This window comes from Larimichthys crocea, chromosome IV (genome assembly GCF_000972845.2).
Source record: "Larimichthys crocea isolate SSNF chromosome IV, L_crocea_2.0, whole genome shotgun sequence".
Classification (NCBI taxonomy): Eukaryota; Metazoa; Chordata; class Actinopteri; family Sciaenidae; genus Larimichthys; species Larimichthys crocea.
In genome coordinates, this window is record NC_040014.1 from 5,070,541 (window position 1) to 5,199,484 (window position 128,944).

The window sequence follows — 128,944 nt, forward strand, 5'->3', positions numbered from 1 at the left end:
AGATGCTGGTTTGTTCTCTTTGGATAGAGCCAGGTTAGCTGTGTCCAGTCACAGTGCTAAACTAAGCAAACTTCCTGTTTAAAATTCAAGGTCTCTTTCTTGTCACTTCACAGCACTGTAAAATGAAATTACGAGCAAAAACTCACAGATTAAAAACACCACAGAATAAATTCAATAAGAAAATAAATATAAAAGTCTGACAAATCTAATTTGAGAATTAGTGGGATTAGTTTGTTAGTTAGTCCTGGTCTGTAGACTGTGGTACCTCTTGGCAGAGGGGAGAAGGGAGAACAGACTGTGACTGGGGTCTTTGATGATGCCTTTAACTTTAAACATGCATCTTCTGTGGGTCAGCTCCTGAGAGTTGTACCAATAATCCATCCAGCTAACCTCACCACTCTCCACAGCGCCTTTCTCTCTGCAGCACTGCAGTTTTCAAACCAGAGAGAAATGTTCTCTCTATGGTGCCCCTGTAGAAAGTAGTGAGGATGGATAGACTGAAGTGGGCCCTCTTCAACCACCACAGGAAGTGCAGACACTGGTGTGCCTTTTTGCCTCTTGCTGTATAATAAGAGTCATGGTGGTAGCAGTGGTAATTGGTGCTGAGGTGACATTTCACCTTAATCTCCCTCTTCCTCTCTGGTTTACTCTCTGTCTGTGGATTACAATCATCAGAACTCTGTCTGTCTTAAGAGACATCATTTGCAATAAAGGGACATTATGTATAATATCATGGAGATAATCACTGAACATTTTGAATGAATCATATACATTTACCTGTGTTTGAGATTTAATATTGTGCATGCATGGTTATCTGCCACTTCTCATGTGCAACTCACCAACAAGCCACCTTACCACTAACTTTGTTTATATTTTTGTGTGGATTTTATACTCGTGTCTCATTATTTTAAATTTGCACTCTTTCCTCCTTTGTGTTGCAATGCACCAATAAAGTTTTATCAATCATCATCTAACTTTCTGCTAGAAGGAGAGCTTATGTCCAACTATTCCTTTAGATTCAAACAATTCAACATGACTTTGGTAGACTGTTTATGAAAAAGACCAGGTGTGTGGTCAGTTAATGTAATCAGCTGTTGAAAGGGTTCGTGTGAATCACTAATTGAAGGACAGAAGTGTCAATCATCTGCTCTGAGCTTTGAGATGACATCTGTCCCGATGCCATGTTGAGCCAGAGAGAAGGGAAAATTATCAATCGAAGCCACCTGCACTCCAGTTATCATCCAGCCTCATGACTTCTGTGTCTGAGCAGCAGATTTACTAATGGTTGCATATAGCATTTTCTTTGTTAACACACTAAACTTGCATTACAAGTGTTATATTTAAGTGACAGAGACATCACACACTGCACTATTTTCATCTCCTGCCTTCAAATGACAGCATGTGCTGTGCATTTTCTAAACTATCAATAATTTTAATATTTTTATAGATTTTTTAAATATATTAATTATATATATTTTTTGTGCAGGACACTTCGCTGGTTCTGTTGAAGCATCTCACATTTAGAGCAAGAAAATACTTCAGAGTAGTCCAAATAAAAAGCTGCTGCAGAGCTGAATTGAGGTGCATAGTTATAAGGGCGCGACATGTTTAAGTTGTTTGTCAGCTGCACACTGAGCTGGATTTTAAAGTCTCAGCAAACTTTTAAAGAAAACCCCCAAAAAGGACCAACAAAGAAAGTCAAAATGTCAAACCAGACTGCATCAGGTTCGCTCGAAAAAAATTTCAACATAGGACTTCATTTGTGCTTCAACTTTAACCTCAGATAAAAAAGTCAAAGTACAGTCAGAGAAAAATATTGAATTCAGTTATTTTATTTCTATGTTTTCATCTTACAAAAAAATTCAGATATAAGTAAACAAGTTATTTCATTTGACAAAAATAAAAGCTGAAGTGAAACCTTCAGGAAGTACTACGGTTTCAGGTTTTCTTTTTTCTTTTCCATCTTTTTCACATTTCAAGATCAGACTCAAACTCCTGTATTTGTTTCATGTTGACACTTTTTGTATTTTTTCTCTCATTGTTAACCTCTAAAGTGAAACCTTTAGACAATATTTTTTTTCCAATATTTTTTTTAAGAATATTTTTTTGTCATCGTTAAATTTCTAAAGTGAAACCTTTAGAGAATTAAGACAATTCTGGAAAGTGGGAAACATTTTCGCTGACTGCAACTGTTGTCATGTTGCTCAGCAAAGAGGACATCTTTAAAAAGTCTCTTTTTAAGAACGCCTCTTCCTCAGCACCGCTTCTTCTCCTGCTGCGCGTGCTTCAAGATGCGACATTTGCTCTGTGGAACCACAGGACGCAGAACTCGCTTCTCCTTCCTCTCCAAACCTCATCCGCACAAAGAATGAGGGTCGATGTGTCGCTCTTGTGGCATACCTGACCTCATTCACATAAAGAATGAGAGTCATCTTGGCATGGACGGGACAAGAGGCGACGGTGTCACGGGCGGCCCCTCGGGCCGGCGCCGTGCTGCCTGGACGTGAATCCTCCTCAGGAGTATCCAGGGATGAGCAGAAACAGTGTCATCCTGTTCATCAGGATGAGTATTTCCAGATTAAGAAGCTTTACAGCATCTGAGCAAAGAGAGGAGCCGAGTCCCAGATCAACGCCCGGGGAGGCTGATCTCGGGAACCCAGTCGTTCAGACGACGGCTCTCCTCACAGAACAGGTGCAGCTTCTCCAGAGCTGGGTCCTCCCAAGACCCCTCAGCTGGGTTCTGTATAAACAGGGAGAGGAAAGAGGCTTTAGTCACATGGTTCTCTCAGAAAGCATCACATACAAACTTCTCCAATGAATGATTTGATCTCGTTATAGCAGAGCTCTACATACCGTGATCAGGACGCAGTGGGTATCTTCAAGCTGCTCTGCCTTGTCGCCAACAATCTCAGCCAGACGCTGCATGTCGCTCACTCTGACGATGCTGATGTCGTTGTCAAAGCAGAAGGACTGGATGAGGGTGAAGTGGATCTGCAGAGCGATGTCACACTCAAACTCCTCATCCATGGCCAGGACGCAGAAAGACACACTGTCCGGGTCACTGTGGACAAAGAAAAGTCATCTCTTGTTAGCTGCTGCAGTTCAATATTGATCATGTTGGTTTTCCAGAAAATATGCCAAAGTTATCTTTAAGTCATGTTTAGTTTACTTACTCAGTCATGATCTTAGCGCTCTCATAGACTCCAACAGTGAGTCGATCTTCGGTCTGAGCACAGAGCAGAGCTTCTTTCAGAGATTTTCCAGGAGACTGCATGGTGATGCTTTAGCTTACAGTTCAGCTGATGTGGTCAGAAAGTCCAGAGAAGAGTGTTTGTGCTGCCTCCAAGAATCTGCCAGCATTTATACTGCAGAGCCGGCACACGCTCACTCCTTGATTGGCTGTCCAGGCACAATGGCTACAACAGGCCTACAGCCCCAACCCCACCCTCAGGGACGCGTGCCTATAGAAAAGTCTTAGAAAGTCGGGGGCAGCTTTGGTTGAAAGGATCAGATGTAGAAACTCTCTGACCTTTAAATGATTCTTTCAGCTTACAGAAATAATGAAACCACACAGGAAGACCAGACTGCTGTCGTCGAAGTCTTCAAAGTTCTAGAAGAATTAGAAAAGATCAATAACTCCCATTCAAATGAGAACAATGCAAGGTGTTCTCCATGTTCACATCTACAGTACTTTTCATCACAGCTGAACATTTTACAAACCTGGCCAAAGTGTTGAAGATTTTATCATGTCATTTTTTCGACATTTCAGGCATGGTTTCCATTAATTTCCACATGACATGAAAATTAGACTCTTTAAACTTGTTTGAGTTGTTTAATCCATCACTGTGAACAACTGCATTTATTTTTGTCTTATTGTTACAAGATGACCCAGTCTGATTTTCAGACTTTTTCAAATCAAATCAAGTAAACTCTGTTACAATGATAATCTAACTTCAACCTGCAGATTTTATGTTCGCAATGGTAGTCCACCATTGCAAACATAAAAACACCTAAAGCAACTGTCAAGAGTCTACTGTTTGATTTTCATACTGCACTTTACACAAAGTGAATGGAAATCTATGGCTGCCTGCAGTCTGAACAAATTTAAGTATAATCTTCAAGAAGTGCAACATGTTTTTTGTACCTCTTTGTTGTTTCTTTTGTTGTTTTTCCTATCATTCCAATCAGTCATTGGCTTCCATTAATTTCCGTACAACAAGACAATCATATTGATTGGTAGAATCTTGAAACTTGCTTGCACTGTATTACAGTGACCAATGAGGCTGCATTCATTTTTCAACAAAGATACATTGTGACTGCATCCTAATACCACTTAAGTTCAGACTTGAGCTTTTTTATTTGGAAATGTATTCTCCTTACCAATCCAGGCAACCATTGACTTCAGTTCATATCTACACAATGTGAAAATCAGTCAGCAGACTCTTTATGTGATTTACCTGTGTAACAGTGAACATCAAGTTGGCATTAATTCTATTTTGAGGTAATATAGAGCAGACTTTTAAATCAGTCTGTACTAATAAATGACAAAGCTTAAGTTTAAACTTCAGCTGTATTACTATGCAATGTAATAATGTATAAAGATATAATGCAATGGATAAAGTTATGATGTAACACACAATTCAAGAAATCGTTTAAGAGTTTTCTGATTGTTTACAAATCAATGACTGAAACAATGAAAAAGAAAATACAAAACAGAAGATGTAACACTTTGTGACTACTTCAAATTTATGAAGGTTTCACATTTCAAAAGAAAAACAACTTTGTTTGTTTCTGTAAAACCACCAAAATAAAAGTCTCAGTGTTGTTCTGTGACTAGTCTTAAAGTCCAATCTGAGGTTAAAGTTGGTTTATATTAAGTCTTATATATCATACTATCATCTCTTCTTTTACATGTTAATGTACTCTAATGAAAGGATTTAAAGACAGCACAATATGCTTTTAAAAAGGGGAGCAAATATGTAAAGTACAGTGTCTAATGATACAGTATATATACTGTACATATACTGAGAGGTTTGGAGTAGTACTTTTCTATTGTAGTATTATTGTAGTCATAACACAAAGATGTCACCATTTTAATTTCCTTTGATGTCAGACAGACTTTTAATGACTCGTGACCAATTTCACCGCATGAACTTTTTTTGTAGATTAGGCAGTGGCACGCGCCGCTGCTTTGCAGGCGTTAAGCCGGGCCTCACTTGAGGCGCGTGGCATCTGGAGATGCCTGCATGCTTTATCTCTCTCTGTCTGCATCACTCTCCATAGCAACCGAGAGATACCATCTGTCTCCGGGGGGAAGGTGAAGGCAAGAGTGGACAAAGGAAGTCAGGCAGCACCTGCTGGGCGTGAGGGCAGTTTGTCAAATATGATTTTAAAGTCTTCAGTGTAAACAACGAGTTTAACTAAATGACACAAGTTTGTCCAGTTTTGCTTGTTTTAAAGATGAAAAACATTCACGATCAATGAAAATGAATCAATATTGTACCTTATCTGCATCTACTTAAACATTCGCATATTTCCCCGAAGCGCAAGTCACATTTGCACACAGCAGACGCCAAATATTTATCATTAGTACCATCTTATCCTGCACCTTTAGATACTTTATATCCGTACAAAGAGGTTTAGGGCTTTACTAGGTCGCCGCAGGTCTCCAGAAAAGAGCTTTGACCACCAACACCTGTCGCGCGCTGCCGGGGAGGCCTCCGTCTGGCAGATGTGCTTCAGCAACAATAGGTCGGTATCGATTTGCACGCGCCTGCCCTGTGGCCATGCAAGCGGATCCTTCCTAAAATAGCTCAGTGTTTGAGTCTCCGTCAGCTGGATCCAAATCAAACTTTGGCCCAAATGTTAAGCCTCGCGGCCAGCTGATGTGCTGATGAGGTTTTGCAGCCGTCCAAATAAACAAATGCATTGTGTTGCTGCAGTGATGTACAGATAAGTTTTGTTGTTTAACAAAACACACTTTCTGCTTTCTTGCACGTGTTAACAGCTCAAACTGAAAGTGATTTTATCTGCCTTTATGTGTCTGGCATCGTTTGGTGATAACACTTTTCACTGTGAAAGTTTGGACCATAAGCTTGTCTCTTTTGGCATTCAAATTTAATCAAAACTCAGACAACAGCCTGGCGAATGTGGAGACTTATGGACAAAAGAACGGCGCGCCCTGGGGTCGGGGTTGACCTGTGTTTAGGAGAGAGGAGTGGGGAGAGGGAGGGGGGTCCCTCATAGCGACAGTTCTCCATCTGCCGCTCTGCCTTCCGCAGAACAATAGCGCTGAATCAATCACCGCCAACCTGTGTCTCCTGCACAGCCTCTCCACTCCAGCCCCCTCTTCTATTTACGCAGTAGTGGCAGCAGGCCTGACCTGCTGCAAGATGTGTTTTGAATAATTGTGCATAAAATAAAACCAAAATAAGCACGAGCTGTTGGGTAGAACCTGATATATTAGTGGAGAAGATGAAATAGAGCCGTGCGCAAAATTTCTTCGTGCGTAAAAGTGTTTAGAAATTAATGAAAGGCTGTCAGAAACAAGTTTATTTGAAATCACAAACGAAAACATTGAGCAGATCTACATAACAGATACATATAACCAAATATGCACGAGTTGCATGGAAGAAATAGATTAAATAGAGCTCTGCGTAAAAGTTTTGTTGTGCGTAAAAGTGATCAAAAATGAACAGAAGGTTGTTAGAAATAAGGCGTAATGAAATCGCAGATATGTGGTGCATCTACGCACCAAATACCAAACAAAAAAGTGCAATAAACTTCACAGGTTTTCCTATAGAATTCGGGTCGTGTGCCCCCCTGAACTCCCCAGAGTAAATAAATAAAAACCGAGCAAGGATTTTCTGGACAGCTGATGGCCACGTGGTTCGCATGGGCCAGCAGTGCAGATTGCGCAGCACGCACAGCACAGCGTTCTGGCACGCGCTGGTCATTTGCATTTGTATGCGGGTCCGTGATAATAGAGGGCTTCTGCGAGCACAATGAGAGCGTTTTATGGTCAGCCTCTAGTCCACAGATGGCATCATCCACCTGCCCTTTCTCTCTGCTATTTGGGGAGAGCACGAGAGGGGGGAGGGTCGACTCACACTTTCTCCATGTTTGCTGCTGAAATAATCACATAAAATCTCAAATGCAAGAACAGTTTTGAGGGTTTGATGAGTTTTCTTTCAGTGGAGTTTATATTTAATGGTTTTAAAGTATAAAATGTGACATATGGAGCCAAACGTTGCCTGAAAATATTTGTTGTGTTTCCAAAAAGGACGATATGAAGCTTCTGTGCATGTTTAAGCGTTCTTATGAATGCATGGATGTACAATCGATGTCCAGCGTGCATCTCTGCAGTTCCAATCACATGCTGTGTTTTCTTTAATTTGCACAAAAGTGCTGCAGAGTTATCAAACTTCTTTTTTTAATGAAGCTATTTTTAGTTTCAGGCCAGGCTGCTGCGCGCAGAAGGGGGAGGTGGTGCATGGCTCGATGACCCCCATCAATCTGCCACGAGCCGGAGTGTGACAATAGCATTATCATACCAATACACCATTCAGCTTCAGCCAATCAGGGCGCAGCCTTTTCACTGCTCCGCACGAGCTGCAGAGTATAAAAAGGGGAGGCTGCAGATTTGAAAGCACTCTGCTCCCTTTCGGATTTACTCTCCCGACTCGACTTAAACTCTCGAAAGCTCTCCCTTTGCGGAATATCTTCATCTTCATCATGACTCTTGAGGAAGTTCTGATCCAGAAACCCACCGAGCGTGCTCAGTGCACCGGCCAAGCCCTGGAGGAGGTCCTGGTGTCGGCTAAAGAAAACGACTCCCTCACCGTGGGTGTCTACGAGTGCGCAAAAGTTATGAACCTGTAAGTATGAGACTCTCTGCTGAACATTTACAGCTGCCTACATTTTCATCAATCACATCGATACTTTTTGGATGGAATCTTATGGTTTCTTTATTTTGTCTCCACAGTGACCCGGACAGTGTGTCTTTCTGCGTCCTGGCTATGGATGAGGAGTTTGAGTGTGACATCGCTCTGCAGATCCACTTCACCCTCATCCAGTCCTTCTGCTTTGACAACGACATCAGCATCGTCAGAGTGAGCGACATGCAGCGTCTGGCTGAGATTGTTGGCGACAAGGCAGAGCAGCTTGAAGATACCCACTGCGTCCTGATCACGGTATGTAGAGCTCTGCTATAACGAGATCAAATCATTCATTGGAGAAGTTTGTATGTGATGCTTTCTGAGAGAACCATGTGACTAAAGCCTCTTTCCTCTCCCTGTTTATACAGAACCCAGCTGAGGGGTCTTGGGAGGACCCAGCTCTGGAGAAGCTGCACCTGTTCTGTGAGGAGAGCCGTCGTCTGAACGACTGGGTTCCCGAGATCAGCCTCCCCGGGCGTTGATCTGGGACTCGGCTCCTCTCTTTGCTCAGATGCTGTAAAGCTTCTTAATCTGGAAATACTCATCCTGATGAACAGGATGACACTGTTTCTGCTCATCCCTGGATACTCCTGAGGAGGATTCACGTCCAGGCAGCACGGCGCCGGCCCGAGGGGCCGCCCGTGACACCGTCGCCTCTTGTCCCGTCCATGCCAAGATGACTCTCATTCTTTATGTGAATGAGGTCAGGTATGCCACAAGAGCGACACATCGACCCTCATTCTTTGTGCGGATGAGGTTTGGAGAGGAAGGAGAAGCGAGTTCTGCGTCCTGTGGTTCCACAGAGCAAATGTCGCATCTTGAAGCACGCGCAGCAGGAGAAGAAGCGGTGCTGAGGAAGAGGCGTTCTTAAAAAGAGACTTTTTAAAGATGTCCTCTTTGCTGAGCAACATGACAACAGTTGCAGTCAGCGAAAATGTTTCCCACTTTCCAGAATTGTCTTAATTCTCTAAAGGTTTCACTTTAGAAATTTAACGATGACAAAAAAATATTCTTAAAAAAAAATATTGGAAAAAAAATATTGTCTAAAGGTTTCACTTTAGATGTTTAACAATGAGAGAGAAAAAAATATCCTTAAACAGAAAAAAAAATTGATAAAATGTCTTTTCTCTAAAGGTTTCACTTTAGAAAATGACTAAATTAATTTAATGTTAAAAACTATGAGAATTTGTAAGAATATCTTATAAACATTTCATTATATACTGAAGACAAATGTTACAAAGCTGAAAATATTTGACTTGATGTTGTGATAATGTTGCAACAGTGTTGGAAACTAAATAATTTATATGATCCTCACAGTTTCATATGAGAAATTGTAAGTGGAAAATTTTAATAAAACTCAAAAAAGAAAAATACATTTCTGACCTTGGTGTGTTTTCACTTTCTCTTACTAAGCTGCTTTTATGGTTGTGTGTGTGTGTGTGTGTATTGTGTGTGTTTGGGTGGAGGAGGAGGGGTCAGAGAGGAGGGAGGGGAAGGGGGGTGGTCTTGAAACCCAACAAAAGTTTAAAACTCAGCAGATTTGCATGGAAGGCGCTAAGGCCTGTCATCTGCTCTCTGCGGTCCCTCCTCCAGCAGGACTCATCTGCATGTGTATGGCGCAGCGCACAATAGCGGAGCTCCGGGCCTGTCAGCTCCAGCGGTCCGCACAGAGCGTCTATTGTCTGGCCTGCAGATGTCTCCACAGCCACGCCGCGCCATCTGCCGCTTCCTGCAGGTGGGGGTCGGGCAGGGGCAGGGCTTGGGAGGAGCTAAGGGGTTAGTGAGTTTTCCAGTGCCAGAGGGGGGCAGCCGGGTTTGGTCTGGCCGGTTTGGGCCGGTTGTGGAGACGGAGAAAGGAGTCCTGAGTATCATCTGGTGTCCTGCCAGCTGCTGCTGGCGAGACTATTGTTTACTCGCACGCCCTTAGTGAAACTTTGGTAAACAGGTCACAAAGACACGAGATCAGCTCTGTTTGGGTGCAGCAGCAGCCACCTGCTCTACCTCCACAATGACATCTGCGTGACGCACAGGGCTTTCTTTAAAGAGACAGACGTGTTTCAGTGTTGATATTAAACCTCCTCTGAACACTCTGAGCAATCCAAGAACCAAATCAGCTGCATAAATAAACTTTGCATCAAAGTTTTATTTGGTCAGTTTATGGACATGAAGATGTCTGGTTTCATTGTAAACTAGGTATTTTAAAACTTTGAAACAGCATGTTTAACTATTTTATAAATTCAAGATTACACTCTAAAAACACCACAGAATAAATTTAATATAAAGATAAATAAATAAATACGTCTGATAAGTCTGATTTGAGAATTAGTGGGATTAGTTTGATTTTAGTAGTCGGCAGTGGGGTACAAGCTGTTTTCAAATGTCACAGTCTTGGTCCTCAGACTGCGATATCTAATCTGATAATCACAGGAGGAGCAAGAAGTTACACAACATGCTCCTGTTCTGTTGTACAGCAGGGACTTGGCGTACTTCAAGTCCAGGACCAAAGTATGAAGTGTGGACTAGTAGCTGGAGAGCTGCCAGTTCACCTCCTGGGTACTGCCAAGGTGCCTCTGAGCAAGGTACAGAGCCCCTAACTGTTCCCTACATGTTTGGCCATCACTCCACATCAGAATCAGTGTTTCTGATTCGCTGTGGCGACCCCTGAAGGGAAAAGCCGAAAGGAGAAGAAGATATATATAATATATACAATTTATATATATATAACCTCCACACCTCCAGACTTCTAGAAATCCATCCATTGTCTGTAACAGCTTATCCTAATCAGGGTCACGGTGGGGCTGGAGCCTATCCCAGCTGAATTTGGGCGAGATGTGGGGTACCGCCTGGGGTCAGTCACCAGCTTATCACAGGGCTCATAGAGACAAACAACCATTCACACTCACATTCACATCTAGGGGCAGTTTAGAGTCACCAATTAACCTGTTAAGTGCATGTCTTTGGACTGTGGGAGGAAACGGAGTACCTGGAGAGAACCCACACAGACACGGGGAGAATGTGCAAACCCCTCACAGAAAGGCCCCAGCTGAGGTTCAAACCAGGAACCTTCTTGCGATAGTGCTAAGCACTGCAGCACCCCTGCTTTAGATAGCTTTCAAATGAAATCATCTGAGAAGGAAATGACTCTTTAATTGATGCAGACACTTTCACCACCTTTATTTTTGTTTCATGTCTTCAGGCACTTTTACATTCACCTCAGGCTATCCCGAAACAAAATAAAACAAATGTATCAAAATCTACAAACTGTGGAAAATGACTTTCCAATAAAGAATGTAAAACATAAATAAATAAAAAAACACTACCACTACTATGTTTGTGTTTGTATAAAAGAAGTCTGTAGAATAACTCTCTACCAGTCTGTTATGAAACCACACACAATTTGGAGGAGTGTCTGAGGCCCCTGTAGGCCCGGAGCCCTTCCCTCTTGGGGTCCCTGACCATACCTCGGACCACAGGGAGGCTGTCACAGCCCCTCCTCTTCCGGGCTCGGTGCAGCAGGATTCGATGAACACCGGTGATGGGGCTGCGGCTATCTTTGAGCTGATTGTTCCGTAGGTGCTCCGTGGTGAAGCCTAGCTCCTCCAGTGAGCTCCTGACCTCCTCCTCTTCCTCCTCATCCAGGCCCTCCGAGTCCAGCAGGCTCCCCACAGGACTCTCTGGTTCAGAAGGTAACATCAACCAGGGAAATTCTACGGGTAAGAGCCAATCACAGCCCAGCATCTGGTCAAGGGCGTAACGCTCAGTGGGAACCGGCTTCAAGATGCCCTTGATGAGTCTCTGGCAGGGGCCAGGTACCCACGGAGGGACAGTGAAGGCGCCCTCGATGATGCTGCGCCGCAGCTTCCCCATGGTGTCAGCGCGGAATGGCATAGTGCCGGTCACCATGAAGAAAAGCAGGACCCCCATGGCCCACACGTCCACTGGGGGACCAAGGTAGGACTCGTCTTTGAAGAGCTCTGGGGCGGCGTAGGGCGGCGAGCCACAGAAGGTGTCGAGAGCGTCACTGCGGTTTGAAACCTGCGTGCTGAATCCAAAGTCTGCCACCTTTAGGCAGCCGCTGCAGGTGAACAGAACGTTCTCCGCCTTCAGGTCCCGGTGGATGACGTTCATGTTGTGCTGCGCACCAAAACATAAGTGCTTAATTAATCAAACTAAACTGAGATAACAGATTTTTTGTGCTAGACTTGACTGGATGATGGCAAAAACAATGTTTCTATGTCACTCACCATATATTTGATGGCAGAAAGGACCTGAGCGAAGGTGATCTTGCTGGCGCTGTCAGATAGTTTTCCTTCGCTGCAGATGCGGTTGTGGAGATCTCCTCCTCCTGCATACTCCAACACCAGGTAGAGGCGACTCGGCGTCTCCACCACTTCGTACAGTTGGACCACATTGGGGTGCTGGAGGAGCTCCATGCTGTGGATCTCCTTGGAGAGCAGACGCTGGGCCTGAGAGTCCAACCTGGTCTTATCCAGGATCTTCAGAGCCACTTTGTCTATGAGGAGATGAAAAGATGAATGGGGTCAGGTCTGGGCACAAGAACACAGGCACAGACTGACAGTAGGGGGTGCTCTGCTAACTTTCCTTCCACAGTCAGACAGCATGTCGACCTACCTTTAGTCAGAGCATGGAAAGCCAGTTTGACCCTGGAGAAGGTCCCGCAGCCAATCTCCCCGCGGACCTTGTAGAAGCCCACCCTGCGGCCTATGATCAGCTCCTTGATGGTAGTTTCGTCCTTGCACATGTCGGTGGTGAGCTTCTCCAGGGGGGTGAGGCGGGGCATGACGTCGTCGACCTCCTCTTCCTCTGGGCCAACATCAGAGCTGTCTGTCAGGCTGTAGATACTGTGACGGGGCTTGGGGCTCCGCACCTGGCAGTGGCCTCCGGGCATTTCTGCAGCAGACTGAAGATAAGATCGTCTTCAAATGCATGAAAATGACATTAAGTCTCTGCCAGCTTGTGGTTTGGACAGATTAACTGTGAATACTCAGGTAAGAATGATTTTAAAAGTACGCAAAAAGGCTTAACACATGCGATCAGATGCATTAGGCACTGTCTGAAGCAGCTGCAGAATGAGCCCAAGTCTTAATGAGGAAGGAATCACGTTTCCACATTACCCACAACACCTAAACTTCCACGATATTGCCTTAAATATTCCCTACACGTAAAATCTCTACACTTATCTTCACTCTAACCATCATATTGTACACGTATTCCTGTAACTTTAGACTAGAAACAAACTTGTATGCTTTAAATAGATGCAGTGAGAGAGATCTAGATTATAGAGAGAACATAGAAAATAAGATGTCTTACCAAGATTTCAAAATGCTGCTCAGCATCAACAAAAAGCTGTAGAATCCATTTCAAGCAGCGATACAAAACATGTTGTTCTTTTGGCCCAGTATGAACCAGAAAATGAATTTTCTTCACTTACACGCCGAGGTCTGACACAGCTTGTGCCAAAATCAGTGCGGAACGTCCTGGAGAGCAGAACAGTGCCGTCATAGCCTCCTTCTCTGCCCTCTCTAACAGAATACTGTACACTGATGACCAAGAACACACGACAGGAAGGAGGGGGGGCATGTGTCTGAGACATCAGTCAGGTGTACAAACCGTGCTCACCTATCCCTACCTTCACCCTCTCTCCTCTTCACTGAGGATTAAGGTGGTGTCATGACCTCTAATCCTGTTTTAATTTAGGTCTGTCCCAATCCCTTCAAATGACAAATATCAGTCCAGGGAAGCAGAAATAAGGTCAGAAGGCTGCAACGGACGACGTGTGTGCACATGTGTTTCAACCTGCAGCACATGAGCAGGATGCTTTGGTGTGCAGGTTGAGTGGAGTGGAGAACTCCGTGGCTGTGTGACCAAACTAAGGTTGATCTCCTGGCTTTTGTGAAGATGAATGGTTATGCAACGCTTTTACTCAATGTTCCCATAGAGATTAGCTCTCTGTCACATTTAGACGCTAGCTGAGCAGCACAGATAAAGAGATTAGAAGGCATGAGGTCAACACTTGAGCGGGCAGAGTGTCTTCATTCAGGTGTGTTGTCCCTGTGAGGAGCAGTGGAGGGACACAGGGAGACCCTATCTCTATAAATCTACTGTTTTATGTCATGCAAGTGTAGTTCAGGTATTATAACCTGATCAATACAACAACTTTTAGTTGATCACAGATATTAGCAGACCTCCCAACATAAAAATCAAGTCAAACATATCGCAAATGGTGCATAATCAATCACGGATTTCAGTGTGGAACTGCTCATTACCATGAATATTCTCACTTTCCTGGTAAAACTTGATCAATATAAGAAACTTGATTCTTCATGAATTATTCACGCAGACATAAATGTTTTAGGGTGCTGAGAAAAGCTGATCTTTGTAGAGTTTTGCTTTCCTAAACATGAATGATGCAAAATTACAGCAACCTCTCCAAAATGTTAAGATAGTAGGACACTTTGAAGTCAAACAAAAAAGGTGTAATTACTTCAGTTATTTATTTTTTCTTTGAATGAAAGGATATATGGTCGTCCAGCTTTTTGATTCACTCCAAAGTACACCCACACTTCCCTACCTCACTCCCATGCAGGCGTCTGATTGGATTAAAGCCTTAGACAGGAATATGTTTACATGTGCTCTCTGCACACTGGTCACCTGAAAGCAACGTGGTGAAACTGCAAATCTAGTCATGACAGTGCACAAGATGTTTAAATGGCCTAATATAATCTGTAACTCAACAGCTCTAACAAATCGGGTTTTGTTTGAAGTGAAACTGAACTATAAATCTGGAACTTTCTAAACATTTTAGTCACTTCTGCCTCCCGGGCAGTCGGACTTTGTGCCCCTGCAGAGCTGACGGGTCAACAGCTTGTTGGCCTCTAAATAAACTAGAATTTTCTCCTCTTCAGACGGCTGTCGTTGTCGCTGCAGGTGTGCTGCTTCTCTTCCAGATCTTTGATTCTCTGACGCAGAGATGAAATCTCCTTGTTCTTCTCCTCCTGGAGGAACTGGAGCTTCTGAGGAGGCATGACGTACAAGAATTAATGAGTTAATACGCACGCGAACAAGAGACATGCAACACAGAACAGCACAGCTGAATCTTGTGAATGGCTGCAGCAGGTAAATTATAGTCTATTCAGTGATCACTCATTAAATTCCAACTATGGCTGGAACGTTTATGGTTTGTACAATGATCATCATGAATCATTTAGTGTCTGAAATGTCATGAAATGATGAAAAATGCACCCAGATCCCAAGGTCTTCAAATTTCTATTCAATTCACATGATATAAAAGAGAGAAGCGACTTGTCACATTTCAGAATGTTCAACATTTTGTGTGATAAATAAACCAATAATCAACCAAACACACACATCTGTGTTCAGACGGAGTGCAAAGGGAAATGTAGAGGCAGTGTCACCGTATATATTGGGAATAATGCAGATGCAAAGAAGTGAGTGTATGCATAAAATCTTTGCTCTGTCCTTTAGTTTCATGAGAAGAGACAGGAAGTAACTGACTGAATAAACTGGAGTTCTGTGTGCTGCTAGCTCAATCTCATGTCTGTATAGTCAGAAAACACTGCAGTGGTCAAATTCTTAAAAGTAATGTAAAGTTAACATTAAGCCCATTGAGGTCACTTCCTTTTCCTGCATGCTGGGAAGTAATGTGGTCTTACTTAGAAAGAGAGGACTAACAGGATGAGACACTGGGTCAGATCTGGGTTTTCTCTGCTCTCAGCTGACGTTTGCAAGTCAAAGACACAGAGTGACTGATGTGAATGGACCGTGTGGGCTGCTCACCCTCTTGAAGACACTCTGTGGAAGAAGGTTGGAGCTGTGCTGTTGTTGCTGCTGCTGTTGGCTCCACTGAGCTGTACTCTGAACTCTGGCTAACTTCGCACCAAACTGCCAAAACATACAGAGCAAAACACAGACAGGCTAAAAGAGAAGCACTGTCTGACTGGAATTCTTCACTAGTCGAACCCTGCAGACTGTCTACACTCCAGAAACACTGTTGGAGGTGACGTGTAGCTTTGGATTCACCTCCATCTGTAACTTGAGGATCTCACTCTGCCTCTCTCTCTCCTGGCCCCTCAGTCTCTTCTTCATCTCCTCCAGTTCTAGATTCTTTTCCTCCAGCAGCTTCTTTACTTCCGCATCTTTAGCTCCCACTGTTAGGAAATAAAACCAACAGCCAAATACAGATTCATCTTTGACATGTCTGTTTTCCTCTGATACAAAGTCTGTCACTTTGATGATGTTTCACACTTTTGTCCATGTTGCAAACACAAGTGCATACATCTCATGACATACTGTATCTACTGTCTTTTTGTTCTTTAGGGCAATAAGGATGTTATTTGTATACATGCATAATGTTTTTTCTATCTTATAACATCAAGTCACTATTTAAGAGTAGGGACTGATTTTCGAGGTCTTACACTGTGTGAAACTCTGCCTGTGAGCGTCCTCCACCTCTCTCCTGCACTGCTGCCTCACAGTCTCTAGCTCCCTCTTGTGTCTCTCTGCTTCACTTCTCATTTCACTGACCAGCTGGTGAACCTCAGCTTTGCCGTCCTGATCACAACACACACACAGACACACACACACACAAACAAGCACACACACACACACACACCACATCAGTGACGCTACAGTGGAAATTACAAACATTTGTAATTGCTACTTAGCTTTTAGGTTTTGAAAGGCAGGAACAAGCGTAACGGTTTCCTCCAATGGCCCCAATTATTGGTAAGAATGGAGAGAATCATTACGAGGTCAAAATGAAGTGTAACTCAGTAGCTGCTGGAGTTACAGGCCTTCAAACAGACAGAACAAAGCACACATTTATAGTAGTCTTATATTACGATGCCATCTGTCCTCAGAATTGGAGACATACACGACTTCTGTACAGCACTACCCTTTAAAATTATGACCTGAGTCTAAGATGACCCTCTATATACAATTCACAAAAATAAATAATTCAATGACAAAGAAGACGAAGGCTTTCAGATGGAAGAATTATTATCACAAAAAATGATTTTCCTGTCTGAGGAGCACTGTCCTTGGCTGCTTCAGCTCTATTGTTGATCACTTGAACAGTATGAAAATAATTTGATTTCCTCCTTGGCCAATGATTGCTACTGCAAACATGAAGGTATTAAAAATATTTCACGTTGTGAATCCACGTTTGTTGTTCTCGTCCTGTCCACAAAGGTTGCGTGCATAACTGAAGGCACCCCAACTGAACTCATCAACATTTTGATAGTCTTAAAGCCTCTCTCGTCTGGAATGCATCAGAACAGTAGTAGGATGTTTGCAGAGATAATGATGAGCAAACTAAACTGAAACTGGAACTGGAACCTCGTGTGCAGCCTACAGTAGATAAATAAATGTCTCTGTATATCAGTAATGTTCATATCACGACACACAGAGAACATTAGCTTGTGTACACAGCAGTTTTTGAATCAAACCTCTTGATTCACAGACGTATTCAATTCTAAATTCTGCCTTACTTCTTACCTCTGCTATTGTCTCATTCTGTTGTTTGAGGTCAGCCATGTTGTTCTTCAGTCTCTCATTCTCCACTACAACATGAACATCATGTCAGACATGAAAATCCTTACAAAGAACTTCATTGTTTATTTTACTATATGTAAATTTCTATGACATCTGTGCTATTTATAAGTATATTAAGTATAATTCTAGATGGTATCAGACAGAAAAAACAACAATGCTATTAAATCTACAGCTGTGAAACTGTTTGTTCTTCACCCTACATTCTTGAGTATTTTAAATAAACTATGCACAAAAAGTCAGGACATTTCTGTTTGGTACATTATTTCTTTGCTGTAACAATGCTTCTTAAATAAATCTTATACCAATGGAAAGCAGCCAGCCGTCAGCCATATCATCCTGCAGATTTGTAGAACACTGCCTAAGTGCTGACAGGATGAGGAAACAGTCTCCTTGGGGTGCCGTCTTTCTGGGACACCCACTGTCTCTCACATCCCTGTTATATGGCCTTCAGTTTGCAGATGGTACTAGGGCTCACTCCAAGCAATGCTGCAACTTGGGTTTTGCAGAACACCAGCTTGAAGTCGGGCCCTATCCAGATCTGTCAAACGTGGCGATTCTTGGAGCTGACCAGTGTAGCAGTCAATAGCAACAGTAAAAAAAAACAAAAAAACAGCTGTTTGGCATTGGCAAACTCAGCTCTGCTGCTAACTCCACAAATGCATGTTCCTCACAAATGTGGCACCACTTAAAGGGAAATAAACAGACTTTCAGATTTATTGCCAAGAAGCGTTGTTACAACAAAGAAATCATTTACCAAACACAAATTTGCATAGATCATATTTAGATTGTGTTATATCATTTAAAAACAAGTGTCCAGTGGATTATTAGAGTTACCTCTGAGGTTGAACTGCTCCTGCAGAGTCTGCTGTAGTTTGTTCACGGTGACAAAAAGGCAGTCTCTCTCTGCAACATGACGATCAACAGAACGAACACGTTGTTTTATTGGTTTTCAGAACAATCTACACAAACAGTTTTCAGCATAAAACTATTCAACAAAGGACTTTATTTTTATACAACCACTGAAATAATAAATTAGAAATTAGATTACATTCTTAATATATCTAAGATTTCATTTTCTGAATTGAAAACTGGAGACAGCTGATCAGGACGGCTGTCATTCGGCCAAATCACCAGCAGGGGGAGACAAACAACAAATCAAAGCGCCACAAGGACGTTTGAAATCACTGCAGTCAAATGAAAGCTCCAGTTTTCAAATGAGAGAGAAACTCACCTTCAGTCAGACTTTCCTCTTTGCTCTGATGAAACTTAACGAGTCTGTCAGCATCCTCCAGCTTCATCTCCAACATGCTGTTTTTACCATTAACCTCTGACACTGTCTGTTTGATCATAGCAAAGACACGTGGATGTATTCAGACCACTTTGAATGTACAGGACATTATCAAACAAATGCAAGTGACGCATTAACTAATTTATTAAAAATGGTCAGATTATGACTAGCTAGCTACCGCCCCCAACCATCCCTGTCTTTATCCGTGTGATGAGCTGTGTTACTCTAACTCATCATACATTTCACTCCTTCGTCTAACTTCAGTAAACACTGAAGAACAAATCAAATTTAGATTAAATAATTAGCCACGGCTAATGTTAGCTTACCTGTTCTAGTTGGGTAAACCTCTCCATAAACGTGTCGAGGTTAACACAGTTTAACTTTATCATTTTAATCGTCTGAGGAAGAGCAAAGCACCGTGAAAAAATGATTTAAAAAAAGATAATATTGTATTAATGAAGCTACATCTTTAGCTGCTAGCTGCGATGTTATGCTAACGCTAGCTACGTCACACCTGCACGAGCTGGTAAACGCCTGCGCTCGTGCCGTACAGTGTCTCGTGCACAGAGGTTGCAAATATTTAATTACATTTACTACAATAAATAATAATAATGAATAAGTCTATCATGTTTATTATTTTTTATTATTACTTTATATGCTTTTAACACAGTTACTCAACACTGTATACACTTAACGTCAATAAATTTGCATCTTGTGAGGAGCTGTTTCACTGAATTCATTTTAATAATACATATTTACTTTTAACAAAATTTTTAACTTTTTACCTAACTTAGTATTTTTCACAATACTGCTACTTTTACTGTGAAAAAATGCTACTATCCACCACTGAATAAGAATATTCCTCTTGGTTTGCGATGTTGTGGAGACCCAAAATTAACCGAGAAGACAGACAAAGGCCAAAGTATGAAAGTTTTTATTTTTATTTGTAACACTTTTGAACAGTTAAAATGCAATAACTGTACAAATTCAACACTGATGGCCATGTACCCCCAAATTTCAGTTTCAATTCAATGCACATTTAACCAGACACCGAAAAAAACAAAAAACTTTATAGTCCATTAGCTAAAAAACATATATTACTGAGCATGATCATAACAAACTGAATTATTTTGTGTCAGCTCAGAAAACATTTCACAGCTTCAAACATGAATTAAGAAAGTGAGACAAGCATCTAATATTTTATGCGCCAGTTGATCCTTTTACATACAACATATGCTTTATTTGATTTTTTGAATTTAACATGATATATACTGTAAACTCCAATAAGCCTGAGTATTAAAAAAAAAAAGAAAAGAAAAAGCAATTGGTTATTTATGGTTATGGTTATCATTTTCATTGTGGAAATATTGATCTTAAAGCCTGAAAAGGAATGCAAACATAATGGAAGGCATTAAAAATGTTGGATTCATAAAGAGAGGGCGAGTATGTTTAACATATATTTTTGAAACAGCATATTAATTATACATATGACCTGAATTTATCAAAAGGTTTTTGATATGTACAAAATGTTAGCAATAAAGTATATGTAGAAGTACAATTGAATGTATCATTGGTAACACCTGTGTTTACTCGACAATTTCATGTTCACATGGCTGAAACAAACATGTTGGACGGAACATAACTCCAAACAAATGATGGTTTGATATGCAAAAAGCAACTGTTTCTGAAAGCATATGCCAAAACAGTTTCATATTTAATGTGCTAGGGTTCTGTGTCTTCGAGTGTCCAAAAAATGACCAATGCAGCTTTAGCAAAGATAGTTTGAGTTCTGTTTTGGAGTTTGAGGCAACTTCCCTTCCCAGCTTGTGTTATTTCCCTTTGAACGGTTCCTTTTCCACAACTGCAGTAAAACACATTCTTGTGTGTTCTTCTTCCCTCATGACAAACTTCCGACCATATCGACTGTACAGTCCTGTCAGAGGAAGCAGCGGGAGGCAAAGAGGAGTTAGAGGTGGTAGGCAGGACAGGCGCAGATGTCCCCCCCAACTATTTTAGGAGAGCTGACATTCAACACTAAACCTTGGTACCCTCAATAGTCAATATCCAAGACTGTTCCCAACCTTATCTCTGCCTTTGATTTAATAGTCTTAACTTTGCGCAGTTCATTGCTGATCTATGGTGTGATGCTTCCCAAAAGGTTAGGCGTCAAGTAGCCGTCTGGTGTTGGCATAGTCTTTGGAATTATCAGCTGGGGGGCAGGTGTCGAGTTCGGTGTCAATAAGAGGCTGTTCTGCCTGTCAACACTCTCTACCACGGTGTAGACAGGAGCCGGGGGAAGAGAGGACACAGGGATGGCATCTGATTCATGGTAAGGTGACGAAGGTAGTGAAGAACTCAAGTCTCTTACTGTCTGGCAGGGTTCATTCATTTCTCTTGGGCTCATTTTTCCTGCATTGAGCTCTGAGGTGTAACCCCCATGATCTGGATTCACCACCAGGAGTTGGAACTCTTTCCTTTCTTTCTCCTTCTCTGCCATGACGTCTTTCTCTGTGTCTTTGCTCGTGGTTTTCTCCACCTCAGTCTGTTCTTCAGGTGAGAGCAGCACCTTGCCAGAAGACCTCACCTCACTCACCTGGGTGTACAACGCCTCTCTGCCCAGTGCTACAAAAGGAGGCTCCTCATTGGTGGGGCTCTGGCCTGGGAGGCTTGACTCACAGGCTGTTGGGCATGATGCTTCCTCACTGAAGGTTTGAGTTGGGGTGAGAGGATGGAAAGGTGATGCTTCTGGGTCGCCGGGGAGATCTGGGTCGCAGCAGCTGGCCCGTCCCGAGTCGTTGTCTCTGAAGCCGATGGAGAGGGGAGTGCAGTTGGAGGAGAGGGAGCGATGCATGAGACAGTCCGTGTCCAGGTCTATTGTTTTGCTTTGCTCCTCAATGTCCAGATCAATGAATTCCACCCAGGGGTCATTGTTGTACAGCTCTGGCCTCAGATCACGTGGCCCACCCAGGATAGATGTCAGCTCCCTCAGCTTTCCTGTCTGTGAGGCAGAGTTGATCCGTCAAGCACAAGGCTAAGACTAGGCTCAAATATTTAGATTATCAAGATTCTGTTACTGCATTTTCTATTTCTTGCCTCAAATGTTTTCAGAAACATAGTTTAGTCTACTGTAATATGAGGACATTTTTGTCTAGGCAAACGCAGTCCAACAGAACATCTCCCATCCAGGGCCATGGTCTCAAACCAAGGTAACAACAGCCATAATGCCAAACTCAACGCTTCAGAATGAATGGGTTAGGCCACATTCAGCTGATGAGTCAGCTCGGCTGCTTCAAGGATAATTATTACGAGTTTATTTCTCTAGCTTTGTCCATAAATTCTATCATTTATTGTTCTCATCATGTCACCGAGAACTGGGAAAGCAGTGACATTGCTACTGCGCTAACCGTAGTTGTGAGTACATCATTTTCACTGTGCAGTTGTTTAATGAGTATGCTTCTTTTTCTCCAAATAAAGTGGAATACCTTGAGCAGTTCAGGATCAATTCCTCTTATTTTAGGTCCAGGAACAGGAGGCAAAAGAATAACCATCAACCTTAGAGAGAAAAAAAGGAAAAATGTTATATGTAAAATAAATTGACTTTAGCCCTTAGTATAAACATTGAGCAAATACACAGGGAACACAGAGAGACTGAGGGACTCCAAGGTTAGCCCGCACAGTGTGCTGATCACTGAGCTGCATACTGCACTTTCTCATTTCTCTAAGCTTTTCTCAGTCCTACACAAAGTCCAGATGGATGTAAAATACTTACTTTTCCTGCTGTGATATGATGACTAACATCAGGATGGCCACTAAACACAAGGCGCCAAAGATGAGCCAGGCCACGATAGGGAACCTAGACACTGGAAGGGGGAATGCACACAAAGATACAGGAACTTAATATATCACATTAAAAAAAATCAATGGTAGTTTAGCAAGCAATCATGCATGCTAACATGCTAAACTGATATGAACATGCTAAAACTTTTGAGACAAGTCTGTTAATGCAGTGAGTGGGTTTCATGGCTGCCATCTGTGTTTGGGTGAAGAAATGGAGGTGCGCCCTGTAAAATGCATCAACTATTTTACTGTTTCCTGGAGGGAACCTTTCTTTCTTTGCAGTAGGAAGACAGAGGAGTCTTTAAGCATTATGGACAAGTCTTCAAAAAAAGTATGAAGATATTGAAATATTAGTGTTTACCTTTGGATGGGATGTGGATGAACACAGAGTCGCCAAACTCTCCAAACTCTTTCCCACCAAACATTTTGCACCGGACCCGAACCTCATGGTTGGTGTTAGTTTGAAGGCCATAAATGGAGCGATGGGTGCTTTGCACAAGGTCGACCTGTGGTGAAGAAAATAATGTTCAACCACCAAAAGCAGTGCTACAACATCACAATCTTCTCCTGTAAGAAACACTGATGTTTCCTTTGACAATAATAAAAAGTTGGACTGGACTGATGCACATAAAAGTTTTTGCATGATACTATAATTCAATTTAACGGGTGTTGTAATTTTGCAGATTAAACTATAACTTAGTAGACACCCACCACTTCCCACAGGTCAGAGCTGATGTCACGGTACTGGACCTCATACTGCAGCTTCATCCACCCTGATTCCACATCTGCGGACTGAGGCGGCTTCCAGCTCAGCATGATGTCATAGTAAGTGCCCGTCAAACTCACGTTCAGCAGCGTCCAGTTTAGGCTGTAAGGAGGATCTGGTTGCACTGCACACAGAACAGAAAGGAACTTATAGATATTTTATTATCAGCAGCTGGACAATCATTTCAGTGTTTAAAGGAAGTGTCTTATCACAGTTTACTCGAATAGATTCATGGATTCATTCTGTGATATATGGATGGTGCAGACATGTTCATTCATGTATTTCTTAAGGAAAAACAGGTCCACACTAATCCTTGTTTCAACATCACTACATGCACAAAAGTAAGTGCACATCCAAACATTACATCCATTATGTAATTTCTGAACATGTCATCTTAAAACAAACCAGCCACTGCTTTGGGAAAGTTTTTACTGAACCTGGCTGCAGATTTTGATCCCACTCGGTCTGGTTCACAGTCAGCACTCTAGTTCATTCATTGTCATGAAAGAGGAAATCATCTTTCTCAAACTGCTGCCAAAAACTTGGAAACACACTATTGTCTAAAATATCATTCCCCTAACTTAAACAAAGGGGCCCTGACCATAAAAATCAGCCCCAGACCAAAAGGACAGTATACAGTATATGGGCAGGGTGGCAAATGATGTGTATTTATATTTTCTATTTTATTTTGATTTGGGTTTTTGCTCTACAAGAGTAACTTTATTTTGGTTGCTTTTTGTCACAGATAGGGCAAAATACTGGCATATAGGCTGTCTTATTACAGAAACAAAACTATGCGTGATAAAACTAGTATTACTAGAGAAAGTCATTATGTATGACTGGGAAAGTATTAGACAAAAACAAACTTTAAACCTGATTACCAAAGTCAGTAGGATTTATCCTCTATGAACCTTGAATGTCTGTCACAAATTTCATAGCAATCCCTCCAATAGTATTTTTAACATAAAACAACTAGAGCTACCGTGAGATTTTGATAAGACTCATGGGACATGTTGTAGATGTCCATTTATCTTGGATATGGACAACACATTTTTGTTTAGGCTTTTCAGAGAGACTGATGATAGTGGAACCATAGCTAACCTTGAAATTGGGAAAGAACATTGCTACTTCCTTTTCCCAGCAAAGAACGCAGGATTTGTTTGCAACCTGATAGGTGCAGTTCAGACTAAATATCCCCCAAATTGCATAGTGATGGTCATTAACCCTTATAGTGCAAAGTAACATGTGGGAAAACCTCACATGACTGCACATCTTTTTTTTCTGCTTTCTCTAATCTGGATCATGACAGACACTAAACTCACCAATGTCTTGAACGTTGAAGAGCTTCTCATCATAGAGGACTGCTTGATCCCTTGAGCGGAGCTGGACACTGTAAAATGTCCAGATGAATGTGTGATTCTCATTGAAGAAGCACTCATTTTGCCTGTCCGTGCTGTACTGAGGACACTCAGTCCAATCTTTAGGCGGGGCATGAGGGTGTCTGCAAGGGGGAAGAAGACAACATGTGGTCTAAAAAAACTGTATGAACGGGACAGGGGAGATGACAGAAACATCTCTTTATTAGGTCAAGGAATCTTCTCAACCCTGCCAATTTTCCTGGGAGGCTCCCATTTCCTATTGCTCTCTCCCAGTTTCCTCCCAGGGTCACAATTCTCCCATAATTCTCTTAATATATGACAACATTTTATACCTCTTTTTCCTTTTTATTATTGCAAGCTGTGTCTGGCACTGTACAGCGTGAATAACTGCCAAAGTATATGTGACACACCATGTAGACAGCGTGGAGTGGCTCTTTTACCAGCTAAAAAGTTGATTATGATTGGCATGCTCTGCTGCAGGCATGGCAGGTCTGTGGCATGCACAGTAAAAAAAATATAAAAAATGAATGAAAATAGATGAATATTAGTTAATGCCAGAGGGGCCAATTAATTAGTTGTTGTTGTTTTTTCTTGTACTCACTGTAATTCAAGTCTTTTTTGGGGAGAGGAACTCAGGGTTCTTTGATTTTGAAATCCTCAGTATTTTTTGAGGTGTCACAATTTGCATACTTATACATACATGTAACATCTTCTAATAACATGCATCAGGACATTGTTTTTTAGTCTCAGTCTAGATTATCTCTGGAACTTGATATTCTGTCACTGGCAACCATGTGAACACAATGAAAGTAATACATGCTGCTGTTGCTCCATAGTGAAGAAGAAAAAAAGAGAAAGGAAGTATTTTGAGATCAATTCTTCCTTTTTCTGAGCAAGAACAGAACAGCATTCATGTGTTGACAACTTTTAGACCATGAACACACAAAGGAACAAATGGGCAGGTGCACTCATTGTTTTAAATTAGTTCCTTAGTTCGGACAAAGAAAATGAAGGACAGAAAATTCTGTATTGTGTATCTCTATAGTTGTAGATCTTAACAGGATATACAGTATAATGTTTAAGGTATTCATCCTCTGGGAAACATGAATATGATCAGTAAGATTATGAGATATGTTTTGAACAAAGCTGAAACTCTGGCCTGAGGGCTGTGAAGAGCAAAGTCTATGGACTAAAGCTGCATCCCTGATTGAATTAAACAGTGATTTGGGAAGTCTTGTTTTGAGTCAATGAAATCCAGTTTGATTCTTGAAGATTTAACAGTTCTATCAGATGAATCCCAAAATTGCACAAATGTAAAAATAATTCTCAAAAAGTCATGAAGCCTTCTATTCCAAATGATTTGTCTGAAATTCAAACTGAACTTGATAGCTAATACTCATTAAAGCAACAAAAAGCCTGAATTGGACTTTTACCTTGTCAACATGGAGTGAGCAGGTGCACCACAAGTCAGATAAGGTTCAGACACAACAGTGCACACATTGGAGTACTAAAAGCATTGATGCTGCTTGGCCTTGATAAGAACAGCAGTTGAGTGAGAACGTTTAAAAAATGTGGCTGGAGAGGTGTTTTCAAAGGTCTTTCGAAGTTTGGAAGAACAATTCTATGCTACATTTATCTGACACTCGACCTTCCTTTAACATACGTACAAACTAAGGCAGCTAGATGTGAAATGTGAAACTGTACTGCACTGTATAAGAACAACAAAAATATATAGGTAGGCTTTAAAGGAAATCAAAACTAAAGGCTCCTGTGTAATACAACCTTAGGTCCAAAGTTCTCATTATTAAGGTTTTTTCTTTTTTTGTGCATTTGGAAAATATACTTATACATGAATCTTTACATAGGTTTCTTCAAGTCTAAATGATGTTATATTATAGTCAACCCTGTAATCTATCTGTACTCTGCTAAACAAACTATAGGCTCCTTCTCTTGCCATGATTTCCTTGAAAGCACAAAAAGATGTTAATAATGAGAAAGTTTTTCATTTTACTTTTTGTTAATGTAAAATAAGCGGAGATCTCCTGGCTTGGAGAGGTTCTGGAAAGTGCCGACATTCCATCTGCAGTGGAAAGTCTCCATGTTGGCAGAGGCACAGCTGGTGAAGTGTGGGTGTCTCTGTCGGTGGACTGCATGGAAACACAGAGAGAAAGACAGAGGAAGATAATTACATATCTAATTATATTTGATACTGTAAAGTCTGTTTTGCTTCTTTTTTTTCGGTGGCTGCACTGTAATTCAGAGACAGGATAATAAGGAGTTAGTGAGCAGTGAGCAGCTCAGCCACATGGCGAATATCTGCTTTTTCCTAGAAGTCATTTTGCTTTTCAAGCAAAAGCTGCAGCTGGGAAGTTCACCGCCACAGCTGTTGAGTGATAATCTGTTTGCATTCTCTGTACTCTAAAACACACATGCACATGACTTGGCCCCTGTTTGACTTGCTGCATAAACTCAAACCATGTGTGTACAGAGCAGTCAGTATGCATATTAAAAATGACTTGATTTGTAATTGTGCTGTAGATTGATACTATTGTTCCAAGTCTTTGAGAAAACCATTGTTTTTATTTATTGAAGGGCAACTCAAAAGTTGCAGAAATGCTTTTGTGAAATCTGACAGATCTCTGTAGCCCGATCTCTAACCGACAAGTTGTATTGTAGCTAATACAGGTAAGGAAATAACGTGGAATAAAAATGACAATATCTCAGGTTTTTCAGTACTCTTTGAAGTTTAATTCACATTGGCATTAAAAAGGTGCAGTTTGCAGAGCAGGACGTCTACCGATCAGAACATCTGCGGTTCGATCCCCTCCAGTCTGCATGGGCAAGACTGTCCTTGGGCAAGATACTGAACTCGAAGGCTGTGCCATTGGTGTGTGAATGCGTATGAATGGTTAGCTCTTCAAACTGATGAGCACAGCACACATTTACCATAGAGGGAAGAATAGGTTGAGGGGGTGGCTGGGATCATGTGCTATGCTTTCCCTTTTTAATGGCTTTATTGTTGAGGCTTTGAGAGCTGAGGGGTTAGTAGACCAATCATTTTAGAGGCATTGTGTGTGATGCATATGAGTTTCTTCCTATTGAAGGCAGGCACAAACAGGGGGCATTAGGGGAGAATGTGTTGAGTTATACTTTTGTAGAGCAGAACAGAAGGTGAAGGGCAACAGAAAGTGCTCTGAGTTTGTTACGCCCACTACGGCCACTGCCAACTGGGGACGTAACAGAGTTTTTGTGGATGGTGGAGAGTCTTTGTTGGCAGCGTTTGTGGATTTCCGTGAAGGGTTTGTCAAAGCATAAATTATTGTCCAGGGTGAGTTCAAGATATTTCAAGCACTGCACCGTGGATGTTCTCCAGAGGGTGGGCGGTGAAGAAGTCCTGTACGATTCCTAGAAGAAGGCATGAAGAATAGGAAAGAGCTCTGTGCAAAAACAGCATACGAACTAACAAACAAAGTTTTAATCTAACATTTTTACCTATTTCATTAGCTCTTGAAAAGAGTTCAAAGCATACTGTCATTAACGTCCTTAATTTCAGTATCTCCTCAGTGCAACATATTGCATCCTTAAAGGCCATTTGTCCAGGTTTTCATCTCTCCTTCTGACACAATGTGGAATTCATTTTGTGGTGTTCCCACTGACCAAAATAACTTGCATAATCAACAGAACAATCTATTTTAAAATTTCTTAGGGTAGAAAGTGATTCCAATAAAAACAGCAAACTGTGAGGTCTGTGGATTATCCAAGATATTTTACCACACGGCCGACCCATAGATTGACATTATTGGAAGTTGTTGCCTAGTATTGATTGCATTATATAGTTTGTCCACCAGAGCACTATTTTATTTACCTGAAATCTCCCTCTCAGTACATAATTAATTAATTTTGGTCACAATTCTTTAAATGTGTTATGTGGTTAATGAAAACTTAATAATAGTCAATATTTGATAAGATAAGATCCAGTTTGTCAGATTTAGAGGGATCTATTTACAGAACACACAGAAAAACATAATGATCTGTGTGAGGGGATATGAAGCAGTCCTCATACGTGGATGTTTTTTTTCTCAGAATACTGTCTTTGTTTGCTTAATCTTGGTGAACCGACCCTTTAAACAAAGCTCTATCCGTTAAGCAAACACTGCTGATTGTATTACCAGGAGGCTTCATGATCAATGATTCTAGGGACAGCAGCAGTGGTCAGCTGACCACGTCAACATTTCAGAGAGGAGCGACACACAAGCCACGGCTGGCTGAGTACTGAGAAGCGTGAGGACAAGATGGCTCCCTCTGAGCAGCACTCGGAGCAGATGATGAATACCTCTGGCCCGCTTAGGGTGCTTCGGAGAAGGGGAGTTGCAGGTTAAAAATAACCTGTTTACCAGATCCTCAACACTCCCCAGAACTGTGCTTAGCTCAGGATTAAGAGAAAAATCTATTTGACACTCAGCTATGCAGATCATTTTTATGGCTCACATCCTCATGATTTATGGGGACGTGTGGATGGTTTGTAAGATGTGTGTGTGTGTGTGACAGCCAACATGTGTGCCTTGTTGATTTATTACATTTTTGGGAGTGACGACTGCCTGAATTATCTGACATTTTTCCCAACTGAGAGAAGCAATACGTTTATTTACTGCACAGCACAGGGGGTCGGGTGGATGGTGGGCATACAAAGTGCAGGGGGTCAGGTTTAAGCTACATAGTTCGATTAATTGAGGGCAATATTGAGTAAGGCCACGTAAAAAAAAACAAAAAAAACCCATGTCATGTCTTCTGGCTTAAGTCTGACATTTTCTGCATTAAACGTAGAGCACAACATTTATCTAACCTTAACCAAGTGTTGTGAGGTTCCAAACATAGCCATGGTATCGTTTATGTATCATGTTTTAGCTGATACAAGCAAATATTGTACTGCAAGGGCAGATATTGTAGGAAAACAAATGTGTTATATCAACATGTAAGATATGTTAACTGTCAGCGTTTCCTCATGATGTTGATTAAAAATGAATCCAGTTGACATGATTTTAGGTAGACATGGTCGTTTGATGACTGGCTACTATTACAGATTTTACACGCCATACAAGAGTATGTGTTTAACTTTTAAATATGCATGTTATGGATCAGAATGCCAAGCACTATACAGCATGAAGAAGTCAGAATTAGCTCCACCACCTCCATCAACTACAACATTCAAATGCTATTTACATATTAACAAATTCATAACAATGATATGCAGTTAAAATGTCATATGCAAAACTTCTGATAATTGATATGTAACTATTGGATCTGGATAATTCTTCCACCGCTGAAGGCACCTTTACATTCACCTAGTGTGCATGTTAGCGCTTGCTTGCAGAATAACCGGATCAGCTTGCACACTGATAGTGGGCTTCATTTTGTACTTGTGCGCTTGAGTACGTGCTGCTGTGTTTGCTCAACAGCTGCCATGCAGAGTTCACTCCTGGTGTAAGTAAACATGTGAGCAGTGGAGAGCAGAGTGCTGTCTGAACAACAGAGCTGCAAATTACAGACAATTTCTAAGACGGTAATATCAGTTTACAACATATTACTCATTAGGGCGCTCCTCTCTCTGCAGCACACTGCCACAACACGACGACGTAAACATGTTTACAGCACTATTTTTCTCTAAGTGCTGGGTGACATGAAACATCCTCGAACAATATGTTTTGATAAGTGCAGATACGTTTCCGTTCAGATGTGGATTTTAAAGAGAGCAGGAAATAGCAGCTAGGCCTAATTTCCTTTAAAGGACTCACTCACAACTCGTAGCAGATGACATAAATTGTCGGGTAGAACGCTGCTTACTGTTGTTTTTTGTTTATACAACCTCTCGATGATAATTAGGGTGTGTTTTTCCTATCATAGCGTCTATTAACATCTGCACAGTGTGTTGGTGGGAAGCCTTCATTAATGTCTTTCCTGTGAGCACACCAGGCCAAATGGTTATTTAGAGAGTCACATGTTTAAACATCAATCAGTGAACTCTCAGGGGGAAATACCTCATCCTCTGCATTTAGAGAAGCCATTTCCCTCCATGGCTAAGAGCCACAATTCTCTCATCAGTGATTTCTGAACCTTTTACTAACCTAACAAGCCTTATGAGCACAACAAGGACAGATAAAAAGCTTGAGTACACCCGAAAGTGAGGACTGACAGTGTACTGACCTCTCCATTCACAAAATGTAATTACATTAGGAACCAATGTCCTGATCCCTGAATGATATAAACAGTGTTGTTCAGGTGGTGAGAAGGAAAAAACACTTGTTCACCCCTACAGGGACTATTCAATTCCTAGAAATAGTACCTCCGGTGGCTGGTGCTCCAATACAGTTGGGAAGTGAGAGGAGTTATTTTGGGAGAGCAGTGTTTGTGAAAGGAAAAGTCCCAGCCCATTTTCTTATAGACAATGTCAGCTGACTGCGTATGTGCACAAGGTTTCACATGGAGCTCTCCTAGTTAAATGATACATAGAAAAAACGTCTGTATTTATCATATACATGCACCACTCAGTTCATCCTCTCCTCCCACACATGATTAGCGGTAAAACCGTTCTGTACTGGCTGTGCCCTTGTTTTCTCATAGGGACAGCAATGACGCCCAACAAGGCAAATCACTTCTTTGTGATGTGCACAATTTGAAATTATATATAGAGTGAACTCAGTGTCATAACATAACTTTAAAAACATACCATAATCTCACCAGGAAAAGAAATATAGGGCCAAAGTCAGCAGTCGGATGGTGCAACCGCCTTCTTTGTGAATGGGCATTTGGTTTATGAACTTAGCTCACTAAATCCAATGCTCAAGTTAAGTAAACACTGCTGATTGTATTACCAGCACCTGCTGCTTGTTGAGAAGAGTAAGAACCATACATGCTTTCCAAGCGGCAACCTCCGGTGATGGGAAATTAAGTCAATGGGGAAGTGCTAAAAAGTGTAATTTCTCAAGCGTCCACTTGAGAAAGTGTGTCTCTCCATAAGCACCCATATTAAAATGTCTAACTTCACAGCAGAGTTAAACATGTTTACAGTCTGGTTCAGGCAACGTTTTGGACTCTATAGCTAATTTCGCCTCCCTGACAACTGTGAGGGGGGAGAATTTTTTTTAAAGGCTTGAAGTTGGGCATAATTAACAGTGTGACCACTTCATTGACAGGTGCGTGCCATTACAGATGGCTTATTAGAGCACCCAGGCGTCATTCGACCTGCCTCAGGTCCGCCGATGATCCACGTCTTTGCCGATATTTAGATTAGATGGGAGGCAGAAGAAGCAGTACATTTAACATGGCGGTGGCCAGCAGCAATATTTTTAGCCTCAAACAGCACTTTGGAAACTTATGGGTGACGTCACTCAGGCTCTGTCCATTTTTTATACTGTCATTGGTGCTTTCATGTCAGAGTCTCCAGTAACACCAGAAAAAGTTGCTAGTCACTTTTTTTCTTTCTTTTTTTTAAGCCAGTAGAGGGGTCTGAATACTCGCTAAATATAGCGACAAAGTCGCTAAGTTGGCAGCACTAGGCCTACACTAAGCAGTCCCAGCAGGATTTCACAATTTTTTTTTGTGATTTTTGCAATCAAAATTACTTGAATGATTTTGCAACAGCATTTTCTAATTTTTTGCGAAGAATTTTACGCCCCTTTTTTGTTGTTTTCTTTACTTTTAAACCACAGCAAAAAGTCTAAACAGGCTTAATAAGACAAATACAAGGCAGACAGAAACACTGTTTCCTTTTTATTTTCTGTAAGAATCTTAATATTAGTACTGAAGTGTAAAAATAGTTTCCTCTGCTTGCATGTAAAATTGCCGGATATTGTTTTGCTCGGTCATTTGCTGATATATATGACAGCAGGTGGGACTTGTTAGTAGTCGCCATCACTAACGTGCCCGCGAAAAACTGGAGGGACTGACTAAGAGCATATCTCTTATCATCTGAAGGCAGCTTTAGCAGTTCGCTCATATAGCTGTAGCTGCTGTTAGCTAGTTAGCTGTGCAACATTAGCTGTCAGTAGTGTCTCTGTTAGCAGTTAACATTCAGCAACTATATTTCTATCACTAAAACTACATACACAGACACTGTGTGCAGCTTGCTGTCTGAAAGGGTGAAACAATTATTTTGTTATCAGGCATTTCCTGATGGTCTTTTGTGCTTTCTGACAATAAATGGGATTTAATTCAACTCAAGAGTCAAGCCCATGATAATATCAAAAGTTCGTCATCCAGCATAATTAGGTTGTTTTTTATAATCTCTGTCTGCTGATAGCTGTTAGCCAGTGACTGCATGAGAAAGTATTTCTCTTTAGATTTGGTCTTTGGTGTGTTTCTCCCACAGAGCAAACACACATTTACCACAGTCAGACCGATTAGAATCATAGAACAAGATTTGAGATAAAAGCAACAATTCATAAATCTACAAGCTCATAAAAGTTGTCAAACAGGTGACCGGTTTCCAGAAAAAGAAACCTAAACTCGGCCGAGGCATCATGGATTTCATTTCGGCAGCAAAATGGGATATTATGCTACATGACGGAAACATGCCTGTCAGAACACAGCAGCAGCCTTGTTTAATCCCACATAAAGACGTGAAACAAAAACAGAATAAAAATAAGTAGCAGGAGAACAGGAGTAGAGGGGAACACGTTCTCTGGCTCGCAGTTGTGCCAAGTTACTGACAGCGTTATGTAACAAGACAAAGCACAGGATGTCCCTGCATGACTTTAATGGTCAGTGGGGACCTAGTTTATATCTGTGGATAAAACACGACCTATGTATGCAAATACGCAGCCTTTCAACTGCCAATGACAGGCTGTTTGGTAGAAAAGGGGCCTCTACACACTCTCTAAACAGTTTCCTATTGTTCAGCAGTGGAGTACTCTCTGCTCTCCAGAATTCCTGGGAAGCCACTTCACTAGACATCTGCTGGCTGTTCCATGTGGCTCTCTGTGGAGGGCTCTGCTGTTGTGCAACACATTTTCATATTCAACTGAATGCCAAAGCAGCACAGTAACTATGCAGCGTTGGTCCATTAAAAACAGATTTGTCTCAAAAATGACTTCCATCTGGTGTTGGGCAATTTTGATTCCAAACCAAGTGGATCAACAGGAATTAAAAGTCTGGGTATCATAATATACCAGATGTCAAAGGCAGCATCATCAATCTCAAGAATAAATGTCTCAAATAACAACAAAATATGTTAATATAGTTATAGTGTTTTTTTTTCATAAACATTATTTCAAACTTGTGTCAAGTCTTTAAATCCCCACACGTTTTAAAAGTCTAACCTACTTGTGCTATGGAAGTCAACTTGCCAAAAAAAACAACATTTATTACAAAATATATATCTATATGCATTTACATACCTTGGTCGGAGGGTGATTCCAGCGCTGAAGCACTGAAGATATAAAGGAAGAAGAAGAGCACGCTGAGAGTGGCAGCCATGGTGTTGAGCTGTGGTGGGAACATGTGGAGAATGTTAGCTTCTCAGTGCAGTCCACCCAACTGAGCCACAACACATGAAGGCCCAGCCCACCACCACCATTAAACAAGGACAGCACTCACAAAACAGGAGAGGTTAGTGCACCCGTGATTAAAAAAATGTGGAGTCACAGTATTGCAATGTGTATGAGATAAAATGATTAATCAAATGACTTAATGTTTCTGCAAACACATAGCTCCTTATCAACATTCAGCTTATGATCCCACTTTGCAAATACTTTGCTGAATACTTGAGATTTGAACAGGGACAGGAACCTGAAGAGGCTGCCTTATTTCTTATTTTATTTTAATTACATCCAACTCATTTGAATTGATATCACCTTTAAAACCTTTATAAGTTCTCAGTTTTTACATGTACACACCCAGAACAGAGACTAACTCCTTTAATGGACTTTACACTGACACTTCTTTTATCACTCATCGTTTGTGTCCATATTAAACACCATCATCGTTTTTTCATGTACGAGACGGCCCAGACAAAAACGGCTGCACTCAGTGACACTTGAACTTTTCTTCATTGTGGCATTTTTGGCACCCTGCCAGCACTTTTCCGCCAGAAAAAAAACTCAAACTCTACATGCTCTTTTAGCCGCTTCAGCTGTACTGTACTTCACTCAGCCCTTGAAAACATTTCAGCATAATTTGGTACTTAAACTTTAAAGTGAGACTTCATCTCTTTGACGCCCCTTGAGTTTTAACTGCCACTTCAACTACTTTCACATTTACACTTGAACTAACACTAATCAAAAACAGGATTCCTGACATTTTAACTAGGGCTAGCACGATATCAGTATTATATTTGCAATATACAGATATAGTGGCCAAAAGAATTCACGATAACAATAGTACCACGACATCTGTAGAATATTTAAGAAAAATTAAATTATGTTCAGTCAAATTCATGTTTAACTTTTATTGTGTGTTAATCAGTGTTAAGGTGCATTACCACCATCCATTATGTTGGAGTGTGAACGACAAAGTGAGAATGGACAGAAACAGAATTCATTTGAGAGGCGCTGGAATATTTACATATTATCACATGTGCATTATTATCACATTATCATGGTTCCTTTTTTAAATATCACAATTATCATCAGTATTGTTATAAAGCAGCACCTCCTTTAGACAAGTACACTTTATGTTTGTGCTTCAGTTACCACTTTCAACTCTTTTCAGCACCTTCACTTTAACTGCCCCTTCAGTCTTCCTTCTGTTCTTGCACTTGAACTGACACAGATTCCTTTTAGGACTTCACGTGAAATTTTCCATCTCCAATTTCAACTCCTTCCATCGCTTACCTCTTATGCTTACTCTTCTTCTAACATTTCAACTCCTTTCAACACCTCAACTGATACTGAGCCTTAAGTCTGTATTACCCTTCAACTTCATTTAGCACCAACTGAAACTTCAACAACTTGCATATTTACTGCTACTATCTAGCCTACTACTTTAATTATTTCAGTAATTCTGTTCAAACTGTCACTTCAACATAGTTGAGTATTTTAGCTGAGGAAACAACTTCTTTTTATTATCTTTTATGTTAATGTCATTACAAAATCTCAAAAGCCTCAACATGTCACAATGACTTTAATAATTAAACTAATTAAACTTTTGTCTTGTAGACTTCTGCGTGTTTCATATTATCTTCCATGTCATGTGAAATAACATGAAAAATTAAATAATGAAAAGTGATGAATCATAGTACACCACATTTATTGGACAGCGGGGAGGACCAGCAGGTCGAAATCAGAACCTGAGCATGTTTCATTCATTATACACTTTGTGGTATTCACAAATGTTAATCCTTCCTGGAGGGGCGTATTTCAAAACAGTGTTTTGTCATACACATGACATCTATCTCCAGTCAACAGTGCTAGGTTATTGACAGCCCTCATAAAATCCATATTCCATTCTCTATGTTTCCTTGCAATGCGGTTTTCAACACAGAAATTGAGGCCCTTTGTGAGTTTGTGATTAGGATTACCAAGACATCTTTATAGCCTACATAAATATGTCTCCTTACTCAGATAAAAATAGCAATATCATATTCAGATCTCAAGCAGCTTAACACCTGTCTAATTGCTGGCCTACAAATGTGCGTCAACAGCCAGAAACGTAAGAATGCTAAAGGAATTTTTGTGAAGAGACAGCATACAGGAGAGTAGATCAGGTGACCATGAGTTATCAAATGTCCTTGACCTGAATGTAAACAATTGAACTTTGGGGCCAGATACAATTTAAAGATAATTATCACGTGTGACTGAAATATTTGAGCCGCAATCGGAAAGTGCTAATTTTTGCCTAGTAGCGGTATTGCCTTTTGAAGTCACGCTGAGTCAATGCCTTTTGAATTTAATGAAGTTTCTATTTTTGGAGCCGTGACTGTTGTCAGGCACACATGTTGTTTTTATGCGAGACAAACCTGAAGTCTACTTAACTTTTTCTGCATCAGTGTTGTAGTACTGTAAGACTGAAGACACTTTTTGAAAGTCTCGTCCATTTTCATGGACCTTTTTTTTGGACAGTGTTCTGTTTCAACGCTGGTCCAGATCAAGACCAGAGATATCACTACATTTCCTGTGCATGGTCAGTTAATTTTATCATCCTGCTCTCGTCCACTAAAATGATATCCGGTTTGCTGTCTACCATCTGCCTGAATCTATGTGAATGCAGCATTACTGAAACTGCTGGCAAGTGTGAGCGATGCAACTTATAATTCAGTAATTTTGTTATCGTAAAAAATGGACAGGGGTGGACTCATATTCAAGATCATAACATTAGGGTTGGGTTGTTTATGTATTAAACTGAATCATGTTGTGCAATACTGCCTCACATTATGCTATCACGTGAACCAATCATAGCTAGCATGAATCTAACTTAACTGGCTAACATATGGGCAGCATGCTAAGTGCATACCAGTAAGTGCAAACCAGATGGGATGACATGTCACTGCTTGTCTCAATGCTATGGTAGCCATGCTGGTTAAGTGTGCCTTGAATTTTGAAAACAGTATCACTAGGAAAGCACCCACACACTATCACACCTCCTCCTCCATGTTTCAGGGTGGGAACCACACATGCAGATACCATTCTGTCACCTTCTCTGTGTCTCACAGAGACACAGGGGTTGAAAAAAACCCCCGGAAATTTGGATTTATCAATTTAAAGTAGCCTACAGATCCCTCAGTCATGGTTTCTTTGATTCACGCAGTCACCTCCAAACAGTTGTGAGATAATGAGATGTGTCTGTGACCTGAACTCTGTGAAGCATTTATGTATCCATACAGCAGACAGAAAGCAACATTAATGGTTTGGTCTCTATCATCTCCAGGGAAAATATCTGCCTCACAAACTGTTTTATGTTCCACTTTTACCACCAGGTAGTCTCTACTTTAATGCACCATAATTTATAAGTCTAAGTCATAAGTCAGATTTACAGCCATCAAATGTGTGATGAGGACCTATGATTATGCTCATTATTGATTAATCTATGAGCTAATTACTTGATTAATCAATTAATTAATCACTTCAGAGTCAAAAACAGTGAAAAATGCCCAATAAAATGTTCAAAACTTCCATTTATGTCCTTTAAAACTGCTAAATTTGTCTAAGTAACAATCCAAAACCAAAAATACAAAGTTTATTATCACATAACAGAGAAAAAGAGCAAAAGATGAAATTTGGAAGGTTTGACTTTTTTAACAAAAAATAAATAAATAGTAGCCAATTCACGTTAGGTCGATCAGCCAATTGATTAGCAAATAACTGTTTCAGTTGTAAATATTAAGAATCAATTCTAAATATTAATATTAACATCAACAAATCAACAATAAAGTGTTTCCCATGAAATTTGCGCCATTCAAGTAACAGATCCCTAGAGTACCCAGAGACAACATTTTAGATGTTTTTCACATTTAAACCTCGACGAGCAGCTTTTCTAGTAGACAGCCTGAACTTTCCCTTGACAGTCCTGTCGGTTCAGTGACATCTCCACTTTGTTTTTCCACCGCTGCACGGTTTTTGGGCTCAGACTTGTTTTCCCACAGCGTGCTCTGAGATTGTGCAAACTTCATGGAGAACACGTAAACAAAAAACGCTCTGACACGGTAACACAGAACAAGATGTGTAAAGAGCCTCTGCTGCATTGGAGACATTTCGCTCCAACACTTCACTATCACATGTACGGTTTATATACAGCTGCACAACATAAACATGAGAAAAAAAGAGATGAGAAGCAGCTCACCGCTCCGTCCTAACAGGTCTGCAACAACACAAACTCTCACAGTCACAGTCACGCTGAGGTCCGGACTCACTCCAAGCGGATCCTCTGAAACGAAACGGGAACGTGTTTCACCAAGATCCTTGCAGGCTGGGAACACTGTCGAAGAAGCAACCCCGGCAGACTGGCTGTAGGTCTGCGTGTGTGTGTGTGTGTGTGTGTGTGTGTGTGTGTGTGTGTATGTGGAGCAGCTGTACGGTCAGAGGAGAGGAGGGCGCTATCTGTCGGTGGAGTCTGGGTACAACAGGAAAAGGCTGGACTGAAACATAAAGTAAGTAGAAGCTTGATATCCTTGTGCTTTTGATTCTACTCAATACATTTCACAAGGGTTGAACTACTAAACAGCAGTGCATATAAAGTGTGGTACATTTTACGGCCCCAGTCCACTTTATATGGACAGTTGTACATGTGTATTTGTTATGATTTCATTACGAAAGATCAGAAATTTGTGAAGCTCCCGCCAATGACTAAAAGCCAGTCCCAGATTTACCTGTTTTCTTAGCTTCTCCCCTCAGTGTCCACTTCTATCTCTTCGCCCTCTGCCATCATGTCCATAGAGGCTGCTGAGCCTTGTTACATCACCCAGTTGCCCAGTCCTGGTTCTGGCCACACAACGGCTGAGCTCCATGAGCATTTCCTCTTCCCACTGGTCCAAAACCCCTATGCTATGAAAACTAACACTCTCCTGGTGCTCCAAGCTCACAGACTGAACTAACATTAGCTAACAGCAGTTATAGTTCGCAGCAGTTTACTTTACTGTCCATCAGGAAACTCTGAAATATTTGATGGTGTGTGACTTAGTGCCGTGAAGTGTTAGGTACAGCTGAAACATCATTCATTCATTATTTTTGTTGCTGATACTTTCACCGTTTTCTTACTTTTTCTTTACTTTACTTTATGTTACTTTTGACAGTGAAACTTGGTTGAAACAGTGTTTCTACAGTGTGATATTCCTACCTTTGCTTTCTTGCTTACAGTAGTAAAGATCTAAAGGCCTCCTCTAACACGGCTGAAGCATGAGCTGGCTGCAGTCACCAGGGCCGACATAAAAGTGTAACAGCTCACTGAGAGGTTTTTACACACTGCCACAATTCTAAAGCTGAATCCATTTCAAACCTAAAAATAGACTCATTTAAACATACTGAGCATAGCAATACCAGAATAGGCATACGACCGACGACATATTGTAGAATTTAAACTTTCAGCAAGACCTGTCCTCAGTGGTAGCACAGACAGCAATAGTGAAAACACACATTAAGGTAACCCTTTAAAGGCCTCCACCAGACATGTTTAAAATCAGAATGTGCAAATATTATCCATCTCCAATGTTACCCACTTACACATTACCCCTGTGTGACATACATACTGAACAATGATTAACTATTGTATCTTGATCATGTATCTCTGAGATGGCTGTTCATAAGGTCAGAAAAAAAGCTTTGTGATGATGCATTTTGCAGCTAATCCAAAAGGTTTTGTAAAGAGTTGAGGAGGAATAGAAATAGAAGGATTTTTTTAAATCACATTCTTCAGTTTATCACAAAACATTCAACATCAATAAATCTGAATATACATGGCTTCCAATGGCGAGGAGGGGAATTAAAAAATATAATCTTTCTACTTAAATTTCTACTTAAGTACCTTACTTGAGTAAATGTACATAGTTTCATTTCTTCACTACTGTTTGTTGAGTATAAAAAACTCTGGTAGTTAAATTCATCAACCATCACTGTTAGAAAACACACACATCACAAGGTTAAAGTAACTACATTAGTCATTTATTACTCTGATGACTTCCATATCCTTCCAATCATACAGTACAACATCTTACAGTATAAAGAAGGGTCAGATACAGTCCTCACAGAAGTAAACACAACATCCACAAACAGGAATATAGTTTTAGGACAGTTAAAAACTCTTGTTCAAGTACAGCTACTTAATTCTTTAAAAAAATATTATTTTTAATTAGGCTATACTGATTGCATCAGGTTGTTGATTTACAGAAACCAAGAAATGAAAGATTTGTTCACGTGTACATCACATAATGTTGCATTTTTATTGCAAAGGAGCTCTTAACAGAAAATTTGACCACAAGATGAAAAGAACAGGGCAAAGAATGTGAAGCAAGATGGGAAAACACAAGCTATAGTCTTTCTTTTTCACCTTCATGTACTGCAATTGAAACCACTGGGAAGAATCCAGTAACAAGGGAGGACTGAACATGGACGCGGTGCACTGGCTGTGGCACGTAACTCATATCAACTCCTCTAAGAACTGAACTGTAATGACAAGCAGAGTTATCAGAAAAAGGCAGAGCTGACGCCAAAATAACAGACTGGGAGCACGCCGTATCTCTCAAAGCCTGTATGGGGTGTTTATCAGTGGACTCACCAGTCAGTGACACAAAGGCATCAAACACAAACGGCTTAAAACAGTCATTAATTTCCTGATCAGATGAGTCAGTGTTCACACCACGATCTGCTTTAATCACTCCTACCCCTTTTGCTTGAGCAGAGCGTGAGGACTGCTCTCTGCGTTTGATGGTCACGCAATTTGCAATGACATGGCCAACCTGGTGACAGTAATAACATTCCCTTTCCTCTTTCAGCCCATGTGGATTAGGGGATCTGTGAGGAGAGGAGGGACATGAGACAGCAGAGACTGGAGAAAAAGCAGATTCATGGGTTAACACATACTCATCAGCCAGCACAGCAGCAGCAGACAGTGTACCCACTTTCTGTTCATTCAGATACACAACAATACGCTCAGACAAACACTTCTTGAAGTCCTCTAACAGGATCAGCTCTCTCAACGTATTGAAATCATTAACTTTACACGTGGCACACCATTTATCAAACAGAGTTCCCTTCTCACGGCGAACTCAACATATGTCTGAGCAGGAGTTTTCTTGTGACCTTGAAACTTCTGTCGGTATGCTTCAGGCACAAGTTCATATGCTCGTAAGATAGCCGTATTGACAGTTTCATAATCTAAGCTATCTTTGACAGGGAGTGCGCCCATAGCATCCTGAGCTTTACCATGCATTTTACACTGAAGCAGAAGCGTCCATATTTCAGGTGGCCATTGTAAAGTGGCCGCTATCCTCTCGAACGAGTCTCACTGCCCTCTCAGTCTCAGCCTGAAGTTCAGTTTTCCTTATTTCCAACTGGGTACAGGTTTGTGTATTAATGCCATTATATAGAGACAGGTGGCTGAACTAATTGAGGCAACTTCTTTTCCACCCCACAGAAAACAGCTCGAGACGTTTGGTTTCATTAGTCTTTTGCATCCCTTGACTGTACTCAAATACTCAAACTGGAATCACTAGCCCATAGACAATGCAGACGTTCTTCTGAAAATGAAAGTCATTTCTTCTCTAAGTTGTGCTTCAGACCAGTCAGATGTAAAGGAGATCTTCCCAATAAGTCCATCTTGTGCCAAATTTGCTCTTGAGTCTCACCTGGGAATGCGGAATGTTGATGCTGAAGAAAAAGGCAAGCACACAACATCTCTTGTATAGTGTTTGCAGGCTTTGTTTTTTCTCACAAAATGTGAGTGTGTCGCAGGCCTTTGAGGAACTGATGGAAGGGGAACCTGAAACCAATGAAAACACACAGACACCTGTGCATTACAAGAGAGCAATATGTTTTTAGTTCATAGTGAATGCAAACTGTAGATGCAAACCAACTAACTGACAGCATCATCAATCCATCATGGGGTCTCTATACAATTGATCGATTACCAGCTGGTTCATCAACATTTTTTGTCAATAAGCCAGCCAGCTAGGTTACATGAAAGTAAATATGAAAGTATAGCGAGCGGTATGACGTCCCAGTGGAGGTGGTGGCTGGCCCATATGTGTTTTGTAGCTGGTGGGAGCCTGAAGAGACATTAGCAAAATATTAGCAACATTATCTTTCATGTGTTTTTAATGTTTATACGCCCAGCAGACAGAAAACCATGAATGTGATTGGCAAAGGACAAAAAAAGCAGGAAAATGTAGAAACAAAGATTGGCAAAGGACAAAAAAAGCAGGAAAATGTAGAAACAAAGAGATACATTTTATGCTGGTACGTTATTCACATTAAATTAAATATCTTTATCATTATGACTGCTTGTTCTCCATCAGCACAACTCTCTCCAATGCAATCCAATGCTACGTGATTTGGAAAACATACTTACCGAGGTGGCCATGTGGCGTTGCTGTCGCTGTGGAAAGATTTTGTATTTGCTCTGCCGATATTCTCGCCGATTCATTCATGGACATGTTTGCAGAGCGACCATCGCCGACAGTAGAGTGTACCGGCTGTAGAAGATCCTACACCCGCGAACATGACAGATTAGTCAAAGTGAGCCCCCTTGTGGCTGGCTATAGTGCCTACAGGTCATTAGTCCCGCACTCTTCATAAAAGTGACACTAAAAACTCAAAGTACACTTCAAATAAAGTTTCTCCAAACGTGTTTGTTATTTTAGGCAGTTATTATCACGATAATCCATGTCCAAGAGTCAATTTCCCCGGATAAGATGGGCTTCATTCGTTATTTTCCACTATAAACACGCTCTGACCTCCTCGAGCTTTTGAATTTTGGTACTTCCGGTTACCGGCATTTGAATTTGAATATTAGTTAAATATTTAGTGTCACCCGAAACATGTAGATTTAACATTTAAATTTAGATTTAACATTTAGATGTAACATTTAGATTTAGATATAAATTTAACATTCAGATTTAGATTTAACATTTAGATTTAGATTTAACATTATAACATGGGTCGGGGTTACAACAATATTGTTGTAAATGTGCAAAAAAGTGACTCTCAAAAATTCACACCAGTTTGTTAAACATTGTTTTAAGCTAAATGAGACAAAATGTTGCTGTTATTTTTAATGTGAGCCGCTTTACAAACGGCACCCCATAGTGGACAGCCTCTTCCACCTAACTCCATTTTTTTTCCTGATAAGTTCATCTATTTGAATTTCCATTGTGTTGTTATAAACTACGGAAGCCCTGAAAGGCCATACATACATACATTTTATTCCACCCGTTTTCCCGTGATAACGAGGTAATTTCCTCCGTTTTCCTGTGATAACGAGATAATTTCCTTTGTTTTCTCGTGATAACGAGATAATTTCCTCCATTTTCTCGTGATAACGAGATAATTTCCTCCATTTTCTCATGATAACGAGATAATTTTCCTCCGTTTTCTCGTGATAAAGAGATAATTAATTTGCGATCTCGAGAAAACAAAACGATAGTCTAGTGTATTAAATCAAGTGTGCCCGTATTACAGAATGTATGGCAAATGCATGTAGTCCATGATACGGAGCGAGCAAACCTATTATCTCAGGACCATCCTGACTGTTCACTCACTCAGTATAAAGCATATTTACTGTATCATTTTGGAGCAATTCATCCTCAAAATTCATTATTTTGAATTGAAAAAGGGCATTATGTACAATATTTACTCTACTGTAAAATCTCTTAATCCATCATTTCTGACAAAGGTTGATACACTTTGGCTAATCCTCACTCCAGTCCTGAGATCAAGTGTACAAACCTTTGTCAGAAATTATGGATCAAAGGGATTTTACAGTGGCGTAATAGGTTTGCTCGCTCCGTATCATGGACTACATGCATTTGCCATACATTCTGTAATACGGGCACACTTGATTTAATACACTAAACTATCGTTTTGTTTTCTCGAGATCTCAAATTAATTATCTCGTTATCACGGTAAAACGGGTGGAATAAAATATATGTATGTATGGCCTTTTAGGGCTTCGGGTGGAATAAAATATATGTATGTATGGCCTTTTAGGGCTTCCGTAATAAACTTCACACCTGCTATAGATCAGTGTTTTTATAAGTGAATTCGTACTTTTTAATTTTGTCATTACTTTTTTGTATGTATTCATATAAATGTATGATTCAACAAAGGACATCATTACTTAAAATAATAAAGTAACACTTCAGTCAGCTGATTCTCCTGAACCAAACCATTTAATAAAATGTGGTTTCAAAAGTCTGTTGCAGTGCAATTTACTATTGTCTTGCTGATGGTAATGCTAATTGATGGAACAAAACAGCATTGGTTGTCTGAGAGTGGTGTGTTGTCATCAATACCAGTAATACATACATTCTCACTCTCACATACATACATTCTCACTCTCACATACTGTACATACATTCTCGACAGACATAAATATATGTATGTAAGAGTGAGAATATATGTAGTTTAGTTTAGTTTAGATAGTATATTTCGAACATGTGCGGGTAACACAACAAAGTGAACTGAAAAACAAACAACATGTCCGAAAAGAAGTAGGATGAAGCATATGCTTAGTTAAACCTACCCCTTCTCCACTATTCAATAAATAATCTTACTCCCCAAACATACATTTCTAAGTAATACATTAATAAGTTATAAAATATATGTATGTAAGAGTAAGAATATATGTATGTGAGATGAGAATATATGTGTGTGAGAGGGCCAGAATGAATTATGTCTCGAACAGCCCCTCATACATTTCAGGTCACGTTCACTCTGTGGTACATAAGCACCACCCACTCACATGTCATGTCATGTCTACAACAACTTGTTTTTGACAATATGTCATCTGACTGTGGGGACCTGACATCCACTCTCCACATATCTTGCATAGCACACATACACACAGAAAGAGACACACTGCACACACATAGTCTTAAGAGGCCAGTTAATATGGGTAAACAGTAGTCGGTGAGGGATCCTGCAATAAGAGGTGTTTTTCTTGAGGGCAGTGGATCAAATACTTGAACACTGGTGAATGTGTTACAATGTGTACGAGCATATATACAGCAGCACAAAGAATATATAGCAGACACTGACACAACATAAGTTAATCAAGTGCAATAATAAATAATAGTAGTGTGTGTGAGGAGGTGTGTGTCATGTGGGGTTGGCATGAGTTAGCATGTATGTATGTGTGTAGAAAATGTATGTGTGAGTGGGAAGGAAAAAGGAAAAAAGCAAGAACAATAACAGCAATCAGAGAAAAATAGGAGGTGGAGGCAAGTCGGGTCTTGTTGGATTTCAATATGCCTCTGGCTGATTCTGTACTACAACTGGGACAAGAATACTGACGCAGGAGGGGGAGTTATTTACGAATTTGAAATGAAAGAAGAAGACTCCATACACTGTCTGCTTCATGTGTAATTAGATATACAGAATGCAGGGGGCTGTGAAAAAACATGTAGGTTAAGTGAAATAAAAATAAAAAATAGACTTCAGAACAAACGAAATCTGACAGAAACTTTATTGTGTATTAACTAAAATAAAATAAAGCATTGACTATATGTCTTTATGTGTCTTATATGTCTATATGTTTTAGCATTTGTCAATTTGGTTTAATTTGTCAACACAAACAGCATGTGGAGGCATTGGTGCATTAATGAGACTAGGATATCTACATGACATACATTTGTATTGTTATACATATTCCTAACATCATGACCCTCACAAATAACTCCAAAAAACACTAAAAGCTAAAAGCAAACCGACTCTGAAAACCAACTGAAACTGAACTGAACTGGAAACAGAAATTTAATTGAAAAAGATTATAAATATTATTTTTTTTTAAAAGACAAATTAAAACTAATGACAAATATAATCACTCTGCCATGGAGATATACGTAGTATGACATCTGTGTCTTGGAGCCCTAAAGAAGAAAACGTATGTATATTTTTCATGTATTAGTTTACGGGCAGATCTGCCACATCCAATATGGCGGCGACGTCGAAGTACGATTCAGCGCTTAATGCGGCGTCTATGTGTTTATGTCTATATGTCACTGCCTACAATCCAGTGAGACCTCCCTGTTCATCAGATGGTGATTTCTAATTGGATAAGTTCTAGGATGCTTTTTGTTATGTTGCCCACCCGTAACAAACTGCATACTGACCTGAGATCTATCTGACTGTGTCCCTTATGTTAAGCAAACTGAAAACTTGGACTAGATGTGGAGTTTATCACTGTCTTCTGGTATTTATTTCTTTTGTTGTTATTCCATTTTCTTGTGTAACCTCTGGATACATTTTGAGATATTTTTGCAGTGAGGTGGATGAGACATTATATCAACAGAGTTTGTTGACAGTGTGAGTAAGGGAACATTGTTTTATAGAACTGTGTTTATATATAACCATTGAGGAGCTGTTTTATTAATTTTATGTTTGGCTTTTAATGTACAATGTGGGTTCAATTTAAACTTAAAATTAAAACTGGCATAAATAGAAAATTGCTATTACAAAAGATGTTATTTCCACATGCATTTTGTGTTTACATAGAAATAGTCAGTACATTAGATATCCACAGTGGGGATTTTTGTGACCTTTGTCCAAGGCACATTGGACTATCAATTGTGATGCAACTGCTCCTGTCGCAATCCAATCAAGCTGTTCTGACAAAGAAGCACATTTCAACATCCCTTCATGTACCGTCCAGCACTCAAAACAAACAAACAGGATTATAAGCATTTCATTACTGGAAAAATGCTCACAGTGTTGTTGGACACATCTGAGCACAGTTAAAAGAGCAAAACAAATTCCAACTGACTTTGGACTGAAGCCATGGAAAAGAACACTGGGTCTCTGTTCATGGCTCGCTGTGTCAGCAGTGACAGTAAAAATATGACTGATCGGATCTGATGGATGATTCATTGTGGGAATTCCTGATTTTTGGGGATCTGTTGAGTAATGCCAACCCCACCCACCCTGCAGATTATATGAACCCGAGTGTTACAGTGAGACCAGACGAGAGGGCAGAACTCTGAAACACATCATGAAGGTACTGTAAACAACTTACCATTCAGACTTAGTGTTGCTATTATGTCCAAATTAAACAGTTTTGTGTTTTAGTTCTGTAAGAAAATGCTGAAATTTCAGGGCGAGTCAGGTGTTTTAACATTTATTTCATTTTTAAACTGTAGTCTGTTAATGATCAAACTCAACTATTCCAGGTGAATACTGTCAAATCTGAGAGTTAAAAAGTAATTTCCTTCATGTCCTGACAATAATAGCTATAGATAAGGTTGTCAAGAATAAAGATGACTGAGTTAACACTTTTTCTGCTTTTTGTGTACAGTTGGACTTGTCGGCACGTCTGGCTTCTTTGCCATTGTTGCTCATCTTTCTATCTCCAGTTTGGTAGGTACACACATGTATCACACAAGCAGTCCATAAACTATTGATAGTGTGAACACTTTCTCCACATTATCCACACTTTTGTTGTCAAAGCACTGTGGGTTTTCTGTGTAAATCTAATCCTTAACATATAATATATGCTATAATATAACATAAGTGTTGTTGTTGGGTTTTTTTTAATAATCTCAATGTCGTTTCCTCTTAGGTGTCAGCAGCCTGTAAACTGTAGATGGGGGCCTTATGGAGATTGGTCTGAGTGTGACGGCTGCACCAGGACAAAGGTACTTCAGAGCACACAAATATTTGTACTGTACTGTGTGTATTTATTGTCTGGTGGTGCGTTCAAAAGGTAAAATTAAGTCTTAAAATTCTGTAAATGGCTAGGACCAAACGTATGTCCCCAGTTGGTAGGCAAGTCCTCATAATATTTTGTTATAAGGTTTTCTCATCACAGTGTGGAGCACAAACAAAATAATTAAACATTGGTGAAATTCCCAATGGTGACTAATGCTCACAATATTGAGCCTCTTACATAAATCCATTAAGCAGATTGTGAGTCATACTGTGTGTAATCTGAAGGCCTGGTCCCACCAGGAAGTGGCACAGAGAAATTTAAATAGGTTTCCTCAAATGTCAGCACTATTAGCCAGGTTGCTCTTGGTCAGTGGCACTAATTTGTGTCTCAAAGTATACCAAACTTGGTGTGAAATATTTTCACAGATTTATAACCTGCCTGTGCAACTATATTCTCTGACTGTGGTGGTGAAGTGTTTTTTGCTGCTAAACTTCAAAGTTTTAAGTGCTGATGTGATTGAGCCTGCAGAGTTTCTCAATCTGGGGTCCAAGATGTTGTGTCAGGTCGCATGACATGCACATAGAGCCACTAAGAATTTCTCTCTATATATCAGATGTTTATAAACCAACAGAAGCTGCCTCTGTGTTGAAAACAAAATATGAAAAAGTGAACAAATCCTGACATGACATCCTGTATAAATGAATTCAGAAATAATCATTCATCTGTTCACTTCTTCAATTCATTTCATGTTTATGATTGCAGGTACGGACTCGCCACATTGAGGTGTATGCCCAGTTTGGAGGTTCTCCATGTTCAGGAGAAGCCAAGCAAACACAACCATGTGTCCCACAGAAGTCATGTCCCCTGAACACAGGCTGTGGAGACAGGTTTCGCTGCACCTCTGGTATGTTGTGACAGTATTTTGTGTTTGATAAAATGTGCCTGAGATGTTTTATCATAAAATAGATGCTAGGCTATATATTTACTTGTTTATTTAGTTTGACTTTAACTTAACTTTAATCTCAGATGTCACTATTACTCAATATTTTATTACACAATTAAAAAATTAAAAAAGGAACTTACTTACTATTCCCCTAAATTATGTCTCTTGATTTTTGCAGGTCAGTGTATCAGCCGGTCTCTAGTGTGTAATGGAGACCAGGACTGTGAGGACGGTCTGGATGAGAGAAACTGTCAGCAAGACAGCAGCCACTACTCATGTGACACTGAAAAAACTCCTCCAAACTCTGACTTTACAGGCAGAGGGTGAGTAGCTACAACTCCAGCACTAGTAAAATGGATATTTATTGTAACCAGTGAGTTTAACAACAGATAGACATCTGCTTGTAAATCAGTATGTCATGTTTGGGATGGAAAATGTGTCACGATTAGATTAAAGTGAGGAATGTGGATTTGCTGTGTCATGTTTTACAGATACGACGTTCTAACAGGCAAACTGAGAGCAGGCGTGATCAACACTCTAAGCTTTGGAGGCCAGTGCAGGAAGGTGTTCAGTGGTGACCATAAAATGTATTATAGACTGCCACAGAACGTCCTCAGGTACAACTTTGAGGTAAGACGAACAACAAACTATACTATTGGACAGCCAAAAATTTTATATACTTTATATATATATATATATATATATATATACTGAAGTAAACAATCTTTCATGACTGTATATTGTATATATTAACAATTTTATAACAGTTTGCATACTATCTATTTGTCAACCAGCCAAATTAATTTTATAGTACCATCACAGAACCTACCACATGACAGACAGACAGCATGGCTAAAAATAAAGACAAAAACAGATTGATGAGTAATTCTCACAGCACCTGCTGCTCTAATGAAAGCAAATGTTGTCATCGTTTGTGTTGCAGGTGACAGTTAACAATGAGGAGAGTGATGAATCCTACGACGACTCCTGGTCCTACGTGCAGCACATCCAGTCCAACGCCTTGGTGGGACACGATCGTCGCACTTTCCACAAAGATTTCACTGAGAATAAGGTGATATGATATAACCTGATCTGCTTCATGAATCACTTATTTTAGACTTTTAACTGTAAGTGCTGGACAAACTGATACAGTTACAGTTGTTGCTCTGTCACTAGTTGGGTTAAAGCTTACATGGGATGACATCTTACTCTTTTCATATCTACCATCCAGGCACACAGACTTATAATCCTGAAGAATAAAGTGGAGCTGGCCCAGTTCCAAAATTCTGCCCCTCAGTATCTGACTCTGTCCCAAGGATTCTGGAAGGCCTTGACCTCGCTGCCGTTCACGTACGACTACTCTGCCTACCGTCAGCTGTTTCAGACGTACGGCACACACTACCTCTCCGAGGGCTCACTTGGAGGCGAATACCAAGCCTTGTTGGAGTTAGACCGTGACTCGCTCTCGTCGACCAGTAAGAACTTTTCATTTTGTTACATTTACATACAGCGAAATATTGATTCAGCACATAAAAACTAAAGCAGAGTGAATGTGATGTGATATATATTCTCAGGGAATATTGTGAATTTGTTTCTTGCATTGGATATACTGGTAAAACATATGACCCTTTCATTTTTAGAACAGTTTACAATTAGATGTTTGCTTCCACTGCCCCAAGCTGAAAAGTAAACCACCAGATGCACTTGTTCAAGACAGTTTTTAGCAAATGAAGATTGGCTAATTGGCTACACAAATGTACCATATGCTCTTATTCAGTATGTATCAAAATGTCATGTTTGTCGCCTTGTCTGTGTAAAGGTACAACAGACAGAGAGTACCAGAGGTGTTGGAGGAAGGTGAAACGCCGTCTCTTCAGGAAGAAAGTCAAGGTCACCTGTGAAAAACTGACACAATCTCTGTCATCCAAACAGGGTGAGTGAAATCTATCTTATTGAAACACAGTGTGCTCTGTCGGGTCAAAGAAATCAGTTATACTCTGAGTAGCCTGAGCTCTATTGTCACTGGTCCACAGGACACAACAGAATGAAGATGCCCATTAAGGTCAACATCTTTGGAGGAGATACAGCCTTCATAAGTGCTCTGAGTGTTCTGGACCTGGAAAACCCAGAAGCTAACGGACAAATCTACGACAACTGGGCGTCGTCTGTCAAAGACTTCCCTGACATCGTAAACCAAAAGGTATGATGGTCAGCACAGCTGGATTTATATTATTGATTGATTACTTATCAATGCTTATTTTCTTTTTTTTATCCCGCCCCCCCATTTTCTGTTTCTGATTACCTCCACCATCCAGTTCATCTGATACTAAAATTTATAAGTCCCTTATTTCAGAATAAAGTTGATCAAACAGCTTGTCACCTAGTGATTATCAAGCTAAATCTGAATTTGGCAGATTTTGCTAAGTCTAGCTCACTAACTAACTAAGTCCGAAGTAGCAAAACAGAGTCTAAACGCTGATACAGTTACATTATAGACGGGCTTCCTCAAATTGGATGTCTGAGTCCTGAGAAGGGCTTTTTCACCAGAAACCTACAAAATAACTAAAACAAACTACTGTAGGTAGTTAGCTGGTTAGACACGTATACTATGCATTTATTATGAGGGCTTGAATGTGTTGTTTTTTTTTCTGTACATTATCAGATATTACAGTAACGATGCTGATCCATTAATAAATATGTATTTATTTAGATTATTAACCCTGAATGATCATTTAGTTTGTCATGTTTAGTATTCTGTGTATTTCTTTCTTTTCTATGTATCCACATTAATGAACTGTCAACCTGTTTTCCAGCTGCGTCCTCTGTATGAGCTGGTGAAGGAAGTGGAGTGTGCCGGTTTGAAGAAGCACCACCTGAAAAGAGCCACAGAGGAGTACCTGGCGGAGGAGCATCCCTGTCACTGCCGACCCTGCCAGAACAACGGGCAGCCGCTGCTGACGGGCTCTGTGTGTCGCTGTGTCTGCCGGCCGGGAACATCAGGACGAGCCTGCGAGACGGGAACCATGATTGGAGAACAGCCAGGTAAACAAAGAAAAGACTCTGAGGGGTGACTACAGGGGCTGTGAGTTTAATTGTCTCAAGGGTAGTAACATAAAAAATCATAATGACTAAAAATGAAATATAAATTATACACACAAAAGTATACACACATCCAGACAGTAAAAACTAATGAAAAGAAAAAATGAAATGGTGGCAGAATGTATTGTGGTGTCCAAAGACAGAACAAAGAGAATCTCTCTTTCTCTCTCAGGAGTGATCCATGGCAGCTGGAGCTGCTGGTCCTCCTGGGGATCCTGCTCTGGAGGTCAAAGGTCAAGGACCCGAAGCTGCAACAACCCTGCCCCCAGCAGAGGCGGCCGCTACTGCACTGGGCTGCAGGTGGAACACAAGCCTTGTGAGGACGCAGACATCCAGTACTTAAAGTAAGGACACATGTGCACAAAAACATGTTTGTCACTCAGAGATACCCTACATACCTTAAAATCAGTACACATGCTCACGTCTTTAGTATTTGTTTGAATCAGAGAAGATAAAAGTGACTGATTATTGATCATTGACTCATCGATACAGTACTATCTAATCTCATCCAAACACGTTGCAGAAACACAGACATGGATAATGAGCAGCAGGAGTCTTTAAGAATCCTCACTGTCAGATGTGTGCTTGCAGGGTGATGGAGCCTCAGTGCTTCAGCCTCTCTACGACTCCACCAAAGACATGCGGACCACCTCCGAACCTCAGGAATGGATTTATTCAGGTGAGTTTGCTGAGGTGGCATTGTATTTCCCTTTATGTAAACTTTGTAAAGTTTCTGTATTGACTGAGTGCATGTTTTTGAGTGTAGTTATTGTTGTAATACCCTTTCAGAATCCCAAAGATTTTTACCTGGTTGGGAACACGGTGGAGTACTCCTGCATATGGGGGCACTACCTCAATGGAGACGCTATGGCTGAATGCACTGGAAACGGGACATGGAGGACAGGAGCGAGGGTTTGTAAAAGTACGTCTTCACTTCATTAACTCTGCCAGAGAATAACTATTCTTTATTTATTAGCAGGATATCACAAGAGCAACTTATTGTAACGGATTTCACATTCAATATTTGAATGCATATCGATCAGGATGCATATTAAACGTTTCTAAAGATTTTGCACTATTTACTTTCAGGTATGCTGAAGCGTTCTAAGTATCACAGTGTTATGTTTTCCTCACTTTGTCTAACTAAAAAATCCCTCTCTTCTTGTCTCAGGTTCCACATGTTGGTTTCCTCTTCTCAACACTGAAATTATAGCCACACCCATCAAAACAGCCTATCAGATCGGAGAGAAAATGTTCCTGTCCTGTCCCGCGGGGTCAGTGTTGGAGGGTGAAGTGTCAGAGACCATGTGCAATCCCAGTCTGCAGTGGTCTCCTTCTCCAGCCGGCGTTTATTGTGATGCTGGTAAAGTTTCATTTATTCTCAGTATCAAATGCCATTATTGTAAAGCTTTATGCCTTCAACAGAAACATAGTTACAGAGTGGAATATTTCAAATATACTCAGAAAAGGATGCAAAAGACATCCCAACCAACTCTTCTTTGACAAAGCCACAATACTCATCAACTCTGCAGCTCTGCTGAGTGTTTTTAGTTTATTGTTTTGTTGTTTCAGTCTCCAGCAGCAACAAAAAGTTGTTTACGGCAACCCAGCTCTGATAAGAGATAACAGCAGACAGACAAAGTTAGTGATTAGCTGGTAAAGAAAGTGAAACATGTAGTTACTAAAGAGCCAGGACTTCCTTATGGCCTTTATGGGAGAGTGAATGATGCACTAATTATACACACACACTAATCCTGCTTTCTATATTTTTTTCTCAGCACCCACAACTCGCCCTGCTCCATCTGGTTTGAAGTGTAAGCTATGGGAGAGTGTAGGAGAAACGCAGTGTGTGTGTAAGATGCCACATCAGTGCTTGTGAGTATCATTTTTTAACATCATTTCTGTATAACACAAAATTCCCGATCCCGTTAAAAAACTGTATCCTTGCATGTATTGTCTCTGTTTAGGACTTCTCTGCAGTTGTGTGCCAGGCTCGGCTCAAGCCGAACCCGTTTACTTGGAGTGTGTCAGCTCGGAGCTCTGCAGTGTATTGGGCGGAGCTTCACACTGGCCAATGACAATGACTGCGGCTGGCCAGACAAGGCGTCCATATCCTGCGATGACTGCACACCAGGGACAATCTGTCAGGGTGAGTCTGCTGGAAGTCTGCTTTAAAGGACGATTCTTATATAATTGATTTATTTGTTTATCTTTTGGTCGAGCATTTTAATTAGTTAGATTGCATTTTCCTACATCCAAGTCCAAAGAGACGAGAAACATGGGCAATCAGCTGATTAAGCAGGTTGTGAACAAAGTAACAGTTTAGCCATACTATCCATTACAAACAGAAATTGAGTGCAGTTAGTGGGCCTGTAAACTGTGATGGATGTTTACAACAGTTAATCTGGTGCAATCAGGTTCTTCATCAGGTTTTAGTTGTTTTCCCTGATCTCAGAAAGCATTGCCTTAAGAATAATTTAATTCCTTAATATAAACATGTTTATGTGCATCAGTTTAATAGAATCTTTTTTTTTTAATTTATTTCTAGATTCAACAAGAAAATGCATATGTCAGAACGTGTCAGAATGCCCTAAAGACTCCGCCCCCCTGTGTGTCACCTCTGGCGTTGGCGGCGTTGCCAGGACGATGACCGAATGCGAGGTTGGGGCCAGAAGGTGTGCTGGGGAGCAAATAAACGTGAACAGTATTGAGGCTTGTCCAGAATGAAGATGGCTGTTGTTATTTTAGTGAACAGTCCCATAATGTATATAAAGAAGGAACTGAATTGTAAATATAAATTTTCTAGCCCTTGAATGATGTAAATATTTCCTCTGCCATGTAAACTATATGAAATGCTTTGACATCTTTAAAAATTCTGTGTATGCCATTAACTGTCACTAAATGTCACACTAGAGCACCAGCGTCAGAGCACAGCAAATGGGTACTCCTTTCTACCAGACTCCATTGACAAAAACAGTGATCTTAATTCACAGGTTATCATTCATACTGCACCATCTTCATTAGTCTTTACACTATACCAACAATCACCAACTTACCTTTTATTGTCCGAGTTAGATGTGAAAATATTTTGGTTCTATGCCTCAGCTAGCAGCACGAAAATGTAAAGAATGTAAAACAGCTTGTTGTTGCCACTGACAGGCTCAGATTGTTATTGTATTTCCAGAATGAGAAATAAAAGAATAAAACATGTTATGATGTTATGTTTTTTATTATTACATGTGAAGCACATTAAGCGTAAGTGTAAATATTCCACTGTGCCTGTAATTGGACTCAACTGACTAAGTGAAAAAAACACGACTTACTGTTTTTTCTCTTTCTTTAACAGTCTATCTACAAAACTTTATAGTACAGTCATTGCGCTTTCATGATCTTGATGTCTACATTTTTGACACCTTTTCCTCTTATCTCTGGGTCGTTTTAGGACAGGTAGTTCAAATGTCACCAGATTTGGTATATTCAGTTTGTCTTCCAGAAGTTTGGTGTAGTTTTACAAACTTTGGTGGAAATCCCACAATTGGTGGCATCACAGATTTGTCCATATTTTAGCTCCACGTCACAAATACATTCTCCAAATCACACATATTTGATATGAACATTCCATTTTTGGATATCAAATTTCCAGATTTGGTGCAAGTGGTGGCAGTTTGACACATTCAAATATCAAATCCTGCTGTATTGTCAAACCAACTTTGGTGAAAATCAGATCATACACTAGAAAAGGTGTGATACAAGATTACTTTGTTGTCCACAGTCACCATCTTATACCTTTTCAGGAAACAGGTTCTGAAAGTGCACTAGATGTTCTGCAGCCCACCCAAGTTTGGAAGTGCATCCTAAACCACCTGCTTAAGGCTGATTTAGTGATACTCTTGGCCTTATGGTTGTCTGGTTGGATGTGCTTTTAGTTCTGAGAACCCCACCTGCTTGCCAGTCTAGTTTTATTATATAAATGCAATGTCAGTTAAAAAAAAAAAAACATGGTGTAAGATAGGCTAATATCTATACTGTCTCTAAATGACTGGTTCTAGAGCAGAATGCAGTTCAAAAAGATTTTTAAAAGTTTATATAGTTGATTGTGAGTACAAACCATATGTATTTGAAACTGTATAGCTATCAGCAGTTTTTCCAGCAGTGGTGGAACATTACTTTAAACATGCTACTGTAAGATGAATTTGGAGTTTAACAACACATAAAAAGCTTTAGAAGGATCATGTGGACAGACAGGCGCCTTCATTGACAATCTCAAACTGATAGCTGGCACATTTGAGGGCGCCCACAGAACAAAGGTCCATGCTTCGAGTCCTCTGGCTCTTGGTCAGCTTCACACAGAACATGTTGTTTTCATTCCTTTGGCAGTTCCGAGCAACTTTGCACTCACACTTCTTAGATACTGAGGACAGACATAAATTAACATTAAGAAAATACTTTGATATACATAACATGTGAAGTCTTCAGATATCAACACCTCGTTTATGTTCATTAAGGTCTAAAATCAAGAAAACTCTGATAAAAGTATGTTTCAAGGAGAGATCTACAGATTAGACAATTGGAAGATTGATACCACTGACATCCATCCATCCATCCATCCAGTATCTGTAACTGCTTATCCTCATCAGGGTCACAGTGGGAGTGGAGCCCATCCAGGCTGACTTTGGGTGAGAGATACCACCCACACAGCTGTCCATAAAATAGCAAGCTCTAACCAGGAGATGGTTATATTATATAACTATGGCCTGTCCATTCATGTATTATCAGAACTAAATAACGGACTCCAAGATAACAGTCATCAACTTTGCAAAGTGAGTCACATGAGTGCATCAGCCAAAAGATTATTCTAGCTTCCAGGCTCGCTATGATGTTGTGCAGCCCACTGCACATGCACATTAGTGCACATTGCTTTCATAGGCTCTGGGAATGTTTAATAGATATAAACCTCCATGGTTTCAAGTTTATTAACTTTGTTTGTAGTTAGGATATCTTGTCAATAGTTTTACAGGCATCTCTTTTGTAATTTTTTATATATAATTTAAATTAATTGTGCTCGAAAGGGAAATGAGTGCAGGGGATTTTTTGTTGCAGTACTGTGGGTGGCCACTGGGACAAACTGGTCTGTTTTAAGCAATTCAACTCTTGAACTCTGTTTCACTCCACTCATCTGTCTTTCTTTACAAACAAGTAGCAGATATCCAAAAGTTCCAGAAAACGAGGATGTCACTGAACTTTGGAGAGATGTTTATAGAATTATTCCTTCATTTAATGAGTTAAAAAGTGAACGTTTTTTCTTTAGATGTCAAATCTAACACAACAAATGAATTTAAAAATGGCTGAATATCAGACAAACTCACCAGAGCAGGTCTCCCATTCGTAACAGGTATCAAGATCGCATGGCTCCTGAACAGCGCTCTTAGACGCCATTTTGGCTCTGAACTTGGCCCACTCTAATTTGGCCAAATCGGGAGCCGGGTCACAGACACCATTGCTGATAAAGAAGTACGGATCATTGTGGCAACGCCCGGCATGGAAGGAGCACAGGGACATCGACACGGCAACACCAACTTCTGTGTTCAGGATACAGAGACTCTCCGGTTCTGAACTGCACAGAAACACACACAGGTCAGTCATCTCATATTAAATTCTGCATATATTCAAGAACATCATGATATACGCTTGTTAAAGTTCTGAACAAATAATTTTTATACATACCATAATATATATACAATTTATATATACCATAATTTACCCAAACTGAAACTCAGATTGCTTCATATAAAAATACCTAAAAGAATACCTAATCATGACATTAAAAATGTCAGGACAATAAAAATATTTCAGAAATACTTACAGACAGCTCTCCCGTTGAATACAGACACATTGAGAGCCCTGGAGTTTCTGTCCTGGACCACACTGACCGTCAGGAACAAATGGCTCCTCTACATACAAGAGACACCTGTTCATTTACATGGGATTCATTCATGGGGTGGGTGACATGCATTTCCAATGACTGGAGCTCAACATTAGTAATCTGCTACCATCAGTGCAGCGTAGGTCAGCAGGTAACGGAGGCTCCCAGGTTAAACTGTTGCCGCATGTGTAGAGACCTCGCGGCAGCGGCATCAGGCCCGGTTCAATACAGTTCAAACCCAGTGATTCCCCCACTCTGTACTCATCTTTAACAGGGGAAAGCGTCATGCCATCAGGGATTTCAGGAGGAAGGCATATTTTCCCTAAAGGTACAGGAGGACAGCTGTTAAGCTAACATAGTATCAGGCGCAGAAATATTGAAGTTAATCTGAAACAAATAATATAAATAAATAAATAAACAAATATTAAATAGAGCTCTTAAATCACTGTTCACTTGTTTGGTGAGAGAACTGACTTACTGATGCAGCTTCCACTCGGTTGACTCCATGTCCCATCAGGAAGACAGTTGATGTACTGAAAACCCTCCAGGTCAAATCCAGTGTAGCACTGGAACTCCTCGTCCTCACCAAAGCTATAATACTGCTTCGATTTCTGTAAGAGGAGGAAGTTAATAAATACAAGACAAGTTAGCGAGGATACTAACCCTCCTGGGCATCTTTCTTTCTTTCTTAGTAATTTATGCCATTTGTTCCTTTGTCCTGGATTTCTCTCTTTTTTTCTCATTGCAAAGTTTTTCTTGCTTTTCTATAACACAACATCAGTCCTGATCATGTCATATGATAAAAGAATTGTCAGATAAAATATAACATCCAGGCATATAATAGACAAATTATTACAGAGCCTTGATCCACTACACTGTTAACCTTTAACTGTATTGCATTTATATTTTGCTATGATCTGTGTATTTTTAGGAATGTGACTACAGTTTGTAACTTTTCTGTCCTGTAGCTGTGACTTGTTACAAGTGTCTGCTGAGAGCTGAGTAGCAAATTATGTACGAGGAGTTTGGGGTGTTGTTTAGCTCAGTTGGTAGAGCAGCCGCCCCATGTACAAAGGCTCAGTCCTTGCTGTAGCAGCCCAGGGTTTGAATCCAACCTGTGGCTCTTTCCCGCATGTCATTCCCCATCTCTCTCTCCCCACATTCCTGTCACTCTTCAGCTGTCTCTGTCAAATAAAGCTCAAAAAGGCCAAACAAACAAAACAAAACTATGTACAAGGCGTTCTTGTAAAAAATCTTTAAGGCTAAAGATAAAGGTCAGATTCCCATTACAGGAAGATTCACTTGTCAGGGTGAGAAGCAACTGAACTTTAGTTACTTGTAATCAAGATAAGGTTTCCAATGATGTCAGATGCAGAGCAGGATCTGTATAAATGTAACTTTTACTTACTCTCTGTCAGACTCTGAACAACTTTGTGTGTGAGGACCACTGACCTTTCCACTGAAATAACTGTAACGTGCTAATGGTGGTGTTTCATTTTAATGACGTTCTTACATGTTATTATTTTAACCTCTTTTTATTCTTACTGTGTTTAATCAATCAAAGAGGGTCATTTTGTTTATTTGTTCATCTCTCACTGGGATTTCCACCACAGAAGAACAACAGTGGACACAATAAATATTGATTTCTCTCGTAAGGTGTGATCAGGTATTCAAGTTCTGCATCACCTAATTTGTCATTACGATTGCCAGAATAAGGAAAATGAATTATTTGTCTATTTAGTGTTTATAAAGTATAAAAGAGTATAGAAACATTTATCAGATGGTTTATTACACACTATCATGTAGTTAAGAGCAGATTAGTCTTTTTAACTTCTCAAACCATAAAGATAGAAAGAGATTTTACCTATTATTCTTACATTTTCATCTATGCCAGGAATGATTTTCCATATAAAATAAGTAAAATGAGAGATGTAAGTTTTCTCAAAATTTGGGCTATTTTGGTTAAATTAAACTTTTATCAGAGCAACAAGCAGTTAACTACAGCCTCTGACTCTCTGTTTCACTCATACATTTCAATCAGTAGCAATGAGGTTTACCCTGAGGAAGCTGTTGGCGGGTTTCTGCGGCCTCAGACAGCCCTGCACACCAGGAGGCAGCTCGTCTATCCAGCCCACAGTAAAGTCATCATCATTGTCACAGGTCTCCTGTCTGGACACAAAAATATGCACCAGAACATATAGTATATAGTAAATCCAAAGCTATGCACATACTGTATGAAGTCAAAACACAGCCTAGACTTTTTGTAGATTTGAGTTTAAATGTCGCATGTGGTAATATCATCTGTGGTTACAAATATAAGCATGAAAAAGTAATGTTAAAATATTTACACATTTCACAGAACAAAAACACTGTTGAAATATTTTTTTTTATAGTTCATCTTACTTTGCAAAAATGGAGATGTGACACGGCTCCTCATGTTTGGCAGGACCATTACAGGGTTGGCCTCCTCTCTGGGGGGCAGGATTATTACACCGCCTTGTTCGATGTCTCTTCATTGTGGCTCCACAGCTACTCCACGGGCCCCAACAGCTCCAGTAACCATCCACTGCCTCTGTGTATATTAAAGATCAAACCACATTTCATAACTACACCTGGTTAGAATCAGTATGTATATAGTATGGAATAATGTGTGTTAGACAGAGCCAAGATCAAGTTTTAGAACCAGTAGCAGAACTTAAAAATTAGAATTTCATCATTAGGAAGACACTGAAAGGTCATGAGGACATTAAAGAGAAATGATTCATCCTCTGGGGAGCATGAAAGTGAATACTGAATTTTTGAAAATTGACAGGAAATTAGATATCTAGATATCTTGCTCTGGATTAAAGTATTGGACAACACACAACATCAAATACAACTCCAAAGGTAAAATTCAAGAAGAAAGATCCATCACAAAGCTTTGGGTTGCATGCAGTGCCATCAAGAGGCAGAAGCTAAATCGTGCATCTAAAAATGTGTTGGCAACTATCGGATGGGTTGTTATGGAATATTTGTGGTCCCCAGAGGATGAATCCTATGACTTTGGTGACCCTGTAACATTTCCTAGGATGGCTGTAGACTCTCTTTCTTGTTATTCTTTCACCATATGAAAGTGATGGTATGGTCTCAGAAACATCCTCATTCATTTTCCAGCAACTGTGTTCTTAAACACTAAGCTTATTGTTCAGTTGTTCTTATTGCAACAGTCCTGCTGTACCTGAAGTGTAGTCAGGAGCTCGTTTCTCACAGTTATTGCCAAATGTGCCACTTTGGCAAACACAGTTGCACTCTGTGCCAGAGAGAACTGGCCTGGCGTTGTTGGGACAGGGATCACACTTGCAAGTATCAAACTCATCCAAGTATTGCAGCAGGGCCTTCCTCATGTGTCTCCTCTTTGTGGCAGCACATGGGATCCCCCGGACTAGATCTATGATGGAAAGCACCTGGACAAAAACACACACACTTGAATATGACATCAGCTTTTTATAGGCTAGCGACTTAGATTTTTTTATAGTTTTTTCTGCAAGATTGGCATCATTTCAATTGTGCTTGATTTAACCTTGCTCTCAACCACAGCAGGGTTGTCAAGAACAGACTTTGCCCAGTTCTTGTAGGATGCTTTGTTCGGAGCTGGCCTTTCCCTCTCCCAGGCCAAAGCTGCAGCCTCTCTGGCTCGACCTCCTTTCACCATTGAGAAAGACTTCATTGCTGACTGGATGAACGAGCCTGGACCAAAGAAATGTTTAATGAATGAATGAAGGAAAGAATGTGGCTATACTAAGATCAGTGTTCTTCAGTCAATAAGCCAAACAGTAAAGTGGGAATAAACAAGCTGTGCTTCTTGGCACATTTTGGAAGACACCTTGATATTTCTGAGTCATCCGGTTGTCATTGCATCGGGTCACACTACTGTGTTGGCTGTAGAGGATGATGGTCCAGGTTGTTTCTCTGGACAGACAGTCTGAAAAGTGCTCTTCTGTTGAACCTGTTGGAGATGCAGAGTTTAGAGCAACATGATGAAACATGATGCAAGACAATGAAAGAAAGGACATGTCAGGAATAATCCACCCTGCATTAAATTACCACAAGAGGCCGTTGGCATGGGTGCATTCCTACAGGTGAGTCCTGTCCTGACTAATAGATCCAGGAGGTAATTCAAATTCAATTTCAAAATGTAATAAATATAACATTTGGGTTATGAAACCATGAGTATAAAGGCTAATCAGAGGTAAAAACACTGCACAGTGGTTTGAAGGTCCAGTGTGTAGGATTTAGTGACATCTAGCAGTGACATTATAGATTGCAACCAACTAGGAACGTGCATTCGCAACCTAAACTTAAGCGATGTTCAAGTTTTTAAATGCAGTAGTCTTGACTGAGGAGGTGGGCACGCAAAAGTGAATTCCACCACCATTCACCACATCAAGACTACAAACATGCAAATGACACAGAAGTCAGTGTAACCAAAAAGTCTGGACACATTTGAACCTGAATATTTGATTTCCTCTCGGCTGTATTGGTACAACAGGTCATAGTGGCCTCCCAGTTTTCCTGAGCTGTAGTAGTGTGTCCCAAAACGCTGGAAGATGTCTCTGTAGAGGGCATAGTTGTACTCGAGAGGAAGAGCATGAAGAAACTGCAGGAAAGGCTGTGACAGGACGAGATCCCCCGCGTCCTTCACCTTAAATGTGGAGACTGGCAGAACCTTGTGCACCCGGAAAAACTTGGAGTCCTGTGAAACGAAAGATACGACATGACTAGGAACAGGAAAAAGATTAACTGCAACCAGCAATGTGTGTGCATTTGAACAGATACATGTTTTTGTACATATAGCTTTATAGCTCTCAGAATTTGAGAGGACAATTTCGTAAAGTGGGGACATTTTGTCCGGTCGTCAGTTCTTTATGGTAAGACTATGGCTAGGAGATTAGGGAACGCATTTTGTTAATAAAGGTCCTCATAAGAATATCACTACAAATGTGCGTGTGTGCTGTTATTAAGTTACTCACCGTTTTCTTTGAAGAATCAAAAGCCTCCTTGTTAGAGCTGAGTTCTGTATAAGACCTTGAAGTGTAGAAAAACATGGGAAGGAAAATAAGAGGGATAAAAAGACCGCTTTTATCATTTTGGTTGTTTTGATTGGATGAAGGTTTCTTCACATCGATGGGCTCGGTGCGCACGTTTTCGTCCGCAGTGCTGAATTCCTCCACCTCTCCAACCTTTAAAACCACAATCACACATGTTAATCCAGATTTATATTAAAACGAACAGTAACAAGAACAAAATTGCACTATTTATCTGTGATGGTGAGGCCAAAGCTACCATGGGTGCTGCTAGTGGTAGTTCAGTAAGATACTACAGTAGAAAGTAATGCTGATGCAGAATTTGTCACACCAGTTTTCCCTGGGATTGTCAATTTTTTCTCCAAACAAAAATGGAAACTCATTTTATTTAACCCAGAATTGTGTTCCTGTGAGATGATTTCTGTTTGGGATGATTGAAATGCTTTCATGATGGTATACTGTACGCCAATTTATGCCAGTTAGTTGCAATAAGAACGCTGTTAGTCCCTTTCCACATTATCAAAGTAGCTTACTACATTTAGAATTTCTACAGTAAAACAAAGGGACGAGGAGATTTTGCTGGTGTTCGCAACATAAATTCATTTAAACGAAAATAATACATTTCAGTGGGTCTTAATATAACAATAATAATATTAGCGTTATTCCAGCCTTTTTTGGCACTATTACTCTGGTCTAAGATCTGGGTGGTGAATCAAAGGTCTTGAACCAGGCTAGCTTTACAAAGGTGCTGTACAATTAGATATTGCCAATAATAATACTACCTTAATGTGAAAGCTCTCAAAGTTGTGAGGGACTCTGTGGTAGAGCAGAGTGTTTGGAGGTCTCTTGAGGTTGCAATATTCTCCCATGAACATGTTGTCCAGTACTGCTCCCCTCGGTTCCTCTGCCAGAGCATCGAACCTTCACACACAAATCAGTGAAAAGTCAAATCTCATGAACTTTCATTTACAGTAAGTCTAATTATACATTAGCAGACCAATAATACATCATCATACATCAGTGGTCTATATCATATTATTTCTCATAAGGGAAATTGAAGATACATTTGATATCATTTGTCTTTTTCATTTTTTTCATAATTATCTTAAAGAATTTAAATGGAGCAACATTTACCATAATATAACTCATCTCTAATAATATAATTATGATAGTATTATATGTTTTGTCTTTGCAGCAGTGGTACAACAACACCTCTAAAACAATATCACATTTAATGATAATAATAGAAATGTAAGAGTGCGTGGCAGAAAGGAATGTGATTAAGAGCACAGCAGGGAGGAATGTGGGCTGGTTCACGTTTAATCTGATGTTGTAAGGTCAGCAGCTGACCTTCTGACCTTTAACTTACCCATTTCCCACCAGGTCAGCCCCGGGGGCCACTCTCTTCTCCGCTGGACACACAATTTTGAACTCAACGCAGTCTTTTTCATCTGAGTTATCTTCACAGTCATTCTGTCTGTTGCATGTTAGCGTCGAGTTGATGCAGCGCCCTGCAGCAGAAAGGATGTTTTGTAGATAAGAAAATGTTGGTGTGACTGATCAGATGCTGATTTGGTTCTCTCAATCAAATGGAAAAATCAGGAATGTTTTGAAATAAAAATGACACCAGGATTGCACATTAATTCTGTAACACTTACACTACATACCATTATCACACTTAAAGTCGTCTTTGCAGTCGATGGGTGGTAACTTGCACTCTGTGGAGGGGTAACAGGGTCTCTCCTCTGTCAGCTCCACACTGCAAGCTGATCCACCAAACTGAGACGGTTTCTGGACAGACCGCGTCCGAAACTATGGTAACATCATGTGAGAGAATGATTTAGGTTTTGATTCAATTCATTTAAAACTTTCACACTTCAACCAGTAATGTCTTGTGTTCAAGTAATATCTAAAATATGTAAGAAAATCTGCCTATATTCTCCCCAAAAAATTGCAGTCTTAAAGAAAAGCTTGTTGAACCACTTCTTGGTGAATTTAGTCGAAGTACTGTGTTCATTCCTGTAATTCATAGTTGTTTTTGGCAGCAGGGCCGTATACATAAGACATCTCCTTAGGATTGTTTCTTGGAATGTTCAACAATTTCAGACAAATTTACTTTTTTAAGGCTGATGCTCATATTAGAGTCAACGGGCCTAATGCAAGAGCCAGGTTTTACATTTTGATGACAAACACAGCACTGCCTGAGCCTTTTTCTGTGAAGTGAAAATACGTTCATACGTAATCCAGGTGGCTTTACACTTCTGCCAAGATATGTTTGCTTAGCAAATAAGTTGTATATATAAAGTTTCCAGGAGATAGGTTTGGCTTTGGGGTGTGTCTTATTAGCAGCAAATACTTTGTCATTCCCTTTGCTGTATATAATTAAATCTAAAATCTAATCAACTAATCATTGTATGTACTATTAATTTACTTATTTTTTATGTATATTCTCATATAAATAAAGTTTTATTGAAATGAGTGTGTGTAACAACTTTAACAACAAATAAAAGTAATTTATTTATCCCAGACTTTACATTTTGTCATAACTTTTGTACTGTTTTGCAATAAATATTCAATACAGTCATGTATTCTGACATAACAGGAAATTATGCAATACATATATATCAACTAAACCTGTTGAGAATTAGTCTAATTAAGACTAGATAAAGACAGCACTATGAGAGGGAACATGTGAGATTTATGTTTCTTGCCTGTTTCTTGGCGCAGGGTGAGCAGTCGGACCATGCCCCGAACTCTGTGAGCTGGCAGTTAATTGGACAGCTGTGCTCATTACAAGCTCTGCTGTCGGATCTCTGACACAGCCTGTCGCAGCTATGCTGCCAGTAAAAACCATCACCAGTCTGAAAGATCCTGTCAAAAAAGTATGAAGTCACATTAATATACAGCAGCTGTTGGCATCTTCTGCATTAGTTATTTGTATGTGAGTAAATGAAAATAATAATTCTTTATATCAGTATTTTACACACTTTTGCTCTATTTTAACAGCAGTTTCACTTCAGATTCTGGACTCAAAAGCTTACCTGTGTCATGTATATCTCTGCAGTCTTTGTCTGTACTGTGTCTCACCTTTTTCTGTGCTGTGTCCCATGGTTGCAGGTCCTGGAGCAGGCAGACCAAGGTCCCCAGTGGTACCGCTCACAGAAACAGGCCAGGCCGGCTGATATCATGCTGAAGAGCTGCAGCAGCAAGATCAACCAGGTGGAAGGAGCCATCACGGATGTTCAAACTGGTTTCACCTCCTTTGAAATGAATTTGATGACAGGATCAGCCACTGTCTAAAGATGGTTATTTGTTTCATTTTAAATTTGCATTTGTGATTTGTTTTAAATTTTAATATACATATAATTTACTGTACTTAGAATAAAGTTTCTTGGAAAATAAGACAATATTTTTTCACTACTGAATAATTTAACATCAATCATCACTAAAAATCAAAGGAGGACTTGATGCTCCCACATAGTATTCACAGAAGAACATCCTAACAAACCTTTCTCAACATGTGAACATGAGGACTTTGAAGACTCTAACCCTGAACTTAAATCTGCTCTGCTGTACTGTGAACAGGTCACTGCAATGCAGCCTCCAGAAACTACTTAACCTTTACTTTACTACTCTGTTCTCCAAGTTTTCCATGCAATATTACCTGTTTTATATTTGGACTAAATGTATTTTTGATGCACAAAATATGACTTTTAACCAAGCAACCTAAGTTTTGGCACATTTCATAGAGTGTATTCATTTAATAATAACAATGACAATAATAATAAAACAAATAATAATAATAATAATAATAATAAAAACACGACAAATGATACAAAGTAGTAAAGGGTTAAAGTTGATGTATTTTTTTATTTCTATTATATTTAATTTTCAGCCAACATGCATCTGACTCACCACATACACTGACGTCCTCTGCAGCAGATATTAAGGCATATACTTCAGCAGCTCCTGTGTTTGACTGTATACATGGGCAGTTAAGTCGAATCTGCGCTGCAGGCAGAGCTGAATCTGACTTGAGGTCTGTCAGCGGCAATATAAAACCTCCCCCTGTGATTTCTCATGGGAGCCCAATTGTTTTCTGGCTCGTGTCCGATCTGTGTTCAAAAACATCTCAAACTGAAAATATCTGTTAATCAGAAAACATAGAAAAGTTCTTACATAACGCTCTCTGTTACGGGAAGTGAAGAGCTCTGGAGTTTCCCAGCTGTAGACATAAACCAGATGTTTTGTGTTTGAGACTTGACAGTTAGAGATACTGAGGGGGAGGAAACTTATTCTCCTTAGTTATCCAAGTATTCGTACACTCTGGCACTGACACCAGAGTAATTGATCCACCTGAGAATTCAGCCCATTATGTAAAACTGCAACAATTTAACTGAAAGTAAAACTGTGGTTTGTTGGAACTTTACGTTTATTTCAAATATATATATTTTTGGTAAGTTTTCAAAACTTGCAAAAGTTGTGTTACAAAATATGAAACAGAAACATGAAACCATTCACTTTGCACACTGTTGTTTTTGCTCCTATTTTTCATAGGTTAAGGTCAAAGATCTGTCACTTCTCTGCACACAAAAGCTTTATTCCTCTCAAATGTTCACAGATCTGTTAGAATCCATGTTAGCGAGTACTTCATCTTTGACATTTTGACATGTGTGACTGATCAAGATGCTGATTAACATACCACTCTAAAATGTGAATTTTCAAATCATTTATTAGACAATGAACTATTGCTCTTTCCCAGCAGGGCAAAGTCATGACCCGCTTCTGCCTCTAATCAGCTAACCCTGATATTCCAATGAAGGAGTACTAGCCAATCAGAGGCAGAGTAGAGAGAGAGAGAGAGAGAGAGAGCAATAAACCTTTTGTGTACATATAATTCATCTCTGGGGCAGCCTTCTCATCACTACAGGACATTTACACCACCAGGGTCATCAGAAGGGCCTCCAACATCAAAAAGGACAATACACACCCACACACAACACTTTCAGTTCACACTTCTGCCGTCAGGGAAGCTCTACAGGAGTCTGAAATCTAGGACAAAAAGACTTTAAAACACCTTTTACCAACAAGCCATCAGGCTTTTGAACAGAACAACTTCCCCCACACTCATTTAATCACACTGTAATGCAAATGTCACTTTAACTGGCACTCAAAGCGCTTTTACACTACATATCATTCACCCATTCACACACATTCATACACTATTGGCATTAGCTGCCATGCAAGGTTCCAACTGCTCATCAGTTTTTAGGAGCTAACCATTCATATGCATTTATACACTGATTGCAAAGTCTTTAAGAGCAATTTGGGGTTCAGTATCTTTCCCAAGAACACTTCGACATGCCAGTATGATTAGTGGACCTGCCTGCTGTACCTCCCCAGCCACAAGCGCCCCTGAAATCACATAAGTCATCATTCCTATCATGTTATTCCCCCTAATACCATGAATTATCAAGCGTTCATTTCTGTTTAGATACAAATGAAACAATGACATACGTATTAAAGTGAGCTTTAAAGGTTTCGGTTGGCACATTTCGGACAGAGCTAGGCTTGTGGTTCCCCCTGCTTCCACTCTGTGCTAAACTAGAAATAAAGAAAAGAAATATCTTATTTGTATATAAAACTTTATTCACATTATAAAATGTCCTAAGCTGTACATAGGTTGAGCTGTGGATTCTCTACATTGCAGGACACACTTACTACACATGGCCTACTCTTAGTCATATACATGCCAAAACAAAGAATTTAGTGATTTAGACATCACCACTTGAGATAACATTAAACAAAGAAAAAAACCTTCACAAACACGAATTTACAAATTACATTGCACTGACATTCAATGGGGGAAATGGCTTCAGTAGAATGCTTCAGATTTTTATGAGTGTTTTTATGAGTTTAATTTGTTTTGTGTGTTTGGCTTTTTTAAATTCTGCTGTTTCTGTGGAGCGTCTGCAAAGCCCTTGTGATGGAAAACTGAAGCTGAAAGTTAAATAAAACAATTATTTTTCAGGGAAGACTGCTAATGACATGCTGGACGCCCTGCTGGTTTCTCCTACAGGCTGCGATCATCATTACACTCCTAAATATTAAAGAGTTGGACAGAATGAACAACATATTGACAGTTTAGCTATTCTAGTATCAGAGCAAGCATGAAATCGTGAGTTGCAATTTTACAAGAAAAAGTCTCAATATTAGGAAATACGTCATAGATGAAAACTTCAAGAACAAAATGCGCAATGTTTATTTGGTAAGTTAGATTACATTCCCTCATTTCACTGACAGAGCATCTAAAACGCATCTCATAATCTACAACTTCAAAATGTTGTGACTTTTTCTTGCAAAATATGACTTTCTTTTTTTCAACACTATGCTCAAAATCTGTCCTGAGGGTGGTGCTGGAGGAAAGGTCATGAGGTCACTAAAGTCAAAGTGGTATATCCTCTGAGGAGTAAGATTTGTAAATTGCATGTTCAGTCTGCCATTTTCTAGATATTTATGTGATCTTTTAAATTTTCCTGGTTACACATGGAAGTGTTATGGCTGTTGAAGATGCTAATGCCATCCTCTGGGGACCATGAAAATCCACAGCAAATTTGATGAAAACACCATATAGTATATAGCCAGTAGTTTTCAAGGTTCCCTGCTATGTCAGTGTTGCTCAACAGACAATTGTGAGCTTTAATTGTCGCTAGAGAAACGTTCATCATAACAGTGTAGATGAATTGCTTTGTCTACGAGGTGTCACACCACACAGCTATGTTAGAGACTCACCTGGCAAGAGCCTCTATGGAACAATGACGGAATACATTGGGAGGTTGTGAGGACTAAAACTTCTCACACCGTGAGACACATTCAAACATGGAGGCGTGACACTAGCACAGTGAGACAGCTGAAAAACGAAAAATGCCAGTGCATAGCCTGAATATTTACATTTTTAGACTTTCTCATTATATAAAATGGCACAAACCAGATAGATAAGGAGGCAGATGAATACTTAAGAGCAGAAAACAAAGTGTTCTGCAAAAGATTAAAACTGAAACATGAACTCAGCTCATTCCTGTCTTTAAACAGAAGACGAAGGGTACTGACAAATTTTAAAGATTATTTTTTTGGCCTTTTTCAAGCTTTATTTTGATAGAGACAGCTGAAGAGTGACAGGAATGTAGGGAGAGAGAAATGGGGAACGACATGCGGGAAAGAGCCACAGGTCGGACTCAAACCCTGGGCTTCCGCAGCAAGGACTGAGCCTTTGCACATAGGGCAGCTGCTCTCTCTCTTTATTTTGTTTTATTTTAATATTTCATCACTATTCCCTCTTTCCACTGAGTAATATGTGTGTGTTATACTTGTCTTCATAAAATAAATTTAAAAAATAACCAAAGCCAGAAAGTTTACGCAACAAAGCGGATCAAACTGGTGTTTGCGAGTGGTAGAACCAGCCAAAAAAGTAAACATTAAGGTGAAAAAGACAAATGTCAATCAGATAACAGATACTATGAGATTACAATTTCAGATAATATGAAAACAAATTGAATTTAAATAAAATAAAATAAAAACGTGTAAGAGGATTTGTGAATCTCTTCTTTAATATACATCACAAGGTATGATAAAATAAACGTCCTTTCCTGTGTGTCAACTGTGCTGGGTTCAGACTCTCAGCCGGACACCATGCAGCAGAGTCCAGGGAAGCGTCTCTTCCTCTGTCTGACCAGTGGGTGTGGAGTCAAATTCAACAAGCTGCTGTCATCTGCAACAAACAGACACTCTGTGATCAGGCCTCATCTTGACATCCTGCCACGTCTCCATCACAAAGAGACAAAGTCTGGTGTCACTTCCCAGGCCTCTTACTCGTGAACCCTCAGTATAAAGCAGGTTGTACCCATGAGCCCTTGTCACAGGTTGTACATGTCATTAACAACCTTTTTTTATATATATATATCTGAAAAAGAAACCGCTGAAACCAATAAAAAACATTGTCGAGGCAAGCAAACTGTGTTTTGGTTTTGTTATTATTTTTGCCTTGACATTGTATTTTCTGTCTCAAGAGTTTTTCTGGGGTATGTGTACCTCTCTCCAAAATTGTGAGCACCTTCTCAGACACTTTGATTTTAAAAGAATAATTTGACATTGTATAAAATACACTGTTTGCTTGCACACAACTGCCAGCAGCAGATTAGCATAGCTTAGCACAAAGACTGGAAACAGGGGGAAACAGCTAGCCTGGGTCTATCCAAATGTTATCAACCTGCCTACCAGCACCTCTTATGCTAATTAACACATTGTATTTTTTTTATTCAATCTGTATAAAACCTGTGATGTAAAGACTGTGATTAAAAATATAAAAAGCTGTGGTTTTGCCATCACTGCACCTGGACTAAATCAAGTCCAAATGAAGATTTATTCACCAGTGTGTTTTCTTACATTTTCTTCAATAAACTGTTTCCAGTCTTGTTAAGCTAACCAGCAGTTGGGTGTATTTTAACAATCGTCTCATCTAACTTTGGTCAATAAAAGGAATAAACCTATTTTACACAAACCCTCTTTAATAAATGATGAGGTACTACTACCCAATTACATTACAAACTACGCAACTACACAATGTGGTCACAATACAAATATAAGCCAAAATTTACACCTGAAAAATAAACAGAAATTTCAGTTTTTGGCCCCTTTGATTCATCACATGGCTGCTTGGGAGGGTCCAGAACCCCAGGTTGGGAACCAAAGCATTAGCTTTCAGTTCTCAGTTCTCATTTAGTTTCTTTCATCAGTCTTCCTGACAGCAGATGCTGTTGAATTACATAATATCAGACATTTTGTGTGATAAATGATTTTACACCTCTCTTTCGCGTCTCTTCTTAGTCACTCTGTGTGTTGAACTAAAACACTTCAGAGTGGATCTGAAGGTTCAACTTCTATCACAAACACTGCATACCTTGGTTTCTCAGAGGCAATGGCATCGTGTCCCTGAGTTTGCTGAGCAGGTTTCTCATCTCACGCATATCTCTATCAAAACAAAGGGATCACTGACTCAGCACACAGTTGTTTGAATGAATTCCAGGATGAATTTGCAGCAGCAGAAAATACAGTTTACAGTGTAAGAATGAACTTTAAGAAGCAGGTGCAGCCGGCGTACCTCTCTATATTTTCGATATCGGTTCCCACCATCCACTGCTCCTGTAGAAAGTCGATGGGGGAGGAGGATCGGTCTTCCAGGATGGGAACGTCGGAGCTTTCATCCATCCTGAAGTCCACCTTTGGCTCAGAGTCTGTTCCTTTGGTTAGAACAGAGATGGCGGCTGTGAGGCACAAGTCAAACACATACCAAGTTAAGAAGCCATTAAATCAATGGCTTCTTAACATAATATGGGAAATTATGCTGCTGAATATCAAAATATTATATTATAGCATCATACTGTGATCATTTGTTTACATGTTGAGGTCTTCTGTGAACTTAGTAGTGCCAAATATTTAGTGCTCCTGTTGGGAGTATATTTTTACTGAAAAGTCACAATCATTGTGTTTCTATGAGAGAAAAGGTCTCTTCTCTAATCTAATGAAGTTTAGTTTGGATTTCATTCTCATGTACTTTATTTGAAAATACAGTGAGAATGAATCCACACAGCTCTCTACTGCCCTCTGCTGTGTCAACAGTGTATTAGCTGAAGTCAAATCAAAGATTTCTGGAGCGTTTCAGTAAAGCATGGGATCTGAAATGAGGTGAAATAAATATGAAAAGCATTTTCAATTAAAATGTTTTATAGATTTACATGTATGGATTGTATTTATTACTCATAACTGCATGCATTACTGCATAATCAGACTTCCAGAAACTCTTTCATGAGCGATGCTTAGAGACTACACTATGGAAAACAGGAGGGTCAAAAAGATGGATTTAAAACCAGGCTGAGAACACCACAAGTCACAGCAGGAAGTCTCCACTGTTCCCATCAGTGTTGCCCACAGTGGCAGTGTGACCTGTGATGATCAGCTGTTGATGACTCTTTTTCTTATTTATTTATTTTACTCAAGACTACCTGATTATTATTATTTATGAGTTTCTCTATGAGCTCCTACACAGACACAGTACCATAACCTGAAAATGTACGTTTTTTAGATGCAGCCCACATTATGCTCATTTTATGTTTTTTAATTTACAATATGTTTTTCAATTTGGCTTTTTGTGTGATTTTCCTGTTCTGGAGAAATAACAGGCTGGGAAACTGCCTGGAAAATACTGAGATGGAGCCTTGAATCCCAGCACCACAGTTTAAATACATCACAGGTGGTTTTGCAACGACCTGCAGACTTTCAGACTGTCTCTTTTGTTAAATACATTTTTTACAATCAGATACACTTTTCTCTCAGCAGACATTCTGACTCGTCAGTAGGAACAGCAGGTGTTTATCACTTTAAAATGTTGAGTCCCACAGTGACTGTGATTTTTCTTTTCTTTTTTTAACTGGCTCATGGATTTTCATTACTCTGTTATTTTATTTCTTTGGTATGTTTTTTTATTTTGTGTTTTTTTTGTGACGGTACTTTTTCTGTGCAGCTGCAGCACCCCCAGCAGGCACATGGATTTGAGCATCTCGGTTATGAACATCTCCAGGCAGCACTGCAGCTGGATGAAGAGCCGACAGATCTCAGGGTGGATCTCTCCGTCCTCTGGACTGCAGCGCGGAGAGGAAGAGGAAAACAGAGAGAGATACAATCAGACAAACACAGATGTCCACTTTACAATCAAGTCGACCGTGTTCCAAAACATGCAGACTGAACATTTTGAACACGTTTTTCCACCATTTCTCATTTATTTAATGACAAATGAACAGAATTAACTTGCAGATAATTGAAACTTCACAAACTCTTCACTGTTACACCTGTACTGCAGCACCAACATTCACTTTAACATTTCAAAATGATTTTTGATTTTCATGAAAGTATAACTTATTTAGTTGTTTTCATTTTTTTAAACTTGTTTTGATACTTCCATACTTTATCTTCTTATCCCATTATAACTTATATATTCTGTTGTTTTGCTGAAAATCGCTTAATAAGATGTATTATTTTATCAAGTTTCAGTAATGATATTCCATCAAATGAACGGCTGGAACAAGCAGTTATTTCTGCAAGTGTGAAATAATCATTTTGCTCATGTACATAAGGATGAAATCAGTGATGAAGAGAGTCACAAGTGCTTAGAAATAAACACAGACGGAGCGCTGAAATGTCCCATAAAGAGTGAAATCTGTTCCTCTAAAACAGCCTGTCCCTGTTTCCCTCCTTACCCTGACACAGAGATGACGGCGAGGTTCTGGTGTGCAGCCCGGGCCATGGAGCATCCTTTGGACCGTGTGTGGTGCATCTGAGCCCGCAGAGACGGACAGTCGGCGGAGATCTCCCCGACCGATATGACCTGCTCCCGGTACAGCGCTACGAGGGTGTTGAATTCCTGGACAGTCTGGAGAAGAAAAACAAGCAGGGACTGTTTGTTAACAATCATTTTATATTAAGGCCAAGGCACGATAAAAAAAATCATTTAAAGAGTGCCAGCACTTGTTTTTGTCCCTTTGCGCCACCGCTGCGCCTGCACGATAAAATCGCGTCTTTGTGGTAAACAGAAGAAGCTGTGCTTTGGTGCAGAGCGACGATAAACACGGACACCCTCACCAATCATTAACAGGGGTTTTTTTTCTCGGTACTCACCATCCTGCTGCCGTCCACGGCCCCCTCCGTGCTCTCCCGGCGCTCCGGCTCCGTCTGCGCCACTTTACTGATGGGAAAAATGATCCCTGCGGATCTTGGGCGCTTTTTCCGCCCGTACGGTGCAGAACACATGCATGCACACCCACCACCGGAGCCCACCAGCCAGACGCAGACACACAGATGGAGATAGATGGAGGAGATACCCGCTCTCTCCTGATGGCTGGTGTCCTCTATAAAGAAGAAAACGACCCGTTCAGACGCAACACGGTCGCAGGATTTTGGTGAACGCTTTTACACTTCCCACCCTCCAGCAGGTGTGTGCCGTTATTCCCGGAGCAGGACCGTGTAGCGGGCCGGACGGACCCCCAGCAGTTCCCTCTGCATCCCAGCCCGAGAGGAGAGTCACCTTCAGCCCCTCCTGAAGGCCGAGAGGGAGGCTCCTCCGTCTTCCGCCGCGCACTCACGTGTGAGGAGGATTCAGAGAGGGAGCCAACAGCAAAACAAGTCGTCACCCACCGACTGACAATTAACTATTCAGCAGCATCAGTGGTCCAGAAAAACATCTGTGTGACATTATGATGATGTGAAGTGAATGATGAGAGGAGATTTCATGCATCAGAGTGCTGCTTTTACAGCCTCACAGATATTTGATTCAGATATATGATTAGACAGTTTGGGCTGATTTTTTAAAATCTGCTCTTCTTTTTAAATTAAAGATGCATTAATTTTTTTGACCACTATGGCACAGACACCACAACAACAAACCAACAGAGACCATTTAGCTGTCTAAAATTTAAAGTGTCTTAATTAAAGTGCATTTTCCCTAATAGCCAGCAGGGGGATGTGTCATTGGTTGCAACCAATGACAGTATAAGAAAAGACAGAGCCTGAGTGACGTCACCCATAAGTTTCTGAAGCTGCTATGAAGCCGAAAATATGCACAGCTGGCCGCCGCCATGTTGGATGTGCTGCTTCTTCTGCCTCCAATCTAATCTAAATATCGGTAAAGGCGTACATAATCGGTGGACCGGTCAAATGATGCCTGGATGCACTAATAAGCCATCTGTAACTTAGTAGAGTCCGAAATTGTTGCCTGAACCAGTAAACATGTTTAATTCTGCTGTGAAGTTGGACATTTTAATATGGGGACTTATGGACGTTGACTCACTTCTGTCTCAAGTGGACGCTTGAGGAATCACAGCTTTTAGCACTTTCCCATTGGCTTCATGGTTGCAACAACAACAAAAAAGTCAGATTGTATGTGTAAATTACGGAAGCCCTAAAAGGCCATACATACATACATTTTATTCCACCCGTTTTCCCATGATAAGGAGATAATTTTCCTCCATTTACCCGTGATAACGAGATAATTAATTCGAGATCTCGAGAAAACAAAACGATAGTCTAGTGTATTAAATCGAGTGCACCCATATTACAGAATGTATGGCAAATGCATGTAGTCCATGATACGGAGCGAGCAAACCTATTACTCCACTGTAAAATCCCTTTGATCCATAATTTCTGACAAAGGCTTGTACACTTGATCTCAGGACTGGAGTGAGGATTAGCCAAAGTGTATCAACCTTTGTCAGAAATTATGGATCAAAGAGATTTTACAGTAAATATTGCACATAATGCCCATTTCAATTCAAAATAATGAACTTTGAAGCTGAATTGCTCAAAAATGAGTAAATATGCTTTATACTGAGTGAGTAAACAGTCAGGATGGTGCTGAGATAAAGTGTACAAACCTTTTTAGAAATTATGGATCATCTCAGATTGTATGTAAGCTTATGAGAAAATCACTCAAATTCCCCCATTGATTTATGACCTCAGTCACCAGTTTCCTCATGAGTTCATGGTCGCAATCTCTAGTTTTTGGTATAGACACTATCACATGAATATTCCATCTCCCTGCATATTGTTTTACCAGAGTGAACTGATATAGCTCGATAGCTTTGGCTGATTTTTTGCTTTTTAAAATCTTTTTTTAAAGCTGCATTAGTTCATTTTGCCACTAGAAATTAAAATAGACAATACATGTAAAAAAGGTATACTTTAGGGTGTAGCTACCTTGTGACTGACAGGTCAATCCCAGTGAGTCCATTCAGGGCATGTTTTTTTTAACATCGCAAACAAATGCTGTTTTTTCTACAGTATTTCAAAAACTAATGAACCCTGTTCAAACAGGATCACAGCAGAGATAACCATTTTTTATTTAGATCGCTGCAAAACCTAAAGAGAGCCACTGCGACAAGTTATTTTAGAAATGTGGAGGAGTGAAAGAAAAGGCTCCATCAGTTTGTTAAATTAAGTTTTCTATATTAGTTTTTATTCAAAAACAGTTTCCATTGATTCATAATGCAGCCAAATGAGTCATTATTTGTCATACCGAGCTATTGAACAAACAAAACAAAAAGACACCTTTAAAAAAAATAAAATAATACAATTAAAACAGATCAGAGGATTAACTCTTTACTCAATTTTTCTTTTTCGTCAAGAACGACACACAAGTGCTCACTGAAAGCTTTATATTATTTTATAATAGTCTATCTGGCTTCCTATGAATACAATACAATCTGATAGTTACACTTGATCCTGATTCCAGTTTCATATTATTTGTCATAGACAGAAGGCACAGAATAAGTAAAGGCACCTACCGAAACAGGTATTATCACATACCTCTGCTTTGAAATCAAATAGTATGTAGAAGCAAAACTTTCTCAGAAATGCTTCTCACTTCAAATGATATCTTAAATCTACATAATTTCACTTCATCGATTAACAAAACATAACGACTAAACTTTAAGTTCAGTCTCCTGTAGTCAAAATTATTATTACAATGGGTGGATGCATTTTTTTGTTGTTGCTACATTTAAGAAATACTTCAATATTTTGGGAAATAAAGTTGTGCGTTAAGTACAGAGTTGGAATCGGGATGTCGTTAGCCGAGCTTAGCATGAAGACTGGAAATAGGGTTAGGGTTAGCCTGGTCCATTTTAAAGGACCAAAATTAAAAGGGAACAGATTATGGAAAAAAAAAACAACAACAACCCTGTTTTAAAGGGGAGTTACATTTTGAGACTATTGAGTTGAGTTTTAGAATTGCTGGTAGGCCCATTTTTTAACCTTTAGGCCAAGACAGTTTTTATGCTAAGCTAGGCTAATTACCCCATAGCTCCAGTTGGAAACTTGACACGTGTTTGAGTGGTGTTAATATTGTGTTTTCTGATAAACAATACCATTATTACCAAATTATTCTAACATAAATCAAAGATTTTACTACCACACAGCACAATGCTTTTTTGAAGTCCACAGTAACACTGAGCTTCAGTCAGGGGTACTTTTCTGTATTTAAGCATATCAGGACACCTCACGGTGTGTTAGTGCACTGAAACCAGAATTAAGCCATGAAACCATAGGTATTTTGTTCAAATCATCATTAAATTTAAGCTTATAGTCAGTTAATCAACACTGTAAACTTTTCATCCATTTGTGCAAATTTCCAACCTGCAAATGTTGAGTACCTGCTCCTTGCTTCTATGTACTGTAGGTCATGACCACCTCTTATTTCTGAGGTACTTTACCACTTAAATAAAGGTTTGACTTGTGACTTCATCCAACTGTCGAATCCAGAACAGAGAAACCACCCGCTCTCAGTAAAGAAGAAAAACTGCACTGCCAACTCTTTGTGTTTAAAAGAAGAAGTAGTACATGAGGAAACAGAGGAGCAGCAAAGCCAGGATCCAGTTGACCGAGTGGATGTAGACGATGACCAGGCCGATGTCAAAGAGCCAGCCGCGCATGTCAGTGAGGCCAAAAGCATCCAGTGTAAAACCTCCACGGCCAAAGTGCCAACGTCTCCCTGCCATCGCCGCCTGTCTCTGGTCTCCTGAAGTGAGACAGATAAAGTTACCGTCTGTACTCAGAGTGATTTAACACAATCTATCCTGATGCTCGTTCAAATTTTTGTGTGGTCTTGTTTTTTCAATGAGCAATGTCCACCCATTATATAAATATTTCAGATTTAGCAATGGGTTCACCCCAAAATGTCATTTAACCCATTGCTAAATCTGAAATCTTATATAATAATACTATAATCATTATTTTATTGACAACTACTCTTCCATTTCATTTTATCCCCCGCATCAATGATCTAAAATTATGACAACATTCAATTTAGAGGTTTGCAGTTTAATTTTCCGGTTTAGATCGGACATTATTTGCCAACCTATAAAAGTCAGTTTTCATCACACTATCAATTTTGGCAGCAATTTATTTCCTAATAGGAAACAGACGCACAAATAAAAGATGGAATATCAGTTTCATTCAACCAGTTCATATGCAATAATGTTTATCTCACTGGATGTGTATGACTGCTGTTTCATTGTTTGTAAAGCCGTTTGTAGGAGTGAACTGCCAGGGCTGTAAAGATTAAGTTTATCATTTTCACTAAGATATACGGAGAAAAAAAGCAATAAAACGTCTGCTTCATCAGTGTACAAGGTCAGTTCACAACATGAAGACAGTGTGAAAATGAGGTCAGCCATACAGAGACACATCTTTTCAGAAACAGCATACTGATTACTCAGAACAATCCAGACTTCACGGTTAAACGTTAATACTGAAACTACTCCAAAAAAAAAAAAAAAGCTAAGATAACAAATACAAACATGTTCTCACCCCAGAAAGTGTGGAAGCGTTTGCGACAGCTGGGCAGAGGCCATTTTGCACATGGAGCCCTCTGGAAGTTCTGCTTGCGGGTGTAGTACACTTTGGGGAAGAAGGTCTTGGCCGTTTGGTTGAGCTCTGAAGAGGAATCAAAGTAGTTGTTTAAATTAGTTTTTTGTCTCTTTATTAATCAATTAACACTAGTATCACATAGGCAGCCTGACAGTGTGTTTCCATAGGACGCTCACCATTGTGGAAGTCTGTGTGTGAGATGAGGGTGCGGCAGAGGGGGCAGGGCGCGTTTGTCGGCCGGTTCTTGCCAATTGTGCGCAGACACGGCTCGCAGAAGACGTGGCCGCAGGGCTGACAACTGTACGGGCTGAAGTAGACGTCGAGACACACGGCGCAGGTGAGGCCTTCTCTGTCCTCTTCCTCGCTGTCCAACAGTGACCCGCTCACACTCTCAGCCTGGACACACACGGACACACGGACACACACACGGACACACACACGGACACACACACGGACACACACACACACGGACACACACACGGACACACACACGGACACACACACGCATTAGATAATGGCTCATTTGAATATTTAAAACATACAATTTTAAAACATCTCGAATGCAAAATATAATTTGTATAATGTATTCATCCTGTAGTTCAACTGGGTATGTTTCACAGATATCAATGTCGTATCTCTCCGTTGATAACCTCATGCATACTGATAAACAGCTTCCTCTATGTCTTTCTAGCTTTTCTGTGTAACTCTTACAGAAAATCTATCTATATTATCTTCCCAGGATTTTTTTTTATCTGAGGAGTCTGTAAAAGAGCTGTTGAAATAAACCCTACACACACCCTCAGTGTCTGTGTGTGCTCTCTCACCTGCCCCTTGTCCTGCTGACTGTGCAGCCATCGCTCTCTCCTTCTCTGTTTCCTCCGAAGACCCTTCAGACGGTTCTTCTCTCTTTTGCTTAGTCTGTTTGAGGCCAGGGAGGCTGTGAAGGTTTCAGGCTGAGAGTAAAAAACACACACAAAATGTCAAGAATGCCTCTCCCAATCTATGATTCGACAGCTGACAGACAGAATCCATGAGGAAGATTAATGATTGTTTGTGAAGAGATGATTAGACCACAACTGCTTCATCTTTCTCTGAGGTGTTGTAACTTCCTGGCATGTACCTATATTATATATATAGTGACAGTATGAGCCTAAAAAATGTCCCAAATTCTAGATTTTTCTTGTCATCAACAAAAAAAACACAACTGGAAAACAGAAAATAATATAGAAAATAAAATATAGAATGATATTATAATAAGTGAATTCACAGTAAATACCAGCACTTCCTGGTCCTCGGCCACACTGTCAGAGATGGATCTCCCTCTGAGGAACAGGGCTGAATCAGAAACCTCCTCGTGGACAGCCGTGGTCTCTGGAGAAGACTCCACGTCCTCCACTGTTTGCGGCGGATAGTGACGCAGAGGTGACCGTGTCCTTCCGGAAACAAGTGAATGGCAGGCGAAAGCGTTAACAGAGGTGTCACTGTCAGTGTCAAAGCGCTGTCTCGTGGGATGCGACACAGGCGACCGCATAGACTCGTCTGTCTCCGCCCTCGTGACCTCGATGGCAGGCTTGTTCGTGTGGCCTGCAGGGCAAAAACAAGACGACCTGATGGTGGCGTCATCTTCCAAGCTGCACCGTCTTCTGTGAGAGATGCAGTACAGAGGGCTGAAAGAGAAAGACGGGGTGTTTTCACTGTTAGTTAGTGAACTGGAGGCCTCGGCGTGGCTGCTGTGGGACATGATAGCAGCACAGTTGAGCTGTAAGGTGTCCAGTGCGGTCCGGTTAGATTCAGGCCTCTGCTCTTTGTTCTGAAAGCCATCTGTCAGCAGACCGGCCTGTTCCTTCCTGGGCCTCGTCCTCCTCGGCTGGACGATGAGAACGTAGTGTTTGTGGTCACGATCCACGCGGCTTTTGCTGAGGTGGACGGTTGCGTCCCGGCCACAGGGACACACGCTGCGGTTAATGAAGTTGAAGCCGCCTAAACGAGCGGCGCAGTTCTGGCAGTTTAGTTTCCCAACAGTCCACTGGGCCTGCACGGAAAACACAGAAATATAATCAGCTGTAACTATTGTTTAGTTTTCTCATCAATTTTCTTAAATCTGTTGATTTTTTTCATTTATTGTCTAAAATACTATATACTAAAATGAATTAATCAAATAGCAAAAGTACAGAAATATTTACAGACACATTCTTCCTCTAGTGGCACAAACACAATCATTTCTCAGTACAGACTCACCTGGTGAACTGATGTCAGTATCCACTCTGGCAACGTGTCAACATTCACGTGCCAGATACTGCAAACTGCAGCTGAACTCTCATCTGTGGCCTCGACCTGCTCCAACATAGCAGACACACAATCAACCAGGACAGCTCCCACCAGACCCACTTTTTTTTTATGACTCAAACACACACAACACGAGATGTTATCTTTGAGAGTTCCCGACCCTGATGTGCTCTAACCGAGGGTGGATTAAGGTGGTCCTGATTGGGTCGATGTGCCTCGTATGTACCCGATCAGCTGCTTAAGTTTTTAAATGTTTTCATGTATTTTGTCTTGCATGTGACGGCTACCAAGCCTCTATGAGCGGAAATCCTCAAAAGCCGTAGTACTTTCATGAAATTTCATGAATTTCATGAATTACAGTTGAAAACGTCGAGCTAGGCTATTCAAAGTGACTCAGCAGCTGAGTCATTTTCATAATGTGGTTGCACAAATCATTGCTGATGAGGGTCAAGGTGCTGTAACATAACAACACACACACACACACACACACACACACACACACAGAGGTCATAGACGTAGTAAAGTTCATTTTAGTATCAGGCAAAACTCAAACTACAAAGAATTTTGTTCATTGTAATAAAGCTTTTAAACATCATTTTATGTCACATTTCTAAGCTGACATAACAGATGACTACAACGGATTTTTAGTTTTGATGCCTGGTTGCCTGGCAACAGATTTTAAAGCCAGTGTCAACCCACCGTGGACAAACACGTCGAGTCTATGATGCCTTTCCGACACCTCCTGCAGCGGAGCATGGTTCTCCCTCTCTTCGGGCTCTCTGACATGAAGCTGTCAGCCCAGCTGTGGATGATCATGATGTGAGAGTGAAAACACAGTCAACACAACCAACTAAAAAACAAACAAACATCTGGACTAACATACATACTGGAAAAAACTAAACTTTTCTCCTATAAAAGTTCAGATTTAGTTTGAGTGTAGACAGACGTGTTTATACAAACTCTCAGTGTAAACAGAACCAAGACAAACCAGAGTTATATTAAGACTAGCTGAGCGCAGTGACTTACCGTATTTACACAGGAGGAAACCTGATGCTGCAGCACTATCTTTAGAGCGAGCCTCAGAGAGATCAAACCCTGCTGGGTGAATGAATGAGACACTACATGACAAAAGTATGTGGACACCTGAACACGTGTTTCTGTTACAGCCTCCTCTGGTTTCAGGCTGTCTACCACATGTTGAGTCTGTGACAGGACGTCATGAGACATGAACACTGTTCACTGGAGGCTGAAATCCCGCTGTTTGTACCTGAACTTCAGCCTGTTGATGAGTGAAGTGAGGATACATGAGTGAGGACTGTAAGACTCTGTGTCTGTCTCTCTGTCTGTCTCTGTTTGACCCAAAACATCTGAACTAACTTCCACGCGCTCGTTCTTTCTCGTGTTTTAGCTCGTGCAGCTCAACGGAGGAATAAAAACAAACCAGCTAACTTTAGCTCACAACAACAACAACAACAACAACAACAACAACAACAACAGGCTCTCCCTTCGTCGTTCTCACCACAAATGTGACTTTCACACGGTGACGGCAGTCCTCACGTTGACGTTCCTGTCGTCTAAACTCTCTTACCTGTCGGCCGTGGACACTCTGCGAGCTGTTAGCGACGAAAAGCCGCCTGGAAATCACAAAGTTTAGCAGCCTCTCGCTTTAAGCAAGGCCGTGACGTCACAAGGACCGGGACACTACGGCAAGCCTACTAGACCAAAAACAGCCACACACACACACACACACACACACACACACACACACACTCTCTAAAAGCTTAAAGATACCCAGAAAAATTAGGTAAACAGTAATGTAAAGTTTACATTTCTTGCATAAAATCACAAATTTACTCATTTAAATAATAAAACACATTAATGTAATAAAATTAAGTTACATTTAATTTAAACCTTAAACTATAATTAAACGCCTCATGGTCATAGACAACCAGTGGCCCCAAAACTTGTTTATGTAATTGTGTGTCAATTGTGTGTGTCATTATTTTTGTTTGTTTGCTTGCTTCTTTATTGTTTAGATTAGATTAAATTAGATTATACTTTATTAATCCCACAACGGGGAAATTCACTTGCCACAGCAACAAAAGATCTGTAATACACTTCAGAAAAATCAAATGAGCAAACACAATGAACAGACAGAAATATCCTACGGCCTGTACAATAAACAGATGGACAAATAACAAGCAGGTGCACAGACGAGCAAAAACGAGGCCATAATATAAATAATATTGCACATGGTAAGTAATTAGAATGAAAATATAAATACAGAAAAAAATATATATAAAAGCCATAGCGAGTAGTGGTGGTAACTGAAAAACAGAAACTACAACATGATTGAGGTGGTGCAGGTGTTGTAGAGTCTGACAGCAGCTGGGATGAAAGACCTGCAGAACCTCTCCTTCTTACAGCGTGGGTGTAGCAGTCTGCTGCTGAAGGAGCTGCTCAGAGACCCCACAGTGTCATGTAGGGGGTGATGGATGTTGTCCATGATGGATGTCAGCTTAGCTAACATCCTTCTCTCACCCACTTCTTCTATGGAGTCCAGAGGACAGTCCAGGACAGAGCTCGCTCTCCTAATAAGTCTATTGAGTCTCTTCCTGTCCCTGTCCGTGCTGCCCCCTCTCCAGCAGACCACAGCATAAAAGATAGCTGAGGCCACCACAGAGTCATAAAAAGTGTGATGTTTTGTGATGGAATGTGCATGACTAAAATACAACATTAGCTCTCTTGTTGTTCATGAAGCTGCACTGCAGTTGATGGAAACAACAGGGTAAAATTACATGCAGAGACAGAGACATGTGGATAAAGCGCTTCAAAGTCACAAAGTAAACAAGCTCAGACAATCATGAAGGACTAAACTCATTACAAAATACAGAAGAAAAATTAGGCCAAACCAAAAACTGAAGCCTTGGACCTGAAGGCAAGAATGAGGTGCTTAAATCAGTCTGAAACTTTTCAGTTTGTGAGAGTTTGGTTAAGGATTTTCCTAAATTCATGTCTTGGAAAGGTTTTATGTAGCATACTAAATTTTCGGAACCACAGACCATACATTTACATGGCAACCGATCATTAACAGCACAAAAGTAAAATGTATGCTTTCTTCATGGGTTTTCAAAGAGCCTTTTTTTTTTTTTTAAATCAATCTCAGTCTAAATCAGAGATAAAGTTACACGTAAAATCAGTTTGTATGTAAAATGCTCAATTAGGATTGGAATAAAGAAAAGGGGTGTGGAGTAAGGCACGGTTGTAACTTTAGCCACACACTATTTAACATTGTATGTTCATGAAAATAAAAATAAAAAATAAAAATAAAGTGTCTCCTATGCTGATCTGCTGTCCACCACAAAAGAGAGTTTAAAGTGTTGATTTTTCAGAAAAAGTCCAGACATAGAGAAACACTACCAGCTTCACAGTGAAAAAACAACCTTATGAAACAAATCATTGTACATTTAGGACTGGACAGGGAAATGTTATCTTTACTGCTATATTACAAAAAAGGATTTGGTTTGCCTTCAAGAGACCAATAAATGACCAATGAGGACCTGATGCAAAAAAATAAGTCAATCAGCAAACCCACTGATTTAAGTGGTAACAAGGTGTGTGTGCTGTCAGGAGTTGAACCCACAAACAATTCTCCTCTGCCTACTTGTCCTGAGGCTGAGCTAACCTTCAACTGCTCAGGTTATTACACTACGGCCACCTCAGCGGAGAGAGGTTGTGTTTACACAGTGACGAGGGAACAGTTGAGACAGAGCTGAACTTTTATTATTAAAAACTTAGAGAACAATATTTTACAAACATAATCAAAAATTCCTCTGTCCAGAGACTGGGAGAGACCTCCAGTCCTATTAGGAGAGAGAGGGAGAACTGCTGTAGACTCGTGGAAAGATCCCTGATGGCCCTGACCTTCATGATTAATAAATAATATTTATTCATTAATAATTCATTTGTTGCATTACTCTTTCCAACCATAACTGGTTTGTTCTCCATGCTCTTTAGTTATTGTTTATTTATACTGTTGCCAATTTGCTTTGGCAAAACTGAGCATTCAGCTGATCATTGAAGCAGAAAAGAGAAGCTGACCTTTGACATGTCGCTGCGTACTGCAGATATTTTCAGTTTCAAGTTTCTGTCTTAAGAGCACGAGTTGCACTAACGGCGCGAGACAAAAATAAGCTGAAGAAATAAAAACAATAAAGTAAAAAAAGAAAAGAATAAATGTAAAAGTAAAGTAAAAACTGAGGTGATGAATAAAATATAACAAAGTAAAATAATAGCTGTTACAGAAAATGGATGGATGGATGTGTGCCAGTGTACTATACTCTGTATAAACGTTAAAGGATTGTGAGTAAAAGTGAATATAAGTGTATACAAAGTATACCAGAAGTACTATATAAAAAAATATACTACATTGTTTAAATAGAAGAAAATTGAGGATTGAGAGTCAGAGTAATGTGACATTAAGACAGTAAGTGTGTACATAGTATCAGTGATACTATATGAGTAGTCATGTTTGATAGCAGAATAAAGTGACAGTCTTGTGTCTGTGTTAGTTAGTTTCGTAAGTCTTACTAAAAATTAAAGGACTACGTTACCATTTTATAGGTTGTTATTAAAGTGGACTAACGCCAGGTGGCAGTGTCACACCTGACGGCCTCACAGCGCTGAACGTGGTGCTGAACAGAAGCGAGTACTACTTTCTGGCGTGAAGTAACTTTAATTAACTTCAAACATGAATTAATAACTTATATATTACTAATTTCCCATTCTTCTTCTTCTTCTTCTTCTTCTTCTTCTTCTTATTATTATTATTATTGATATTATTATTATCATAAAAACAAATGAGTACTGTGTGTACTGTGTCAGTACAATGCAGATCAGTTCACTGACATCAATCAAAAGTGTCATTTGACACAACGGAACATTTCCAAATTACAAACTGATGAACTTTTTTTTCTCACCGAAATGTTAAAATCCTTTTTGTTTCAAGAAAAATAAAAAATAAAAACACACAAAAAAAATTGTCTCGCAGCCTGAAGTTAAATATTATACCTAAACATGTAGAATGTTTATTTAACACCCTCCACATACCCTTCTTCACTGCCTCAGAAGCGGACTAAGCAGGTACAAACAGACAGACTCTGTTACATCCTCACAGACAAATGACGCATTTTCCATCACTGGTATAAATACGCAGCATCATTCTCCGTCAGCAGCCGACACTCGCTGTTCAGACTCTCTCTGCTGCACAGCCTAGTCCAGCAGTCCACTATGCGCTCTTCGAGGTGCGGCGGTGTGATGCGCACCGGCCTCTCCACCAAGTAACGGAAGCTCTCCAAACACTTCGAGTTTACCAACAATGGAGGACACAAACAACACGACAGCCTGGTCTCAGTTTGACAACCCTTCCAACAAAACCCTTAAACCTGAAGATGAGGAGGTGAAACTGAGTTATCAGGTGGTCACATCCTTCTTGCTTGGCGCGCTCATTCTGTGCGCAATATTTGGGAATGCGTGCGTCGTCGCGGCCATCGCCTTGGAGCGTTCTCTCCAGAATGTGGCCAACTACCTGATCGGTTCTCTGGCTGTCACCGACCTGATGGTGTCGGTTCTGGTACTGCCCATGGCGGCGCTTTACCAGGTCTTAAACCGGTGGACTCTTGGGCAGGTTCCGTGTGACATCTTCATCTCTTTGGATGTGTTGTGCTGCACGTCGTCCATCCTGCACCTGTGCGCCATCGCTCTGGACAGATACTGGGCAATAACCGAGCCCATAGACTACATGAAGAAGAGAACGCCGAGGAGAGCCGCCGTCCTCATCAGTGTCACCTGGCTCGTCGGTTTCTCCATCTCAGTACCGCCGATGTTAATCATGCGCTCCCAGCCCAGCAGCAAGGCAGAGGACAGGGCAAACCCAAAGCAGTGTAAGATCAGGCAAGATCCCTGGTACACAATATACTCTACATTCGGGGCTTTTTACATCCCGCTGACCCTGATGTTGGTTTTATATGGGCGGATATTCAAAGCGGCCAGGTTTCGGATCAGGAGGACTGTGCGTAAAACGGAGAAAAAGAAAGTGTCTGACTCTTGTTTGGCGTTATCCCCTGCCATGTTCCACAAAAAGACTCCCGGAGACGCGCAGGGCAAGACCTGGAAAAGGAGCGTGGAGCCCCGACCACTGCCGAGCGTCAACGGCGCGGTGAAACACGCTGAGGACGGCGAGTCTCTGGAGATCATCGAAGTTCACAGTAACTCCAAAGGCAACCTGCCGCTGCCAAACACCCCGAGCTCGGTGCCGCTATTCGAGAGCAGGCACGAGAAGGCGACCGAGGCGAAGAGGAAGATCGCGTTGGCACGGGAGCGCAAGACGGTGAAGACTTTGGGCATCATCATGGGCACCTTCATCCTCTGCTGGCTGCCTTTCTTCATTGTCGCCCTGGTCATGCCTTTTTGCCAGGAGTCGTGCTACATGCCCCGCTGGCTAGAGGATGTCATTAACTGGCTGGGTTACTCCAACTCTTTACTGAACCCCATCATTTACGCGTACTTCAACAAAGACTTCCAGAGCGCATTCAAGAAAATCATCAAGTGTCATTTCTGCAGACCGTAAAATAAAGTGACACGCAGAGATTGTTCTGAACACAGAATGAGACTGAAACTGAAAAGAGGGTCGTAATGATTCCTGTCAATCATCACCATTGTTATCAGTATTGAAATATTCCCAGACATGCCTGTAGCCTATGCATAGATAAAGCTGTGATCGTCTGACTGAAGCTCCATGTTCCTCATCCTGTTCTGTAATGTTCAATAAAGAAATACTTTTTTCAGAATTTTGCAGAAGTCATGATTTTAAAGTTGTCCAAAAAAAGTGTTAAACAGGGGGGAAGTGCTGTGTGTGACATCAATACACTGTGTTCTTGTCTGAATGATTGACTGATAAAAATGTTGAGAATTCTCTAAATATTTAATTAATTTCTGAAGCTACAATGTCAAAAAATATCCAGTTCTAGCATCTTAGAAGTGAAAAGTAAATGCTGAAGTGTTATCTGCTTATAAATTGAATATCTTTAGATTTGGAACAGTTGTTCAGGCAACAGGAGACATTTGATTACATCTGGCTAATGGAAATTATGATGAATATTTTTCATTATTTTCTTACATTTTATAGCTGAACGTCCATTAATTAATAAGAGGTTTATAGAAAATAAAAATACCTTTAATTCAGGCCCAACACTAAATGCTATTCGCTCCATGTGTTCAAATTGCTATGGTGGTCCATTTGTGGCAATTATAAAATAAAATATAATAAAAAGAAATGGAGGAGCTTTTACATTGACATCTACAACATTAAGCTAAAGCTCGTATCCAGGTTATGATCCAATATATTCTCATTAAAAGAATGAAATGAGTCGTTCAACAGCTGCGCTGAAAACGCACATGCTGCTGTTTGCACTCAGATCTCCTTTTCTCTCTCTGTGTGTGTATTGATGTTTCCAGAAATGTCTTTTCTTCAGGGTGTTTCTACTTTCCATGCAGATTATTGTAAGTCAGCACCTGCAAACTATTTATGGGGAAACAGTACCCGTGTTTCCAGGTGTGGATGCGGAGCAGAAAATAGACTCTGGCTAAATGAAGTCTTCAACCCCACTGAGCTACTGGTAGGAAGGTCATTACAGTCCCACCATGCAGGTAAGCATTGTTTAAACTCTCGGAATTTTATTAGAAATTCCAGTGGAGATCCCAAAATGTTCAGAAATATCAAATATATCAGGATGATATTTGGGAAAAGGTGTGTAAAACTGCTCAGTATAGGTAGAATATTTCATTTGGATGGAAAAGGTGCATTCATAAAACACATGGTGTCTTTGATTTGAATATTTCTCCCAATGTAAAGAGCATCATGCTTCAATAAAGAGCAAACTGAAACAGATTTTTTATCCTGATCCTGTCAGACAGAGTCAAAAAGAAAATCATTATGTATCACGCGGTGGGACTCTGGCTCTTGTGTTAAATTCACAGAATTTGATTTCTGCAACAGAAAATGTCTCTCCGTCCTCACAGAACCCTGAGCCTCCAAACTGTTTTCCACTGAGCTCCACCTGCACTCTGATCCTCTCATCACATGTGTGTGTGGATCTGCTGTCTCCGGGCTGATTGTAAAACAAAGACGAGCTTTATTACAGTTAAAAAAAATGCATTTCATCATTCCAGGAGGTGACACTGACACGGACAAGCGTCTCGGATGTGGTGGGCGGGCAAACAGACAGATGGATGACACACACACACACACACACTCGTCACCATCCATGAGCGGTCATGAAAAGGTTGCTGTTAAAGTGGTCGGGGTGCTTCATGTAGCGCCTCGCTGCTTTTTTCCTCTATCACTCACAACCTCATAACATATAAGTCCATCTTAAAAAGGCTGTGAAGGGGGCACACAGATGGATGCTAGAGAGGTGGTCGCCATAGCGACATATGGGGGATGCAAACTCCGGGGGCCGAAGGGGCAATTACCTGATCAAAGGCCTGCTGCGACAGAGGTGTGTATGAGGAGCCCACAGCTGGCAGCTTCCTCAGACAATAAGCAGGTGTAGTTTTTATTCTTTTTGGCTCACAGCGTTACACAGCCAGGCTTGTTTCCTGTCTCAACAAAAGTGCCACAAACTTTGTTCTTTTTAAAGTTTGTTTAACCCTTTAATGTCTTTTTATCTCTTCTTTAATGAGTGATGAAAACCAGTCCACACTGTTTTATGGCTGCATCAGTCCATCAAATGGAAACACTCCAGATGACTCGAGCATCAGTTCTAGACAAAAGATTATACTGCAGGGCATGAGTGCTGGCCTGTCAAAAGGCCAGAGGTTAAAGGATAATTCTGCCTGCAGTTTGGTGATATGTTGTGCTCAGAGAGCTCTGAGACACAATCACAGCTGCAGACAATAAGCTCATGTCTTAAAGAATGTACACATTACACATTGTTTAGATAAATGAAAGTGCTTTGCTCATCAGAGTTTGCGTGCATTGTGGGGACTTATGTAGAGTCATAACCTCCGATTGCTAAAAGCCTGGACGTTGACTTCATCGCAAAAAATTAGTCAGACGGGCAAGAAGCATGAACAGCCAGATAACAAAACATAAAATAGAATAACTCTAAAACTCTAATTATCTTTTTTTTTTTTTTTGGTTGGTTGGTTGGTTTTATGTCAAAATATGTTGGAGAGAAGGTGTGATGGAGGGAAAAGAAAACCATTTTTGTGCACAATTTAATGAATAGTAATAAAAAATATTCAAGCAATATTGTCACCACTTAGTGCCTTTTCTGGAACCTCATGTGGGTAAATGTGTCATACCTTCATATTTTGTGTGCCTAAAGTAATCACAGCAGGCATCAAATATAAATTTGCTCTATATTTTTTATCTGCTTCAATATATTGAATATCGTGAGGATTCAGTGGTGACTGAAGGTTACATTACTTGGGTGTCAGCTTAGATTTGAAACATCAAAACCCATTACGTGAAGAAATCTGTACTTATAAACTGCACTGAAAATGTGTGAATAAACTTTCTCAATTTTATATGGCACAAATAGTTCCCCAGAAATTTTAATTCAATCTGGAATTTCACTTTGTACCAAAATAAAAGTTTATTTTAAATTAGATTTTAAATTAAATAAGATTTTATTAATCACCTGACTTCTGAACTGGCCTCCTTTTGAAATATACAGAATAACTTTATAATGGTACTGGATACCCGCCCCGCATGTGTTGTTGTCTTTTTCAGGATAAATCTTCTGCCCCACTCACAGATCCATGTAAAATGTCTTGTAGGTAAAGTGTGTTTTTCCTACCATCATACGAGTGATAAGAGAAAAAGCAGAACTTTGTATCAGAAAGACGCCATGTGCATTTTCTGTTAAATATCATAATGATCAACTAAAATTAGGAAATTTCATGAAACTTGTCCTGAAACCTCCAGAGACTAAAGAAAAACATGTCACAACTCAACAAATCTGTGATAGAAAATAATATTTTTTTATAACTACACACAGAATTAAGTTTACTTTATCCTACACTTCGTCTTAATGAATGTTTATCATGATCACAATGATTATAAAGTTTTTTTTAATAATACATCTATGTGAATGTAAATTCACAAAAATAAAACTTTTATTTCATTTAAATATGAATTGATGTACACAGAGGTCGGACCTGTTACAATTCAAAGGCTAAAGTAAATAAACTGTATATTGGTTTCCTGTACCTGATAAATAAATCTGTGTCTTTACTTGGCAATAAACAGCAAGGACCCTGGAAAAGTGAACACCGGTCCAAATCCATTAACAGAATTGATTGGGAAGTTCACTGACTTCCTCCATCACCAGAGACCATCTTTGAACAGAGACAGGGGTTACCTAAAACACCATATGTCCTTACATACATACATGATAAGGACTAACTCCATGACAGTAAGTCAAACTAGATCTGTTGAGGAAGATGTGTTGAGAAAAAATCAGGTGAAAAGCTCCAGAAAAAGCTGAAGAATTGATCTCGATCATCGATCACTTGGCAGTATGATTGTATGTTTCCTGACAAATGAATGCTGATGATGTCATAGTGATGTCATCAGGGTTATCTTAGCTCAGGTGTCGCACCAATGCGGATGTGGCTGTAGAAACAAACACAAAGGCTCTGACAGCAGCTTGACCCACACCAGGGACAAAAAGTCAGAATACGTCAACCTTTGCTGCATCAATTTGTCTGTTGCGTGTCAGTCACCTTTTGGGAAATAAAATGCTGACTCACACCTTCTAAGTGTCTTCTTCATAAAAAACATTGCAGTGAAATAAACTACCTTCAGTATATCTGCAAATGTTCGTATTTATTATTACTTATTGTCAGTCCAACCAGCACTTTTTCTGGCACCATGTTATTGTGTGCTGTTACAATAGGAACAAAAAAAAAAAGCCAAATTTTTATTGTTGCTTCTCCTCCACAACATTGTTATGCTGTCTCATTGATGTCCAAATCCTCCAAACAAGAGGATTTGTTAGATTTTTCTCATTTCTCAAAACAACAGAAAGACAACAGCTTGAGAAATAACACACCTAGAGCATTAAAGAAACATTGTGTAACGTTTCTATCATAAACAGATTTTAAATCGTTTTGCAACACTGACTTGTACGCCTGTTTCTGCACTATGTAACTCTGCTCTACAGGTCGGCAGAAGTGCTGAACACTTTACAGCATTAAGTCACACGTGTCCAACTATTGGTGAAACTTATGGAGAAAACGTTTTCTGGTTTTCACTCGATCTGTTTCAACTCTCTGTGTTTTACTAAGTTTCCAGATGGACTGTAAAGTAAACTGCTATGAACCGTAGCTGCTGTTAGCTAATGTTAGCTCGGTTTGTTAGCTGGGCTGCCCAGACTGTGAGCCCAGAGAACTGGGTTAGTGTTAGTGTTTGCACCACATGTGTTTTCAACAACTGTGGAGTGGTGGAATGCTGATGGAGTGGAGCCGGTGTCGTGCCAGGAATGGAGCTGGGTCACCCTATGTCGATAGGGGCTCAGCAGACTCTATGGACATAATGACAGGGGTGAAAAGATGAAGAGGGCAGAGATGGACGAGGCTAAGGTAAGAAAATAGAGAGGGACTGACTTTTAGTTACTGGTGAGAGCTTGCTACTTTTGATCAGATGTGTACTGCTTTTCATATTAATGACAGTGGTAAATCAATGAGGCGCTAACTAAAAAATATATTTATTTTTTAATCAATGTTGCTTTCAGAGTCAAATTCAGAAAATTCTGCAAACTGAAAATATGCAGGACGTTACAAAAACCACTAAAGGACTGTGACACTTAAAGTGTCATCACAGATGCTTATGTATTCTCCAGGTTTGTTGTCCTCGGAGACTGCCGCTAAGTGCACTTGGCTGTAAATCAGCCTGCATATTGGAGGAGTTGAAGAGTGTGTATTAAATTTCATCCATACGCTCTTGAAGTGTTCAGTCATGTTTACACTGCAGGAGTGCTCGTGGCGTTCTGCTGTCAGAGGAATTACGTTACAGGCTTTCACAGCCTCACAGGACCCAAAGAGAGAATAAATGGTAAATGGTAAATGGACTGTACTTATATAGCGCCTTTCTAGTCTTCCGACCACTCAAAGCGCTCTACACTACATATCTCATTCACCCCATTCACACACATTCATACACTGATGGCATTGGCTACCATGCAAGGTGCCAACTGCTCATCAGTTTCTGGATCTAACCATTCATACACATTCACACACCGATGGCACAGCCTTCGGGAGCAATTTGTGGTTCAGTGTCTTGCCCAAGGACACTTCGACATGCAGACCGCAGGAGCCGGGGATCGAACCGCCGATCATCTGATTGGTGGACGACCCGCTCTGCCTGTGAGCCACAGCCGCCCCTCCTCGTCTTTTTTGGAACTGTTTTTGTTAACAAGCTCAGAGAGGAAAACAGCAGGACGGAAGATGCAGATCATTTTCTTTAAGAGGGAAACAACCTTTCGTTACAGATATTTTCTGAACATTTTAGGGGCTTTTAACGGTGGTGCAGACCATGTATGTTCTGTTGCAGAGTTATAGTAAAAAAAATGAATGAATGAATGAATACGAATTCATGAATTAATAAAGCTCCTACATGTAAAATTTAAAGTGATTGCAGCATTGTTTAAATGAGTGATGATGAGTTTTTATTTCTAAAAATTGAGACAATCTCCAAAAAAAATTGCTGCAATCCGTTTTTGTGTCCTTGGAAAATTTAAGCCCCACACAAAGATAAAAAATTTTCATTTGTATGCAGCACAGTGAAGTGTTGTCAGATCTTATTAAACAAAAGTAATATTACAGTCCAGATGGAGGAAACATTTTGTGCAAATTCTTTAGCACTGTAATTTGTAATAAAAATCCCATTTTATTAATGTAAAAACAAAATGTGAGTTCATCCAACAAGTCTGTGCAGATAAAATGATCTAATCTAATTATTGATATTCTTACGTCACTTTAAGTATACCATAGGTTTCTTGGATTTACTTAGAAAGTCAGCTGAATGTGCAAAAAATGTTAAAATGATCTAAAGCCAAGCAATTCAGTCAACACTGCAAACTCTAAATTCTGCAGTTTTGAAAGTCTAACTTATGTTGATGCGATCATGTCAAACATGAATTCTTTGTCAGTGTCTCTAATCAAGTTATAAGCGAACTCTGCTGTGAGGTTGTGATGTTCCGCTGGGCTCCTCCAAAAATAATGAAGTCACGTTACATATTTATTAAATTAACTTCATGGACCCGAGGGATGGGCAAAGTTTTGTGGGTTTTCGTCTGGTGCATCTAAACTGAACTGAAAGTGAAGTTAAAGTGGTCATGGTCTGTCTTCACCATTACAATGAATCTCTTTAACTATCTAACAAATATTTAACATGGACCAATCATTTTGTCAGGCACTGAAATGTAATTTAGAACATGTATACAAGTACAACTTCAGATTTTGTAATGACTTTTCAAGTGAAAGAAATAATTCAATATTTGAAAAATATAGCGATATTAAGCTTATAGATTATATAGGTTTTATTCATTCACAAGCTGCTTGCTTTTCTCCTTCTCGTCCTCTCTTAAATCTTAAAGCCTGCTCTGTGTTGTGGTTCTCAAAGCTGACCCTGCTGACCCTGCAGCAGCTGTACTCAGCACTGTCACTCTCTTTGCTTTCACAGTCAGTCATTTTAAGTGGGACATCAAAAAGAGGCTCACTGTTTGTAGTCTCACCTTCTGCAGGTGTTCCTTCTCTTCTCCGGCTGATTTAAGCACCAGAAGATAAAAGTTAACAAACAACTTTGACATTTGGTCTGAATGTGTCAGCTGATTGTGTTTGAACAGGCATAAAAATGCAAAGTTACACAATGTGATCATTTTATCATCGTATATAGGTCTGCTAATTTTAAAAAATACATAAATACAAAAAACTTTCCCTTGATGTCACATTTATAAACATGATATAAAAATGTAATACATTATTTATAACACATATAATGTAGTTATGTTTCTAGCTAATTACATTAAAAGTTTATTTTGTGTTTTGTTTGATGTTTTGATCCATTAGAAGATATATTTGTAGTTTTAAGTACCAAAAAACATCCCAGTCACCTGATTCTGATTGGTAACCAACGTGGCAAAGAGGGGGTGACTGTATGGTTGTGACCTCACAAAGTCCTGACACAGGCACAGTTTGCGGTGGACTTGTTTTTGATACTAGATCTGCTGTATAACAACAATAAGAAGAACTCTGACTGTGTACAGCATTGGATCTGTTTTGACAGAACCAATTTTGCCACACAAATGAAAATTTTATAATATTTGCACCAAACAGCCAACTGTAAAGATGCTAGCTGTACCATAAATACCAGTGCATGCACCTGTAACATCTGCTTTCAGTTCAGTCTGATCATGCTTTAAGAACAGCTAAATCATACAGAACATTATTGAACAAAACACAACCAGTGATTATTCTGCTCAACACCTTTATATTTTGGCTGTAATAACTATTGTCACCTCTAGGGGACTCTATTGGGGCTTCAAAATGTTAGTTTACAAGCCTGAGACATACAGAAGCCCTGAAAGGCAAGTGAAATGTTTTTATTTATTATTTTATTTTTTTTTATTTTATTTGTGAACACAGGTGCATGTTGGCTAACTTGTGAAGGACATTTGACAGTGCATCATTCAAAAACAGAAAGATGGCAGAATATTGGCAGGTCAGTATCCAGATGCTCATTCAGAGGTATTAAGGATGTATCATAAATACGACTGTCTGGACCATGTGAGCTTCAATCTGAAGTTGGAACTACAGTTTTATTGTTTAATGCTCAATCACCCACGATGGAAAAGCAATGGATAAAACTATTGCTCAGAAGATTTTGGCTGAACTTTGAGTCCACCATAACCCAAGATTTGTCTGAGTTGATCAATAAAGTGCTGTATCCGACTGTGTTAACTTCATAACAATATTGACAATATTAAGTATTTACTGTTAATAAATCATATGAAAAGACAAAAAAACATCAATGATGCTAACTGGTCAAGGTCTGATAAGGACTCCATTGCAACACATCAGTGACATTGATAGATAATCAAATGTATCAATTTGTTGCTGAAAAAACACAACAAAAGCCATACTCGAGCATGTTTAAGTAATGATTAATAAATACTGTAGTGCCCAGCTGTTTTATACCCACTTATCTTAGAGGGCCACAGGAGGTTGGAGCCAATGCCACCTGACATTGGGCAAGAACTGGGAAATTATTTTTGCCTTTTTAAAAATGAAACTCTGAATGAAATTCATTTTTTGGGAACCTGTTGAACTTTCTCAAACTTGCCATGAACTCTACAGTATGAGTGCTGCAGTCACCAGTGAATGAGCAGCAGCTGTGGCTCACATTTCTCAGATTGACCTTTGAAAAGGCTGCCAAACTTCAGTAAATTATTTTCTGCATCAGAGTAATGAGTGCACATCTGCTGTTTGTTGGAATATTTTGATGACAGCAACGCTGCTATAGCAGTGCCACAACATCAACAACATCAACACATTTCAGTTCTGTTCAGATCTGTTCATGAACAGTTACACATCTCCCCTCAAATTACATTGGCATTGCTGTCATTGACTCAGGTACAAAAGGATTTGAAACTTTTGCAAAATTTCTTTTCCACCAATATTACAGCTACCACTAAAGTTCTAGCAATTCAAATAAATGATATTCATATAGATAATTATCTCACAACACTTTCCATATAGTTCAAGTCTAGACTGTACTCTATGTATGTAACTATTCACACTCACATTCACACCTACAAACAATTTAGAGTCACCAATTAACCTGCAAACTCATTACAGCCCCAGCCGAGGTTCAAACCAGGAACCTTCTTGCTGTGAGGTGAGTTTTTTGGAATGTAGGGTCAACTGACCTTGTTTACATAGAAGTATACCCTGTTTTTGGGTTAAGAAAAGTGATGTTGGGTGATTTGGAACATACCTCACCAAGGAAGATTACATTTATCTTGCAAAGCATGTCACAAATGGAAAGTCACTATATTCTGTGAGAAAAGGTCAAGGGGACCATCTTTAAAAGAAAATTAAATCCACTTGATTCAATTTGAATGTAGGAAGTATGTTATGGAAAAAACACTTGTGGTTAAATTAAACTGAATTGCTATTGCTGTGATGTAAGTCGGTGTAGATGGTGAAGGGCAGAGAACAGGAAGCTCTAGACGTTTTCACACTGTCATACCATCACAACTAGCTTCCTGGAGAGAAAGTGGTATTCAATTTGGACCAACATTACCAGTGTAGGATTGCTCCCATGAAGGCCTTTGGTGGACCACTAACAGAGAGGAGCACTAATTGACTTATCAGAAATAAGAGCCCCTCAGAGATTTTCCCATGTTAGCTCGTCCACTCCACTTTGGCAAAGTTAAACTGTCAATGAAATAATTTAGTTTTATTTTATGTTTAAATTATATGTACTTCAAACTGTATTTAATTCAATGCATTTTGGTCTTTTATCTACTTTCAACAGAAGCAGCTCTTATTTTTCAGGTTTTGTTACAAATCAAGAGTCAACAGAATTAAATATATAATAAAATAACCAGAGTAAATTGCACACTTGCAAGTAAAGGACTTGTTTTGTTATCATGCAGAGGTTAAGTCACTGGGGGGCAATGATTCCCATGACCATTCCCTCTTACTGTGAGTGCAGAGATTAGAAAATGAAAATACAAATGCAATTACCAAGACTCAAGGACTTCTGGGCCTTTTAAATGGATTGAGGGTCAGATTTTTGATCCAGTAGAGTGTCCACCATCAGTCAAGTCTGTTCCATGTAAAACCATTTAGATTCATTTTAAGCTTGAGGACAATGTGTAATTAATGTGAAGCACTGAAACCAAGCTGAGCTAATAATAATCATTTGAATCTGCAGATTTACACATGGAGCGGCTGAGGTCACCTGTGGGACAGCTGTGGACCAGGAGGTAGAGTGGGTCATCTTCTAAACTCTGGGTTGGTAGCTCGATCCCCGGCTCTACATGTCCTTGGACAAGACAATGAAGGTTGAGTAGAAATATTTCCTACACTTTGTATTCTAGTGCCATGAGTGATACATCTGTAGTAATTTCCTTTTTATTGCTTGTATTCCTGCTAATCACAGCTTGGGGACAATTATCTATTCATAAACTCATATTATTAGGACTCACCTTCTAGGACAAAATATGAGCTCTACAAGGTTAATTGTTTTACTATTAAAAATAAAATATTATAAACAAAGAAACAATGACACAATAAGGAACGGGATGAGTTCCTGACCATGTCTAAGTGGCAGCCCAAGGCCTTTATCAAAACTGTTGAGAAATACAGTTGCTCTCTTCAATAAATTTCTGGTCCAGCAGACATACAACAGAACAAATTGGAAAATTGACATGCAAACTGTCATTCATAACCAAAACTTCTGGCCAAACATTGGTCAGGATAATTGTCTCTGACTTTGAAAAGTCTAATGAGTTACAGTATACAGATTTACCTTATATCTTACACATTATTCGGACTTAGATAAGACTGCAGACGTTCATATGCATCTGTACAAATTAAACTGGTCAAATCCTGTTTTTATATGAGCTGGTTTAAGCACTAGGCCTGCCACACAGGCTGATGATCTCTTTAGAGGTGCTTGCCTTTATGAGCCAATGGTTATGTTGTGAGCAAGAGGTAGGGATTATACCATCCCTGAGTTTCTTATTAATCCACCTATCCATTCTCTTCCACTTTCCAGGGCTGGGTCACTGTGCCAGCAGGCTAAGCAAAGGTGTCCAGACATCTCTCTCTCTCCCACAGGAAGGTTTTCCAGTTACCCCTGGGGGATCCTGAGGTATTCCTAGGCCAGATAAGAAAGATAATCCCTCTGGTGTGTTCCGTGTCTACCCTGGGGTTTCCTGCCAGTTGGATTTGCCTGAAAAAACTTCCAAGGGAAGGCATCCAAGATGCATCCTGATCCAATTTCAGAACCATCTCAACTGAGATCTTCTTAACCGTTGATAATTGTACATATTTAAGAAATCATTTGTCCAGTGGTGTCTGTTGCACAAAACATGCCCACCTGCCAAAAACATGTTGGCACAGAAAGGTAGAATGAGCCCCTTAATACCTTTTTTTTTTTTGGATAATCTTTTTGAATAATGGATAATGATGTAGCAGGAAATGTAATTATATCATTGCCCAAAGCGCCAGGTGGTTTGGTGTGATAGAGGTGCGAGGGAAATATTCTTGTTGAGACAGGATTGCATGTTCAAGCCATAACAAGCAACTGGCCTCGTAGTGATTTACATTTATATGCCCAACAAATTTGGAATTATATGTACTAGATAATGACTATAAATATCAGGGACTACAAAGCCATTATGAGGACTCATCTATCTGGGGACAATAAGCTGTTTGTTATCTTTGCATAAACATTATTCTAACTTCAAGGCCTAGTCATACCAGAAAGTGGCACAGTGAAATACATCTACATATCTTCACAAAAAAATTAAATAAAAGTGGATGAAGCAACACAGCTAATAAGCTTCCTCCATATTAAACATTCCCTTTGCATTTTGCTTGTCAGAATTCACTAAAGTTGAACTCAATGGAAATTTGCTTCACCCCCACGAGCGAATCCAATGATTGCTCAGTGCTGGCGTAACAAATGGTTAGCTACTGGTTCCAACAAGTTCCTCCAAGAGTTTTATGATCTGAGGCCCCTATTGACAGTATGGCACCTATTGTTAGTGGTTTCAAAAGCCATTATAAATATTTTTACCATTTATCTTAGAGCTTAGGATATGTTAGGAAACCATGACTACCACCGTCATGGTTAATATTATATCTTGGTCAAACAACTACCAACCACTGTCCTACCAACTTTGCTGAGGCAACAATGTTTTATGGTTCTCGAACAATGTTTTGCTGAAATGAAATGAGGAGAATATGCATACAGTACTCATCACTACAATATTATGCGTATGCATCTCACAAGGGGACTTCATGAACATATGTTGCATTTAAAAATATAACACCACCCTGTCCCTTATGCTCTATGGAGAATATATGAAATAAAAGTAAAATATTATGTGTTTAGGAACCACAATGACGACAATGTTCTCATGTACTGTATATTTGTGTATGTACATTTTTATGGCTATTCTAAATTATCTATTTGCAATTAATATTAATCATCCAGATGCAGAACACAAACACATTCATATTCATCCTTGCATGACATTCCCTCATTTGATTTAATTGCTGCAGTAGTATATTGTTACAAATGTCCTGCTCAACTTGCAACCAATTAAGAGACAATGCTGCCGTACATGCAAAGATTGAATTAACTGGCTTTTAGTATGGAGACAGTGGCCTCACCAGCAGACTTACAATAAAGACTAAAGGGACATGTCACACAAGGTCTCGGTTTTCACCCCAGCAAGCAGGGTGCAGCAAATAACCATCGATTTAAACAGCTTCCCTCATGAATTTACAAACTATCGTTGAATTATAAATGAGACACATGTTGGGAAAACATGGTTAAATATTGAAAGACAATGAATCTTAACAGCTTGCTAGGGCCAAGGTGGAACACTGAGGTTACCATATCAACAAGAGACAGATGTTAGCCATGCGTGTTGACAGCTACTTCAAAGAATGATCAATCTGTGCCCACCTGAAAATGTCTTATCTACCTGTACGAACTATATCTTTATAAACTGCTGTGACTTTGTATGTGTTAAGACACCAACAATTTGAAATGAATGTCTGAACCTGTGATAGAATATAAAAAAACATTTCAGAGTCATAATTTAACACTGTAAGTTAACAAAATGCAAAGTAAGTTTAATACAGAGAGAGGCAGAGGAAACACAGGGAGGGACCCTGTCAAGGAAAACCAGCTCAGGAAATGCCTCCCTTCTGGAGAAACAATGGGTCCCCGCTACAACAAAAACACTGTAAAAATGAAGACATTAAATATTAGAAATCTAAATTATCCTGATATACAAAAATCAAACCAAATTTGTCTTGTTATCTATATCCACAAATGACTTTCAGTTACATTTTTGAAAGCAGTGCAGCAACAAGCTCCGTTAACTTGTGTTTTTTGTTGCAGATAAACCACACACCATCAGACTTTGCTGGTAATGCCCTGTGAAATCCCATGACCACTTTATTTAATCAGCTCAAATTTATTTTTTAACTCATTGTAATATGAACTTTAATCATTTTATTCTCACATCAAGTTCTATTCATGAGTTCAGTCTTGCAGCTTTTAGCAGTTTGACAGTATAAATATAACACACACACACACACACACACACACACACACACACATATATATAAACACTACAGCCAGCAGATGGTTAGCTTAGCAAAAAAAAAGCAGCAGTCAAGGTAACAAAAGTATTGCTGTGTGAACTTCATATGAGTTTGTCAAAGTTCAGTTAAGTCAACGTAAAATTCAAAGGCGAATTTGAACTTAAACTGTCTACAATCCAAATATTCATCAAAGACTGATGTTTTCCCAACTTTTTCGTATTTACAGTGCATCTGAAAATTTCAATACCAACAGACAAATTCCACTATATATATTCAGATTTATCACAACAAAACTATGAACATGATCCTTTCGAGGCTCTGAATGATGAAAACTTAACAGGTTGTGAGGGACACGACAAACCGAAATGAGTCTTTCTTCAAGTTTCACAAATTTCTTTATGCCCAAAAGAAGCCGTAGAAAGGTTCCTCAGGGAAGAAACACTTCTACTGTCCACCGGTCTGAATTAAGAGACAACCCCACTCTGGATCAAAACATAATCACAGGTCTGGCGCCCAGTCTGGTACATTTTAAAGGATAGCAGATAAATCAATTTGGTGCCTCACATAAGTCTTTGAAGAGCCCTGAAAGTAGGTTATTTGAACTTGTTGATGCCTTGCATGTACACAGTATACATGCAGTATATACCTACTCATCCCCAGACACTTATCAGTCCATCAGAACACGTTATTTAGTAATCACTAGAGTCTTCTCAAACACGGACGTCTCTGCATCAGACATCAGAGAGATGAGTGCTCAAACAGAATGACTTTGGAATGATTGGAGAGGCTGGAGAGCCTGGAGGGCCTGAAAGCTCCGATCCGAGAGTACACATCTGCGTCTGAGCAGGCGCCCCATGACAGGTGAGGGCTGGGCGGGGTGGTGTGGATCACAGGAAGGGGGAGCGGGAAGGCCAGGACGGAAGGTGTTGGAGGGAGAGCAGGTGGAGTGTTAATCGGCGGTGGAGGTAGCACAGGGGGTGGGGGGAGCGGCAGTGGGGGTGGAGAAGTCACCGCTGGCGGTGGAAGTGGGGTGATGACGACGGCGGGTGTCACTGCGGTTACGGTTTGGAGAGGTGGTGTAGCTTCAGGGACCGTCCCATTCTTGGTTGGAAGTTCCTGACACGGTGTAGGGTGTTTGAGTGTGTAGGTGGAGGTGTGGAAGAAGCTATAATACTCCAGAGCGTGCCTCGCCCTAGCCAACTTCAGCCTGCAGGACACAACACAAATTAAGGTATTTTCTTCATTCTGGCTTCAGTTATTTATTCAGTTATTTTTAAAATTAAACAAATAGTTCAACATTTTGGGTACGTTGAACGTCTTTGTATTGAAGGGATTGTTGTGTGTAGAAAAACATGTTTTAGTGACGTAAAAAACCCTTCCCTTGGTGCGACATTGTCACAATCCTTGGATTTGTGCTACACGTGATGCATTACACTGCAGATATGACGGCAAGGTAAAGTGGTGAGAATATGCTCACTATAGTGCAAACTTAAACAATCAAACAAGTCCCAACTAAAGAAAAGTGTGAGCTACAGTGAGCATATTATAGGAAGTCCAAAGGTTGAGACAATGTAGTACCATAGGAAAGAGATGGCAAAGTGTTGAGAATATCCTATACCATACATTTCAATATATATTGATTTCCACTGTCTACTGTAAGAAATACACTGACTATAAGTACCTGATAGCTTAAAGCTTAAAGATCAACTCCTGTCTCATAACTGTGCAATACATTCTTCTTTTGTGAAGCAATTTACTCTGATAGACAATGTTCAATAAAAGTACATAGATGGTGCAACACCTAAGCTACGATAGCATCCTCCATTTTGGACTGGATTTAAAGGTCAGCATTGTCATAGGTCGCATGTCAGTGTTAAATTTGAAGAGGACAGGAAACTTTGTGTGATTTATGTTGCCTGTACTATACTATAGTGTCATGTTTTAGGTGAAAGGTGAAGAAAACAGACAAACAGGAAACAGGGTGTAAAAAGATGGGATCTCATGTGCATGAGGTTGATTTGTGACATCATGCGTTACTCTGTGACACGTACACACCTGTGTCTCAGCTGTAAGAGCCTGTACAGCAGCAGCAGGATTATAGCTCCAGCCAGAGTCATCAGAAGCACAGCCACCCTGAAATCCAAGCTCCAGCATGACTTCCCACCAGGTCCAGGTGAGCTGCAGCTCCTCGGGGGCTGCGGTGTCTGGGGGGATCCCTCCATACCCCGCTTGGGATTGATGATGGCCTGGAACAGGATGGGGTGGACTGAGTCCAGCAGGATTGGGTGTCGGTTTCTGTGTACAGCAGTCTCAGGCTGGGGAGGGATCTGGAGAGAGGTGCTGATGGTCACCTGATGACCAACCTGCATCGCTGCCAGGTTTGATCCCGTGGAGAAGAGTGATCGCTGGATGTAAATTATTTGCCCATGTTGAGTACACTGAGAATTGTGGGCATGTGTCTCCAAAGATTCATTAAATGTCAGATGCTCTGTAATATAAAAAAGTTCTCGATCACTGCATGTTTCAAAATGAACAGGATAAACACTGTAAGAACATATAATCTACTTAAAGAGAAACAGAGCAAATAAACACCAGCTGAAATTCCTGTTTTCGTTGACCTCCAGTGGTTTATTTTCTCACCTTGCTGCAGTGACTTACAAGTTTACTCGAGCATGTGTCAGTACATCACTGTGGTTACAGATGCAACGGCGATAAAAACTAATTTCAAAATTTTTAAAGAAGGCATTGAAATGATGTTTTTCAGGCTGGTGCTCAGTTACTCTTAGAATATTTTTAATCATAGGTGCTGTAAAACTTTGAGGCATCCTGCGGAGGAGAAACAGTGTAGTATTACATGCAAGTCTTTCTCACTAAATATAATGTGTGTATTGTTGAGACCTAAAATATTGTGTTCTGTCTTTTCTAGTGTGAAGGAAAAAAACACAGTGGACACAAGCCAGTGTTTAGCTTGTCTTTTTCTGGGCAACTGTAGAAACAGGACTGCTCAAGAGAGGGCATTTCACATTTTCCATGCTTTGCACAACCACCATAGTTTCTCCTTCACACTTGGAACACGAGGGTGAGTGGAGGCGGTTGCAATCTGCAACGACACAAGAAAATCAATCGTGTATTCGCTCCAAACCATTTGGTACAAGGCGTTCAATGTGATATGTGTCTACTTGATTTCAGTGGGTCTGTGGTAAGCACTGTTAGCCAGGTTAGTCAAGCCTATGTACTATAGTAAACACAAATGAGAGAGCAGAGCTGGAGGATCCTGCCATGAAATTAAGATCAACTGTATAGAAATACTGTTGAAGTGTGTGCCGAAATTGTCCAAATAAAGGAAGGAGTGACTGTGGAAATATTTCACCTCATCACTGGAATGTGTCGATAAGCGAAACAAGACAAAAGCAGAACGGAAGGCGAGCGTGTGTGTATGTGTGTGTGTGTGTTTCTGCCCACAATATTCAGGCAGCCTCTCACTGCGGATTCAGACCAAAGCAGTAACTAATGCCACAGGAGTTTATTACTGCAGAGATGTGACGATACTCGGCCGTGCAACAACAAGGTCAGAGGCCTATAATGGAGAATTACTAACATCCGTTCTATTTATTTATTTATTTATTTATTTTTATGGACCATTTGATCAATGACAAAACAGCATGCATGGTCTGCTTTTTATCTGTTGATGTTGCAGGATGAGGCTTTACTACAAACCCCTCATCTTTAATATATTGACACATATATACTTATTTTTATCCAGAGGTGAAGAAATCATAAAACTCTTTTCAAAGGATGAGTCATGACTTCATGCATGTTCCTTTAACTCACCAATCAAAAGACATGTTCTTATTGTTCCATAATTATTTCATCAGACTATAGAATGAATCAGGTTGTGATGAATCCTGACTCCGTCACTTCATCCTCTGCAGGTATTTTTACAGAAACATAAATTCAGTTATGAACAGAACCAGTGCAAACACACCATCAAGTACTTTCTTACTGATGATATGCCAGTATGTGCGTGCCTTAACTGTTAGTAAGATAAATGAACTGCTGTTAAATCTTTAGAAATTTCAAAATAAATGTCAAAAATGTTATAATCTACATTTCTTTGCTGAGTTTTCTGTGATTTCTAGTGAAAGCGTACTGAACTATGAGACCAAAACTGAGGTAAATACTGAACTGTGAATCTTGTGTACACCCCTGGCATCAAGTATGTTTTTTTAATGAAGAAAACTTGACAAGAAATGTTCAACTTACTTTTTCAAATGTGACAGCTTTGTGGCGGGCACATCTGTTAGAAAAACAAATGCACAAAACAGCAGAGCCGAAAACAGGAGCTCTTGTTAAATGACTGTGTGAATTTCCAGGACCAAATGCTGAATCCTGAGCGCACACCAATGGGAGGAAGCCAGTGAAATCAGCAGGAAACAGTATACTTCCCTTCCAACGCAGAGATGTGATTGGAGAGTACTTCCTATTGCCATGGTTACAGGAAACTGGTCAAGGATGTCTTTTTTTTTCTTAAGGACTGCATTTTGAATTGAGTGTGGGTCTGAACAAAACACACACGTGAGCACACAAATGGGTCTGCTGACGAGAACAGATACTTATATTTCAAGTCTTTCTTATCCCTGTGATAATATTATTGCGCATAAGGATAAAAAAGCTAATTAAGGCTCTTATCACACGTCTCACAAGCTGGAACACGAGGATGAAAGTCAAAAAGAAATCCTGTGTTAGGCATTTACAAAGATTCTTTACTTCGATAAATCAGGGGACAAAACACCAAACAGAGTGGTAGGACCACACGTACACAGTCTGACCTTCATATCAGAGCTTGATCTGTGGGAAAAAATAATAAATCTAACAAAAGCAGTTCCAAAGTGAAAGGGAAACGACTGCTTCAGTGCCACCAAAGCAGCCCACATTATACCCGGCTGTGCCAGTTGGGGTCAACAGATGCAGAGTGATGGTGGCCACCTTGAAAGGCTGCCCGCTATCTGATTGAGCCAGTATTCAGGGGACGAATAAATGACACACCAGCACAGAAAAAGGCCAGGCTCCGACATAAGTCCACCTCATTTATCTGTCTAATAAGTTTTGGATGCCGGGCCAAGCCGAAAAAGGAAGGAACTCTTAGCTCTTACTCAATATCCCTGTCTGGCACTCTCACAGTCCTCTGATATTGAAGAAGAGAGTAATATTAAAAGATCTGTTATCAGAGGTACAATTGTAGTTGAGGGGGGAGGTAATCCACCCAGACAACCTGCTGGAAAAGGATTCAGGAGCTGTACTGGTTCTTAAAACCACAAAGCTGAAAATTAGAACAAGTGCCTTCTTTCTGATAGATTCAGGCTAAATTCAGGTCTTAAGTGGTGGGTGGTTATTGTCATTATCTAGATAAACATGAATCATATCAGCACAAATTATCAGTAATGGAACAAAAATGTCCTTTTTTTCTTCCAGGAGAATGCCATGAAATCGCAGTTGGAGTTTGGGTTTTAGTAAAATGTACTGTGTTTATTTTGTTCCTGCTTTTAATAATAATAATAAGTTTTAATAGGTTTAATTTATAATGCACTTTACATTTGAATCAAATCTCAAAGTGCTACAATACACACGCAAAGTATATGCTTTTTCCTATGCAGCGGGGACTTATCTATGGCAATTTGCATTTTTATGGGTCCAAACACCAGCGATGATGACGACGACTATGATGTAATAGAAATGAAAGTGATGATGAAGATGACAACTATAAGGATGATAATGAAAATAATGACGATAATATGATGAGGACGATGATGTAGGCGATGTTGATGAAAGTGATGATGAAGATGACACACAGGTACAGTGTAACATTTTTTTTAAAGTAAATTACCCTAAATTTTTACAGTAGTTTTTCCATTTTTTAAAATAGTATAAAAAACAGTCAAATCAGAACTACCTTATACAGAGCCCCTAAGGGTTAGGAGAATATTGTGGAAACAATATAATGAGTGAAAAATAAAAGGCAAACACAAGACCACAACCCCCTCAGCTCAACAGCACAATTTGTTCGTACACTACAGTTTGACAACAGTTTTTGCTTTCTCTATCCATTTCAAAGATGAAATCTTGACCTTATTTTGATAGAAAAGCTAACAGAAACATGTTACACACATGGACAAATACCATTTTTAGTTTTTCAGTTCCTCTGTCCTGGGAGGCTCTAAACTGTGAGAAAAAGAGAGAAAAAGTATTAAAATGTAGTAAATCAACTTAGTGAAAATTAAGGTCCTTAAAAATTATTAAAAGGTTGTAAATGTCTGATTGTAAGGGGTATTTATTTATTTATTTTTAATAATAGTACGTGATTTGTTGTCAAAAGTTCACCAGAATTTATTACATAGACTGTGCAGTAGACTTAGGCTATTTTCCATAGCGCACAGCAGTAGACTCGGTAGGACTGAGATGTTTAGTGAACATGTGAGAACTCGTCTGACACACAGAGTCTCTGGTTGTTGCTTCATGTGTGAAAAAACGACTCTACTTGGACTTTATCCAGACATTATTATTTAAAAACAACATTTAGTGTTGCTCCCTCTCCTCCGACAATGTGAGTTACCATGGTTACGGGAACGCCCTGAAACTTTGTAATGATTCTCAAGAAGTTTGTGATTAGTATGATGGTACAACACCACTGAATACTGAAAAGTTATCTACATGGTTGATTGCTGGAGTAAAACTTGAAACAAGCTTTGCACAAAAAAAATTCATAGACTGAAAATGACATTGAAAAGTGTGAATAAAACAGCTGTTGACAAGCATCCTCCTGTAAAACACTGTTGGTCAAGTATACTTGATGTCTTCATTAGAGAACATGGTTATGTGTGGAGTGGTGCTGAACTCTTAGGCACTGTGTAATTTCTTTAGCAAATGTCAAGTAGCGTAACTCAAATTATGTAGTTAGACCTATCTACAGTGTTCAGTTGACTGACAACTTGATGGGAGAGCAGCTATTAATATCAAATTTCTTGTCTAATTTCTTCTTTATTGCTGCTACTATGTCCAGTATACCACTCCAACTGAGTCCTACCACCAGTCAAACCCACTGCAGCCATCACATCTTCTCTGAAAGTCGCTTTTGATAAAAGCATTAGCTAAATGACTAAATGTAAATAACTAAGGGACTGACAGTAACAGTGCGTGTGCCCTCCCCCAATATGACTAGAAGCAAGTTGCGTTAAGGTTTAAAAAAAATATTTAGATGGTATTTAAAAGGTATTAAATGGTATTTAATTTGTCCGTCCGTCTTCTACCGCTTATCTGGATTCGGGTCGCGGGGGCAGCAGCTTCAGCAGGGAAGCCCAGACTTCCCTCTCCCCGGCCACTTCTTCTAGCTCTCCCAGGGGGACCCCAAGGCGTTCCTAGGCCAGCCGAGAGACATAGTCCCTCCAGCGTGTCCTGGGTCTTCCTGGGGGGCCGCCTCCCGGAGGGACGTGCCCGGAACATCTCACCAGGGAGACGTCCAAGAGGCATCCTCACCATAGACATATATACATAGACGCCGCATTGAGTGCTGAATCGTATGTCGACGTCGCCGCCATATTGGAAATGGCAGGTCTGCCCGTAAACTAATACAAGGAAATGGACTGAACTTCATAAAGCGCCTTTCTACAAAGTTCTTTAAGTTAATGTCTCTTATACACCCATTCACACACACACTAATATATCTGGGAAACAAACAGGCACCAAAAACAACGTATGTAACTTTTAAAGTGATGATTATAAATGTTTACTCCTTATGTAAGCACAAACCAACGTATGTATTTTTCTAATGCTGATGTTTTACAGCTACTAATGTGTGTAACACTGTTACTGTGATGATAAATATTGAAATATTTTTATTTAACATTTAATCTGTGTCTATAATAACCAGATCCTGAAATGTAAATGTGACATGAGGGTTTTCTGAATAAAGAGCACTAACGTGTACACACACACACACACACACACACACACACACACAATATATATATATATATATATATATATATATATATATATATTATATATAATATATATATATATATATATATTGGCATGCCATTCAGGAAATGAAACCTTTGAATATATTGAATGAAACTTTGAATATATGGAGTGAAACCTTGAATATATTGAATGAAGTCTGAATATATGGAATGAAACTTTGAATATATGGAGTGAACCTTGAATATATTGAATGAAACTCTGAATATATTGAATGAAGTCTGAATATATGGAATGAAACTCTGAATATATTGAATGAAACTTCACTGACGTCAGACTTCGCGGCAGTGCCTGCAGCCATCTTGTGTAACAGTCTGTAAAAGCGAAAGACAATGAGTCAGACTGCCCGCAATCTAGTTGCAGCGATATTAAGCATTGAGGACATGATAATACACGAATGCGAATGCGTGCCGAAATCCTCCCGAAAAAGCAAAATTTTTAACCATAGCAGGCCTACAACAGGCATAAAGTTTCGCCATAATCTCATTATGCATTTGTCTGTCTGTCCGCCAGTCCGCTGTGTGAGTAACAGCCAAAAGCGACAATGTGGTCGTGAATCATAAAATACGTTCAATACTAAACTAAATATTCACCCTGCATTGGTCTATGAATGTGGGTGATGCTTATTGTATCTAAACAATATATGAAGAGCTTCTCTTTCAGTTCATGAAATCCCTGTAGCCGCAGCACTGTGGGGCACTCCTGTGAGGTTGAAGGCACGCTGAGGTTGGCCTGATAAACAGCTGTCTGGCCTGTTTTATGTCTGCCACGATTAAAAGGGAGCGAACTTTCTTGTCAGGAAAACGGTATTATAGTCAGGGTATCGGCGGGATTTTGGCCCGTACGCGCAGTGTTAATGATGTCCTCATAGTTTAATATTGCTGCAACGAGATTGTGAGCGGACTGACTCGTTGTCACTCACTTTTAGCTATAGCATCCACACGTTACACAAGATGCTGTGAAGTCTGACATCAGTCAAGTTTCATTCAATATATTCAAAGTTTCATTCCATGTATTCAAGGTTTCATTCAATATATTCAAGGTTTCGTTCAATATATTCAGACTTCATTCAATATATTCAACGGTTCGTTCAATAATTCAGACTTCATCAATATATTCAAGTCAAGGTTCATCAATATTCAGACTTCATTCAATATATTCAAAGTTTCATTCCATATATTCAAGGTTTCATCATCATAATCAGACTTCATTCCATATATTCAAGGTTTCATTCATAGATCAGACTTCATTCAATATATTCAAAGTTTCATTCCTATATTCAAGGTTTCATTCAATATATTCAGACTTCATCCATATATTAAAAGTTTCATTCAATATATTCAAGTTCATCCATAATTCAAGGTTCACTCCATAATCAAGGTTTCATTCAATATATTCAAAGGTTAATTTCCTGAACGCATGCCATAATAAAATAATAAAATAATAATAATAATAATAAAATATATATATATATAATATTATATATATATATAAAACATAAAAACACACACACACACACACACACACACCACACAAAACATATATATACATACATACATACATATAGTACACACACACACACATATATTATATAATATGTGTGTGTGTGTGTGGTGTGTGGTGGGTGTGTTTGTGTGGTGTATATGTATGTATATATGTTCACGTGTAATGTACACGTTAGTGCTCTTTATTCAGAAAACCCTCATGTCACATCTACATTTCAGGATCTGGTTATTATAGACACAGATTAAATGTTAAATATAAATATTTCAATATTTATCATCACAGTAACTGTGTTACACACATTAGTAGCTGTAAACACTCAGCATTAGAAAAATACATACGTTGGTTTGGTGCTTACATAAGGAGTAAACATTTATAATCATCACTTTAAAAGTTACATACGTTGTTTTTGGTGCCTATTTGTTTCCCAGATATATTAGTGTGTGTGTGAATGGGTGTATAAGAGACATTAACTTAAAGAACTTTGTAGAAAGGCGCTTTATGAAGTTCAGTCCATTTCCTTGTATTAGTTTACGGGCAGACCTGCCATTTCCAATATGGCGGACCCGTTGACGTATCGCGACCAACGACCAACCCGCTCAATGCGGCGTCTATGTATATATGTCTATGATCCACATGAGATGCCGGAGCCACCTTAACTGGTTCCTCTCAGCATTCCTGCATAAACCCTGAAAAATCTGTAAAATAACGGTATTTACCTGCAGAACTTTTAGGATGGTCCCTTTATTGAAGGTGATTGATCATACTTATTTGGGAAATATCTGAAAAATAATGTTATTATTATTTAAAATTTTTATGAAATTTTCTGTAAATTCAACGTCTTTGCACATTATTTGAATTACGTTTTTTTACTTTAATTTTATGGTGTTTGTTCGGCAGCCGTAGCTGCCAGTCATTTACTGTTTTTTATGGGTTTTTTTCTTACATCAAAGCTTTTCTGCATGTCACCCCCCTGAGAGACCAAACTGACCCACTGGACTTGCCTACCCAGTATGCCTTGTGGGAAGACCCACCCAAACTGTGCCTCTGATTGGCTACACCATTCCAGGCTAGCTAAATTCTAAAGTCAGTCAATCTATAATGAGAGATAGTTTGCTCTGATTCCATCCAGCTCTACAAACCAGACCAGGAGGAGAGTGACTCAGCCACAGCAGCTCACGTTTCTTGTTCCCATAGCACCAAAGGAGCACAGAGAAACTTTAGACTGGTGCAACAGTCAGTAGACCCCTGCAGGAGTTGCTTGCAGGAGCCCGCTCTCTCATGAGGCTGGCCTCATAGACAAGTCTTTTATTTCCCTAATGACATATTATTTGTTGAAAAACATCACAACACATATGTATGAAAATGTTCCCATAGCACCAAAGCAGCAAAGAGAAGCTCCACAAACTGGTGCAACAGACCCCACTGTGAGTCGCGCTCGTCTTTGATCGTCCATCTCTTATCACAGCTAGACTAATGCTAGCATTTAGCTAGTGTTTAGCAGATGCCTGGAAAGATGTAGCCAATCAGAGGCGCCCAACAAGGCAGTTTAGACTCTCTGTGACTCTCTAGATTCTCTCTTTAGTGCCTTTACTGTCCATCTCTACTGTCACGGTCAATAAAGAGAGATGCCCAAAAAATATTAGGAAAAGATGATGATGATGATGAGGCTGCTGAGGAGGATAATGACAATGTGACAAGGACATGGTGATAGTGTGATAATGATGCTGAAGGAAAATGGTGAGGATAATGCAGATTATAACGATGTTAATGATGCTGATGCTGAGAATGAGAATGAGGAGGATGAAGATGATGTGTAATACAGACAGTGTGGGGTGAGAAGCAGTGGAGAGAATCCTCCAGTTAATCATCCCAGAGATGTAAATCTATTCATAAGCTCTTAATGTGAAGAGGTAATGTGGCCGTTGCCATCCAGAGTATGGAGCCGCTCTGACTCGCCGACTGAAGTAGGAGTTCAGTGATTGGACTTTTTTTTCTGTGTGTGTATGACTAAAGACTACCAGGGAGCTGGTAAGTGCTCTTTGACTGGCCATCCACTGTTAACCCACACAAGTATACACAAGTGTGTCCATCAGATTAAGTTCACTGCAGGTCTTTAAGTATGACGCAGTGTGGGGGAAGAAAGGCGGAAAGAGAGAAAAATGTCTGCCGTAAAAACATTTAAAAGAAGTTTGTGCAACCGATTTTATGTTAAAGTTTAGACTATGAACTTGTTTATGTCTGGAAACATATGTCAAGTCTACCATCCTGGTTCATTTTAAACAGGGTCACATCATTTTTACCCACTGGTACTCTTATGACGAGGATCAGAAATTGGCCAGACCAATTCACATGAAGTGCAGTGTTATGTTCTGCTCTGGTCAGTCGCCACTTCCTGCGTGTTTCCCAAATAAATGTATTTGAACGTGAAGGCAGTGGTCGGCCTTTACTGTAAAACGTGAATTGTCACCAAAAAGTTTTTTTTTTTTTTTTTTCAAAAGGCAAGTGCCGATCTGAAGGTTACTCTGAGTCAACGTGTACAAGGTGTGGAAGATGAAAATCCTCTTTGGGCTTGAGACCAAGGACACTGCTAATTCAACAGGGATCACAAGAAGCATCTGCAGGATTTCCTTGAGTGGCTGTAAAAACATTTTGCCTTGAAGGCAAAGCTCCAAAAAAAAAAAAAAAAAAGAGAGAAAAATTGTGAGAATAAAATACCCCCAAATCTTCTTGAGGCATATGAGTTAAACAGCTTAGTTGAGTTGATTTAAAGAGTCTTTATTTTATGAATTTCGTATCAATGAATTTCATTTACTGCAGATTAGCGTTGAAAGTGAAAGAAGTGGCAGCAGCGTTCTGAAGTCTTCGATCATCACAAAATGTTTCAGAAATGTAACTGAACAGTAAACAGATATAAATATGGAATGTGTGTGTTTCATTGTCTAGTCAAGGTTTCTTAATCAGGTCCTGGCTAATCCACTGCTATAAAGATGAACGCCTACTATAATACATTTAATGAACAGAAGAAGGCAAAGTTTTCATTAATACATTTGAAATAAGATACAAAACATAAATGGCACACAAATGTTTTAGCAGTGTACCACTGCTGTTGTGAAGGTTTAGGAGCTTCTGTTGGAAAGTCTATAAATGTGTCTTTGGGCTTTGAAGTTCTGCAAAAGTTATATTAACAATTCCAAACTATGGCATTTATTTCAAAAATATTGAGCTGCATGCATTTATTAATACAAGTATTTTACATAAAAGTGAACCCTGTAATTTAGTTCTACTTCAAAGTGAGGAGGAGTGATTAGGCTTCATCTGTTAACCATAAGAGGGTAACATGACTTAACTGATCACTGACCAACATTTATATATCACACACAAATATAATACAACATTCACAGTGACATGACTGCATCAGGGACTGTCAATAATATAAAGTACAGTTCATAGATAGAGAACGTGTTTGTGGAAGGAAATTATAAACTCTGTGATACATGTGTTACACTGATGTCAGGAAATTAAAACCATTGAGCTCAGCTTGGGAGCAAAGTGGTCATTAATGCTGAGCTTAATAACTCAGAGCTAACTGTATACAATAAATAGACACAGTGAGTCTGCTTAATCAAAACTAACACTTTTCTACATGACTCATGATTTGGAGAAATTATGTAGAAACTGTGATTAGATTTTTTAATTACATCATGATTTATTCAACATAGTAAGCCCTGCAGTGACTTAATGTTTTTGACACATTATGTTCCCATTTAAATTATTTAAAAGGTCCAGTGTGTCAGATTTAGGGGCCTCTATTCACAGAAAAATTGAATATATATACTATAATTATTATTATAAAGTAACCATCTTGAACAAAATATTACATTTATTAATTCACCTTTTTCACATTAGAATATCTTTTATATCTACAGATGAAGTGGCTCCTCTCCCACGGCGCCCGCCACGTTCATATTAAATGCACAATGTGACTCATTCAAACTTCGATGCGAATGCCATCTGATGTGAGTAATGATCCATGATTTTAGTCCTGATTTTCTAAATATCAACCACATTTAGAGATTCTTCCAGTGAAAGAGACATTTTTGATTAACATTTTCAAAAAATCTTTTTTATTTATTAATTAAACCTTTTAAATCATATATTTATCTCAACACATGATCAAAATCTGTCTCTACATGATCCTCTCCAAGAATAATGAATCCCTTTAATTGGCCATTAAAAGTATCTTGTCAGTGTTGACACATGGTCAGTGTCAGTGATCAGTCGCGTGGTTATGGTGTGTGTTTTTAGCTGAAACACATTTTGGGCTGCAAATGGCGTGTGTGTAGTTACCGAACAGAATGTTACATAAACCCCCCTAAACACAAATATTAATGACAACGTGACCTTGGTGTCCTCAGTGATATCCCTGCAGTCTGGTTAGCTCTCAAACTGTAACTGTGAAACATAACAAAAACATTATTATTAATAAGAATAATAATCAGCCCATATAAATGAATGGATGCAATTAAAATCGAAATCATCAAGATCAGATGTCCATTTCACTTGTGTGTATATGACGCGCACATACGTAATGCTGTCGATCACAAAGTGGTTGTTACCTTTAATCTGTGTCATATGAATGTAGAATTTCCAGCCTTGCATCTTCTCATCTATCTACAGTTGTGTATAAGTGTCAAGACAAACACCTCAGAAGCTCAGTATCTCATCCCTGGATATCTCAGCACAGACTGACCTGCAGGGACTGAACTCCTGACAAACCTAATGTGTCACAGTCTGGATTACTCACCAGAATAGATCTGCACTGCCAATTCTAAAGACAGCGCTAATTGTTTAATTGACGTGCAAAGCATCGCTGTTAACGCCCCGACGCCTCACAGTCCTCCTGACACCATCTCACCGTCAGTCTGCGTCCTGATGGCTATCTACTCTTCCACATGTGTGTCCGGGGCCCCCAGCCTCGCGCTGTCAGATCAGCTTTCCACGGCAGACAGCACAAGGTCATCAGACGCCGACCCTCGGCTGGGGCTGCCCGGCGGTCGCTCAGCTGTCCACATTCATTCTCAGTCAGCCGTTGTCCTGCGCTCACCAGCCGTCAGGGTGGCACCATTATACATCTGTCCACACAAACACGCTCACAGCTGAAGATCTACATCTAAAAGCTCCTCTTGACATTTTGGGAACGTCATCGTGATTTGCTGTCTGTCTGTTGGTTAGATATCGTCTCAGTTTCATCTCTAAGCAGTCAGCACAGAGGCAGTGCAGTGTTTTAGCTGAGGGGGGTATGGTATTATTAATCCTCTGATTGTAGCCTAAATTAATAATTTAGTCTTTAATATGTTGTATTAAATATCAAAATGCCATGTCACAATTGTCCAGATGCTCAAAGTGATGTTACATACTCACCAGCAGCACTTCAGAAGCGGAGCATTTTGCCTGCCAGAATTTGTAACTTGTTCAGATTTGGTCATTTTCCTTGGTTCATGTGCTCCTAAATATTATATATATAATTTTATGATTGGAGGTTTATTTTATTTTGCCGGTACTGTGTCTGACCTCGGCCACCTCGACGCAGGCTGCTTGCGGCGTCCGTCAATAATTAAAATAGGTGAGCATTTTCGGCAGAGCCGAGCTGCTTCTTCACATTCATGCTCAGTGGAATTTGGCCACTGGATATGGATGTCCTCGTTTGCTTTGTCTGACCAGCAGTCCAAAGGTTAACCATCACATAAGACGGGAAAACCAGAAAATCCTCATAATTAAGAGGCTAGAAAAAGGTAACCATATTGTTGTTGTTTTTTTTAATAAAAAAAAAAATCACTTATTGAAATAGCAGCAGATTCATTTACTGTCGCCCAATGTCAGCTGGGATGGGCTCCAGCCCACCTGCGATCCTAGGGAGGATAAGCGGTTAGAGATTATGTATGTATGTATGTATGTAATTCACTGTTGAACGATTAATCTATTCTAATACACATTATAAATTCAGTCTAGTGTACATTCAGAACATGACGGCCGTTTCCTTGCTCACTCTGCAAATCCTCTTTCTCTTCTTTAAACAGAAATAAGAATCTTGATGGCTAATTGTGTCTATTATTTTAATGTATTCATATTGTCAACGATTGACTTAATAGTTTCTTGCTGCATATATTTTTCAAATTAAAAGCTTTCCATGAAAAGAAAAGCCACTCAAAGGCTTTTCATATCAAAGAAGAGATTATAATCCTTGAGCCACTGACAACCTCTTTTCAAGTGTTGATGAATAATGTTACTATTTTTTTTTAAAGGGCTTTTTTCCTTTCTTGTCAAGAGTTAGATGGAAAGATTGATACCACTCTCATATCTGTCCAATAAATATGATGCTACAGCTTAGTTTAGCATAAAGAAGCAGCTAGCCTGGCTAGCCTAAAATAATCCTCCTACAAGCACCTCTAAAGCTCAGTAATTATTGTATCTTAAATACGTTTCTCGTTTGTTTAAAAAAGCTAAGTATAAAAATGACCTGTTAGAATGCACGCCATCACCCGTAGTGCCTGGGTGTGATCCTTTAATGTGAAGATGGAATATAGGAGGGAAGATATAGATGGATAAAAAAAACATGTGAGCAGTCACCAAGGCTGAGCAGGTGTCATTATCCTTACAAAGTATAACACTGCACGTCTCAGGTAATTGTCGTCTGTCATGGAGACACCAACACAGCAGTGAAGAGTTAAACCCCCCCACATACACACACGTGGTTCGGGAATGAATAGACTATTAACAGGCTAGCAGAGGACAGAATGTGAGATGTTTAGGACTCTTGATGGCAATCATCAGCCATCAGACAGCTTGATTGGAAATTGGTGTTACTGTTTAGTGTGTTTCCGTGTCAGAGAGAAAACACTGAGGAGCACTGGAGAGAGCTTGACCTTCCAAACCCTTGAATTCACACTGAATGTGGTTTGAACACAGAACAACAGATGAGAAAAGTCTGGATTGTCATGAGTGTACAGATGGCAGATCCAGGTGTCGTTCGTAGTAGAGCGCAACGGTTTGGAAGTAACATATGCCTGTCTATGGGCAGTCAGGTAGGTGGTTGCAGAACTAGTGACTACTTTGTATGCAAACATTAGTGATTTAAATTTAATGCAGGCTGCTAGAGGTAGCTAGTGGGGCTTGATGGGCAGCAGGGTAACGTGCCCTTTTGGGTTGACTGAAAAACAGGCTCGCCCATTCTGGATCATCTGAAATGGTTTCACTGTGCATGTTGGCAGGCTCGTCAGTAAGGTGTGACAGTAATCAAGTCGCCAGATGACAGATGAGAGCCTGTATCAGGCGCTGGGTTGCATGTCAAGTCAGGTAAGGCCTGATTTTTCTCATGTTATAAAGTGTAAAACGTTTTAAAAGATCTAGATATAATGTTGCAGCCAGGGCTTCATTCTTATGCTCAGTGTTGCATGAAGCCACATACGATTCTACATCGTGTAGCCGCCCATAGAGCACACACACCAGAGACTTCCACTTGCTGAGCTGTTAACTTCTGGCTTAGCCAGAATGGATGAATGGGGATAAATTATTTCATCATAAGCTCTTCTAGACTTTCCAAATGTTATTGGGCTAAATGGATCAAATATGGATCTGAAAACAAGTCATTTCAAAGGGGTTGTGATGCTGTTTTACAGCTGCTTCTTTCACAATGAAAGCTTATGGGAAAAAAGTATTTTTGGGGCCAGTGTGCGTTATGTGATGGACACCATTGCTTGCACAGTTTGGCTGCTCTGTCAAATTGTCTGACACTTTTCCTAAAGGCTCAGTCTGTCCTTGATGTGCTTCTGAAAATCACATGCCCCTCGGCCTCTATGGCCCCTCTCTCTGGAACATTACATGGACTTGATTGCAACAGTAATGTAATCAACATGTATGGTATGACCAATGAAAATGGAAATGTGAAAGAGCTTGTTTCTCGTTTACGGCTTGATGAAAGCCCTCTTTACAAATGTGAGCAACATTTTTTCAACAACCATACTCCATGAGAAGTTTTATCTCTGCTGCCTGTTAGACACCTCATGTCTGAGATCTGAGTGTGTGTTTTAGAATCAGTTTTCATGCCTCAATGATTGATCAGATTTGGTTTGTCTTTAAGGTGGAGATGAGATGTGGGTTAAAAGGCTTTCATTATTTCATCATCATTCACTCTAACCAAATGCTTAGTAAATGAGTCACACTCATCAAGCGATGGTTCAGTCGACTTCATAATTTCCGGGCTAATTTCCATATTTATGGCTGTCGTAGAGTTCAGAGTTTGAATTATTGTCAAGGTGCCTTTGGACAGATTTACAGTGATGACTGTGTCTGCTTCATTTTGCTCTTCTGCTAAACAGACAGAAATCTAAAAACTCAACTTTTACAAAATTACATTTTATGTGTTCCCAAGGACAGAAATGAACCTTCACACTCTGTCTCATTCTACTTACTAGCTTGTTCCAGGACTTTTGATCATATCACATGGATGTCATCAGCGGATATAGTTTATGAATGTTCACTTTCCTTTTTTTCTGAACATGTGAAGTCCTAAAATGACTCAGTAACCTTTCCATACTCCAATGCAGAGTATAATAATAAGTATAAGATTAATAAGTTGAGAATGTTTTGTTTCAGCTGTTGAGAAATTCTTGTCTGAATCAAATGTGTCTTTTCTGGTCTGAGTCATGACTTTAATAATACTGCATATAGAACTCTATAAAACGCTAATGTCGTAAGGTGGCCGAGCACCTACCAGCTCTTTTGTATAAAGAAACATGACAGACAGCAGGTCTGAACACAAGAACAGATCACAGAGCGAGTAATGGGAACACAGTACAGCTGCAGGGGTCAGATGGTAATGTACTGACATTGAGCTAAACCAACGTTTTGGCACAGGAAAGATGTAAAGTGGTTGGTATTAAGAAATCAGGAGCAGGTGTGCAGTGGTAAAGTCTGGCCTATGTCGGACAGGTGGGGAGGTTAGCCTGAACTTCAGCATTGGCAGGACAGTCTCTACACAAATCAAAGAACACTTTCCCCTGTTGTCCAGAAGCACTTATTTCCTTGATTTCAAAGTTGTCTTGCATGTGCCCTGAACAAAATGTGGTCACAAATGGCTCTATGGGGAAGTCAGACAGTCTGAAGCTGAAAGGATGAAAGGTTGCTTTCATGGTGAAGAATGAACCTTCCATTTCAAAATTGCTCAGAAAAATTGAACTTTTAACACAGACGATTCTATCCACAATGATGGGTCAAGTGGACTTTGGCTTGAGATTGTTTTGTCTGTGTCAAATAACTGAAACCATTATGTATCTATAGGAAAGACAATATCAACAACACAGTTAGCCTGGACCTTCCACAACTGTTAAACATTAAAACTATATAATAGGGATGCAAAAATTACAGATTAGGTCTTAGGAACAATCCATGTTCCACGATTTTTTCGTTTTTTACAGTTGTTTTAAAAATGAAGCGTGCTTTGTAACCATCGGAAAACTGGGTCTTCACTGATTGTAAGAAACAGAAACACTCAGTATAGTTGATCCTTCGTGATTACAACCCTACAACCAAACTGATTAATACGAATGATCTGCCCGCACTAGTTAATCTTTGGTTGGTTACTGCCAAAAGGAAGGACTCTGGGACCCATCTTCCTGACTGAACACTGTATACAATGTTAGAATGTAGAGCTATTCAACCCTTATACAGTTGTATGTATATTGTATGTTTGTATGTCCAAACCCCCCCCCCCCCCCCATGGTGCTATAACATTGCTTTTGACAAACTTGTTAGAAGCACCACAGGTTTTCAATTCCACCATGTTTCTGGTCATCTCTGTGAGTAAATAGCTTGCTCTTGTCTTGATTTCAGCCAACCAGTGGGTGTAAAGCCAGGAGCATTTGGACCAGAGCCTCTGGATTTGTCACTGTGTGCTATAGGCCTTTTTATGTAACAACAGAGGTATTTTAGCAATTCAAATCATTGCATAGGTCCAAATCAGTTTACCTTAAAATAGATGCCCATCTGTGGATATCCATATCCATTAGGAGCACTAATCACTAGAAGCCAGCATCTCACTTAAAAGCCACAAAATCACCTGCAACATGCATGTTGCCTACAACCAGAGCTCCCCACTTATTTGTATGTACTTATTTTATATGTACTTACACGTTTTTATATGCCCACATCAACTGACAGTGAGGGGCGGTGATATGCATTATGTGATGAGCATTGGGATTAGTATAAGAATATCATGGTGGTTGATGGAACCTGATGGGTCACCATATATAGTATTTAATACTTGCTCTTGAAGCTCAGATCAAACATCAGACTAAGCAGTGCTGATCAAATATGAATGTTTCCGAAAGTCAAAACCCAAAGGGAGTACCATAGCACTTTTTTTTCTATTTTCTCTGGTCATGTAACACTAATTTTAAAAAGGCTGAGTCTTTCTACTGCACAGACAGCCCAGTTTCATGAAAACTATGTTTCCAGCTGTGAAATATCAATTTAATTCTCACTCCCTCTAAGAGAGCTGAAGAAAGAGAGTATTGTCAGCAACAGTCACTGTGGGTGTACAATGAACACGGTTTAATAGCTATAGCTATATTAAAGGGATACTCCAGTGATTAAGTATTGCATTTTCACATTTTTGTGAGGTTGAGGTTTGTGAGAAACAGATTAGAAAAAGAACTGGCCAAAACTGATCCAGCAAGGTCTGCAGTGTCCTGACTTTCAGCCCCTAGATTGAATCAAGCTCCAAAAACACTGGATCCTACACCCATTAGACCCATTAGACTCTTCTTACCTGATAATTGGCCACATTCAAACCCATCACCCAGTTCATAATCTTTCTGTTCTAAATTTGAAGTCTCAAATCAAAACTGAGATCAACCTGTTAAAATCATTGGGTTTATTTTTCACTGTTCCCTTCAGACATGCAGAAGACTTTATTCTGTTTGCTGCATTGCGCTCTTTGTGGCAAATTAACGGAATGTCTTTTGTAGCGACTGGTAGCACCCTGTCCAATTACCATCATCCATTACATCACATCCATTCATCCTCCGGTCTAATCCCATTGAGGGTCACAGGAGGCAGAAGTTTATCCCAGCTACATTAGAAACTAATGTCAATGTTTAGAACTGCGGTTGTATAATATTCAAAATTGGGTAATGAGCAATTAGTACAGCTTGCACAATAAGATGTGTAAAAAAACAAACAAAAAGAAAAGGCTAATGGCTCTAAAATGAACAAAGGTGCCTATAGGTCTGAGGCCATGGCTTTCACAGTTAAAGTATCTTGAGGTCTTATTCAGCAGCAAGTACCAGTATCAGTGGCAGAAAAGTGCGTGCTATTAGGGGTGGTTAAGTTATTTTAGTCATGAAAGGTTAATAACTTGAGCTTGCAGCATGGTAGTTACTGAAAGGATGTGTATGGGAAATGCTGCCACACATGACAAGTAAAAAGTCCTTGTTCATGCAATGTTACAGAGCTGGACCAGACTGTGAAAAGCAAAATAGTTAGTTGCTGAAGTTGTGAGTCATGAATCTGTTAATGTTTAAAACATTATTTCATTTTTCTTGAAAATACAACAATGACAGGTCATACAGACAAACAACAAGGCAGCAAAACACATGTGGAATATCAACCCAGTACAATCGACACATTTTGACAGGTTTTACCTGAGTCTGAGTCGCAAATGGAATCCATTGTAAGTGTTCTGAAACCAAATTGGCTACCGCTGGCCTCTCTCATGAGGGAACAACGGTACAATTAAAAAGAGGGAAAATAAAGTTTGAAACTAACAAATGCAGCACAGTGACTTTGAATTGGGAAATGCTAAAAAAAAAAAAGAAAAAAAAGTTGCCTCACTGATGGAACATGGTGTCTGACTTTGGACAGTTACAGTAACATAAACTCAGATAAAATGCAGTGTTAATTGTTATGGAATTTTCTATCCTTAGGTTACACAAGGTCACGTGTGGGCCTTGAGGTCCTCAGCAGTATTAGTTGTTTGGCTTTGGTTGGGAACAGTAGGTGCCAGTCTATCTGAACACTGTGGGGGCCAGGGTCGAAGAGACCTATTGCTGCCTTCCTAGTCATAATAGATAGCTGGCTGTTGACCTTCCAATCTGCGCAAACAGTCAAAAGTGTCTCCAGACTAGAATGTGCTGACAATAACACCTGCGTGAATAAAACATTCTCTTTGACTAATTCTGGGCGTATAGTATTTGTAGTGTTATCTTGAGGTTTAAAGTCTATCCACCAGGATGAGACCGACTCAGGCACTGCTGATACTTTGAGAGTGTCTCTAATTCTCCTTGATCAAGAGTCAATAAATAATACAGCATAAGACATCAGAGGCTCCTGAACACTTTCTTCCCTCCTGACCTCACCATTGACCTTTGACTTCAGCAATTTCTCCACAACTTTAATCGTGTACTGTATCTGCCTTACAGTAGGAGGTCAGGTTACTATAAAAAGGTCTTATACTCAATGTTTGAAAGAGGCAGCGAGCTGTTCAACCTGCTCTTTCATAACATGGTTTCCATCAGACAGCCTTTTTAAATCTTAAAATATGCGCTTTGTCCAGTGAGGAGTGGGCATGTAAATGCTCTGACAAAGACAAAAAAGTCATATGCTTTTAGTTGCCATGGTTACGGTGTGAATGGTCTGGCTCTTTCAATGAAACATGCGGAGACAGGCATGTAGTAAAATGTGGTTAGTTGATGATGGTGAGAATGGTACATGCCTGACAAACATGGGCCAAGTGGAAAAAAATGTAGGACAGTACATGTTGAGTGCACCCATTTAGAATCATTTAGCCACCAGAGACCTGAAAAGACATCCTCAACAACGCATGTACATGTATGAAAGAAAACCAATTAGTTAGTACAAAGGAATATCGTGTGGAAGTTTGTTCCAACGACAAGGAGTGGGGAAAAAAATGTAAAAGTCCTAAAACTAAACTAAACTAAAACTAAAAATTTAAATGTGACCTGAAATAGTAAAAAGGCATATATGATGAAGTTAAGTGTCTCATACCTATGTAGAAAATGTAAATCTGAGGGAAGTTAAATGTTGATAGTTGCTAGGAAATCGCTCAAAAAAAGCTAATTTTGTTATTGACATCCACATCTCACTTGTGAGTACTGGGACGTAAGCTAAACAATGTACTGCCATGGATGGAGGAGCAGCAAAATGTATTTTAGCATCCTAAAATAAACAATATTAGACGTGTCTCCCATCTATTAGGCCTACCTATGCTGTTGAAGGTCACCATAGTCTAATTTGTCTCCCCACAGTGTCAAAATAAACCAAAATGATTCAATGAGTTCAGAGAAAGCGCACAGGGGTCCGAATTGGATTTATCAACACACTTTTAATGGCTTGGTGATACTTCATTTCTGAAGAAGCTGTCCTCTCTGGCTTGTCTTACATGCCCTTAGGGCAGAGACACACCTACTCTATGTCCATAAAGGGTTGTTGGTCTACAAACAAGGAAATGTGTTTATCCTAAGTGGTCCATCATTATTATCTGACTCTGTAAAGGCTTCTATGTTTTGTACCTATCTGTTGTGTCTAGGGAGTGAGACAGGCATAGCCTCTGACCTTGGTTACCATAGTTTCCTAAACATAAACATATAGCTGCTCTGTGTGTAGATGAGAAGTCACCGTCCCTATAACAACCCAAGATTTAAGACTCTCCCAAGAGAGACATATGCTTGATCCTGTGTAACCTCAATGTGTGGCATACTGGTATAGAACATTTCCTCACAGGGTTTGGGGCACATTATGAAGTACTGACAAATAATTAACAATTTATTAAAGGGAAAACAGAAACCGGTACAAAACAGCTGAACAACAACAAGTATACAGCTGCTATTTAAAGATCAAGTAGTTATACAAGGTGCTGGTGCAGAACAGTGCATGAAAAAATAGGTCAGAATAAATAGTGTATGGATTGTATAATGAATTATGTATAGGTCTGACCACATACAACAATATTCAGTAATGTGCAGGGTTATGTATATACAACCTACATAATACTGAAGCAGCCAGTCAATGAATTGATTATTCAAAAAACAGGCAAAGTGCACTAGCACAAAAAAAAAAAAAAAAAAAAAAAAATCAATAAATACATAATGAAATCAATAAATACATAATGAAATCTAAAAATAAATAACTAAATGAACAAAAGCATGATTTTAAATAATACAATTTGAAAATACAAATCCCATTTTTGTTAGGAGTTAATTATTAAGTTATTAAACAAGACAATGGTTTGAATTTTTCATTTTAAAAAGTTGTCTTTGCAGACCCATTGAAATTACAGTTGTTCAGTAAGTTATGTACAGGTGATCATACCAGGCATCAAGCTGATGCACAACATGTGACTGTAACTAAAATGTTCTGATGTATTGTAATGTTACAGTGAAAAGATAGTTAGTTATTCACATAGAGTGAGAGGAGTCTACACAGTGCTATCCTGGCACCACATTGTGTAAGTGATGTTGCTTTTTTGAAAGTCGAAGAATCAGTGTTCTGATTCAGAGTCTGCATTCTGCTGCAGTGCAGTTGGCTCTGTCAAGGTTTTTTTTAAATCTATTTTCTGCCATGAACAGCTAATAGAAGGCAGGGCTGTAACCACTCTTACAGTCTCATGTGTGAGTGTCCCAGCCTGATTTTGATCCCTGAGAATTGAATCCACGTGTCTCCACTGGATATGTGGTTCTAGAAAAATGGTGATGTAGGGACAACTCGAATGGCTAGTTGGTGCTACTGCTAACACACTAGCCAGTCTGGACATGCTACCACTAGACAGTTGTGATTTTTTTTTGTCTTTACTCTGCATTTAGTTGTTTAAGCACTCCTATTTTGTGAAGCAGTTTATCCTCCAACAGTGGGAATAAAAGGGTGTGGTCCCACACAGCTAATAAACTACTATAGCTTCCTCCATTTTTTGACATTCCTTCAGTGGATTGCACCATTATTCAACAGTCAATGACTCAAATTTGTAGATCACAGTATCCCAAAGTTAAATTAGATGAGGACAACTTATGCAGATCTTTCATCCCATGAAAGAATCCTTTAATCGTGGCAATACCTTAGAAATGAATTGATTTTGCCTCAAACGTTCATCACTTTAAATGCTGCTGTGATCATCCCAGGAGATAATTAACATGTTTTACCAAAGCTGAAGGACAAAATATAAGAGGGATGTGTTTTTTATTCTGTTCATGTCTTTTCATTGAATTCCTATACCTTCTTTTTTCTATATCTTTGAGTCTAGCACATTCAGAACTAAACAGCATTTGACTTTTTCTGGTTTTCCACAGAGGTCCACGACTGAGTGAGTTGGTCTGTCATCTTAAACAACCCAAAGAAAGAGTGATTAGGCAGTTTTTATTACTTTCTTTGCCTGTAATGGTCACTGTTAAGTCTAAGCAGATAGTGATCGTAGACTGTATATGTATGCTAATTTGGGTGATTCCCACATATAAAAAAGGCCGATGAGCTCAGTTCAACATGCAAATGCAAATGATGACCCAAATCAAAAGTCAATTCAGTTTATTACAACTCATTTATACCTTTTTCCCCTGATACAATTATAATTCTTTACTCTTCGGTAAAATACTTAAATGCATATATACATATATGAAAAAAACTACATTTTGGGTTTAGGCATAATGATACATCATTCAATTGATTAATTTGGCCAATTAGAGGAAGAGGAAGCGCATTAGATCAATTACCGACCAATCTGTCCCCTAGATTTGACATCTCATTAACAGAGTGGAGGCGAATGATTGGTTTTCCAGCAGTAAAAAAAAAGTAGATACAGAAACAGAGATTGCTGGTGTACAAGACATTTTTTTCTTTACAATCAAAATCAGTCTGAATGAGGATTCTCACAAATGTGTTGATAGCTCAACAGATCGAACTCTGAGGTGCTCAACAGTCACTGAAATGAGGAAGAAGTCAACCTCGATTAAACATTTAACAAACAGAGATGGAGGGACATTGTAGTCTTTCATACCTCAGTTGTGTATCTTCATATGTTCACTGTCGTCATTGCGTCAAGTTTGCAAGTGCACTGAGCCATCAGGGTCTATTGCTTTACATTTTCATGCTTCATATAGTATAACAGAGAGACGTTGAAGAATAAATAAGCGGGTTTCGATTCAAGTGGTTGATACATTCCATTGATCAACAAGTGGCAATTACATGTTGAGAAACACAAAAGCACCAACACAGGCAGCGGAGAAGGGGACTGCTAGTAAACATGCAGCTAATGCTGCTTTCAAGGTTTTAGGAAAAATCAGCCCTGGAAATGATGTTTGAGGGTTTTAACACGTAGACCTCAAGGACACACACTGAATCCCAACAGAAAGTGTGTTTGTTTACAAGGAAACTCCTCAGGGGACCTTTAAATCATTACTGCCTGCTTCCTGTACAGATCTGTCCAGTGACTGAGAGGAAGAGCCGCCCTGATTAATGCCATTTGTGAATTTGTCTCAGAAAGCTCAGATGAATGTGCATGTTTACAGTTTTACAAGACTGATAATGGTTGCCAGCACCACCCCGAATCCTCACTGATTATGTGATTGTGTTCAGGCTACAACTGGACAGCTACACAGAAAAGACACAATTTTAACAGTAATGAGTGCAACAGATCTACAACCCTTAACTCAACTGTCACATCTACTTTTTACATAAAGATTAGTCCAATAAGTGCAGGTCACACTGCAAGTGTGGAGGTGTCTGGACACGTGGATTCAGGTTGAACCACAATATTTGTATATCTCTCTACAAGAAGGGCCAGACTCGCCTCCTCCTGCTGAGGAGACTGAGGTCATTCGGAGTGTGCAGGGCTCACCTCAGGACTTTGACTCGGTGGTGGCCTTGGCCATCTTTTATGCTGTGGTCTGCTAGAGAGGGGGCAGCACGGACATGGACATGAAGAGACTCAATAGACTGATTAGGAGAGCGAGCTCTGTCCTGGACTGTCCTCTGGACTTTATAGAAGAAGTGGGTGAGAGGAGGATGTTGGCTAAGCTGACATCCATCATGGACAACATCCATCACCCCCTACAT

At 39.8% G+C, this 128,944-nt stretch overlaps 12 protein-coding genes across 27 annotated transcripts; 3 read left to right on the forward strand and 9 right to left on the reverse strand.

Annotated features, from left to right (window-relative positions):
• Positions 1–1,930: 1,930 nt before the first annotated feature.
• On the reverse strand, positions 1,931–3,315 carry LOC113745750 (growth arrest and DNA damage-inducible protein GADD45 gamma-like). Its single transcript, XM_027278642.1, has 3 exons — positions 3,174–3,315; positions 2,854–3,061; positions 1,931–2,740 (listed from the first exon to the last, which is right to left on the reverse strand). Exons 1-3 carry the CDS (start codon positions 3,272–3,274, stop codon positions 2,627–2,629), a joined length of 423 nt encoding a protein of 140 aa, XP_027134443.1. The 5' UTR covers positions 3,275–3,315; the 3' UTR covers positions 1,931–2,626.
• Positions 3,316–7,666: 4,351 nt separating this feature from the next.
• Positions 7,667–9,016, forward strand: LOC113745747 (growth arrest and DNA damage-inducible protein GADD45 gamma-like). Its single transcript, XM_027278638.1, has 3 exons — positions 7,667–7,877; positions 7,985–8,192; positions 8,306–9,016. The coding sequence occupies exons 1-3, from the start codon at positions 7,735–7,737 to the stop codon at positions 8,417–8,419; spliced, it is 465 nt and encodes a 154-aa protein (XP_027134439.1). The 5' UTR covers positions 7,667–7,734; the 3' UTR covers positions 8,420–9,016.
• Positions 9,017–11,103: 2,087 nt separating this feature from the next.
• Positions 11,104–14,351, reverse strand: nim1kb (NIM1 serine/threonine protein kinase). 2 transcript variants are annotated; one of them, XM_010742793.3, is made up of 4 exons: positions 13,390–14,351; positions 12,570–12,858; positions 12,182–12,450; positions 11,104–12,071 (listed from the first exon to the last, which is right to left on the reverse strand). In XM_010742793.3, exons 1-4 carry the CDS (start codon positions 13,549–13,551, stop codon positions 11,316–11,318), a joined length of 1,476 nt encoding a protein of 491 aa, XP_010741095.2. In that variant the 5' UTR covers positions 13,552–14,351; the 3' UTR covers positions 11,104–11,315. The 2 variants fall into 2 exon arrangements, with proteins under 2 accessions (XP_010741095.2, XP_027134419.1); XM_027278618.1 differs by having other exon boundaries at positions 13,269–13,483.
• An 87-nt stretch (positions 14,352–14,438) lies between these two features.
• On the reverse strand, positions 14,439–19,381 carry ccdc152 (coiled-coil domain containing 152). Its single transcript, XM_010742773.3, has 9 exons — positions 19,334–19,381; positions 19,146–19,217; positions 18,763–18,868; positions 18,366–18,434; positions 17,475–17,539; positions 16,394–16,529; positions 15,999–16,126; positions 15,756–15,860; positions 14,439–14,971 (listed from the first exon to the last, which is right to left on the reverse strand). The coding sequence occupies exons 2-9, from the start codon at positions 19,206–19,208 to the stop codon at positions 14,843–14,845; spliced, it is 801 nt and encodes a 266-aa protein (XP_010741075.1). The 5' UTR covers positions 19,209–19,217; positions 19,334–19,381; the 3' UTR covers positions 14,439–14,842.
• A 356-nt stretch (positions 19,382–19,737) lies between these two features.
• Positions 19,738–38,803, reverse strand: ghrb (growth hormone receptor b). Of its 3 annotated transcripts, none has more exons than XM_019260248.2 (9): positions 38,642–38,803; positions 34,194–34,281; positions 26,813–26,948; positions 24,745–24,923; positions 23,368–23,546; positions 23,018–23,162; positions 22,589–22,679; positions 22,302–22,371; positions 19,738–21,817 (listed from the first exon to the last, which is right to left on the reverse strand). In XM_019260248.2, the coding sequence occupies exons 2-9, from the start codon at positions 34,270–34,272 to the stop codon at positions 20,954–20,956; spliced, it is 1,743 nt and encodes a 580-aa protein (XP_019115793.1). In that variant the 5' UTR covers positions 34,273–34,281; positions 38,642–38,803; the 3' UTR covers positions 19,738–20,953. The 3 variants fall into 3 exon arrangements, with proteins under 3 accessions (XP_019115793.1, XP_010741078.2, XP_010741077.2); XM_010742776.3 differs by having other exon boundaries at positions 38,572–38,803; XM_010742775.3 differs by lacking the exon at positions 38,642–38,803 and having other exon boundaries at positions 34,194–34,311.
• Positions 38,804–40,366: 1,563 nt separating this feature from the next.
• Positions 40,367–43,065, reverse strand: LOC113745745 (uncharacterized). 3 transcript variants are annotated; one of them, XR_003462375.1, is made up of 3 exons: positions 42,790–43,065; positions 42,068–42,201; positions 40,367–41,268 (listed from the first exon to the last, which is right to left on the reverse strand). XR_003462375.1 is itself a non-coding variant. In XM_027278621.1 (3 exons), exons 1-3 carry the CDS (start codon positions 42,862–42,864, stop codon positions 40,751–40,753), a joined length of 693 nt encoding a protein of 230 aa, XP_027134422.1. In that variant the 5' UTR covers positions 42,865–43,065; the 3' UTR covers positions 40,367–40,750. The 3 variants fall into 3 exon arrangements, 1 of the variants encoding a protein (XP_027134422.1); XM_027278621.1 differs by having other exon boundaries at positions 40,367–41,234; XR_003462374.1 differs by having other exon boundaries at positions 40,367–42,487.
• Positions 43,066–47,137: 4,072 nt separating this feature from the next.
• Positions 47,138–55,333, forward strand: c7b (complement component 7b). Its single transcript, XM_010755014.3, has 18 exons — positions 47,138–47,430; positions 47,728–47,789; positions 47,992–48,067; positions 48,844–48,985; positions 49,203–49,347; positions 49,516–49,654; positions 49,968–50,096; positions 50,256–50,499; positions 50,844–50,957; positions 51,058–51,224; positions 51,838–52,066; positions 52,296–52,467; positions 52,715–52,802; positions 52,913–53,045; positions 53,295–53,486; positions 53,902–53,998; positions 54,091–54,272; positions 54,672–55,333. The coding sequence occupies exons 1-18, from the start codon at positions 47,425–47,427 to the stop codon at positions 54,848–54,850; spliced, it is 2,496 nt and encodes an 831-aa protein (XP_010753316.2). The 5' UTR covers positions 47,138–47,424; the 3' UTR covers positions 54,851–55,333.
• Positions 55,334–55,336: 3 nt separating this feature from the next.
• On the reverse strand, positions 55,337–67,229 carry c6.2 (complement component 6, duplicate 2). The gene is made up of 18 exons (XM_027278617.1): positions 67,025–67,229; positions 66,197–66,370; positions 65,821–65,980; positions 64,777–64,921; positions 64,479–64,620; positions 63,892–64,030; positions 63,056–63,265; positions 62,535–62,778; positions 61,909–62,031; positions 61,606–61,772; positions 61,264–61,489; positions 60,450–60,618; positions 60,104–60,215; positions 58,525–58,657; positions 58,174–58,368; positions 57,987–58,074; positions 57,490–57,737; positions 55,337–56,534 (listed from the first exon to the last, which is right to left on the reverse strand). The coding sequence occupies exons 2-18, from the start codon at positions 66,340–66,342 to the stop codon at positions 56,353–56,355; spliced, it is 2,829 nt and encodes a 942-aa protein (XP_027134418.1). The 5' UTR covers positions 66,343–66,370; positions 67,025–67,229; the 3' UTR covers positions 55,337–56,352.
• A 3,140-nt stretch (positions 67,230–70,369) lies between these two features.
• Positions 70,370–75,543, reverse strand: LOC113745744 (regulator of G-protein signaling 7-binding protein B-like). 2 transcript variants are annotated; one of them, XM_027278619.1, is made up of 6 exons: positions 74,837–75,543; positions 74,419–74,591; positions 73,673–73,803; positions 72,267–72,429; positions 72,066–72,136; positions 70,370–70,877 (listed from the first exon to the last, which is right to left on the reverse strand). In XM_027278619.1, exons 1-6 carry the CDS (start codon positions 74,966–74,968, stop codon positions 70,786–70,788), a joined length of 762 nt encoding a protein of 253 aa, XP_027134420.1. In that variant the 5' UTR covers positions 74,969–75,543; the 3' UTR covers positions 70,370–70,785. The 2 variants fall into 2 exon arrangements, with proteins under 2 accessions (XP_027134420.1, XP_027134421.1); XM_027278620.1 differs by having other exon boundaries at positions 72,267–72,405; positions 74,837–75,542.
• Positions 75,544–78,261: 2,718 nt separating this feature from the next.
• rnf180b (ring finger protein 180b) lies at positions 78,262–83,578 on the reverse strand. 7 transcript variants are annotated; one of them, XM_019260233.2, is made up of 9 exons: positions 83,454–83,563; positions 82,892–82,963; positions 82,565–82,667; positions 81,818–81,913; positions 80,856–81,611; positions 80,404–80,532; positions 79,756–79,975; positions 79,520–79,645; positions 78,262–78,728 (listed from the first exon to the last, which is right to left on the reverse strand). In XM_019260233.2, the coding sequence occupies exons 3-9, from the start codon at positions 82,649–82,651 to the stop codon at positions 78,532–78,534; spliced, it is 1,611 nt and encodes a 536-aa protein (XP_019115778.1). In that variant the 5' UTR covers positions 82,652–82,667; positions 82,892–82,963; positions 83,454–83,563; the 3' UTR covers positions 78,262–78,531. The 7 variants fall into 7 exon arrangements, with proteins under 7 accessions (XP_019115778.1, XP_027134455.1, XP_010753321.1 ...); XM_027278654.1 differs by having other exon boundaries at positions 79,756–79,969; positions 83,385–83,561; XM_010755019.3 differs by having other exon boundaries at positions 82,892–82,960; positions 83,385–83,559.
• A 3,143-nt stretch (positions 83,579–86,721) lies between these two features.
• htr1ab (5-hydroxytryptamine (serotonin) receptor 1A b) lies at positions 86,722–88,662 on the forward strand. Its single transcript, XM_010736987.3, has one exon. It carries the CDS (start codon positions 87,243–87,245, stop codon positions 88,491–88,493), a length of 1,251 nt encoding a protein of 416 aa, XP_010735289.1. The 5' UTR covers positions 86,722–87,242; the 3' UTR covers positions 88,494–88,662.
• A 13,129-nt stretch (positions 88,663–101,791) lies between these two features.
• Positions 101,792–106,702, reverse strand: LOC109138808 (proline-rich receptor-like protein kinase PERK1). 4 transcript variants are annotated; one of them, XM_019260239.2, is made up of 4 exons: positions 106,553–106,696; positions 106,121–106,215; positions 104,345–104,777; positions 101,792–103,496 (listed from the first exon to the last, which is right to left on the reverse strand). In XM_019260239.2, exons 3-4 carry the CDS (start codon positions 104,656–104,658, stop codon positions 103,028–103,030), a joined length of 783 nt encoding a protein of 260 aa, XP_019115784.1. In that variant the 5' UTR covers positions 104,659–104,777; positions 106,121–106,215; positions 106,553–106,696; the 3' UTR covers positions 101,792–103,027. The 4 variants fall into 4 exon arrangements, with proteins under 4 accessions (XP_019115784.1, XP_019115782.1, XP_019115781.1 ...); XM_019260237.2 differs by having other exon boundaries at positions 104,345–105,389; XM_019260236.2 differs by lacking the exon at positions 106,121–106,215 and having other exon boundaries at positions 106,553–106,702.
• Positions 106,703–128,944: the final 22,242 nt, after the last annotated feature.

What these genes read in the sequence shown, in the direction of transcription:
- ccdc152 (XM_010742773.3), bottom strand. Translation starts at nt 19,208, where the DNA reads ATGATAAAGTTAAACTGTGTTAACCTCGACACGTTTATGGAGAGGTTT. An exon ending in CAGGCAGAGTTTCACACAGT is followed by an intron (nt 16,127 to 16,393) that starts GTAAGACCTCGA and finishes ATTTCCTAACAG; the next exon opens with TGGGAGCTAAAGATGCGGAA. An exon ending in TCCTCAAGTTACAGATGGAG is followed by an intron (nt 15,861 to 15,998) that starts GTGAATCCAAAG and finishes ATGTTTTGGCAG; the next exon opens with TTTGGTGCGAAGTTAGCCAG.
- LOC113745747 (XM_027278638.1), top strand. Translation starts at nt 7,735, where the DNA reads ATGACTCTTGAGGAAGTTCTGATCCAGAAACCCACCGAGCGTGCTCAG. An exon ending in TGCGCAAAAGTTATGAACCT is followed by an intron (nt 7,878 to 7,984) that starts GTAAGTATGAGA and finishes TTGTCTCCACAG; the next exon opens with TGACCCGGACAGTGTGTCTT. An exon ending in CCCACTGCGTCCTGATCACG is followed by an intron (nt 8,193 to 8,305) that starts GTATGTAGAGCT and finishes CTGTTTATACAG; the next exon opens with AACCCAGCTGAGGGGTCTTG.
- c6.2 (XM_027278617.1), bottom strand. Translation starts at nt 66,342, where the DNA reads ATGGCTCCTTCCACCTGGTTGATCTTGCTGCTGCAGCTCTTCAGCATG. An exon ending in CACCCTGCGCCAAGAAACAG is followed by an intron (nt 64,922 to 65,820) that starts GCAAGAAACATA and finishes ATGTTACCATAG; the next exon opens with TTTCGGACGCGGTCTGTCCA. An exon ending in CGACTTTAAGTGTGATAATG is followed by an intron (nt 64,621 to 64,776) that starts GTATGTAGTGTA and finishes TTTCTGCTGCAG; the next exon opens with GGCGCTGCATCAACTCGACG.
- c7b (XM_010755014.3), top strand. An exon ending in AAGATTTCACTGAGAATAAG is followed by an intron (nt 50,097 to 50,255) that starts GTGATATGATAT and finishes TCTACCATCCAG; the next exon opens with GCACACAGACTTATAATCCT. An exon ending in GCAGACATCCAGTACTTAAA is followed by an intron (nt 52,468 to 52,714) that starts GTAAGGACACAT and finishes GTGTGCTTGCAG; the next exon opens with GGTGATGGAGCCTCAGTGCT.
- htr1ab (XM_010736987.3), top strand. Translation starts at nt 87,243, where the DNA reads ATGGAGGACACAAACAACACGACAGCCTGGTCTCAGTTTGACAACCCT.
- ghrb (XM_010742775.3), bottom strand. Translation starts at nt 34,296, where the DNA reads ATGTTCCCACCACAGCTCAACACCATGGCTGCCACTCTCAGCGTGCTC. An exon ending in GCTCTGACCTGTGGGAAGTG is followed by an intron (nt 23,163 to 23,367) that starts GTGGGTGTCTAC and finishes TCTTCACCACAG; the next exon opens with GTCGACCTTGTGCAAAGCAC. An exon ending in TTGATCCTGAACTGCTCAAG is followed by an intron (nt 21,818 to 22,301) that starts GTATTCCACTTT and finishes TCTGCCTCACAG; the next exon opens with ACAGGAAAGCTGAGGGAGCT.
- LOC109138808 (XM_019260236.2), bottom strand. Translation starts at nt 104,658, where the DNA reads ATGCAGGTTGGTCATCAGGTGACCATCAGCACCTCTCTCCAGATCCCT. An exon ending in CTCTTACAGCTGAGACACAG is followed by an intron (nt 103,497 to 104,344) that starts GTGTGTACGTGT and finishes TGTGTCCTGCAG; the next exon opens with GCTGAAGTTGGCTAGGGCGA.
- LOC113745744 (XM_027278619.1), bottom strand. Translation starts at nt 74,968, where the DNA reads ATGTGTTCTGCACCGTACGGGCGGAAAAAGCGCCCAAGATCCGCAGGG. An exon ending in GCTGCAGCTGCACAGAAAAA is followed by an intron (nt 72,430 to 73,672) that starts GTACCGTCACAA and finishes TGTGCCTCACAG; the next exon opens with CCGCCATCTCTGTTCTAACC. An exon ending in GATATCGAAAATATAGAGAG is followed by an intron (nt 72,137 to 72,266) that starts GTACGCCGGCTG and finishes TTGTTTTGATAG; the next exon opens with AGATATGCGTGAGATGAGAA.
- nim1kb (XM_010742793.3), bottom strand. Translation starts at nt 13,551, where the DNA reads ATGTCTCAGACACATGCCCCCCCTCCTTCCTGTCGTGTGTTCTTGGTC. An exon ending in TTTCCATGCTCTGACTAAAG is followed by an intron (nt 12,451 to 12,569) that starts GTAGGTCGACAT and finishes ATCTCCTCATAG; the next exon opens with ACAAAGTGGCTCTGAAGATC. An exon ending in TTTCTGCCATCAAATATATG is followed by an intron (nt 12,072 to 12,181) that starts GTGAGTGACATA and finishes TTTGGTGCGCAG; the next exon opens with CACAACATGAACGTCATCCA.
- rnf180b (XM_010755021.3), bottom strand. Translation starts at nt 82,651, where the DNA reads ATGTCAGAGAGCCCGAAGAGAGGGAGAACCATGCTCCGCTGCAGGAGG. An exon ending in ACACACAGACTTCCACAATG is followed by an intron (nt 79,646 to 79,755) that starts GTGAGCGTCCTA and finishes ATTCCTCTTCAG; the next exon opens with AGCTCAACCAAACGGCCAAG. An exon ending in ACGCTTCCACACTTTCTGGG is followed by an intron (nt 78,729 to 79,519) that starts GTGAGAACATGT and finishes GTCTCACTTCAG; the next exon opens with GAGACCAGAGACAGGCGGCG.
- LOC113745745 (XM_027278621.1), bottom strand. Translation starts at nt 42,864, where the DNA reads ATGAATCGGCGAGAATATCGGCAGAGCAAATACAAAATCTTTCCACAG. An exon ending in AACGCCACATGGCCACCTCG is followed by an intron (nt 42,202 to 42,789) that starts GTAAGTATGTTT and finishes CATTGGTTTCAG; the next exon opens with GTTCCCCTTCCATCAGTTCC. An exon ending in TCAACATTCCGCATTCCCAG is followed by an intron (nt 41,235 to 42,067) that starts GTGAGACTCAAG and finishes CTCTCCTCACAG; the next exon opens with ATCCCCTAATCCACATGGGC.
- LOC113745750 (XM_027278642.1), bottom strand. Translation starts at nt 3,274, where the DNA reads ATGCAGTCTCCTGGAAAATCTCTGAAAGAAGCTCTGCTCTGTGCTCAG. An exon ending in AGCGCTAAGATCATGACTGA is followed by an intron (nt 3,062 to 3,173) that starts GTAAGTAAACTA and finishes CTTTGTCCACAG; the next exon opens with TGACCCGGACAGTGTGTCTT. An exon ending in CCCACTGCGTCCTGATCACG is followed by an intron (nt 2,741 to 2,853) that starts GTATGTAGAGCT and finishes CTGTTTATACAG; the next exon opens with AACCCAGCTGAGGGGTCTTG.